A 144,179-nucleotide genomic window follows, 5' to 3' on the forward strand; every position below is an offset into this window, starting at 1 on the left:
AGTGCCTGGGAGTAAGCAGTGGACAAAGGACATACGAGGAAAACGGAAAGCAAGTAACAGTGAGTTTATAATCACTTTAATGAAAATAGTTAAATATTCAAATTAAAATGAGATTATCAAACAGTGCATATAAAAGGAAGACTCGGCTGTATGCTATCAGCAAGAAATCCAACATAAATATAAACATATCACAAGTAGGTTAAAACTGGTTAAAGTAAAAAGATAAAAAGATATACTATACTAACATTAATCAAAACAAAGCTAGTTGTACCAAAACAAGACAGGAATGAATAAAGGGTCATTCTCATCTCTTTTGCAGTGCTAGAGTTTGATGTGGAAGAGTCTTCTGTTTGTGTTGATTTCACTGGTTAATAAAGAAACTGCCTTGGCCCATTTGATAGGCCAGCCCTTAGGTGGGTGGAGTAGAGAGAACAGAATGCTGGAAAGAAGGGAAGTTAGGCAATTGCCGTGCCTCTTCTCTCAGAGACAGTTGCCATGAAGCCAGCCACCAGGTCAGACATGCTGAATCTTTTCAGGTAAGCCATCACCTTGTGGTACTACACACATTACTAAATATGGGTTAAAGCAAGATGTGAGAATTAGCCAGTAAGAGGCTAGAGCTAATGGGCCAGGCAGTGTTTAAAAGAATACAATTGTGTGTTGTTATTTCGGGGGCTAAGCTAGCCATGGGGGAGCTGGGCAGAACGAAAAGCAGGCCTGCCCGCAGCTCATCACTACAAGAGTTCAAACCCAGGGCTTTAGGCCAGGTAAGCGTTCTACCTTTGTAAGATAAATCCAGACCTCAGCGTTACTTCCTAATGATACCATCCCACATATTCATTTAACTTCCAAATATGAGAAAAAGGCAGAACTGAGAAACAATTGTACAGACTTAACAACCTTTTTGTGACTGGTTTCTTAATGTTCTATGACTAGTTTAGAATGGTGGACACACAGACGAAATGTGGCCAGAGGGGTTTTGTTGTTATTTTAAAATTCGGTGGCAAACCTGCAATGGATCACCATCACTCAGGAGGCTGAAGTAGGATATTCTGGACTACATAGCAAGACTGACTCAAGTAAAGATGCAAAAAAAAAAAGCCTCAGATAAGACGCTGTTCCCTTTGACTAGTGGCACCATCAGTATTGTTAAAACAATTTCAGTTCTCGGCTAGGGCCTGCAACTCCAGCATTCCGAAAGCTGAGGCAGGAGGATCTGAGTTCTAGGGCAGTTGGAGTTATATAGCAAGAGCCTGTTTGAAGAAAATAATCAGTTCTCACTGGCCAGCTACATTGCACAGCTGAGAAGGAAAACAAATCGCGGGGTTGTAGGTAGCCATTTGGAAGCTTATTAAAATTCAGATTGCTGGCCCCACCCCCACCCGGTCCGGATATAGCAGCAGCCGCAGCAGCGCGCGGTTGGATTTGATTCTAATACTATCTTTGGTGACGCGGCTCGTCCCAGGACCGCGCTTCCCGAGCCAACTCTGTCGTCCCCCTCCGATCGTCGACTTCCGCAAACTCGGCGGTACGACACGGCGTCCCAAAGTCGTGCAAACAACTCCAGGACGACATCCAGCCGCTAACCGAGTTCCGGCCACCGGAAGTGCGCGTACTCACGTCGGCGTTAGCGTCACGTCCGCGTCGGCCACGTCCAGCGGAGACGGGAACAAGATGGCGATCCCGGGCAGGCAGTGAGTGATGCGGGAGATAGGGTCCGGCTGGGGAGTAAGCAGCCAGGGAGACCGAGTCTTTAGGCTGAGACGTCAGAGGTCGCCGGAAGTGCAGGGCCGCTGCCGCCAGGGCTAGAGGCGGGAGAAGGCGAGGAATCCTGAGCAACATAGAGTCCCCACCCCCGACCCGTACATTTTTCCAGGATGCAAGCCCGAAGTTTGAGAAACTTGTGAGGAAATAAAGGAAGTTAGGCTGAGGGGCAGAGAGCGAGACTTTTCTATTTCCCAAAAGCTCGGTCTGAGGCCCCTCAGTCTTGCTTCCTACCCCGCGCTTGAGTTTCTCCCGGTTGGATGCGCTCAGGGGCACAGAGAAGAGAAACTCCTGGGTTCTTAGAGGCCCCGTTCTCCTGGGCAGAAGCTCAAGGCCTGCTTCCCACCCTCCCTCCTGTGTTAGGAGTGTGGTGCTGAGAAGCCCCAGAAAAGGGTAGGCATCTAGGAGACCTGGGTGTCCGCTGCCGTGAAAGACACAAAGACTGTAAAAGTGCCTAGAGGTTTTGCCTTGAGCGTGTAAACCTTCCGCTGCCACGTCCCGTGGCCTCTGCATTTTAAAAGCCAAAACCTCGAGAAACGAGCTGAGTTGAATCTGCTGACGATTCCCAAAGGCGCTTAGACAAAGCGAGCTCAGTCGATGGTGGGGGAACTTTCCCTGTGGTGACGCGCCCGCAGACAAAAGCTTTTGAGGCCAACCAGCGAATGGGAACTAGCCATTCTACTTGGCGTTCTCAGTAGTTCTTTTAAAAGTTTAAGTGGATTCATTATCAAGAACTTAAGAACTGTGTAAGTCCACAGTAGTGGGAACAGCCAGAGGCCAGGTTTTGGTTTTCAGCAAATTTGAAAAGAACATGACTCTAACGTGTGCCTGTTAAAGATTACTGCCACTTCACTGGGTAAAACATTCCTGTATTCTTCATTTACTTCTCTTCCATAGTAAAAACAATGTTCGAGTTTGGTCCAGTTAGAGAAATAATAATTATAAAATCATGATACATTAGAATCTTGAGGTCACTGCAAAACAGCAAGTCCGTTATGTGTTCATAGGTTGAATGATTATGTTTTAATTTGGGAAATTCATCCGGAAGAAGTAGTGGATTTGTTGTGTTTTAACATTTAAAGATAATGGTGTGATTTCTATTTCAAAAAAAAATATGCAGGTATGGGCTTCTTTTGCCAAAGAAAACACAGCCGTTGCACCGAGTTTTGCAAAAACCGTCTGTATTTGGGAATGATTCTGATGATGATGAGGTAAGGAAACCCCTATTTTTACTCCTACATCAGTAGAACATTTTAAAAACTGCTTGTAGACTTGTTCTTCCCCTTGGTTTTGGAGTATTTACAGACCCTTCAAAAGGACCGTTTAAAGAGAGCTCTGCTGTTATTTTCCAAATGACTGAAGATCCCTCCCCCCAACCCCACCCCGCGCTAACTTAGTTACTTGTAGTTTTGTACATTCTTTCCAGACTCGAATAGCGATGCTACAAATTTGTTGACATGTTTCTAGGAATGAGCTAGGATGCTACCTGCTTCCTAGAAGTTTTTCTTAGTTTCTGATATGTACTGATCTAGAATGACAATTTCTTTGTGAAATGGTTTTTGTAGTTATTTCTTCAATTTCTTTGTGCATAAATGGTTTTTGTAGTTATTCCTTCAGTGCCTGTTAAATACAATTGCTTTGTTATAATTGAGCTATTGGATACATACAGTTTTGATAAAACTGTAGTATCTTTATGAACATTTTCCATTTTAACAGCCAAAGTAGTAGTTTCCTCTGAAACCCAGGTGTTTTTTATTTTTTTCAAAAACAGCCCCCAAGTGTGTGCTTATCTTTTCTTTTCTTTTTAGTTTTGGGTGCATTGGTATTTTGCCTGAATAAACGTCTATGTGACAGGGTTGGATCCTGGAGTTACAGACAATTGTGAGCTGCCATGTGGGTGCTGGGAACTGAACCTGGGTCCTCTGGAAGAGCCATCTCTTAACCTCTGAGCCATCTCTCCAGCTCCTGTGTGTGCTTAACTTAACATTAAAGTTGTTTATGTTTCTTGAAGACTCTTGGATCAGACTAATCTATCACCTCTTTTGCTTTTGGCAGAAAATAACGTCTCTTTCAGATTTTTTAATTATTTATAAGTACAGGTAGATATTTTGTATACTGTGCCCCCTTTTTTGAAAAAGATTATATTTACTTTGTGGATTTTAAAAATTAAACTTACATATAAAACTTGAAATTTTTATTAGCTCAGTTTGTTTTGCGTGTTTGCTTTGAAGCAAGAGCTCCGTGTATAACGGGCTGGCCTGGAACTCAGGATGTATGTAGCCCAGACTGACTGCCCTGATCTCCCTCCAGGTCATAGGAACCAGGCATGTGCTACATGCCTGTCAAGAGTTGATTAGTTCCATAGCTGTAGGTAACAGTTGTGGGGGTGGGCATCATACATAGATGCTCATAACCTTACATGGACTCAGCTTATGAGTTTTTGCTCTATGATAATGCAAAAACAGTGCACAGTCAGTAAAGGCGTACTTGGAATTTTGGGCTTCCTGGACTGGCTGTACAGCATTCTTCCTGCACACAGGTAGAGAACAGCCATGGGATCTTGAGGGTGAATAACCCATCTACAGTACAATGCATTCCCAAGCGATTATGTTTGGGAGGTTAAGGTGCAGTCAATATATTTTGGTGGTGGTGTTTGTTTTTGTTTTGAGACAGGGTTTCACTTTAGCCTGGCTGGCCTGGAACTTAATGCGTAGACCATGCTGGCCTTGGACTCAAAAAGCTCTGCCTGTCTCTGTCTCTGCTTTCTGAGTGCTGGGATTAAAGGCACATATACAACACCTAGCAATAATAGATGTTTTTTACTTAGGATGACTAGACTTTTCAGGAATTAACTCCCTCGTAAATTGAAAGCCATCTGCATAGTGATGCTTTCAACCAGTTTAGAGTTCAGTAGTAGAGACACCAGTAAACACTGAGGCAGGCGGAAATTTGGAAAAAAAATTAAATTACTGACGATTCCTATGTACCTAGTTTACTTGGATAGTCACGATTATCCTGTGATATATACATTATTTTCATCTCACAGATGAGGTTGAAGTTGGAACAAGTTAAGAAATTTTTCCATTACTACTCCATGGAGCTAATAAGTCAATGGTAAGATTAAGATTTGAACACAGGAGACAGCTAGATGGTTCAGTCCGGTACCAAGCCTGAGCTCAGTGTCCAGGACTCGTGTGGTAGAGAGAGGACTGACTCTGATTTGTTTTCTGACTTCCTCCACCTGTGTGCCTACACGCACACATAAGTAAATGTAATGATAAAATTTGGACATGGGTCCATCAGATCCTCATATCTACATTTTTCCCATTTTTCTTTCTTGTTTTATTTTAATAATTGAGCATTTAAATGTGTTACTGAAATATCGAAGACAAAATTACTTTGCTGAAGGAACACCATGCAGGAATAGCTATTTAAACAGCTTTCAAAGCTGGTTTAGATTTGAATGAAAAAAGGTGGAGATCATTTAAGTTGAGAGAGAACAAAGCATAAATTGCAAGGCATTTTTGTGGAATAGTATGTTTAGGTAAGAGAATGCTTGGAGAAACAATGTTGCAGTGAGGTTTTAAGAAGCTGAGCCCAGATTGTGGAATATCTTGCCCTGCTTATGTGAAGTGTCAACTTGACAATTTTAAGTAGTTTTTGAGTACTGTGTTTAGTTGGTATAGTGATGGCATCTATTTTACCTTGTGTTCATCTTGAGAAGCACAGAAGGGGAGAAAGTCTTAAGGTTGGAGAGTCAAGAGTTTGAGGGCAGCCTGGACTTTGGTGTAAGAAAACCTTGTCTTAGCCGGGCAGTGGTGGCGCACGCCTTTAATCCTAGCACTTGGGAGGCAGAGGCAGGTGGATCTTTGTGAGTTCGAGGCCAGCCTGGTCTACAAGAGCTAGTTCCAGGATAGGCTCCAAAGTTACAGAGAAACCCTGTCTCAAGAAAACAAACAGACAAACAAACAAACAAACAAAGAAAAGAAAAGAAAACCTTGTCTCAAAGAAATGGGAGTGGGGAGGAGAAGAGATTAGAATCCAGGCTTGTTATAAGTCTTCTATGGTAGTTCAGATAGGAGATGGAGATCTAAGCTTTGTTCCCAGGTTAGAGGAAAGCAGGGGGAACAAACAGACTTCACCAGGAACATGATGGTTGAATACTGCATTAAGAATTTATTTTATATTTTTTATTTTGTGTATGTGTGGGCACGTTTGCCATGACACACGCATGGAAGTCAGAGGACAGCTCAGGGAGTCAGTTCGTTCCCCCCCATCACTCAGGTTCCTAGAATTGACTGCAGGTTTATCAGGCTTGGCATAGCACCTTCTCCTGCTGAGCTCTTTGACCAGCCGCACTCTAAGAAGGCTGTTCTAGTTGCTAGGGTTAGCACAGGGTGCAGGGGAAGAGAGTTGACGTACAATATGTGGATTTTTCAGCACATTGGAAAAGTAGATGCAGTTTTAGAATTACTCATTGGAATGTTTAAAGTTTCTTTCATAATTATTTATTTTGTACGAGTATGTGAGTGGACATACTCTTGCCATGGCACATGGATGTGTGTTATTGCCTTGAGACAGGTCTCACAGTGAACTGGAAGCTTGCCATTTGGGCGAGGCTAGCCAGTTAATGATCTTCCCAGATCCACTTGTCTGCACTCCCAGTGCTGGGATTACATGCTCTCTTAGTTTTGTGTGGATGCTGGGGATTCAAAGTCAGGTCTTCATTCTTGTACAGCAAGGGATCTTACCAACTGAGCCATTCCTTCAACCCCCACTCTTTATTACTGAATAATAATTCATTATACATTTTATTTACTTATCAGTTGGCGTGCTTGAGCTCCCGGCTATCGTCAATACTGATATGAACACCTGTATGGATATAATTAATACTGATATGAACACCTGTATGGATATAGGCTTTTGTATGGCATCGTTTTTCACTTGAGTTAGATATGTTCCTAGAACTGCAATCACCAGCCGGGCGGTGCTGGCGCACTCGGGAGGCAGAGGCAGGCGGGTCTCTGTGAGTTTGAGCCAGCCTGGTCTACAGGATGTTCGAGGACAGACAGAGGTGTTACATAGAGAAACTCTGCCTCAAAACACTAAAAACCAAAACAAACATAACCAAGCCAAAAAGCAACAAAAAGGGAAAAAGAGATTTACAAATCATATATCTAAGTAAGCAGTTGTAGTAGAATACACAAAGAATTATTATAACACCTAAAAGTGCCAACCTAGTATTAAGAATAGGTAAATGATATGAACAGACATTTCTTGATCAAAGACCCCATGTCTTTGATCAACTTTGCATTAACTTTTGTTTGCTGTCTGAAGTAGTGATTGAATTTCATTCTTTTGCACATAGCCATGCAGTTCTTCCAACAGTATTTGTTGAAAAAAGACTATTTCCCATTGAATTGCCTGTGGCTTGTTTTAATACACAAACCATTCTTTCAAATAATTTACTGCAGAGCCTACAGAAAGCTTGGGTGGTTTATCATTCCTTTAAATCATCCTGACATGCATTGTAAACAAAGCAACATGATGCTCTGCTGGTTCTTTTCTGATGTGAAATGAGGGTGGTGGTATCTGAATCAGGGTACCCTAGGGTCAAAGAGAGATTCATGGACCATTTTGCTCTAGCTTCCTTCCTCCATTCCATTCCATAAGGGAACTTTAGTCATTTAAGTTATAGAAGACTTGAGAAGCCAAATAGGAAATGGTGAGGTGACCTGAGAGTGGCAGTAGGAAGAAGCAATAGTTGATACATGGAGGGATATGATGGGCTTTGGAACCTAGGGACCAAAAAAAACACCTGGTGGGAACTGGGCTTATCTAGATAGCAGAAGAATCTGAAACCACTGTAGAGATGGCGTTTTAGGGAGGGAGGAAGACAGGGAGAAATAACCCTGGCATCATCTTAACCTTGGTCTTCCATTGGTGGAACCTCCCCAGCAGCAGTTGACAAGGGAGTTATAGTTTAATTCTTAATGAACAGGGTGTAAAACTGTTCCTCATAATAGTTTACATGCCTATAAAACATCTGCTTCATTCCAGTTTTTCTTTGTACAGAGAAGTAAAGTAGATTAAATATTTGTGAAGTCTAAGTCATGTTAAAACCTCTTTTTTTCATAAGCAACTGTTTAAACAGCCATAAAATTTCTAGAGTACTCCTAATATGTAGAAATAGACTTTATGGATTCCCTCCTCAGAAGAGCATTAGGTCCAGCTGGAGAAAAGCTACTGCAAAGCAAAGCGCTTGCTTTTTAGTTTGTTTGTTTTCTCACAGCTCATCCCCAAAGATCCTGCCTTAGATCATACTGTATCCCAGTGGTCCAGCAGAGGGGGCACTAGCACATAAATTCTGTGCTGTTGAAGTACTTATCTTTAGGATTGGTTTTGTTTCTTTATCTTTGAGGGCTTGTATGCGTGTGTGCATGCATCTTATGCCAAAGCAGCTATGTGGAGGTGAGAGAACAAGCTGAGATGTGGGTTCTTGTCTGCCCCTTATTTGGGGCACACCCTTTGTTGTTTACTGTCACATATTCCAGGCTAGCTGACTCTCCAGCTCCCAGGAATTCTCTTCCTGCCTCCCACCTTGTCATCAAAGCAGTGGAGTTACAGGTGAGGCTGCTGCATCCACCTTTGAAAGCCACTTTACCTAGTCATCCCTAACCCCATGGTTAACTTTGCATAGAAAAGTGGTAGTTTTGTACTTTTATTTATGTGTCTTTTTAAAAATATCTGAACTAGGTTGGGAGGTGGTTCGAGGCTAGCCTGGTCTACACGAGCTAGTTCCAAAGAAACCCTGTCTCAAAAATCATATATATTATATATGTATGTATGTATGTATGTATGTATATCTGAACTAGGTAGGAATATTTACTGGTTTTTATTAGAGGCGAGAAGATAGCAAAGGAAGTGAGAAGTTCTTGCCCCTGAGTGAGAAAGCATGTTCTGATGTTCTGTCCGGCCTTCTGAGTAGGTTTTGATCATACCAATATGTGAGTCACAATTTTCCCAGTTTATTCTTTCTTCCAGTCCTTTGGTTACCAGGTTTTTTATGCCTATATTTTGAATTATTTCAAAAGCTTTAAAAAATATTTTCCTTATTGCTTTCCTTTTTATATCCATTTTAAATACTGTTGTCAGTCTGATCTTTGTAAAACACAGTTCTAATCATTTTATTACTCCTCAGCTCTTGACCTCAGCTCTTGCTCTAACGCTTTGACCTTCAATGCCTGTTAGCATTTTCACCTAATTCTGTTTCCATGCAAAGTACACCGCCGTGGTATTAGTTCTTACGTTGTTTTTCTTCACAGTGAAAGTTTTCTGCATACAACTCTACGTGTCCACACTGTAGTCACCCTTCAGAATTGAGAGCAAAAGCTACTTCCATGATGCTTTTTGGTTTTTGATGTGATACTCTGTTTTTTCCCAGTGCACACACTGTGGGTGGAGGCCAGGAGGTCACTCTCCATTTGTTTCTTGTGAGACAGGGTCTCTGCCTGAACCTCAGGCTAGAAGCCAGCAAGACCCAGCAGTTCTTACCCACACCCCTCAGCGCTGGGGTTTGTGGAGGTACCCAGTTTATTATGTGAGATCTGAACTCTGGTCCTCATGATTGCAGAGCTAGCTTTATTTACCACGGAGACGTCTCTTCAGCCCAGTAATGCAATTCTATTTACACCACAGGTAGCTGAATCTGTCCCACAGCCTGTCACTTGTGACTCCTTCCTGGTCCGCATAATTTCTGTCTCCCTTCTCATCTTTCTTGTTTTTGACTTAGCAGACTTTGAACTTGTGATCCTCCTGCCTTGGCTTCCTGAGTAGCACAAGTGGTATTACCATGCCTGGCCTGTGGTTCTTTTCAGAAGTACCCATGATAACAAATATATCACGTGTCACAACATAATTTGTGGCTAATAGAATAAAACCATATGTTAGAAGGCAGATTAAACATGAAACTTCATTTTAGATGTTTATCCATGGTAAGTACTTGCTTATTTTACTGAGCTCAGTAAATTTTCCTTTCAATCTTACCAATTAAAATGCTTATTTCTAAGCAAAAATGTACACATGAGATTTAGTTTTACAGCATACTTTAGCTATATACAGCTGAAAATTGTTGTTTTAGGGTCAAAACAAAACTGAACTAATGCTAAAACAGAAAGCTAAAATTCATTCTTAGATACACACACATGTGTGTTTGTGTGTATATTTCATGTATAAACTCAAGCCATAGTATGGTCCTTTACTTGTTCAGCATTTTCATCAAGATGGGAAGCACTGAATAAATACTGTAGGAGAAACACTATACCCAGTGTACACCAGAAGAGGATAAATAAATAAGGATAGATTTTACAAACCTAATTAAGACTACAGATACTTGGGCAGGAGAGAGGGCTCAGTGGTTTAGAGCACCTCCTGCTCTTCCAAAGGTCCTGAGTTCAATTCCCAGCAACCACATGGTGGCTCACAACCATCTGTAATGAGATCTGGTGCCTTCTTCTGGCCTGCAGGCAAAGTACTAAGAATACTGTATACATAATAAATAAATAAATCTTTTATAAAAAAAAAAAAAAAAGACTACAGATAGAAGAACTGTAGCCAGTGCTGGGTGGTGGTGGCTCTTGCCTTTAATCCCAGCACTCAGGAGACAGAAATAGGTGAATCTCTGAGTGGGGGCCACCTGGTCTACAGAGGAAGTTCCAGGACCCTGTCTTAAAAAAAAAAAAAAAACAAAAACTATAGCCAAGCATGGTGGCACAAACCTGTAATTCCAGCATTAGGGAAAGTGAAGAAAGAACGATCAGAAGTTTAGAGCTACTCCTGGCTACACAGCAAAATTAAAAGACCAGCCTGGGCTATCTGAGATGTTGTACAATAGGAAGCTGATGGAAGACTGGGGGTGTAACTTGATGGTAGAATACTTGCTTAGGTCAAGAGACAAAAACTACATTTCTAAAATACATAAATTACCAAAAACCTGCATTTATCATTTATGGTTTATAACAAAAAACTAATTTCATTTTGGTTGGAAGCCTGTTTGGCTAATCGATGATGAGACAAAGTAAAATTTTAATCTAGCTGAGCATTATAATAGAGTTGAATTGATGTTGTACTGTGGCTTTTCATCATTTATAAGGTAATTTCCTATTGCTCTGCATGTAGTCTTGTATCATTCAAATAAATGACAGTTTTATATAGATAGAAAGTATATCATATTCATGAAAATGTCAGGAAATATAGATGTTATCTATGTTATATTAGCTAATGTTATATTTTCTCATATACTGCTAAATTCCTACTAAATTCATAATACTGGATGTGTTTAAATAGCAACAGTGACGTGTTTAATTCTGAAATTTTGCTAAGAATCTTGTCCAGCATTGAGAAGAAAGCATAACAAAATAGAGACAAGGATGCACTAAACTGCTGAGATGTTCAAAAATGGGCGGGATGAAAAGAGTCCTGTTGTGCGCAGTGCTGAGAGGGCAAAGACGGCGAGCTGCGGTGCCCTCTCAGGAGAGTGATACTGATCTTAAGCTTTATAGATAAATAAAATTACTTTGTCAATCTTGTTTGTGTCTATGTGCTTTTGACCAAATATACCCAAGTTGGGCAAATTAAAAAAAAAAAAAAAAAATTCCTAGCTGGGCAGTGGTGGCGCACGCCCTTAATCCCAGCACTCAGGAAGCAGAGGCAGGTGGATCTCTGTGAGTTCAAGGCCAGCCTGGTTTACAAGAACTAGTTCCAGGACAGGCTCCAAAGCTCCTACAGAGAAATCCTGTCTCGAAAAACAAAAACAATTTTAAAAAAATTTCCCTTCCGAAATTAGTGCACAATATAGTGTTTGTATTTTTCAACTCCAGAATTTTCTATCTTCCCTCCTCTTTCTTTTTTCCTTCCTTTCCTCTCTCCTACTCTCCCTCCTTCCTTCCTTACAGTAGTTTTATCTCTAATTTGTTGAGATAATTTGGTCTCTGTTTGATGAGACACTTTGCTCATACTTTTCTTTAGTTCTTTAGAAATGGTTTTAGTTCTTCAGACATACCTTGTCCATTATGGGTAACATGTTTTTGCCTGAAAACTGGAGATTAAAGTCATATCATATATTAACAACAATGACAAAATCTCAGTTTGTTTGCTTTTTTAAATTTATTTTTATTTCATGTGTATTACTGTTTTGCCTGTATGTTTATCTTTATAAGGTTATCTATCCCCTGGAACTGGAGTCACAAACAGTTGTGAGCCGCCATGTGTGTTCTGGGAATTGAACCCAGGTCCTCTGGAAGAACAGCCCAGTGTTCTTACCTACTGAGTCATCTCTCCCCAGTCCCATGCTTTTTAAAAATGTTTAATTATTATTACATATTTTTGTGACCCAGAGCCTTGTATGTGCAAAGCACATACCATTCCTGAGCTGCATCCTAGCCAGTTTTGGTAGTAACTTTTCTGAATTAATTCTATAAGGTTATGTCCTTTCGTTGCCATTGAAGTCTGTTATCTTAGTTGACAGCTAATGATTTGATGGAGAGATTTACGTAAACATTTGGAGCTAGGGAAGTGTCCCAGACTTGATGACAAAGTGGGTTGTGTTCATGTTGTCTCATGCCTGCCTGCGATACCTCAGACCTGCGGTTGCAGCTCTGCCAGTTTATTGTGGATTACATTGATAAATTTTCCTAAAGTGAGACCACTCTTTTAAATACTAACATAAACCCCACTTGGTCTTGGCATATATGTACAACTAACTTTTTTTTTCTTTTTTCTTTTTTTTTTTTTTTTGGTTTTTCGAGACAGGGTTTCTCTGCAGCTTTTTTAGAGCCTGTCCTGGAACTAGCTCTTGAGACCAGGCTGGCCTCGAACTCACAGAGATCCGCCTGTCTCTGCCTCCCGAGTGCTGGGATTAAAGGCGTGCGCCACCACCGCCCGGCTTACAACTAACTTTTTAAATTGCAATATGTAACATAAAATGAATCTTTTGCTATTTTTAAAATTTATTTTATGTGCATGTATGTCTATATACTGCTTGTAGGCAACTGATCCCCTGGAATTAAAGTTATAAATGATTTTGAGCCACCATGTGGGTGCTAGAAATTAAACCTGGATTCCCTGGAAGAGTACTCAGTGCTCCTAACTATTAAGTCATCTTTCTTAGCCCCTACTGTTTTTGTTTTTTGTAGCAGGATCTCAATGTAAAGTCTAGGTTGGCCTTGCATATACTATGTAGTCAAGAGTGATTGCTCTGCCTCTACTTCCTGGGTGCATTTCCATTACTCCTGGCTTCTTTCTTTTAAATAATAGCCATTTGGGGCTGGAGAGCTGACTCAGCAGCTAAAAGCACTGGCAGCTCTTTCAGAGGTCCTCAGTTCAATTCCCAGCAACCACACATGGAGGCTCACAACCATCTATAGTAAGGTCTGGCGCCCTCTTCTAGTGTGCAGGAATATATGCAGACAGAATGCAGTATAGATGGGGGGAGTTCTTAAAAAAATAATAGCCTTTTGGAACATGCAATCCTCCTGTCTCTTCCTTCTGAGTATTGGGATTATTGTTATACAACCATACCCATCCCTTGTTAATTTTAATTTCTTTGAAGTATATTTTAGTGCTGTAGTGTTTATGAGGTCAGAGGACAACTTTCAGGAGTTTGATTCTGCCTACCTGGATTCTAGGAATTGAATTCAGTTTCCAGACTTGGCAGTAAGCACCTTTATCCATTGAGTCATCTTACCACTTTTGATAGTCTTAATTTCTGATATGGTGAACCTGTCTATATAGACACAAGGTCTTTTATGTCCTCAATAATTTAAGGAGTGTAAAAAGATCTTGAAAGATATTACATTCTGTTGGAGCAGTGGTTCTCAGCCTTCCTAAGTGTGCTGTGGTGATTCTTCAATCATAAAATTATTTCCATTGCTACTTCATAACTGTAATTTTGCTACTGTTAGGAACCATAATGTAAATATCTTTGTTCTTCAGTGGTCTTAGATGGCCTCTGTGAAGGGGTTGTTGGTCCGCATGTAGGAAACCGCTGTCCTAAGGTGTGTCTAGGCTCAGCGCTTGGTGAGCTTTTTACTCTAGCAGTTGAACTTGCTCTTGAAGACTTTTTTCTTTTTTCTTACCTCCATTCTATTCAGCCCTTCTCAAATTCAAATTACATACATTCTAGGCAAGCGTTCTACTGTTGAATTAGCCTGTTGTCCTGGGGCAGTGGAATACTGCAGACTAGACAAGATTCCAGTTCCTACTGTGTCCCTTAAGCCAAGCATCTTGTCAGTCTGTGCTCCTGCATTATTTCCAACTAAGGGCAGAGATGAAATCTGTTACTTGCCTTTCTCAAAGAAGGCAATATATAAAAGTCCACATCTACTGCTGCTTTTAATGTGAACCCCCGATTAATTTGTCTTCTGCTATTCAGAGTACCAGCCCTTGGAGCCACTCCCACCTTTCTTCGCACACGGTCTCTGTGGGTAGTTTGATTCCTTACTTGCCTTCTGTCTCAAGTTTCAGGCATGGAGGGTAACTCTTACTTTCCATCTTGATTGTGGATTTCCTGTGTCATTTCTAGGGACCAGGGAAGACGAGGCTGCGGCATGTATTAATTTGTAGTTTGTAGCAGAGCTTGAATTTTGCTTTCCTAGTTTTGGTATTGAAGGTGATTGTTTCATTTCTCTTGGTCTCAGTTTCCACCGTGCCATACAGCTACAATCCAGCACTACAGCGGCCAGGGCACGGGGAGCCTGGGATACACTGCGAGATAAAAAGTTTATCTTAAGTGCCTAGTTTGGTGTGTAACGCGTGGTAGATGTGCAGTAAGTTGTATGTGTGTTACTGCAGTCCCTTCTCTGTATACAGTCACTACCATCATGAATCACTAGTTGTTGAGTGTTTCCTGGACTGTCTCTATCCCACTTGGTGTTTGGTGGTAATATTTAGTAGCCTGGCCTCTTTGTGGCCTTTTAATGTAATTTTAATTTTCAGTTTGGACTGTAGCTATTAGCCAGGAAGCATTATAAATTTTTTACAAATAAGTCACTGATATTCATAGTTGGTTTTGGGGATTATTACTGTTTTATTAGATTTATATACAAGCTAATTGCCTCTTTCTTGCTTATCCTATTTAAATGACAATTTTTAATTAGAAGCCAGTAAAATTTTTACCTCTAAATTTGCAGAGTTAAATAGTAAAATTAGGGTTTTTTTTTTATTTGTCCAAAATTGTATACATCTTCATATACCATACTGACAGGCTTTGGTATTGCTTATTTCAGCTTTACCATAAAAATCATTTTAAAAGATTTTCCTTTATTTTTATGACATGTCTCAGTGTTTATAGTCAGACAAAAAGTAATAATCCCACATCTCACTCTTGGACTTATCAAAGGCTCAAAATAAAATAGATCAGATCACTTTCTGAAACAAAATTACTTTATTAGTTTAGTAATAATTTGAGGTTACTTTAAAGATAAGAAGCAGCATTTGGGAGGAGATTCATTTCCTGCCTCCCGGCTTTATCTGCAAGAACTACATCTTTAGTGTCAAGAGACTGTGTATTTATAACAAAACTCTAATAAAGTCTGTCCTGGGCACACTGCACACCTGACTTGGTCATTGCTATCATCTATGGGGTCCCAAACTATTTCTTGTCTTTAAAAAGAGAAATACATTGTCAAGTCTATTTCATTAAAATTGTGCTCTCAGAGGAAGGATAATAAGACCTTTGACTCTTCTTCTGAGTATGCTGTTGCCAGCATGGTTTATATTGATGCTTTTGAAAATAAGTTTGTGTTTCTAACTGAAAAAACATACAGAATTTTTATTTTATTGGTAAGGTAAAGAAAGGAGGAAGAGATATTCTATATTATGTATGTTTTCATTAAATTTATAAGATACTAGTTGGGAGGGAATGGGTTTCGAGGCAGGGTTTTTCTGTGTAACAGCCCTAGCTGGCCTCAAACTCACAGAGATTGCCTGCCTCAGCCTCCCAAGTACTGGGATTAAAGACATTCACCACTACCGCCAGCCCCTAAAATACTTGTTTTTCTATCACTAAATTTGGTTGTTATAACATGAGATATAGAAAATATGTTGAGTTTTTTTTCCTTTAATCAGGATCTTACACTATGTGTGTTAGGGAACTGTACTGTTTCCATTATGAGCAATCCAAAACTGACCTTAGACATTCCCTTTATGCTACTCATACTTTTTGCTTTAACTTTTTATCTCAGAGAAATTACCATACAAAGCAGGTCAGGTAGTAATTTCAGAACTGCATCCTTCATGACATTAGCACATGCAATATGTAGAGACAGCTGTCTGGTTTCTGGAACTATGTTATTGCTTCAACAAAGGCCAGAGCCATTGGACCCACACCAGACTTCTGAGTAGTTACTAGCAACTGTCATTTCAAGGCACACTAAATCATTAGCCTGCATGTGACTCTGTCCTGAAGTATCTGCTAGTTCCCTGTCTACCACATCCCTCATCCTCTCTTACTATCTTACTATGCTTACTCTCTAAGCATACCATGCTGTGATGAGGTAATATATTATTTTTGTCTAGGTAATTTTTGTTTTGTTTTTTGTTTCTTTTTTTCAAGACAGAGCCTCTCTATGTAGCCCTGAACTCAGAGATTCACCTGCTTCTGCCACCCTAGTACTGGGTTAAAGGCATGTGCCACCATGTCAAGCTGGTAGTCTTTAAACTTTATTTCATTTGTTTTATTGGGGATTAAACCCAGGACCTCATGCATGTTTGGCAAGTCTTCTCCCACTGAGCTGTATCCCAGACACCATGTGACATTTGATTGTTTGAGTTATAGATCTCATTTTTTTTCAGTTAAGACCGTATCTAACTACACCATACATATTGACATTTAAGAGTAAAAACTTAAATCACCTTTAGCTTCCTGCTATTATAATGATGCTTTAGGGCGGGGGGGGGGGATCATGTACATTTCCCAGTATAATGTCTACAAAAGTTTCTTTAGGGGTATGTATCCAGGTGTAGGAGCTTCTAATGTTTTCTCATATTGTTCGATGTTTTTGTTGGGTTTTTTTTTTTTTTTTGGTCTCTTAGTACATAAACTTTATCAAATTAGAGATGTTTTCTTCTATCTAGAATTTATTGACTTTTTTTTAAATCTTTTGTATGTGTATGAGTGTTCTGCCTGCATGCATGTCTGTATACCATGTGCATACAGTGCCTGCAGAGGCCAGAAAATGGCATTGGATCCCCTTGGACTGGAGTCTTAGACAGTTGTGAGCCACTACTCACAACTGAGATGCTGAGAATTAAATCCAGGTCCTCTAGAGTAACAGCCAGTGATCTTAACTGCTGAGCCATCTCTCCAGCCATGTCAAAACTTTTAAAAAGATTTTATTTTTTATTTTGTATATATGGATATTTGCCTACGTGTGTGTTGTGTGTGTGTGTGTGTGTGTGTGTGTGTGTGTGTGTGTGTGCCTGGTGCCTGAGGAGGCCAGAAGAGTATCAGATACCCAAAACTGGAGTCAAAGATGGTTGCAAGCCACCATGTGAACACTAGAAACTAAACCCAGGTCTTATGGAAAAGCAGCAAGTGTGCTTAATTGCTGAGCCATTTCTCCAGCCCTTTTTAGTAATTGATTGCTGACATATTTATTTTGTGTTATGTGTGTGGGTACATGCAATGCCATGGATGTGAAGGTCAGAGAAAGAACTTTTAGGAGTCAGTTTTCTCCTACGTTGTGGGCCCCAGGGATCAAACTCAGGTTGCCAAGCTTGGTGGCAAGTGCCTTAACCTTTAACCTATTGAAGTATCTCACTATCCCCACACGTTTGTATAAATCAAATAGATATCAAATGCATTTCTGAAACCTATTGAAATAAGAGTCATGATATTTTTCTTCTGTTCATGTGATTTTTTTTATTACATATCTAAACATCAAACCTTTCATTTCTTATCTAAATCCTCTTTGAGGAATACTTAATTTTTTAAATTAATTTTTATTTTTCATTATGTGTCTGGATGTGGATACATGGGGGTATGTGCACATGCATGCAGGTGCTTTAGTTCAGAAGAGGGTGTAAAACCCCCCGGGAGCTGGAGTTGCAGGTAGTTTTGAATTACCCAGTGTGGGTTCTAGGGACTGAACTTGAATCCTCTGTAACACCAGTATGCACTCCTAATAATCCTGAGCTATCTCTCTTGCTCCAAATGGATTATTTTTAATATATGAATAGAATTCATTCCAATACATATGTGCGCATGCACACATAAGGGATTATAATCTCCAAATGTACCTGTGAGTTTTAATTTATAGAGGTCACTGGTGACATGAAGTTGATACTATTGACAGATTATTATTAGTTATAAACTAAGGGGTAAGGGCACACCACTCCATGTAGAGCCACATGTGAAAACACCAAGGTTGAGTTTATTTTTGAGACAAAGTCTCTTTAGGTCAGTGATTCTCAGCTTTTCCTAATGCAACCCTTTAATATAGTTCCTCTTGTGGTGACCCCCCAACCATACAAATTATTTTCATTACTACTTCAAAACTGTAATTTTTCAGCTGTTATAAATTATAATGTAAATATCTGATATGCAGCTATTGAGAACCACTGCTTTAGGTAGTCCGGGTTGACCTTGAAACCAGTGAGTCCCTTCTACATCTGACTGAACCACCAGTTTTGAAAGAGCTAGGAGAAAGTGTGGTCCAGAGTCTTTTGTTTGTTTGATTTGAGACAGGGTTTCTCTGTGTAACCTTTACTGTTCTGGATTTGTAGCTCTGTAGACCAGGCTGACCTTGAACTCACAGAGATCCCCCTGCCTCTGCCTCCTGAGTGCTGGGATTAAAGACATGTACCACCACTGCACAATAATGGTTCAGCGTCTTTAATTGTGCTTTACTTGAAAAATGCAGGACTGGGTGGTGGAAATAGTCTACAGCTAGCAAATTTGAACATAGGGGCTCTGGGCAGTTGGTGTGCCCTATCTGGTCATAGCAGTTATTGCTTCTGGAATGCAAGAGCCTGCTGAAGAAGGTGGTTCAGAGTTTGGGTTGAGGTTTGGTAGCTGATACCACAGATATGCTCATGGGCAATCCTTTACTTTGAGAATTCACTAGCTCTGAGAGGAACAATCCTCCTAGAACATCAGATGTACAGAAAGTAAGAAAATAGAGTAAATGCTCTTGGTCCGGGGATGAAATGGCATATAGATGTCGACTATAAGGAAATGCATTTATCTGTTCTTAGCCCTGGTTTTTTTTTTTTTTTTTTTTTTTTTTTTTTTTTTTTTTTTTTTTTTTTTTTTTGGTTTTTCTTTTTTCTTTTCTTTCCTTTTTTTTGTGATCTTACAAAAAGCTAGGTATTATCCTGCCCCTTGCTTTCTGATTTATTTGTGTATGTCTGGGCTGGAAAGAGGCTTGGTGGTTTAGATCGCTGGCTGTTCTTCACAGATTTCCACACCTACACAGCAGCTCACAGCTGTCTATAATTTCAGTTCCAAGGACATCGGGGCACCAAGCACACTCTAGGTACACAGACATTCCATTCAGACAAACACCCGTAAACATAAACTAAAAAACAAATCTAAGAAAAATAGAGAGGGCTGAAGACAAGGCTCAGTCAGTAAAGTACCTGCTTCAGGTAATATTCAGAAACCAGAGCTAAAACATGTAAAGTCAAGTTGATAGGGTGCAAAATCAAAAGTGTAACCTACAAATAAAAGGCAAATTATAGTACAGCACCTGAGTCTAAACTTTATAAGTTATGTCTAGAATAAAGACATACTGCAGTGTAAGATTGATTTTTAAGAACAGAAAGCAGGTAACCAAAAATAGGTGATTCCAGAGTGTGTAGCCAGAAATAGGTCATAGTCAAGTTGATGTACTCGAGTGAACAAAAGAAGCAGAACTGCACAGGATAGTAGCTCATACAAAACTCTCTGAGAAAGCTGGGTGGCTTTTGTTGTTTCTATTCTTGGCATCTCAGTGAGAAATGGCCTTAGTCCTATCAAAGCACTCCTGATATATTGTGGGGAAAACCACATATTTTTGCGACAGGGTTTCCCTGTATAGTTCTGTCTGGCCTGAGACTTAATGCTGAAGACCAGGCTAGCCCTGAACACACAGAGATCTACCTGCCAATACCTTTCCAGTGCTAGGCTGGCAGTAAAGGAAGGCAGTTTCTGAAATTTTAATTGTATAATTTCTGAAATTTTAATGTATTGGGAGTGACTCATATATTTATTTGTTTATGATATAAATATCTGAGCAGAGTTTTATTGTGTCTCTACTGACAGTAGTACATAGGGTGGTGTCTTCTACACAGCAAGATCCTCAGTTGATGCTTTAAAATAATAAAACCGTTTTAAAAATTAAGTTGAAATCTTAATACTCTACTTCTGAAATATTATAGTATTAAATAAAAATATGACCTCCTCGTGCACTTAAAAGCATAAACATGGACAATTTTAAGCCCCAGTAAGATATTAAGCCAAACTTTTTCCTCTTTTGGTGTTCTATAAATAAGTACAATTGGTTTTATCTTTAGTCTGAGCTCATAATAAAAATATCACACACTCCTCAACTCTTAAGCAGGTTTTGCTTTTTTTTTTTTTAGATTTTATTATGTATACGATGTTCTGCCTGCATATCCGCCTGCAGGCCAGCAGAGGGGACCATATTTCAGTACAGATGGTGTGAGCCACCATGTGGTTTTCTGAGAATTGAACTCAGGACCTCTGGAAGAGCAGCCAATGCTCTTAACCGTTGAACCATCTCTCCAGCCCAGGTTTTGCATTTTTAATCAGTATAAATATGAGTAAATTAAGCCCATAACAGATTGCTGCTGAGTTACAGAACCACGATTAAATGGTCTAAAAGTTAAAAGAACAGGGGAAACCAGACTTGGTGGTGCACACCTTTAATCCCACCCAGCACTAGGGAGGCAGAGGTAGGTAGATCTCTGAGTTCAAAGCCAGTCTTGTCTACAGAGCAAGTTCCAGGACAGCCAGAGCTACACAGTGAAACAAAACACAAACACACACACACACACTAACAGGGAGTTTTGATCTCATAATTTTCCAACACAACAGATCATAGCTATGAGCTGTTTGAAAAGAAGTATTGGTTCTTGAACTGTTTTTCTTTAACTAAGAGCTAACTATCTTGGGCAGTGGGTAGGTAAACTCTTGTTTCAGAAAAAAAGGCAATAGATGCCTCTCCCCCCCCCCCCCATACTTAAAATACAGAATGACAGGTTAATTTCTATAAAAATGAAAAACTTTGGTTCAGTTAAAGATTATGACTAGAAAAAGTTAATCTAGTGACCTAGTGTCTGTAGGTGTTTCAGATAGTTACAGAGCCTCTTAGTGAAGCACGCCAGCAACATTTGCAGGGCTGCTTCTCACCAGTCATCACAGCCAGGACGCAGTTCAGCCAAGTGGTGCCCAAAAAGTCTCCCCTTTAGGCCAGATCTCACTAAATTCAATGTAGCAAACACTGGGTCGGTTGGAGCATTTTTATTCTCATAGAATAAATGAGGCGTGCAAAGACCCACTTGTGCAGTTTACAATGCCCTGCTTGACTACGTCTTTATCTTTAGCCCTTAGAATTGTGTGAGGGCTACCTGTAGAATAAGTGCTGTTTTTTTTTTTTTTTTTTTTTTTATTTGAAACTAGAATAGACCGAGACTTACTTAGGTGCTAAGTGTTGGTGAGTTAAAATATTTACAAGGTTTTAGGTTTCATAGACTTCTTTTCCTGAGATTTTTTTGGCAGAAAATGTATTTTTAAGTATCTTATGGGTTTTGTTTTTCACTTTTAGGATGATTCAAATGTTTATATTTTATCTTACTTTAATTAATCAACTAGTGAGTATATTTTGTAGTTTAAGCATATTTATCCGGTCTTTTTCGCCCTTTGAACCAGTCAGGTGTATATTATGAGGTGGGAATTGTTAAATGGTAGGGATATTGAAACGGGGGAATTTGACATATGCGTGAAAACTGGAACTCACATCCTTGAGCTGCTTTGTGAACATTATTTTCAACTTCTTCCTTATTATCTAAGGCTAATAATTAAGTGTTGGCAGTAGCTATATGTCAAGGTTTTGTTTTCTGTATGTATGTTTCTTTCTCTGATTTGTGAAAGGAAGATAAAAATCCATTTAATTTGCACTAATTAGAAGGATAGACATAAAATACATTGGAAGTATATATTATTCCTATAAATGTTTTAAATTGATAATCTGATAGGATATACTGTTGCACACCTTAAATCCCAGCACTTAGGAGGCAGAGGCAGGATGATCTGTGTGATTCAAGGCCAGCCTGGTCTATGTGGCAAGATCCAGGACAGCCGGGGCAGCAGTAGTGAGACTCTGTATCATAAGACAAACAAAATTTTTTTTTTTTTTTTTTTTTTTTTGACAAACAAAAATTTTATTGGAAGTGCTGCTTACTGGGGAAATTTGGGTTCAGTGACTAATACATTTGACCACACTTTGATAGTGTTGTAACATGTTGGTTTCATTCTCTGTGACTGAATACCCAATAGTAGGATTACTGGGTTACATTGTAGTTCTGTTTCTGATTCATTCTGAAACCTCCACCTTGTTTCCCCAAGTGGCTACCTTGCAGGACTCTCTGTTCCCCACTTCCTTGTAGCACTGGTCTTTTTGATAGTAGCTATTTCAACAGGATGGAGGCAGTGTCTTGTAGCTCCAGTTCACACTTTCTTGCTATTTGTGATGCTGAGTGTGCTTTTTCATATGCTTGTTAACCATTTATTTGCATGTCCTTTGGGGGGTGATGTTTGTTTGTTTGGTTGGTTGGTTGGTTGGTTGGTTGGTTGGTTGGTTGGTTGGTTTTGTGGCAGGGTTTCTCTGTGTAACAGCTCTAGCTGTCCTGAACTCTGTAGACCAGGCTGGCCTCAAACTTCCATATATGTCTATAGCTCATTATTTTGTATTACCCACTTCAGATGTATAGTGTACAAAATTCACAACCAGCTTTTTTGTTGTTTTGTTTTGTTTGGTTTGGTTTGGTGTTTTGTTTTGTTTAGTGCCTTAGAACCTGTTCTGATGCATTACAATGGAAGTTAATTTGTCTCTTAACATTTAGGGGGAAAGACCTTAACGTTAATTTAATTAATATTACCTTTCTATTTTTAACTCTTAAATAAGGAACCCTTTGCCAACCAGAATACTGGAAAGGAAATTTGAATTAGATAAACAGTGACACTTTCTGCCTTGCAGACCTCCGTGAGCGAGAGCCTTCAGAGGGAAGCTGCTAAGAAGCAGGCCATGAAACAGGTAGGGGCCAAAGAGTTTGGGTACCTAGTACTGGAAGTTAAACAGAACAGATGTGTGTAATGAAGTCATTTTATCTCTTAAAATGTGTAAAGTGTTTCCCGGTTTATACGATTGCAGACTTTATAAATTCTAAAGGAAGATAGAATCAGCTCTTTATCACAGGCTGTAGATTAAGCCACCTTTGCTTCCTACTGACTCAGCAGCGGTCTGGTAATGGGTTGTTGGGATTTGTTTCTTTATTAAATTTTGCTTGGAACTCACTTGTCAGAAGAAAAAAGTCTAGCCATAGCCAAAGTGATTTCACAATTACTTTGAATTCATCTGCCAAGAAGTGGGGAGTAGCCAGGTCCTATGTAAGAGTGATTCTGTTCGGAGCACCCTAGTGACGGAAGCACTTCTTCCCATGCATGCATTCAGTATCATTTAAAGGTTTGAAAGCTCACCCGTGCTTCTGACTGAGGAAGTATCAGTTGCTCCTTTTGTGGCACTAGATCTAAAATGTACTGATTTCTGTTTCTATAATAGCTTATCTCAGATTTGATGGTCCAAAGTATAATGCAGTGAGTGACGTTGAGAGTGTGGCCCAGGTGCACCCGCTCAGCTGCCGCTGCTGTGCCTTCCCATTGGGATCCCCTGCTCCCTTTGTTCCCACTTTTACCTCTTCTGCTTTAAATCCAAACCAACTTACCATGAAGTTTGTTGCATTTATCAAGTTGTCAAGAAAATAGGAACTAGGAAATGGATGATCCTTTAATTCCTTGTCCTTATTTATTTGGACATGAATTATACAAAACTGATGGTGGTGTTTTTGTATTTTACCCGTTTCGCTGGTTTGTCATGAGTGAATAGCATTTTAGTGTAATTACCCAGATTGGAAAAAGTCTAATGCCAAGATTGCTAGCATTTACAGAATGAGCTAGTAATATGTACACTTTGTAAGTTTATTTCTACTTTAAGGCTTGTGTGGGAGTGAGTGTGTGTGTGTGTGTGTGTGTGTGACAGAGAGAGAGAGAGAGAGAGAGAGAGAGAGAGAGAGAGAAAGAGAGAGAGAGAGAGAGAAAATACCATGCATGTGTGAAGTCAGGAGTCAGGAGCTTGCCCTCCCTCCGCCTTGTTGGGTGGTCTTTCTAGTCATTACTGCTTCTGGCCTGTTTTCCTGTGTCTGCCTCCCACTCTGTTGCAGCAGTGCTGGGATTATAGATGTGTGCCACCACCTCCCGCTCCTGTACACGGTTCCAGGGATTGAACACGAGGGTCAGTTTTGCTTATCAAGTGCTTTCAGCTGCTGAGCCATTTGTCCTGCCCTACCGTTGTGTTTGTTTATTTGTTTTTGTTTCAGTGTATTTATTTAGAAATATGGTTTTGCTTATCACCTAGACTGGCCTAGAATTTGTAATGCTTCTGCCTCCACCTCCCAGGTGCGGGGATAATAGGCTTATATCATTATGCATTGCTTCGTACTACTTTTTTCAGGTTTATTTTGTTTTAGTTAGTTTTTTAGTTTAGAAATACTACATTTAGGGCTGGAGAGATGGCTCAGAGGTTAAGAGCATTGCCTGTTCTTCCAAAGGTCCTGAGTTCAATTCCCAGCAACCATATGGTGGCTCACAACCATCTGTAATGAGGTCTGGTGCCCTCTTCTGGCCTGCAGGCATACATGGAAGGAATGCTGTATACATAATAAATAAATAAATATTTAAAAAAAAAGAAATACTACATTTAGATTTTAAATTGTAGGTGGCTGTGAGCCTGTGTGTGAAGGTTCGCAGCTAGCTTCAGGACTGCTCGCTCCTCTCATCGTAGTTACTGAGCCCTCTCACCAGCTCCTGTTCAGAGACTTTTTGTTGGTGTTATTTTTAGCAGTAATTTATCAGCTTTTTAAGTTCTTAGAATTAGTTACAGTGAAATTTTAATTAAAAGCCCTACAAAAATATTTCCCAATGTTATAATATTGTAGCCATTTTAGGGACCTTAATGACTGGCATTGTCTGGGACTTATAATATGGCATTTTTACTATTGCCAGCTTTTTCTAAATTTCTACAGAAACATTGTAAGAGACAAATTAATTGGCTGGCTCTAGTTTTTATTATTTTTAATTATGTGTGACTATGGGTGTCTGTATGTGAATATATGCGTATCCTTGGGTAGAGTAAATACCAAAGGAAGCCAGGGCCATTGGATCCTCTGGAGCTGGAGTTACAGGTGGTTGTGAGCTGCCAAATGTAGGAGCTGGGAACTAAGCTGGGGTCCTCTGCTAGAACAGTGTATACCCTTAACCACACTGAGCTATCATCCAGCCCTTCCTTCCCCTAAGATTTTTAGATGAGTATATGAATCTGTTGTCGATTGCCTTGTCTGATATTTGGAGCTATATATTTACCTCAGAGCAGTCCTCTATTTTGGTTTTTTCTTTGAGACAGGATCTCATTCTGGAGCCCTGGCTGGCTTGGAGCTCACTATGAGCCAACCCTGTTCTTAAACTCCTAATCCTCCTGCCTCCACCTCCCAAGTGCTGTGATTACATGTGCCACCACTTCCAGATGCTTTGTTGTTGGTTTTGGAGATGGCTGTATATTATTTCTTAGATGCATTTTTCTCTCTTTGGATTCTCCCAGCTAGTTTGTGGAGGGAGCAGCAGTTTACTGTAATTCATTTTCTGAATATTGAGAAATCCGGGATGTGGGATTCTTAGTATTTTTAACAATATTCCAGATCAAATTTATTCATTTATATGTGCATTATTCTGTGAAGGTTTGGTGTAGAAACCTAGGACAGACTGAGGCTGTAGCTCAGTGGTAGTGGATTTGTTTACCGTGTACATGGCCTTGGGTTCAACTCTTAGCACTGCAAAGAAACCTGAAGATAACCAGGTAGATTGTTTTGAATAATCATATCACTTTTCCTTAAAAAGGACCACTCTTAGTATCTGTAGTAAACAAGTCAGTACAGCAGTTCAAGAAAAATAATAATGTATATCTCTGCATTTCAGAAATTAATTAGTTGGAACAAAAGATTACAATTTGTGGAGCAGTAAAAAGGTGATAACATTGAACATAAACGGGGCAGATCGAAGTATTGGCTGTTCTTGGAGAAGACCAAGGTTCAGGTCTGGCACCCACATGGAGGCTCACAACCACGTGTTAATTCTTGTTCCAGGGTATTAGACTCGGTCTTCTGGCCTCCTAGGAACCATATAGTGCACAGATATACATGCAGGCAAAACACACATAAAATAAATCTCAAAAGAAAACGTTGAACACTGTAGTTTACATGTTTATCAGACTCAAAAGAAGTACAGTATTGGTAGTTAAATTTCCCAGAGATGGCTCATTTAAGATGTAGGGGTCGTGGTAGCGCTGAAACTCATAGGTAAGTTTTTTTTTTTAAGATATATTTTATATGTATACGTTTTTTGCCTACTTGTATGTATATGCGCATGTATGTGCACCACTTGCATACCTGATGTTCTCAAGTCAGAAGAGAGCATCAGATCTCCTGATCTGGAGTTAATGTATGCTTATGAGCCAACATGTGGCATATGCTAAGAATCGAACCCAGGTCCTCTGCAAGAGCAGCCAGTGCTCTTAACCCCTGAACCATCTTTCCAGCCTCTAGATAAGATTTTGATATGCTATAAGAGAAAAGAACAAAGATAGGAACATGATAAAAGTAGAGGACATTATATGATTGATAATGTAAAAATTAATAGTAATATGGCTCCCATTTAATGCTGTTTGGGATTTTTTTAGGAACTTTAATGTGTTTCCTATGATCATACTTTTGAAAACTAAACAATTTATTAGGAAACCTAATTTATTAAACGTAACATAAAAATTAAGCCAGGGCTGCATGTTGCTCATTCATGCCTTTGACTTTTAAATTGTTGATGTGGATAATTATGTATAATTCAGAATGTCATAGTTTATTGTAAACACTTACTAGAAGGTAGATATAATAGTCATTTATTTAGGTGAGGTGAAATTAAAGCCCACAAATTGCTCAAAGTACGTGGAGCTAGGATTCACCCAGGTGGTCTGCTGTAGAGTTTGTATTTGTATTTCCTGTCGTGAAATGTGATTGGTACAGTTTTTAAGATATATTTCTAACTTATGAGCCTTTGTGAAAAAGTATGATTTTTAGTGGTATCTTTTGACTGGTACATAGTTTTTAAACATTTGCTTCTTTTAAAGACCAAACTGGAGATTCAGAAAGCTCTTGCAGAAGATTCCACTGTGTATGAGTATGACAGCATTTATGATGAAATGCAGAAAAAAAAGGAAGAAAGTAATCCCAAATTGCTTTTGGGAAAAGATCGAAAGGTTAGTAGCTGAAATACAACTTTTGTTGATCTTGACCTGTTTGTTTGTTTGGTATTATTTTAAAATGACTTCCGGAAAAATTTAGGTATTAAAATGAATTTTTGATTCTAAATTATAGATTTAATGTTTAGAATCTATATCCTAGCAGGTGTCAAGTGAATTATCCAGTATTTTTGAAATTTTTTTTACCTTGAAACCTTATAATTTTTTGAAAATTTTTCTATACTCATTCTGTATACTAGATTTATACTGCTCCTGGCTTGTTTTCTGATTTATTCATTTGTTGAATTAAGAGTATCACGTGGCCAGGCATAGTGGCACGCCCTTTAGATCCCAGTACTTTAGAGCCAGGCATGGTGATAAGCCATTGGGAGACTGAGGCAGGAAGGTCAGAAGACGAAAGCCATCCTCGGATACGTAGCAAGTTCAAGATCAGCTCGGACTGTGTCATACCTTATCTCAGTAAAACAAACTAAAAAGAAAATCAGAAGTGAGGAAGCCGAGGCTGGGCAGGTCTCTCCAGCCATCACTGAGCTGGCCTTGAACTTGGTGTGACTCCCCTGCCTTTGACTCCCACAGGCGAGGATTACAAGTGTGTGCTACCTCTCCTTCTGCTACACCCAGATTTTTAGTGGAAACCATTTCAGTAGCAGTTTGGCTAGCAAATTTATTCTGAGTTTTGAAAAGACAGATTACTTAGACTAAACATTTCTATATTAACGGGTGTGATTTTTTTCCTCTTTCCGAAATAATTTTATTTTTCCCTTAGCCCAAATACATTCACAATTTGCTAAAAGCAGTGGAGATCAGAAAAAAAGGAACAGGAAAAAAGAATGGAAAAGAAAATACAGAGAGAGCGAGAGATGGAAAAGGGAGAATTTGATGATAAAGAGGCATTCGTGACATCTGCTTATAAAAAAAAACTTGAAGAGAGAGCTGAGGAGGAGGAAAGAGAGAAGAAGGCTGCTGCCCTGGAAGGTGAGGGAGGGAGGGGACAGGTTGCTACTGTGACTGCAGGGCTGTGTCCGTGTTGGTGGGAGAGGCAGGGCTGAGCCTTTAAGTCATTGTTACTCCTGTTGGGCTTTTCATTTAGTCCTTATTTTATTACTTTAAACTATGAACGTTACAAACCATTGTCTTAGATATTCGCAATGTAAAAACATTTACAAGGCATAACAACATTACATTTGCCAGAACATAAATAAACTTTAAACTTTAATAACATTCTGAGATGAGAAAATGTTTAACACCACTCAAGGAACATTAACTGAACAGTTAGAAAAAGAATACCATTAATAATCAGCAGCTAAGGAATATCTTAGCCATTGAATTGAGTACTTACCAGTTATTTAGTGGCAAATGCTCTCCAACTTCAAGTGAACGAAAACTAATGTATAAAGTTGTATCTGGAGGCTCAGCAGGTAAAGGAGATTACCACCAAGCCTGAGTTTGATCCCTCGAACTTACACAGTGGCAAGAGAGAACCAACTACCACAGGTGTGTGGGTAGACAGAAAAATCAGTTAAGCACTAAGAGCGTATTCCTGACTCCTGGACTAGAGGTCTTTGCACATCTTTGTATGATGTATGCTCTGCGTGTATAAAGTGCACTGTGCTGAGCCGGGCAGTGGTGGTGCACGCCTTTAATCCCAGCACTCGGGAGGCAGAGGCAGGAGGATCTCTGTGAGTTCGAGGCCAGCCTGGTCTACAAGAGCTAGTTCCAGGACAGGCTCTAAAAAAGCTGCAGAGAAACCCTGTCTCGAAAAACCAAAAAAAGAAAAAAGAAAAAAAAAGTACACTGTGCTTTCTGAATCCATATTCTCGGTTTATCTTTGCTTTCCTTCCCAGCACGACTGGATGTGACCAAGCAGAAAGATCTCAGTGGATTTTATAGGCACCTGCTAAATCAAGCAGTTGGTGAAGAGGCAGTTCCTAAGTCCAGCTTCCGTGAAGCCAGGTAAGAGGTGGCAAGTGGAACGTTCTCTCCTTGACAGTCTTTGGTTATGTGGTTTAGGAGTTGTTGTAAACTCTTGAGTGGCCAGGTCAACCAACACAACCTAATTGAGTGAGTGAGTGACGTTTACAGTTTCTTAACTTCAAAACCTAAAGATTTTGTTCAGCCTGGTTTTTATTCTACAACTCACAAAACAATTATTAGTTTACATTAAAACATTTTAGTGTACAAAGTTTCTGTTTAAGTGCTTTTTGGGTCTTATGTATGGCCTTAAAGGAGAAACAAAACCAAAGTGTACTCTTTCTTAAAGGAAAAATATTTAAGACCCTGGTGCCTAAGAACAATTACTGCAAGAAGAAGAGATTGGCATAGGGCTGGGTTGTACAGCATGTAATTGTATGTGATCATTAGATAGCATATGATACAAAAATGGTTTATTGAGCAGAACCCTGCCTCCATAGAGGTCATATTCACAACTCAGAGGGTAAAACGACCCTGTCTGATATCAGCAGGAGTGATGTGTTGGGTATTCGAGTAACTTAAATATAAAATTTTAATCTTTGTTACATTTCAAGTACTATGCTGCTATTTTTGGCTGATGACTGCCCTATCAGACAAATATGTATTTGTAGATATTACCATTTCTGTAGACAGTTCTGTTACGTGTCTCTGATCTGGAAAAGTAAAGGATTAGGAGACTTTAGATAAAATTTTAAGCTATTATAGAATTAGAAAGTAATTATATCATGTGTACAGACTAGTTGAATGTAAAAGGGAGAATCTGAGAGGACACATGGATGTTTTTGAACACATGACTGACATGCTTCATTACATCCAGTCCTCCAGCACGAGGAACAGTCACATGTGGGTGTGATCACTGAGTTGATCGTGCAGGTCGTGTGATAATTTCAGGATTGCTGATGGCAGCAGCCAGGAAGACTGAGCAGTTTCTTTCCTGTTGTGATGGGCACTGAGACACTGTATCAGGTCAATGATGTCTTTCTAGTCTTAGGAAAGTTTAATTAGTAATGTTTAGAATTAGATTTGGTACTGTTTTCTGTGTGATGTTTCTAGTACTTCTCAGAACAAAATGAAAAAATCTAATAGTCACAGCTTGAACTTTATGTTGTGAAAATAGAACTTAGATTCATGGCAAACCTTACTTTTCCCAATTATTCTTTGTCTAGAACTAGAAAGAAAAATGAGACCTACACAGACCCTTTCCTAAAGGTTCTGGGGACCAAGAGAGGAGGACTGTGTTCTTTTGTTTTATGTCTATCAGTCCTAAAATACCCCCAGCTGTTTGAAAGTTCTAATTTAAAAAGACAAATAGACATCAGTCTTGTGCATCAGACAGTACATATGATTTAGTTTTGAGTTTTGCGAAAATTTACATGAGTGTTCCTTTGCTTTCTACAACTAAGAAAGTAGCATTTTGTATTTATATTATTTTTTTAAATTTTATTTTAGGACTGGAATAAAAGAAGAGAAGCCCAGGGGTTACTCTGATGAAACAAATTCAGAGGACAGACCGCAGCAGAACTGTGCTCTCCAAACTGGTGAAGAGGAGGAGGCAAACCCAGACGCTGACAGCGATTTTGACACTAAGAGCAGCGATGACGATGAAAAGGGAGGAAATAAAGTAAACTACAGACGGGAAGAAGACACAGAAGCCTCCAGGAAACACCCCAAGCATCACAAGAATCAGGCCCACTCACGATCGTCTAGTGAAGAGAGAGGGCATGGTACCAAGTACCACTCCAGAAGCCCCAAGTCAAGAGGTCATCACCAGGACAGGCAGGCCAGAGAGCAGGAGAGCCGGCACACGGACCACGGCCACCGCAAAGAAAAGAGTTCTCACAGGCACAGAGAAGCCGATCACAAAGATGACTACTGCAGGAGGCACGAGCACGAAGATAAGCTGAGGAGACGAGAACAGCGGGAGAGAGAGGACAGAGAGTGGAAAAGGGAAACACACTCCTCTAGAGAACTAGATAGAGACAGACACCGTCACAACCAGGACCGGCACCGTGAGAAAGGAAGAAAGGAGAGATATGAGAGCAACGGTAGGCACAGAGAGATGGAGAAACAGGAACGAAATCGAGACAGAAGGGAAAGCAGCCCAAGGTCTAGACCAAAGGACGAATTTCTTGACCAGGAAAAATCCAGCAAAATAAGAAACATGGAAAAGGACAAAGGGGATCAAGAGAAGCCCTCTCATTCTGAAACCTCACCAGCAGCAAAGCATAGACTGGCAGAGGAGAGGCAGGAGAAGGGCAGTGAGCAGGAGAGGCCCCCTGAGGCCCTGAGCAAGTTTGCAAAGCGGAGTAGCGAGGAGACTGTGCTGTCAGCTAGAGACAGGTACTTGGCCAGGCAGATGGCGCGGATTAATGCAAAGACTTACATTGAGAAAGAAGATGACTAATGGCTGCCAGGGTCTGGAGTTCCTTAAAAGCAGAACAAAATAAAATTTAAAAACTTGAAGCTGGAGAGACAGCTCAGTGTTTCAGAGTGCTCGCTGCTCTTACAAGGATCCAGGTTTGATTCCCAGAACTCACATGGTCAGCCATCCCTAACTTCAGTTCCAGGGGATCTGATGCTTTCTTCTGGCCTTTTCTGTGGGTACTAGACACTCACTTGGTGCACTGACTTACAAGAAGGCAAAACACCCATTCATGTAAAATGAATAGTTAACACAAAACCAAAAGAAAAATCTCAAAAGCACATTATTAAAGACTTATTTTAATGGTTTTAAGGAAGCCAATTTTCCTCACAACGGATCTACTGAATTTTTCAGGGGGTGGAAACAAAGTCCTGCTATTGAACTCCAGTGCTCAGGTGATTCTCCTGTCTCAGCCTCCCGAGTGCTAGAACTGCAGGCACATGACTGACCCATTCCCAGTGTGTCATGTTTCTCTTGTTGCAGAAAATATTTTGTGAATACTGTCTTTCAAGTTAAAATACATAAATTTTAGAAGTAGAAAAAATGGCATATGTTCTGAAATTTGTGTTAAAGCATAGATAATGCATGTTGTCTAAATAGCGTTTTTGATCCACAGCATACTTGACTTAGGGAAAGTGATGTGCTCCTGCGTTGGAGCCACCTTTTACTTGTCAACGTAATTTCCAGGTTAAGGACAAGGCTTAGTAGTAGAGCTCTTGCCTGACATGCACAAGGCCTTGGGACTGACGGCCAGGATTGAAAAAAGGCAGGAATTTCATTCATGTTTAAACCTTGTTGTTTAGAAGATATCATTTTATTTTATAATTTTGTATTTTGCAAATTACTAAGTTGGTCTGTAAGTCAGTCTGTCGGCTGAGAGTGAGAAGATGTTTCATATACTCCGACAGGGAGACAGAAGCCTATTAAAGCCCCATTTCTCCATTCAAATAAAACTACACTTTCTTACCTAAGACCCTGAAACCTGACCATGGCCTTTGCGTGCTGTGAGTTTATCCGTGGGGACAGAAGGGATGACCACTAGGGAAGGTGTTCTCTGGCAAGTTTTCCCATGCCAGGAAGTCCATTTATTTCGTGGTACTTCATCGTGAAGAGTTTACCGTTTGAGGACAAACTTGGTCTAGTGGTAGGTTTACTTAGATGAAAAACTATTGTATATTGAGAGACATGCTTAATATTTATTATTTTACTATATTCCTAGGTCCTAAAAGGGAACGTAACAAAGTGAATGTCTAGATCCCTGACTGACCTAGTAAATGAGATCTTGTAGATTCTTGGCAAGCCCTAAAAAGCCCTGATTTACACAAGGGGAGCAGCCTAAGTGGAAAGATGAGATCTTAGGAGAGCAGGAGTGATCACAAACTTTGAGTCTCAAGAGAGAACACCATTCCTTCCTTAGGATTAGTCCCTGTGCTTGGAAAAGTTAATTTGGTTATGGTGTACAAGATAGTCTAAGGAGGGAGAGATCATATCAGATCAGATAGTTTCCTACATATCATATAATTTCCCTCTCCCAGAAGTTCCAATACTTCCATAAAGCACATTGGCTGCTCTGAAAAGACACCAATTAATTATGATACACAGGTTTTCCCCGAATAAGCAGTTCTCATCTCTCTGTCCTTCATTCCCTTTTCTGGGAACAGTATCCTGATTTTCCCTTGGGACACACCCAGCATCCTTTAATTTTGTTTTCTCTCTGTGTTTGTTTGTGTTCTCGTATACTGTGTGTGTGAGAGTACCCACGGAGGCCAGGAGAGGGTGCTGGACCCCTGAAGCGGGAGTGGCAGTAGCTGGACCACAGGCTGTGGGTGCTGGAGACCAGCCTCTGCAAGAGCTGCAAGCTCACTCAACCACTGGGCCATCCCTCCAGCTACCTTCTCCTTCTTGATCCTGAGCTTCAGAGGGGACAGAGTGGTCCCAAAGAAGTATGTGACTCAAGCAGGCAGATCTGAAATTAGATGTTCTCTGCTAGCATTGCTGCCTTGAAAATGGGGCAAGCCTGAAATTCCATGGCCGAGTGCCCAGCTTCCTGCAGCCCCCTGGGGCCAAAGCAATGGTGGGAGGTGGGAAGGTCCTCACCTGGTGGCTTTTCAGTCTCTTGGTCTTGGGTAGGAGCTAGTCATTTGTTTTGTAAAATATTTAGGCCAGTACTTTTTTTTTAGTTTGAATTAGACATCTTCCTATACAATCAGAAAAGACCTGTTTGACACATTATTTCGTTTACAATAATCCCTTGCTAAAACTTAGATGGAACACTTTTTTTTTTCTTTTAAGGAAGGCTCTCAAACCCTAAGTGGCCTAGAGCTTCTATGTAGACCAGGGTGGCCTTAAACTCTCAAAGATCCATCTAGCTCTGCTGGAATTAAAGGCATGTGCCGCCACACCCTACTATTGGAACACAGACTTTTATTATAACATGTATGGTATGCATGTACCACTGAGCAGATTTACAGAAAATAGATATTCGAGAAAGAACATGGCCCATTCCGAAGAAGACCTCCCTAGTGCACTCCCTCTGGCTTCTGACACCAGGTCAGGTTTGCTGATTCGCTGGTATCCATGCATCCTTGGTGGGTCCTGGCTGACTTCTCATTTGCACCTACAAGGTACATGTATCTGTGTGCATTTCAGTGGGGTGACTCCCAGGAGTGGAAGTGCTGGTTGACATAAGGTGTCCAACACTCAGTAGGTAATACCAGATTGGTTGTATTAAAATCCATTCCTGGGCTGGAGAAATCACTTAGTGATGGAGCTGTTGTCTAGCATGCTTTGGACTCTAGTACCATAAAATGAGCAAACAAAGCATTCCTTTTGTCAGTGGAGATTTCCAACACTTATTAACAGATGGGTAGCTTATTTTTGTAGGGGGATAATCTTGTATTTCTGCAAAGCATGAGTGAAGGTCAGAAGACAGTTTTCAGAAGTCCATTGTCCACTTCCACTAGGGATCCTAAGAACAGAACTCGTGTTCAAGATCAGTGGCAGGTGCCTTTATCTGCAGTCAGTTCCTGCCAGCCCAGTGTTTGCCTTGTGATCTTGGCTAGCCTTGCTCTCCTAGTAGTCCTCATGGCTCAGCCTGCAATGCTGAGATTACACACATGCACTGCTACCCCTCGGCAAAGGCTCCTTGTGGACAGTTAATTCTGCCTCCCTGCCCTTTTCTTAATGCCCATTTAGATTCTTCATATTATTGTAAAAGTCTTTTGACTATGGCTTGTCTTCTACTCTCTTAGTGGGATCTATTGATGAGCAGACATCTCTTAATTTTTATAAAGCTAATTAAAATTAACATTTACAGTTACACAAGATAATATTTCAAGTACTCAGTAGGTTGCCATGTAAGATGGAGTTAATTGGTCATTTCTGTTGCAGTTCAATACCAGACGTTGCTCTTCCAAAAACTTTGCTCACCTTAGGATCTACAATACACCTGGAATTAATTTTCATGTGTTGTGTAAGGGTCAATGAGATTTTTTTTCAGTAGTGCTGGGAACTGAACCTAGGCCCTTCCATGTGCTAAGCGAGGGTACTACTACTAAGCTACTTCCTAGGTCCAAGATTTCTTTTTCCATGTATGGATAGCAGACTCAGCAGTGAATGAATGTGTTGAAAGTTCATCATCCTGGGAAGTTAGGGGAAGGAACCTGGAGGCAGGTGCTGATGGCGGGGAGCTTTGAGGAGTGCTGCTTACTGGCTTGATCTTCATACACTTCCAGGAGGTGGTACCACTCACAATGGATGGGGCCCTCCACATTATCCACCACGAAAAGGTACCACAGGCTTCCAAGAGGCCAATCTGATGGGTCTTTCTTTCAATTGAAAAAAAGTTCTAAAATGACTCTAGCTTGTGCCGTTAACATAAAACTAGCCAGCACAGATATGTAGGAAAACTAAAAACAAGGAAATGATGGTTGTAAATGTCAAGGTGCCATTTATATCTGGAGAAGTACCCATAGGGCTTCTAGATGTAGGCAATGTTCTTTCTTAACTTGGGTAGAGATTTCACTGTCAACTTCTTCAACTGGAAACATGTTTATATATTATACTGTATGCATAATGTGTCCCACAAATATTTTTAAAGTTTATTTCTCATAGTTAAAAGATTTTAGTGTGTGTGCATGTCTTTCTGTGTGTTCATGTATCTGTGGCATGTGTGTGTAGCATGCCCATAGATAGAGGGCAGTTAACAATTTTCCAGAGTTGGTCCTTTTACCATGGGATCAAAAGATCAAAGTCAGCACACCAGGTTTGCAGGGTAGCATTTTGGCCCACTAAGCCATCTGACCATTCCTACGAATGTTTCAACCTTAAAATTTTTAATGTGTGAATTGGAAGAACTGTTGGCCATCTGAGCATCAAAATGCTGGATTATATTTCATAGAATAAGATAGAAAGCTATTTTTTAAAATGAACTGTGGGACTGGAGAGATGGCCCAGCTCCTCCAGAGTCTGAGTTCAGTTCCCTTTGCCCACATGGCGGCTCACAGCCACCTGTGATTCCACCTCCAGATGGTCTGACATCCTCTTCTGATTTCCAAGGGCACCACATGCACATGGGGCACAGACATGCATGCAGGTAGAACAACCATACACACAAAAATAAATTTTAAAAAATAAAGCTGCAATTTTGATGAGTGTTTGTAATCTCCAAAGTCCCCTTATAGATGTTAATAAGACAGAAAGAGAAGAGCCTTTCGAAATCTTGGTACACTAGAAAGCCTTAGTGAAGATTGACGCTGACGTTGACGCTGAGGGGACAAATGGAAAGACCCGTGCTCCATCTGACAGGGTGTGAGGAACATAGCGCAGGTCCTGAGATGCCAGCAGAAACAGCAAGGCTTGGATGTGGGATCAATCAAGTCAGCTCACCAAGTATTAAGTTGATTATCCAAAATACCTGCTCATAATCTCCCAAAGCACCAAGGTCAAGAAAGAAGGAAACTTCTAGAGTAGAGACAAGAGAGATCTGACAGGAAGTGAAAAGTGTTGCTCTGGGTGAATCTATAGAGTTCATCAACAAAGTCGGGATGAGGCGGCGAACTTGTCTGATCTGAAGGTTGTGCTGTGGTCAAGGGAACGTCCTTGTCTGCAGGAAGCCTGCCCCTCGCCATCCTTACTTTTTCTAGTTAGGATCTATATTTTAAGAACTATTCTTTTTAATCCAAATCCTTTCACATCTCAGCATTATCCTCTCCATTTTCCCAGTTGAAATGTTAGAAACACTGAATACAGGTAATCATTTTAAGAGCCTTAGAGATCCTTATTGCCTAGTGATGTGTCCCAAAACTAGAGCTGAGGCCCCTAAAGGAAACCCTGCAACTGAAACCTCCCACTCAGTGCTGGCCAGGCTTGTGACACATCAGCGGTCATGTGGAACCATGCATGGCCACCACCGCCCGGCTGGCATGTGACCGCATTTCTGGAGCACTTCGTCTTCTCACGCCTGCCACCAGACGTCAACTGTTTGATTACGTTTCTCTTTTACTTTGAGAACTGTCCTGTCTAGTTCTATGTCAACTTGGCACAAACTAGAGTTGTCTGAAAGGAGAGAACCTCAATTGAAAAAATGCCTTCCCAACATCAGGCTGATGGCAAGCCTGTCGGGCTTCCCATTGTGGGTGGGTCACCCTGGACTGGGGGTCCTGGGTTGTATAAAGAGGCAGGATGAGCAAGCCGTGTGGATCAAGTCAGTAAGCAGCAATTCTCCATGGCCTATCTCCAGGTTTCCGCCCTGTGTGAGCTCCTGCCCTGATTTTCTTCAGTGATGAACACAGTGTTACGGAAGTGTGAGGCAAGTGAGCCCTCTCCTCCCCTGGTTACTTCGGACCCGGTGTTCATCACTGCAATAGTGACCTTGACTACGACAAGTTGGTACCAGGGTAATGGGCATTGCTGTGACAGACCCGACCATGTTTTGGGGAGGACTGTGGAAGGACTTTGGAGCTCACTAGAAAAGCCATTGAGTGTTGAGGGCTCAATGAACTGTTCTGTGGGAGCTTGGAAGATAAGAATGTTGAGAGCCAATGACGGAGGCCTGGCTTGAGATGCCTCAGAGGGAAAGACAGACTCCACCGGGATATTTGCATTAAGAATCTGCAGTTCTAGAGCTGGGCAGGCTGGTGCACTCCTTTAATCCTAGTATGCGGGAGGCAGAGGCAGGTGGATCTCTCAGTTCAAGACCAGGTTGGTCTGCAGAGAGTTCCAGGACAGCCGGAGCCGCACAGAGAAACACTTTCTTGAAACGTCCCTCTCTGCCCCCCAAAATCTGTGGTTCTGGTTAGCTAGGACTGAAGAACTGGCTATGATTAAGTCCCCTGGGAAGTGTTCCCTCAGGATCAGCACACAGAAGCTGTGTTCCAGAAGTGGCCAAGGTTGTATCTCCTGTTGGCAGCTGATCTCGGTAGTGTAAGAGTCACCCAGGTGCTGCTGGTTTTGAAGGCACAAAGGGTCATGGAGAGCAGCTGAGGCCTGGCACTGTGTGGCAGGACTGGAGTCTCTGAAAAGAGCCCAGGAGACGCCATTGGTGAAAGTGAGGCCCCGTTGCAGTAGAAGAGTCCAGCATTTTGGAGAAGCCAGTACCATGGGACGACCGCCAAGAGCAACAGGAGTGTGGAGTGGAGCTGGCCTGAGCCTGGAAAACAGCTGTGTGTGCGCAGAGAGCAGAGCCGGAGAAGCAGCCCAAGCCCTTTGGAAGAGGCCAGAATAGTGGGTGTCAGATAATCTGACATTGAGTTATTTAGTTAGAATTTGGTTTTGCTTTGTTCAAATTGTGACTGTTATTCTTTCCTGAAGTAAGAAATTGCTTTATTTATTTATTTATTTATTTATTTATTTATTTATTTATTTTTGGTTTTTTTGAGACAGGGTTTCTCTGTAGCTTTGGAGCCTGTCCTGGAACTAGCTCTTGTCGACCAGGCTGGCCTCAAACTCACAGAGATCCGCCTGCCTCTGCCTCCCGAGTGCTGGGATTAAAGGCGTGCGCCACCACCACCCGGCTTTTAAACTTAAAAAAAAAGGTATTTTGGAATTTTACAGAGAATTTGAATTGTATTTTTAAAGTATTAGAATTGTTAAGACTGGGTAACTTTTTAATTTTGTAAAAGGCATTATATGCAATGTTTTTATTAATGTGTAACCTTGGCAATGAACAAGAAAGTCAAGCTTGTGGCTATAAGTGATGTTTGTGTGTCAAGGAAAACAAGCCAGTTCTGGGATTCCCAGCTGTATGAACTCAGGAAATCAGCTTCCCCAGCCCCAGGCTCCTCCTGTGCAGACCTGGAAGAGCATCTGCTAGACCAACGGTTAGCAAATGAAATGGCCCGTGACAGACAGAAGTTCGTCACAGACTACGAGGGATTGCAATGACCCGCTTAGCTTTTCTGAAATGTATTGTTCATAGTTCAAGGTCTGTTTGTTTGTCTGTTTTTCAAGACAGGGTTTCTCTGTGTAGCCCTGGCTGTCCTGGAACACCAGGCTGGTCTCGAACTCACCAAGATCCACCTGCCTCTGACTCCTAAGGGATTAAAGGAATACCTCACCACTGCCTGAATCAAGGTGGTTTTCATATTAAATATTTGTAAATGATATGCTTGAGGGACTATTTAAATGTTTGACAATATACAGTTAAGATTTTTATCTTAACCTTAAGCGTTTGACTTTTTAAATGAAAGTTTTAATATAAAAAGTCACATCATGATGAATTATTGATAAAGTAATAAGATTTCCTTTTCAGGAATCAATCAGCCTTTGCAGTCTTTCCTATTCTGATTTATCTTGTTATTCTCCTCCTCACCCAGGGTTTCTATTACTTTCTTGTCCAAGATTGCATTGACAAGATTCTTTCCTGCACTCGGAAGGCTACATGGTTCAAGTTTGTAAATATATCCTTTTTATGACTTTTCTTGTTGCTCTTACCAAATAGCTTACAAAGCACCTTAAAGGAGGGAAGGTTTATCTCATAGCGTGAGAGTGCAGTCCGATGTAATGAGGGAGGCCTGGCGGGGAGGGGGAGGGGAACAGGAAAGGACGGGACGGGGTGGGGGTGCCCACCCCCCCCCCCCCGCAGGCCATCAGAGCGGGGGAGGCGTGACCAGAGGGGGCGGGGAATGGCGGTGCCAGCAGCTGCGGATGTGAAGGAACAATGAGATAGATAGGCTCTCTCCTTTTATTTTCTAGCTCCCAAGCAAAAGGAACGGTGCTACCCATGCAGAGGGCGGGTCTTCCTCGCTGCCTCTGCCAGGTGTTTGTCTCCTTGACTGTTCTCTCTTACCCAGTTGAGCCGCGAGGCCTTTACCGTGACTAGTGTTCGGGTACTGTTCCCTTCTACACATCCTCTCAATGTGAGATATGAAGTTCGTTTTCCGATTCTACTTCCCCCCCCCCATATCAAAACTTACCTTTTTTTATTCACAAAATTAAATGTCAGTTTGGCTGGATACAGGATTCTAGGCTGAAAGCCTTTTTTTGCTGAGTGTCGTGTTTCTCTGTGTTCTGATGGTGTATGAGAATACTTGAATTTGTACATGAGTGCTTTTTAGGATCTCCGTTCTGTGTTGCTAGTGATTTCAAGAGAAAAGCCAAGAGCCAGGTTAGGGTGGGCATGCCACTGCTTGTTTTTTCTTTCTCCTGTGTTCCGTGTTCCTTCTGTCGCTTTGTTAACTTTTTCTTCTCAGAGTCACAAACCAAATAACGAGAGGGAATTTCTTTAAATTCACGTAAGGTCACCTTATTCTTAGTCTGAGAAATAGCCTCTGCTGTTCTACCTCTTCTCCCATCTCCCTCCTCCCCCTTCTTCCTTCCTCTTTTTCTTCCTTCCTCCCCTCTTCCTCTTGTCTCTCCTTCCACTGACTCAGAATTCACTACCAAATCAGTCAGTCTTCAAGCCATGCCTGGTTATTTCTGTTTCCTGCTTTGTGTCTTCCACAGTAAGAGGCTGAGAAGCTGAGTCCTGTTTCATGTAACACTGAGACTCCCTTCCCCTTCTCTCCCTCCCTCCCGTAGATCTCTCTGTCCTCCTGCCTATTTTCCTCACTTCCATCTTGAACTATCTGAGATTTCTTATCCTTGTCCTTGAATTTTCTTTTCCTCCTTCCTCTAGCTCCGAGACCCCTTGATCCTCTAGCTTGGTGGCTTCTTTTTCTTCCATCTCAAAGATGACTTAATTCCTTCCTTAATCTCCGAGTTCTTCACTTCTGCCCAGCACTCACCTTTCAGGAATTTCAGCTCAAGTCACCATTTTGGTTCCTCCAGGTTGATGTTTGAGTCTGAGTTTTCCTTTTTCTTGAATCCCATTTTTTCTTCTTGCTTGATTTGCCGTTTCATTCTATGGGGAGCGTCTCTGTAATTATTTACAATGGGTGAGTGGGGATGATGGTAAGGGCATGTGTGCAGTGCCTGTGTGAGGTCAGAGGACAAGTTGGTGGCGTTGGTTCTCTCCCCCCACCTTTATGTGGGTCCCAGGGATTGAGCTCAAGTCACGGGGCTTATGTACACGTGACTTTACCTGCTGAGCCGTCCCACCGTCCTCTTCATTATTGTTTAATGAAGAGTTTTGGATGTGGTTTCCTGAGACTTTTAAAGCTAACTCAGATTCTCCGTTTGCTTCTGGACAGAGAAGACCTGCCCTTAGCTCACAGAATTAGACTATGTACCCCAGAGCTAAGTGGAAGTTGGATCTGCCCAGTCTCCCCAAGACAAATAACCTGAAGAGTCAAACCCCTCAGTCATTTGAAGTAGAGCTTACACCAGCGATCCAGCTGAACATGATCTGGCCACAGCCATCTTGAAAGTAGCTGCCACTAATAGGACTGACTGGTAGACTAAGAGAATAGGCCAGGTTTGCCCACAGAACATTAGCCTCAATGTTTAACCGTGTGTGTGTGTGTGTGTGTGTGTGTGTGTGTGTGTGTGTGTGTGTGTAGGAGATGATGAAAAGACCAGGTGGCCAAACACTGGATTGTCACTGGAAAAGATGGTAGCAGAACACGCTTCTAAAAACACATACACAATGATACACATAAAGTAGGTAGAATTTGTTTAATGTAAGAAAAATTAGAGGAGGCGGATATAGTTTGTAATGAGCCCGGGGTGTCAGGTGTAAGCACACAAACACAACAATGTACAGGCACAACAGTTCACACATACACATCCTTTGTTCAGTCAGCATCATTCCATCTCCCTTCCTTGGTTTCCCAGCAGCACGTGGGTTAGAAGGTTCTAGTAGAGTCCAGCTATAGCATTCTATGCTACTGAGAAAATATGGCTAACACGATACCCTGTATTCTCTTAAAAGGTTTCTGCATTCATGGACAGTGAAGGCTTTAGAAGCACACAGATGTGAGATAATATGATCTTACAGAAAGAAATGATACAGGAGACTTCACAGACTCAATTCTAAACCTAACGCTAACTGATGACTTCATCACCTCCTATGCTCCCTCACATGTCCCAGAGAGGCCAGTTCAGCTATGTCACTTCCATGAGGCAGTATGTCCAAGAGAGTTCATGGAAAGAAGTGGCTGGAATCCACAAGAGTCTGGGCACCATAGTCTTTAAGACTCTCTCCAGGAAGAGAGACCTTGCATCATCAGGCTTGCTGAGAGGGGAGAAGTCGAGGTGGGGTTTGTCAGCACTGAGAGAGGTGGCTGGGAAGCCATTTCCTCTCTGGTGTGTTACACGGCATTCAAGCGGATGTCCCCACAGGGAATTTCCGTTGGTGTCTCAGGAGTGATACTTTTAATGATGCGCTGTTGGGAAGGAAATGCAAGTGTTATAAAATCTCGTTTGAAAAGATATTCCAGCATTAATTAATTAATGAATGAATAGTATTTTAATGACATTTCGTAGTAAGTTGGAATAACGTCACTGGCCTTTAAAAGAGAAATTCCCAACTTCTCTAACGTGGATAAAAATGGCAGAGTGGAGAACTAGACGCATCTGTAGCGCCAGTAGAAACATCACCATGACACTGGAGGAGGAAATAATCCTTCAGTAGCACCTGGCTGGCCATAGCACCACAGACTTTAAAGAGACGAAGCTTGTCAGAGCCACACTGAGCTTGGGGACAGACAGACTGGAGTTCAGTTCACCCTCCTTTTGGCCATAGTGTCCAGTGCCATGGGCCACTGAAACCCACCCCTTACCTTGTAGTAAGCTATTGTTGACTAGATAAAAATATAATAGGATTAGTCTTAAGTGGAGTTATGATACACAGAAAAGAGCTAATTAAAGGATGTGGGAGAGGCAAGCCCAGCAATAACATTATAAAGAAAACTGGCTTGTTTGCCCCACCCCTTTGCTATGTGGACGGCTACCCTTTTGGCTGACTCCCCCAAGTTACCAGGCTTAGATACTATTTAGTTGTGTGTAACTATGTGTAGGCAAATGTATGCCAGTGCATATGTGGAAGTCGGAAGATGACTTTCAGGCGTCAGTTCCCGGCTGTGTAGGCTCCTCCAGTTGAACTCGTCTAGCTTGGTGGTAAGAGCCAGACCACCAGACTATTATTGATCTCAAACTTTGCCAGACCCCGGCCTTCTGCAAAATGGTAACCAGCTAACCTAAGAATGGAGCATTGCTGACATCTTCATAACATGTGCTCGTTAGAGACCACCTCCCGCTACCATGGTGTGGCCAAAGGCTTTCTCCAACGATGACTTTAGTCAGTGAATGACCCCAGCCTTGAGCCTTCCAGGTTACTAGTGCCTGTGATGTCTTCCCAAATCAGCCCAGTACATAGAACTGCTTCCGTTCTATTTTACTATTCCACAGGCGGTCCCCAGCTGACGGTGGGTCACCACAGGTGGTCCCCAGCTGACGGTGGGTCACTACAAACCATTTTTCCTTTATGATGATGCAAAAGGGATATCCATTCAGGAGAAACTCTGGTCCGAATTCTGATCTTTTCCAAAGCTAGTGACATTGCTCTCTCCTGATTCCAGGTAGCCGCAGCCAGCCACAGCTCCCTGCCAGCCAAGTGGTCATGAGAAAAACAGTACTGTACTGTGTTGCTAGGTTATGATGTTCAGGAGGTTAGGTATATTCATTGTATTTTTTACTTAATGATATTTTCAATTTATAATGGGTTTATCAGGATGTAATCTCATAAGGTCAGGAGCATCTGGATGTGACCAGCAGAGTTCAGACATTTACTTTTCTCATGAATTTACCTGTTGGTCTTTTTTTCTTTTAACCAAACCAGAATTTTATATGGAACCTCCCTTCCTCCCAGAATGTTTCTGACTGTCAAATCTGGCAATTAATAAATAATTACTTAAAAACTCCTACATAGGTAGGTATGGTGGCTAGTCTGAGCTACATAGTAAGATTTTGTTTTAGAATAAAAATCCTCTCTCAAGAAAAAAAAAACAGATTTCTATTTTCCTAGGGGTACTTGGGAAAACAATCATGGCATGCTTGACCAGTTGCATTAAGTACACACGAGGACAGAAAGAGTGTCTGAGATGTCCCACGTAAAGGAGAGCGATGAGTTCTCTAGTTTTTCTGCCCAATGGGGGTCCCGTTGCTGCTCCGTGGACTCCCACCCCTCAGGACACACGTTCTGTTGATGGGAAACCAAGCCCCAAGGTGAATGCTTTCATGGCTGACTAAATCCTCTCCTTAGCATTCCTTGGCCTTTCTCAGCTGCTTCCTGGAAACCTACTGTCTCCCATCTGGTGGCCCGTGGTGAAGATGGCCCTGTCATCTCACCTACTGCCAAGGGGTTTGAGCTCCATCACACTTTTTTGGGTGACATTTCCTGTAACTGAAAATTTGCAAGAAAGACAGCCAGGATTCGAGGTGCAGCTTGTGACAAAATACTGACATTTGTTAGCCTGGAGTTCCTGCTGCTAACCTGGCCTCCGTTTGAAGCAACAGAGGTCTTGGATCTTCTCAACCATCATTAAAGAGTCGCCTGGAGGAACGAACTTAGTGACTCTGGGGATGGGAATGGAGTACAGGAAGCAACTGTCTGGTCCTCTCTGGGAGGAAAGGTCATAGAGTGGCTTTGGTTTCCATTGTAGAAATCTGCAAGAACTGAGTTTTCTTCACCTTGAGTTTAGTTTTCCTACTTAGAAGAAGAAAGGAATCGGTTGTTCTCAGAAAAAGATGTCTGTCTTGTGTGCTCTCGTGAAATGTCTGAGCGTGCTGCTGATGGCCGATTCGATAGAGAAGCTTTGCTCATCAGAACAAAGTTCTGGGTTCACCTGGGTTCTCAAGATCCTCCCACTTTCCCCTGTGGGTCCCCTTCACCTCTGCAAACACAACAGTGGACCTAAGCCTCTCCTGGTGTGACGCTCGTCCCTGTGTACAATAAATACACAGTATTCTGTGGCAGACACACGGCTGAAGAGATAACATTTCAGACATTTGGGTTTTGTGGAAGCGAAGAGGCACTGCCATAAATCTTAGTAGTTGACCCCTAACCCCGGCAGCATGGCATGAGCATGGCCACTTTTCTGTCTCTAACCTTTAACACCAATTTCTACACTAGCAAACGGTCTGCTCAGAAAAAAGAAACTGCACCTAAAAAATGCAAAAAACACTGGCCAAAGAGTCAGAAGATCTGGAGAGTCCCTGAGCTGTGTTGTCCTCAGACAAGTCACCGAAATAATGAGTCAGACAAGGTTGTTCCCACCGTCGGGGTTCTCGTCCGTCTATAGCACCTGTGCCCATCTGCTTCCCAAGGTCTCTGGAGAGCAAAATGAGGCGACTATAGGCAGACACTTTGGCAACTTTGCATCTCATAGAAATTGCTAGGTACTTGATATTCCGACAGAAATAATCATTTCTAATATGGCGGAAAATGGCTCCAATGGCCTGAGCCACAACTTTGATATCCAACTTGGTTGTGTGTATGTGTATGTGGGGGGGGCGGGTTGACAGTTTTTTTTAGGCTAAAATTGTTACTGTAACATTCTTATTTTGTGATGTTCTTCAAAGCAGCACTTGACACACTGATGTGAGAAAAATGGCTATGGCACCAGGCATGGTGGCCACACCTTTAATACCAACACTCAGGAGGCAGAGGCAGGCGGATCTGTGAGGTTGAGGCCAGCTAGGTCCAGGGCAGTTCCAAAGCTACAGAGAGACAGTGACTCACTATGTAGGCCTGGGGAAACTTTATAAATATATAAGACAAAGAGCCTTTGGTAGATTTTATCTATGAATAAGACAGAACAAGAAAATTACTTCCCAATTATCCTGCTAAACTCTCTCTCTCTCTCTCTCTCCTCTCTCTCTCTCTCTCTCCTCTCTCTCTCTCTCTCTCTCTCTCTCTTTAGTGGGGACATACCTCCTTCAGCGTCCCTGGAGTGCTGATCAGCCGATAAATGATATACGTGGGGATGCAGATAATAGAAGACGTCCCTAAGCAGTAGCCCAAGATGATGCTCCAGTGAGGATAATTATATTGGAAAAGCCGCAGTTGGGGTGGACTCATCAAAAAGCTGCAAAGGATGAACTAAGACAAATTCCAAGAAACATTGAAAACCTTGAGACCACAAACACCAAAGACCAAATCTGACCTTCTACTGGGGGTATATCCTAGATTGAATTTCTCACCACTAAACAGAAAAACAGGTATGCTCCTTGCTTGGGTTTCTTCACCTCAGGGCCTACTGTGGAAATTACAGCATGCCTACAGTTATCCCCAAAGTCAGGGAGATGTAGCGTCTCCTTCTGCCATGGAGAAGAGACTGGCACCCACTGGGACTGGACAGCAAGAGACAGACAAGCTGGGCAGCCTCTCTGCTTGCCTCTGCTTTGTTGCCGACTGTTTTAGGTCAGAGGGCAGTGCCTTCTGTCTGGGAGAGGGAACTGAGGCGTGCTCTGCTCAGGGCAATGTTCCTTCCCACCTTTGCTCTCTGTGCGGCTCTGCATCCTGGGGTTTCAGTAAGAATGAATCAGCAAGGATTCGTCTGGACACTAGCAGCCGTCCGCTACTGGCCCTCCTTGAAAGGAACAGTGGAAGTGGGAGAGCAGCTTCACACATTTTCCACTTGAGAATCCTCAGGACTTTTTGATGAGAACTTCAAATCTCCTTTAACACCCAACTTACGATTTTTGTATTTTCAGTTTGGTTTCCAGAGTGAGCATCAATGTTGGCTTTTGCCTAGAAACCGCTGTGCCAAAATCACTATTGCTCTTGATTTAATTTTATTTTAGTGCTTCAAGCTCATAAAGAAGACACTAATGTAAATTACTCTTGTGGTTAAACATCTATTTATATCTGTTTTTCCTTTGTCTGCAGGTAATAAAATGGGAAATTGTAAAGCACACATGCTTCTGCGGAGCCTGTGTCCAGGATGAGGGCTTCAAAGCAGAGCCCCCTCAATCACAAACCTAACACAGGCTCCTCAGCCCCAGACCTGGCTACTGAGAAAACTGACTGGGATTGGGGAGGAGACAATCCATTCAGGAGCAATCTTTGACAGGACTGGGCTATGTTGCTGTCAGCTTTGTGAATCGAGCTCACCAGGGCCCAAGCTCGTTATTCAACAGCTCCCTCACTAAGCCCAACTTCTTTTCTCAAGCAATCTATCTTTCTTTCTTTCTTTCTTTCTTTCTTTCTTTCTTTCTTTCTTTCTTTCTTTCTCTCTCTCTATCTCTTTCCTTTCTTTCTTTTCTTTCTTTTTTTGTAACTTGGTTTCAGTGAAAAAAGAATGTTTTTAGTAATTTGCTTGTTTACCTAAAGCATCCCTATAAAGCTCTGAGCAGGAGACCTGTTTATTCCACATAGACTTGGAAGGCAGATTTGCCACCTCTCCCTGGGGCACGAGAGCACCTACCTTTGGAGGAGAGACATGAACATCCCTGGGTTGGTGTATAGCTGCCCTGGTCTCTACATGAGTGCTGACCATGAGCCTCCAGAAACAAACAAACCCAAGGTCTCTAGACCCAGACAAGAATGAAGCAGATGAAGAGACCTCATGTCTAAGGGGGAGCCCAAATTTTTTTTTTTTTTTTTTTTTGGTTTTTCAAGACAGGGTTTCTCTGCAGCTTTTTTAGAGCCTGTCCTGGACCTAGCTCTTGTAGACCAGGCTGGCCTCGAACTCACAGAGATCCGCCTGCCTCTGCCTCCTGAGTGCTGGGATTAAAGGTGTGCACCACCACCGCCCGGCGAGCCCAAATATTTTAACGTAATCTGTCAGATACAGGACCCGATGGGGACAGACTGGGGTTAGGTGAGTGGGGTGAGTCACACAGGCTCTGGGACCAGGGCCAGAGTCTGATAAAATATTTTTATACAGATTTGTGCATTAATGTGGCATTGCATTGAAATAGTATTTATCTTGCATACTGATGTGTTTTGTGTTCCCTGGTGTGTCTCACTCACCTCACCCCAGGCTGGGCCTGGACACTGCTTCCTTGTTGGGTGGGGAATAAGAAAGCACATAAGAAAAAATGTCTCTGCCCCATGGCATTCATCTAACGTGACTTCCTCTGAGAAACAAATGAAGGGGTTTAAGTAGATTATCAAGAAGCAAAGGTATTAATTCAGGCTAATAACCTATTTATATCAGGGCTTCTGCTCACAGTGAACCCAGAGACTCAGTCCAAACCTCTTCCTAGAAAAGCAACTGAAACTGCCAGGTATATGAGCACTTGCCTTCAACCCCAGCGCTGCAGAGGCAGGGCGATTGATGTGAGTTTGAGGCTAACCTGGGTCTGCATGACGAGTTCCAGGCCAGCCAGGACTAGAGCGTGAGACCCTGTGCATACAAAGACAGATGAATTTAAAGGCACGGACAGACAGCCTGGTGGTGCACAGCTGCAGCCCCTGCTACTTGAAAAGCTGAGGTGAGAGAATTTCCTGGACTAAGTTCAAGACCAGCAAACTTTGTTTTTAAAAAAAAAAAAAAAAGTTTTGATTTGGGCTAAAAGCATCAAAAGAGCAAAGAGCTGACAAAGGAATATGGGACTAAAACCTAAGAAAGTGCACAAGCCAGGGTCTGCAGAAGGGTCTCCGTGTGTCTGCTCTTGAGTGTGGGCCGGCCCTGGAGCCGCTGGGCTGGGAAGTTTGCTGCTTGGGACGAATGTTTACGGAAACTCGTGGAATCTAGACCAGTCAGGAAGGCTTCTGGGAACAGGGACACATGCAGTGGCACAGAAGCAAAGCGAAGATAGCAACAACTGGACCATCATACAAAACTTAATCCTGCCGGGCACAGCGGCGCACACCTTGAATCCCAGCACTTGGGAGACAGGCAGGCCTGGTCTACAAAGCAAGTTCCAGGATAGTCAGGACTGTTACACAGAGAAACTCTGTCTAGAAAAAAAACTAACAAAAAACAAACAAACAAACAAAACAAAAACCAAAAATCCTCTTAGTCCTGAGATGTGTTAGCAGTTGGGGGCAGCAAAGACTCTTTCTCAAGAATGTCAGCACAGAGAGATGCAGAGAGGCTGTGTGCTGAAGGCCTGAGACATCTGGGATGACCCGGATGCCCTCAATAAGCTGAGTTGGTTAATGGAATCATATAACCTGCTTTTATTTTTCTCTAAAGGATTAAAAAATGACCCCTCCCAATAAAGTTATATATACATGAAAAAACTGAGAAGCAGTCCCCAGTGATTTAGCCCAAGCTGCCTCAGTCAGCATGCACCTGAGAGGTTAATAGGGTATAATCTATCTCTGGGCAGTAGAGACACTTGGAGAGGAAGTGGCTGGGCACATAAGAAGGTGCAGTGATGACTAAACACGTCGTGAGCCACCCTTAGAACTCAACTTTCTATTCCAGGTCCTTCGGCAATAAATGAATTCTACTTTTGACTCGTCCTGAACTTGGGGACCTTTATGTGTGCCCCCTTCAAGGTGCATATAAAATTGGTATGAAATTGCTAGGAACCCCTCTCAGGGTTTTTCTGAGCAATAAATACAGTATGTCTTTCCATGGTCTTGAATAATGCTTGCACCTGATTTTAATGACATTAAGCCTCAATTTCCTTAAATGTATATGTATGGTGTCCACAGAAGAGGGTGTCTGGTCCCCTGGAACAGGAGTTAACAGTTGTGAGCCACCATGTGGGTACTGGGAATCAAACTCAGGTTCCCTGTGAGAGCAACCAGGGCTCTTAACCAATAAGCCATCTCTCCAGCTCTTCAGGGGAATGTTTTAATTAAGTATTGCTCATTCGTAGCCAGGTCAAGATCCAGGTTCTTCTGTAAGAGATTACTGGCACTTGTTGTCAGAAGCAACAAGCCAGTGGCTCATGCCTGTGGCAGCAGCTCTTGAGAGGCAGGAGGATCTCACATATGAGGCCAGCCTAGGCTATGTATAGAGTTCCAGGCCAAATCAATCTACATTTGATTTGGAGGCTGTCTTTAAAAACAAATGAAAAACCCCAACACCTTTCAGAGTGATCATAAAGATTCAAAGGGCAGCAGCTGTGAATCTGGTGCAGTCGGCCTACCGCTCAGTAAATGCTGTCATTCTTGTTAGAGGGGCTTCTTGGAGTACAAGTTTATTTTTGTCTCTCGGTAGGATTTTGTCCACACAGAAGTGCTGGGTTTATAAAACTCTTTGAGGTGCACGACCTCAGTCAGGATGCCCTCCCGGCTCTGTGCTACACATCAGCCCCGCTTTTTATTTGTTTTTTCAAGACGGGGTTTCTCTGTAGTCCTTGCTGTCCTAGAGACCAGGCTGGCCTCGAACTCAGAGATACTCCTGCCTCCCGAGTGCTGGGATTAAATGCGTGCACCATCTTTGCCTGGCCTTATTTCTTATAAATAAATATCTGGAACAACAAGGCAGAAGTGACAACTCACCAGGAGAAACAGAGGGCTGATGGCTACCCAGCAGATCCTCCAGAACCATCCCGGGCTGAAGCCAAGCATTTCCTTCACATCACTGCAGAACTGACTGATACCTAGAATCACCCAAAGGAGAATGTGACTGAGGCCAGATCAGCACTGGCGATGGCAAGAATGGGAGTGGGGGTTCCCCCTGAGCTGGCGGAGTAGCTATGTACTTCTCCACACAAGGGGCTCCAGGGAAATGGAGCAGTGGGGGAGGGGTGCGTTACAAAACTGAATAATTTTTTTTATTTTTTTAAAGATTTATTTATTTATTATGTATACAACATTCCTTCCCTGTATGCTTGCATGCCAGAAGAGGGCACCAGATCTCATTATAGATGGTTGTGAGCCACCATGTGGTTGCTGGGAATTGAACTCAGGACCTTTGGAAGAACAGTGAGTGCTCTTAACCTCTGAGCCATCTCTCCAGCCCCAAAACTGAATAATTTTTATAGCAAGCAAAATTCACAGAGCCAGGAAGTTGATGGACACCTAGGGAGAGATGCAAGGTCCCCACTGGTGCCCATACTGTCCTTCTAAGATCTCAGCCTGGATTTGATTGTAGTGTTAATTGTAGGGAGGAAGTCATTTTATTTCGGATGATAAGCCTGCCTTGCAGAGACCAACTTGGACTATCCATTGGCAACTTTCAAGGGGATTTTTTTTTAAGGTTTATTTTATGTGTATACATGTTTGGCCTCCACATATGTCTGTGCACCGTGTATATGTATGGTGTCCACAGAAGAGGGTGTCTGGCCCCCTGGAACTGGAGTTAACAGTTGTGAGCCACCATGTGGGTACTGGGAATCAAACTCAGGTTCCCTGTGAGAGCAACCAGGGATCTTAACCAATAAGCCATCTCTCCAGCTCTTCAAGGGAATGTTTTAATTAAGTATTGCTCATTCGTAGCCAGGTCAAGATCCAGGTTCTTCTGTAAGAGATTACTGGCACTAGCATGACAACGCCCACTGATGGGTGAAGCATGAGGCGTGTGAGTGCTTCCAGCTGCTTTCTCCAGAAGTCTGTGGCTCCTAGGGCAGGTCTACACTGTGACTTTGAACTCTGTCCTCTGAATGAGCCCTGAATTCAGTGCCCAGAGCCCACATCAGGTGACTCACAATCTCCTACAAGTTCAGCTTCAGGGAATCCAATACTCCTGCTGCCTCTGCAGGCTGCTACGTACACACATGCACACACACACATGCACACACATAAACACACACACACACACACTTAAACCCTTTAGTTTGTGTGCTCGCCCCTCTTCTTCTCAATGTGCATGGTGACTATCGCAATAAAGCCACTGATCATAGAAATTGGAAAGCAAATGCACTTCCAGAAAGATGTTTGCTTCTTGATCATACAGTCACACATTTGTACAGACACACATGTGTCTGAACTTGTGTTCTTCATGTCAGTTGCCTGTACCCTCCCCTACCCCATGTCAGCGCTGATGGAATCTCTGCCAATAGACCTCAGCTCACTTCCCTCACTTCCTGTACCTCCTCTCTCCCTTATCAATGTTTCTTCCAGGACCAGAGGGAGTGAGCTGGGGATTTACCAACACAGAGACAGAAAATTCTTGCCTAGCTAGGGGACAAGGGTTGAAGCTCTGGGGGGGGGGGGGAATGATGGGCTGCTCTAGAAAGCCCTCCCTGACATTAGCTCACACTCAGGAGCTCACACCTGCCAGCTGCCCCTGCCTGCCCTCCTCCGATGAAATCAGTGCCCTCTCCCTGCAGACTGAGGGTCATGGCAAAAGAATTCTCCCTGGAAGGGACCTCTTACCGTAGAACCAAGACACGGCAATGGCTTCTATGAGTGCCACAGTGAGCACCGCGGGCCCGGTGGCGTACTCTTCCAACAGGGTCACCACATATGCCCCTCCCTGGGGATGAGATTGCAGATGTGGCTAACAGTTTTCTGAGATACAATCGCCCATTACAAAGACCCGCAGCAACTTCTGAATAGAGGGTGATGAGTGGGTGACTCTCCCCCTGCGCTCTGTCTAAGAACCCCAGGGCTGTCAGGTGGAGTGGCCTTGGAATGTGTGCCTATCTGACACCATGGAGCACCCCTTAATCCTAACACTTGGGAGGCAGAGAAAGCCTGGTCGAGAGACAGAGAGAGAGAGAGAGAGAGAGAGAGAGAGAGAGAGAGAGAGAGAGAGAGAGAGAGAGAGAGGAAGAGAGAGGGAGGGAGAGAGGGAGGGAGAAAGAGAAAGTCTGGCTGTGGCAGCACACACCTTTAATCCTAGCACCTGGGAAGCAGAAGCAGGTGGATCTCTGAGTTCAAGACCAGCCTGGTCTAACTTCTGACCCCTCTGAGATCTCTACAGCCCCTTAACCTGACTTGGCAAATGCTGGAATCATTGAAGTCCTGGCTTGAGCCAGGAGGACACAAGTCCACGACGTCACACTATCTGATGTGCACTTTACTGTATTAGTCTGGTGTGCACTTTACTGTATTAGTCTGGTGTGCACTTTACTGTATTAGTCTGGTGTGCACTTTACTGTATTGGTCTTGGCTGCCAAGTCCTAACTTCTCCCCGGGTATTTTTGCTGAGCCTGAAACATAGCTGGATCTGTTGTGAAATGTTAAGTTGGGCTCCACACCACCCCCAAAACTATACACATATCTCCCAACAGGTAACACAGAAATAGCTTGTTGGTGACAAATTTTTCGATGCTGAAAATTGAACCCAGGGCTTCACATTATGCTAGGCAAGCAACCTAATATCCTCATCCTCAGCCCATGATAAGCCTTTTAATAACTAGTGCTAGCAACACCCGTGGAGGCCCCCATGTGAGGACATTATGGGAAGTGGAAGGAAAGCTTAGCTTATGGAGCACTGGTGCCCTAGCAGAGGCCACCTGGAGCCAGAGGCCCTGGTACTCACAGAAGTCAGCGTGAGCAGGGATCCCAAGACACAAGTAATGACCACAATGAGCACAAACCACTCCCGGCGCTTGGCCCAGATGTGTGGAAACTCATCCAGCACTGCTGTTATCACGCCTTCCAGGCCTGCAAACTAAAAGAGGCATGCAGATGGTCACAGTGGCATCTTGGGACAAGCCTGTGCCTTGAGGACAGAGGACAGGAAGAGAGATGGAACTACCAAGTGAACATTCAAGCCGATCAAGACTAGTTCACCCACTCACTGGCCCGTGAAATCCATTTCCATCCAATACTGGCACCAGAACCCATCATTTAGGATGCACAGGCAAGGAAACGCAGCATCTGGAACTTCAGCATTTGGTGTGTCTGGGAGAGACTCGTTGTCCTACGGTCAGCTCAATGCCCATTCCCTCTCGACACTAATAGTTAAGTGACAAGTCTCTGAGCTGAGCCGTTAGGTGCCATCAGTAGAGAGGGAAAACAAATAAGGAATTTACACACGCTGAGCTCTTTGTGCCAGGCGTTTGCCCTACTTTACGCCGATTATAACTCTGCTGTACGTACGCACTGCAAAAGGTGCCTTTGCTGAGAGCAGTGACGGGCGGGGGCAAAATGGGGAGGAGTGGAGGAGGAAGAAGGGAAGAGGAACAGGAGAGGGGAATTACCAGGAGGTAGCAAACAGTAGCATGGAGGGTTTGGGTGGGAGGAAGTGAGTCTAGCCACTTCCTGCTCCCTGTCCTCTCATCCTCCCAGAGCACTTTCTGTTTCTACTCACCGTGCTGTCCAAGCCCAGTGTGATTAGCATGAGGAAGAAGATGATGGCGAAGAAGGTGGCTGCTGGCATGTTGGCTATGGCCTCCGCGTATGTGATGAAGAGGAGGCTGGGGCCTGAAACAGGGAGACAGGAGGAGGTGGCGCTGAGACCCAGCCTACCAAGCTATTGCCAAGTAGAACTGGGCTAATGCCACGGTTACTGGTTACCGTTCTCACCCTCCCAAGTGAATGCAGTGAATCGGGCTTTTCAGCACCAAAGGCTTCTTCACTCACCACACCTGACAGTTTGCAAAGCCGGGGGAAGGTTATCCACCTTGAAAACTAGGTGTCTTCAATTCGGGAGATAGAAGGGGCTTAAGACTGGGACTACGCAAGCTCCAGCCTGTGACAATTCTGTTTTGTTGTCAGGGCCAGGACTGTTACATCCAAGGTACCTTGTGATGTCCTCAGCTCCAGAGTAGCAGGAGAGGGAATAAGGACCTCATGATATTTTTAAGTCACCCTTTCTTTTTACATTTGAGGGTGCTGTGGTGGGAACTCCAGCATCTGAACACCGTAGGCAAGTGCTCTACCACTAACCTACATATTCCCGGCCCTTAAAGTCCTTTTGTCAGCGTGACAAACATGTTCTTAAACCCTCATGGTCAGCCAGAGATGCTGTCATTTGGTCAAAGCACTGCAATGGGCCAAAATATAAATATTTCTCAAGGCCCTGGTGCTCTACTTGGTCTCATTGCCTTAAATGTCTGCTAAGTTATTTCCAATGAAAACAAGCAGCATGCCCACATCAGTGAAATCTTATCTCTCCGCAAGGGAAGTTCTAAGGACCAGTCGATTTTTTTTTTTTTTTTTTTTTTTTTTTTTTTTGGTTTTTCGAGACAGGGTTTCTCTGTAGCTTTGGAGCCTGTCCTGGAACTAGCTCTTGTAGACCAGGCTGGTCTCGAACTCACAGAGATCCGCCTGCCTCTGCCTCCCGAGTGCTGGGATTAAAGGCGTGCGCCACCACCGCCCAGCGGACCAGTCGATTTTTGCCTACAAGACTGGACCATACCATGAGATCATCCCAGGCCTAAACCCACTGATTTTAAAGTTCTCATACAAGTCATAGTTTTAAGCCCACCATGCACTGGGCATCGAGAGAAGTGAGTGAATGTGTGGGCTGAGATCACCGAGGCAATTAAGTTTCTTTCAAGTCTCTGAAAAGTTTGCTTATGTCTAGAGCTTCCAAGTGTATTGAGCCATAAACAGAACCCTGGGTCCTACCTGCATCTTTGGCCACCTCGGACACCTCTTCATTCCTCATCTCGGCCATGTAGCCAAGCACCGTGAAGATGACAAAGCCAGAAATGAAGCTCGTCATGCAATTTACCACACTGGTCACCAGGGCGTCTCTGGAATGAAAACCCAGGCTGCCTGAGATACTTCTCAGGTAGGGAGTCTAAGAAACGCCTGTCTGTGTGTCTTCTGCTGCGACAGGCCTCCATGCCCAACCTACCCCCACATCTGCAGACACCATGGCAACCACACATGGAAGGCTGGTCAAAGATGTCTTAAGACACGGCCATAAACTGGGTACTGTGTAGCACAAGCCTTAATTCCATCCCATGGAGGGCTGAGTAAGGCAGGAACATAAGCTACAGAGCAAGGTGGGGAGGGGGAGAGCCTAACCTGCTGTGAGACATCACAGCATAGACTTCTCCACTTCAACCAGGAGAGGCAAAACAGAAGTATCCTGGAGACTCTCTCAGCCTCTGACTAGCCTGGGTGAAGATACAGCAGGAATGGGCACTATGGCTATGGATGAATGGCCGAGGGCTTGTGATGCCCTTGGGGGGCAATGCCCTCATGTTGTGGGTCCAGACGGGTTTGAGATCACTGCCTTCCTTGGACTGTCTATCTGCCACTCCATTTCTAAGCTCCATTTAGCATCCCACGTACTCACTGGTAGCAGTTGTTATTGAACTTGTTGTAGCTAGCAAAAGCCAGGAGAACCCCAAAGCCCGGGCCGAGAGAGAAGAAGATCTGAGCAGCAGCATCCACCCACACCTGAAACACAGCAGGTGAGGGCCCAGGGTGAGGGTGAGACCTGGGTTGCTGCCAAGCAAACAGCACCCACTCAGGCCTCCATGTGGCTATGCGCTGGGCAGAAGCCAGTGTTTCTGGGTCCGTCCCGGGGATGGCCACTTCTCTGGTGACATACATGTGATTTCTCTCCCTATCATTTAAATTTAGCGGCTTGAGGCCACCAAATGGGAATGTGTTATTAGTGCTTGTGTTTCTGATCTAAAGCATCATTGCAGACTTGTGCATTCAGTTTGAGTCGTCCCTACTATCCTATTTGAGAGAACTGGCTTTCTCAGGTGAAGACCTGGCAAGTGCACGCTTTCCCTCCATTTCTCACCCCAGGCTCCAAGAGTTTCTGCCAGTTGGGTTTCAGGTAGAAGACGACCCCTCTCCAGGCTCCAGGAAGGGTGGCCCCCCTCACCAGCAGGACAGACAGGATGATGTAAGGGAAGGTGGCTGTCACCCACACCACCTGGAATGAAGAACAGAAACAGAGTTTACTACCACACTGTCCCAGAGACAGCAAGGAAGGGAGACAAGTCGTGGTGTCTTTTACTAATGAAGACCTCTGGGGAAGGGGGGCCATTTTTTTTTCTGTCACTTTAAGAGGTAGCATGGCCTGGCAGGAGGATCAATATCTTCAAGCCCAAAGCTGGGTGTAACATACTACTGTAATTCTGCCATTTGAGACGCTGAGGTAGGAGGATTCCTATGAGTTCCTGGCCAGCATGAGCTGCATAGTGAGATGCTGTTCTGAGAAGCAAACAGACAGCAGCAGCAATAGAAAACCCCGCTGACTTCAGAGTTGGCTGACAACAATCTGACTGCTTGCCAGGGCTCCCTACCCCTAAACCTGCTCCACATCTGTCCACTAGGGACAGAAGAATTAGCCACATATGTGTGTGGAGGCCCGAGGTTGACACTGGATGCCTTTCTCAGTTGGTCTCCATCTGACTTTTTGAGCTCTCACTGAATCTGAAGCTCACCCATTGGGTTGAACTGACTGGCCAGCAAGTCCAGGGGTCCTCCTAACTCTGCCTCCTGACTCCCCCCACCCCGCCCCGTGCCGCCATGCTGGGATTGCAGCCACACACTCGTGTACTGCTATGCGCAGCTCTTTACACGAGTGTTGGTGACACACACTCGAGTCTTCATGCTTCTGTGGGAAGAACATCACCTACTGACCCCCCTCTCCAGCCCCTATGTAAAGGGCTGAATTGTGCCTCCATTTAATTAGATGAGCTTACATGTAAATGATACTGGTTAATTTCTAGAACCTTCTAATAGATGTGATGAAGAAAGTGTCATAGAATGTTTTTGGACTTTCTCCTGCTCAGTAGCTGTCCGGGGCAATGCTCTTGAGTCTTGGTGACACTGGAGGGTCCTGGACAGTCCAGGATAAGCAGCAGCAGGTCCTCCTCACCTTGCCAGATGATTTGACTCCTTTCCAGATGCTAAAGTAGATGACGGTGAAGATGAGTAGGATGCAGAGAGCAAGCTGCCAGCTGATGGTCCCCAGGTCCTGGAGGCCCTTAGACTGGTGGATCTGCAGGACGTGGCGCCTGGAGTGACAGAAGGAGCCTGTGAGAGTCCCCTGAGCACATGATTGTGACTCGTCCAAGAGAATAGTGGACACCAGCAGGAGCCTGGGGGGGGGGGCTGGAATGGGCCTTGATCATCCTGAAAGAACCCTGGATGGCAGGGGCATTCAGCCCACAGCTGGGCCTCCTGTCTCTCTACTTCACTGTCTATAGCCAGACCCTCTCAACTGGCATGAGCAGGCGGTCAGCGTTTGCTGGGATAAGACATTTTCTTCAGTGGTATAGCACTCACAAGTTGCTCATGCTTCTCATAGCAAAGAAAGAATAAAGAAAAAATATGACCATAGAAAGGGAGCAAGTCAGGAAGGGGATAAGTGGGAGATAATAACGATACGGACAAATATAATCAAAATGCATTGTGTGCAAATGTCACAATGGCACCGGTTCTGTATAACTAATACATGCCAATGAAGTGCTTTAAAAGGAGTCTGCCAAGAGAGGGGTGAAGAGTTTCTGGCCCCTTAGATGCCAAGCTCCAGGGGGGATATGGCTGTCCTTAGCAGACCATGCCCTGCCTCCCAGGTACCTACAGGTAAAACTCCTCAGCAGGTGACTTGGAATGGAGTGTCCAGGTGACGTTGTCCTGGGAGAAGTAGTCGGTGCAGTTGCCGGTGTTCCAGGAGTTCTTGCAGCTGGTCCAGGGCAGCTGGTCCGTGAAGGAGGAGATGAGGTAGTAGAGCGCCCAGGCAATGATGGTGTTGTAGTAGGAGGCAATATAGAAGGCAATGATGCAGATGGCATAGCCAATCCCTGCACAGCGGGCGAGAAGGGCCAGGCTCGCAGGGCAGCTCAAAGTCCCAGGCCCCAGCCGTTTGGGTGCCTTCTCCAGCACCTCCCCCCATCCCCGCCCCTCAGTTACCTTTGAAAATCGGGCAGATTTTCCTCCATATAGAAATGCACCCATTTCGGTGGTACTGGCCCAGCGCAAGCTCCATGTAAAAGAGTGGGATCCCCCCAAAGATGGCCATGATGGTGTAGGGAAGGAGGAAGGCCCCTGTGGCAGAAGGGAGACAGTTTTACTTCCCGCCCACAGCTGTCCCCAGATCAGCCCACTGATGTGGAGCAGTGCTCCTAGTGCTTTGTGAAAGGACTCAGCAGACAAAGTCGCGGGGTACTGTCCAGTGTGAGCCTGTCCGGGTTGGTGAGCATGATTGTTGACATTGTAGAGTCTCCTGGGAAGGGAGTCTTTCATTTGCTTTGTTTGTTTTGAGTTTTTTTTTTTGGGGGGGGGGGGACAGGGTTTCTCTATGTAACATCCCTGGCTGTCCTGGATGGAACTCACTTTGTAGCCCAGGCTGGCCTCAAACTCACAGAAATCTTCCTGCCTCTCCTTCAGGAGTGCTGGGATCAAAGGCATGGGCCACCACACCTGAAAGTCTTGATTGGGTTGACCTTGAGACACTTTCTTAATCGAGGTCACTGAGATGAGAAGCCCCACCCTGAAGGTAGGCAGCACTGCTTCATGGGTTGGGCCCTGAACTGGGGAGACACTTACCTGAGCCAGCCTGCACATATGCTCCTGACTAGCTGCTTCAAGTTCCTGCTATCTAGAAGTCTCAGCGGTAATGGACTGTAACCTGGCACCTTGAGCCAAACAGACCCTTTCTCTTTAAAGTGTCTTTTTCTTGGTGTTTCACTGAAGCAACAAGAAATGAAACTCAGATACTGTCTCAGGGCAAATCGAAGCAAAAACCAAGCGAACAATACAGAAGAGGAGCCCGGGAGAGAAGGTGGAAAGAGGCTGGGTTGGAGTCAACGGAGCAGGTGCCAGGACTGTTTTGGGTCTGGGCCGTTTAGAGAGTCACCAATCTGACTCAAGTGTGGGTTTTAGTAAATTAGAGGCTTTCTATTAAAAAGAATCTAACCAGGACCAAACCAGAGAGAGTTCTCCAGGTAAGACCACAGCTACTGTTAGCCAAAGAATTATAAAGGCAAAGCCTACACAGTTATAATTTTGGGGAGCCAAATTAGCTCATATCCTGTCTGGGTGCTGGCAAGGCTGGTTTTATAACAAACATCCAAGCAGTTGCCTTAGCTATCCAAGCAAGCAAGCATTTCATACAGGGCAGAACTTAGCAGTTAGCCTGTTCAATTTTGTGACCCATTACGTTATAAGAAGAGCAGAGGCAGTGAAATATTTTGCAACAATCAGCACTTTTTAAAGAATAGCCTAGCTGCACCAGGAATCGGTCCATCTCGGGCCAGCTGACAGGGTACTTTCAGGGTACGAACAACATCCTTGTGGCATATACAAGTTAAAAACAACCTAGATTTTTACAAGCCTAGCACAGTAACTGTATCCATTAGACGTAACGTTCACCATGGCAAGGGCCACCTCCACTTTTGTCTGAGCTCTGGTTTCCTCTCCTATCAGATGATGATGCCAGCAGAGTCACAAGTCAGAGTCACAGGGGCCTCTGGAAACTGACCTCCAGACTCGAGGGTCCACCCCAGGCCTCAAGAAGGTGATGTCCAGATGTGGGAACAGTGCTGAACTGCCCAGTGATCCACATGGATGCAACCGTCTATGACTCTAGGAACCGGATCCTTTACCAGGATCACCTATGACTCCAGACTCTTGACCGCTGATATTTTGACTGCATGTCCCTAATTCCATGGAGCCAGAATAATTCCTCGTAAACCATCACTGTCTGAGAGCCTGGCTGAAAACAGTTGTTTCTCACGGGACAATAAGGTCGCTCACCTGCAGCTCAAGATTTCGCCTGATAACCTTCCTATCTAAAGAGTGCTTCACCCCTAAAAAGCTAAAGCCAGTGTGACTCAGAAAGGCCCATGTAATTACAGTCACTTTGACAAACCCAACTTGAGAATCAAAACCATGCTGTGTTTTTATGGTGGCCCTCGACTCATCCAAAGGATTTACCCCGTTGCCTTTACAGTAGGAAATGCCACCAAGGATCCAGCTCTCATATAAGGTTCAGGCTAAAGATCCTGCCAAACGGGGGAGAAGGAGAATATGATTTCCAGTCCTCCCAGGCAAGAGCTGTGTAACCCCCCACAGTCCGGGAACTGCCTTCGTAGCCACAGATGAAGAAGCTTCGTGTTAGGTCCCAGAAGTCTGGGTGACATAAATGACCCACCTCCAGATATCACTGTAGTCGCCTCTCAAACAGCTTGTCAATACATGTCCACTGATTTGACACCTATTTCTTTTAGTCCAGTACCTGCTCACCCATCTCCCCCAGTCTGCTCTGCGCTCTCTTAGGCTCCCCAGCTCACACATACAGTCACCAATGAAACTACTCTTAGCGTCTTAGGGCCACTAAGACAGGCAGGACAAGACATCTACAGCACACAGGAGATGTAACTGTAGCTGCTCACACTCTAGGTTGGCAGTAATGCCATACTGAGGCTGGGCTCAGCCTCGGATCACATCAAGTCTGATAACTTAAGACTTTGAACCTAAACTAGTGCCATTCTCTGATTTCATGCAAATCCAAAGTCCCAGCAGGTCTGGAGCCTTACAGCCACCTCCCCATGTTTCCTCCCGTAGGCCTTACACCTTCGGAGTGTTCTCTAGCTTCTGACTCCCTAATAAGCTTGGCTAACGCAGGATGAGAAGGAAAGCCCTTCAACAAGTGAAGCACGGTGATGCTATAAATTCAAGGCTGTGTGGGAGAGCTCAGGTCCGGCTTCACCACCTGAAGGCCCCACACAAGCTACCTTAGGCTTTCAGTTGACTGGAGACTTGACCAGCATGGAAGCCTAGGTCTTACATCCCCAGACTCCTGGCAGTCACACAGGACAGTAAAGACACGACTTGTCTTACAGCCTCCCCTAAGGACCAACAACCCACTCCTGGGTCCGAGCCTCTGCTGGTGGCCCATGGTACTAACCTCCGCCATTCTGGTAGCATATGTAGGGAAAACGCCAGATGTTGCCCAGGTCTACAGCATAGCCGATGACAGACAGGAGAAAATCCATCTTCTTGCCCCAGGTCTCCCGTTCCCCTTGGCGAATCTCCGCCACCAGGGTGGTGGTGGCTGTTGGGATAGAGTGTGTAGCTTCATCTGCACTGGTGCTGGGATCTGCAGAGTACCCATTGGATATTTGGCCAGGCTCAGGCCTGTCCCCTGGGGTGGGGACACCCTTTTGGAGAACACCGTTTCCTTGGCAGTCCTCTTTGTCTTTGCATGCTGACAGGACCTTCTGAGAATTCAAAGGTGTGGTCTCCATCCTGTTGGTTAGTGAATACCGATGCCCATCTGCCAAGGACCCAAACTAGTTCTCGCGCTTGGCTTCGGATCTCCTTCTGGTGTTATGGTGACAAAATTGAGAGCTCTGTTGGAAAAACATATGGAGAAAGGAGAGAGAAATTAGGATTTATTTGTTTGGGGTATTAACCATTCATGGCTTTAGTTTTTGTTTGGTTAAGAAAGGTTTCACTCTGTAGCCCAGGTTGGGCTTGAACTTGCAGCAGGCCTCCTCTCTCAGCTTCCTGAGTGCTGGGATTACAGGCTTGGGCCATCACAACAGTTCTATGTATAGCTTAAATGATCTTAGTTACAGGGTTACACATGCTCTTATCTGTAAGCCAGCCCATTTACTCAGAGCAATAAAATCTACTAAACTTTTCCACAAATGGAGGGTGTCAGAACACCATCAAACAATTTGAAAAGGAAACAAAACAAAAATAGCAAATCACCAAGATTACGCACAGGCTTTACTTAAGATGCAGTGCTTGCGTCATTTAGAGGGACTGCAGACGCCCCCTGTAGTTTATCAGTAACCGGGAGGAATGTCAGGAGCGGGTTCCTGCAGAGCCAGAGAGCCCTGTCCTAGGTGCCATGCCTAGAAACAGCAACACAGCCGTAGCTTCTGTTTGTCTACCTGCCAGAGGGGACAGTCCTCGCCATTTAAACTGAGCACCTGATGTTAGATTTTACATATGCTACCAACGCGGCTCAAAAAGGAAGAGAGTCAAAACACCAGTGCCCAGAACTCTATGTATCTGGGTCCTTTCTCGCCCTTCCCGACTGGCTCCGGGAAGATTCCAGCTGCCTGCAGCTGTGTCCGCCCGTGCTCCACTTTTCAACCTTCCCATTGAGCGTCTGCAGGTCCCAGTGGGCCACGTCTGTCCCTGCTCCTCACCATTCATGCTTCTTGCCACTTGCCAGCAACTTCTGGGGCTAAAGCCACTTGTCACTGCAGTCATGAGCACGCCTGCCGGTGTGCTCCTCCAGAGGGTCAAAGAGAAAAGTGTGCAGGCCACTGACCCCAGACTTGCCTGCAGAAGGCTGGACCCCGGTAACTGCACCTTTATCTCACTGCTATGCTGGGGTGCAGGGAAGGAGCTGGGTGCTCTTCTCTTCTGGACTGAGGATGAGATTTCTACACGTGGAGTAGAAATCTGAGCCCTTTTGGACTTTAAACCTCCTGCCTGCTATAAACTTAGTAGCAGCCAAGACCTTCCAGGTCCCTCTCCATTCCTTCCAAGCCCCTGACAGTTTGGGAGTTAGACTGTGCCTCTGCTTCATTAAGATCATGTCACACCTTTCTAGAAATGGACTCTTACCACTGCTCACAACGGCAGAGCTCCCATGTCAGCTTCAAAGTCCAAGGACGGGAGACAAGCAAGTGCTCAGCTCCTTCCAACCAGGGTTTCCTGATATTTTTCCCTTTCTTTCTCTTGGTTTCCTCGACGGGGGACCAAAAAGCCCAGGCTGGAACTGGAATTTACCACGTAGGTAAGGATGGCCTTGAATTTTGTCTGACTTTCCTGTTTCCACTTCCGAGTGCTAGGATCACCTGTGTGCACCACTGGGGACGGAACACAGCACTCTGCACACTGGGCGAGCACTCTAGCGACTGAGCTACGTTATAACTCCATACAGCCCGTAACCCTCCATACAGACAGATGTGAAGACAAAAACTCCGTGAGGGGCCGGGCGTATATTTAAGTAGTAGCGCATTCGCTGAGCACACCCAGCGTTCCCACACACGCACAGAATGAAAAACCTGAACACACTGCAGATATAAACACTGGCAAAGATCAGAGCAAACACCAGGACGTGAGAGGACTTGGAGTTCGTGCTCCGCGGGTTCTTTTTTGTTTTATTAACTGTAAAGTAGAAAGTTTGGATTTTAAAAGGATTGTTGTCAAAAATACTTAAGAGAACCAAGGGGTAATTTGGTTCCATGTAGAGAGGGTATACATGCATATATGTAGGAACGTGTCTTTGTATCTACCCTGCCCAGCTGTTTGGCCCCCATCCTATCTCAAATCCAAGGATGCAAACTCCACTGAAAAGAAGAAGGGGTTTCTGACCCATCGATGTAGACAGAGCCTCGTTCTGCTCCCTTGCGCCCGTGTCCAGACTGCAGCTCGTCTCCATGTGACCTAAGTACAGGCTTGAGGAGGACCTTTTCCTTTGTGGTGCGAGAAGTCAAACTCCGGCTTCACATGTGTTACACACGTGCTGTTCCACTGAGCGGGAGCCCCAGCCCTGATAAACTTTAAACATAACCACGTATTCCCTCATCTGCCATAAGTAATTACTCATTGGTCACACATATATTTATATTTCTTTATATGTTAATATATTTGTATTTAAATATACTTCACATATATATTTGTATGCATGGGGGGATGCTGCTGTATCAATGCAGTTAAAGAGAAAACTATGTTGAACTTACGCTTGGTTTTCCACACTAAACACAGAAAAACCTGAAGGCCAAACAGTGGGTGCTGAAGGTGTCGCCAGGGGTGAGGATGGCATAGAGCTGGCAGCGGCTGCTCAAGTGTGGCCCTTACTCTCTTCTCTGTCTTGCCTGAAGGACCCAGCACTGACACCAGAACTTTCCTGGCACTTAAATTGTAGAATGGAGGGTGGATCAATTCAGAGGACAGACCCTGGGGAGGGAAGAGGCAGCCATGGCCTCAAGAACCAAGCAGTGTATTCTAGGTGCCATGTTTTTGTTTTCTCCCTTGAGCATCTTACAGCAAGGATGGAAACGAGTGGGTGTGTGCTTTCGGGAGGCCATGTGTGCTTCCCAGGGTGCCAGGGGCTCAGCCCCTAGGCCACGGTCTTTGTTTATTGGCAGCTATGACAAGCAGCTCCTGGAAGGACGATATCCTACTCTCTATTTTTATCTCAGCCATCATAAAGCTCCAGTTTCCTGAAATATCTGCCCAGTGCTTTCTAACTTGATAAATATAAAATAAACCTGGTCTGAGCATTCATCCGGCGACAAGAGACGCCCGGTTGCTTCTCCACAGGGGTCGGTCTCTAACCATCAGCTTTACTTTCTAGGGTTTATTATACCGCACGTTTGATCGCAGCACCTGGGATACACAAAACAACTCCCGTCAACTCATTTCACAGTTAGAGAAAAACTCTTTCCAGCTCTACCAGTCTGGCTCCAGAGGGCAGCTGGTCTGGGCTCCCCCGTGGCGGTCAGGGCTCCCTTCTGACCTCACTGGTTGTCCAGAGCACCCCCACTCCGACTTTCCTGACACCTGCCTCCCATAACAATGGTTGAGAGCAGGCAGGCCCAGGGCGGAGACTCCAGGTCGTTAAGAAGTTTAGTTTCTAAGAATTCTCTCCTGAAAGCTTTTCTAAAAGATATTTTTATCTTGCAGAGTAGGAAGCCAGGAAAGGAGGTCAGTATTACAGTGCAGCCCTCCCCCTGGCAGGCTCTGAATCTATCCGTGGACAGAAAGTGCCCTGGAAGCTGCCCTCAGCACATTGGCACTGTTATTGCAGGCTGAGCAGAGAGCAGGTTGTAGGGGGCACCCGAGCACCCAACTGCGCTGTGAAGCTACAGTCTTCTCCCACCTCCCATCTCCCACTCCCCACCCCAGGGGCAGCTTGGCCGCTGTCTGATGGCTCACTTTCTGTTCGCATTTCTGTTCGCATTCCTGTTTCCAACTAATTCTCTCAATTTGTCCCTAGTTAGTTTAAAAAAAAAAGTGTCTCTGGGCTGGGGGTCATTCTAAGTGGCAATGTGTTTGTCTGGTCTAAGCCTCGAGGCTCTGGTTCCATCCCCAGAACTGAAAGAAGCTGGGGAGTCTGGAGGGGGAGACAGAACCTGTCTCTGTGTAAACTTCTGGTCAAATATCCATTTTTCTGCTCACAAACTGTCTCTGTAGCCAGGGGAACTAGTGTCTGAACAAGCAAGTAATTATAACAATTAGTCATAAAATACCCAACCCTCTGGAAGCGGATGTGACTTTTACGTTTAAGGCCGATCAGCACGTTCTAAGTAAATATTCTGGGAGTTTTGCACTCTGAGTTCACCTGTCAAGATCAAAGCAAGCTCACTTCTCAGGATACTCCATTTCCATCTTCAAAACCAAAACAAACCTGCAGCATGAATTATGGGTTGAACACTGAGATAAGATTAATTACAGGTCGTCAAGCCAAGCAGCAATTTGCATTCTCGGTGCTGGAGGGAGGAGGCGCTCACGGAGGCTGGCGAAACTGTGGGGCTCTGGCAGCAATAAACACTGAACTTTCTCCAGAGAGGCATGGGCTCTGCCCAGCAGTCCAGTCCTACCGTCCCCCAAAATGTAGGGCCGTGTTCAGAAGGAAGCTGGCACTTCCTGGAGAGGCCACGGAGCCCGGGGATCCTGCCCACTGGCCACATGAATGGCATGAGGATGTCCCTTGTGCAAACTCGGAATCACTCAGGAGTTTGAGCCACAGGATCTTGACTTCTTTGACTCCCCTTCTCGGGCTTTGCAGTAGAAAGTGCTGGCCTGCATTGGTATCTATTGAGGGGCTGTGGAGCATGCTAAGGTGGGTAGCATCACCTGTGGGCCATAAGAACCCCAGCTTCCTCCTCAAGTGAAAAAAAAAAAGAGATGGGGGTATAAACAAAATCTAGTTTCGATATGACCTCCATGCCACTGACATCCATTATGCAAAGGAGTCCTTGTCTGAGAGATGCCTTTGCTCTCTGGGATGGAATGAATAGGGGACATTCCTTAGAGTGGTTTAGAACAGTTACTGGAAAAAAATAAAAAAAGTTCTTTACTGGCAACAGAAAAGGGGCATCCCAATTTCTCCACACAGTGTATGGATTAGAGGAGGAGATACCAGGAAGGATCCAGATATGCCTAAGGGCAGCCAAAAATATATTGGGTTATGATACATTAAAAAAAAAAAAGGAATGGGTTTGGCATGAACAGGCAAGCATAGTCTCGGTGAGTATGAGCGGCAGTGCCCAGACAGCCAGCCTCTCCAGTCATTTAGCAGTTCTGTGGCCCAGGGTGTTTCTTTCTGTCTCACACATCAATGTTGACAACCCAGAGCCACCCTTATTGGCTGTGTGACTTTGACCAGGCCCTTGACATCTCTGAGCCTCCAGTTTAGAGGCAGAAGAGCAAAATTAAAAGCCTCTTGTGGGAATGGCATATGACAAATGCTGGATTTAGCGTTAGCAGCACAGGCAACCAGGAATGACGATGGGCGATTCCGGGTCACCGCACACGGGACACCCATTCTGCTTTCTACTTCACGTTCTAGGTAGGGAGACTAAGGCTCACGGGGCTTGTGACTTGGGGAACTGGAGGCTCACTGGCTATGTTCCTCTCCATTGAGACAGGTGGTTATCTGGGAAACTCGGGAACACTTGGGCCATGCTCCAGAGATGTGTGTTGGAAGGCACATTAACAAGCACCCCAAATTATTCCAGGGTGAGTCCTGGAACATGCCCATACATCTCCTCACTGTATCCTGGGAGGCCCGCAGCGAGAGACACTCCACCTCCTCCATGAGGGTTCCTCTTTGCACCCTAGCCCAAGATAAGCCCTGAGTAATTGCTCCCTTGTCCTTGACAATGTGTGTTTGCTTCAGGTCTCTCTGGAAGCAGGGGCTATGTCTTCAGGTCTCTGCTTCAGCAACTGCTTACTGGAGCGAACCTCACCACCTGGAGGGCCTGCCTCAGGGTCCTGTGACTGCTGTGCTGTCTTATAGCCCTAATGGAGCCCGAAGACAAGCACTTCTTCCTTCAAGATAACTCACAGGGGCCCAGGGCCCCCCCACACCCATAGGGTAGATCCACTGTGCATCCCTAGGTGGAGGAGGGGACATCACAGCAACAGTTCCAAGATTGCAACAGATGCAGGGCTGAAGAGTCAGGATTAAAATGAGCCTAGAGGCTCTGGCTTTCTGAGACAAGCACAGGCAGGTAAAGAAAGCCTTCCCTGCCTGCGCTCAGAATGCCCGCTTGCCAGTTGGCTGTTTGAAACGGGGAGTGTATTTCCTACTTATAGAAGTAAATGAACAACCCCGTAAAACGCAGTGTGCGGCTGCTAGACCCCACCAGAAATCAACTGCTTATTTAACGCTCTTTCTGTTTCTCAAAGGAAACTAAAAGCAGATAAGGCCGCTGCCTCCCATGCAGGCTTGGGGAGGTGTCTTCTAGGCCCTTGAAGGCCTTTTGAAGTAGCCAGGTGGAATTCTTTATTCCATCTAACCTACTTTCAAACCAGCCCTGGTGGCTCACACAGGTAATCCTAGCACCTTGGAGACTGAGGCAGGAAGAGCGGCAGGAACAAAGGGCTAACCTGGGCTAGGGGGAGACCTAGCTTCAAAGAACAAGAGGAAGAAGGTAAGACTCCCTTCACAACACACAACTTTTGGCAGAAGACAAAACTGTCAGTGCTTGCTTGCTGTTGTGTATTTAAATGTGCACAAGGACAAAGAAAGGCAGGAGGGCAGGAACGTCTCTTTAAATCGGGCTCTTTTCCAGTGCTGGAGACGAACCTTGTACAGGCCAGCCAAGCGCTTTATCACCGAGCCTCACCCTGCCCAGAAAGCAGGATCAAAGAGGGATATCCCCACCGCAGCTTTGCTTTTCCTCTGTACGAGCATATTAAAGACACTCTCATGTGGCACAGACACCAATAAATGCAGAACAAGCGGTGGGGGGGGGGGAGACAAAAGACGACCGACTGATCAAGGGGCTAGGGAAATGGCTCAGAGGGTGAAGTGCTTTCTGTGCCAACATGGGGTCCCCAGCACATGCAGAAAAGTGGGACAGGGTGGCAGTCTCTAACTCCAGCACTGAGCTGGTGGGAGTGGGGAGGCATGGATACAGGAAAATCTCAGGGACCCTCCGGCCAGTCAGTCTAGTCGAAAGAGCAAGTTTCAGGTTCAGTGAGAGACTATCTGAAAGCATAAAGTTAAGGGATTGAGGAAGACACCGTCATCAGCCTCTGATCACGTGTGCCCATACAAGCAAGCACGCTCCCACACACTCATGCACACACTTGCATGCACAGGGCGGAGAAAGAAGAAAGAGAAAACAAGACATGTGACGCTCCTCCCCCAGACAAGTAGTTTACAATCAAAGAGTGACCCCACCCACAGAAGAGGACAGAGAGACAGATACTACCATCCTGCGGAGATGCCTCCTACAGCTGACAGAGAAGGGCGCTCATGGAGGTCGGCTTCGTTCTTCAGAAAAGCACACTGAAATATTTAGGGGTGAAGCATTTGGGCTTCTACAGACTCAAAGGTTCAACCAAAAGCATTATATTTGATACATAACTTGTAGAACCACATTAAAGATCTTATTATAGCCGATGTCACATTCTATCTGTTGGACACGTGACTAAAGGGAGCATGCTTGGCCAAAAGAATGACTTTTGATTGCTTTGTCTGAGATAGGGTCTCACTATGGCACCCAAGTTAGCTTCAAACTCCTAATCCTCCTGCCTCTGCTTTCCCAGGCCTGGGGTTGCAGATGTGTGCCTTGGTTGAAATTTGCGAGAAAAAACTTAATTCCAGCCTTACCAGGGCTGGGGACAGCGACTGCCCAGAATGGCTAAGCCACCTCGGCTGTTCTCTCCTTTTCCTCTGCCCAGCTCTGTTCCTTAGAAACAAGGCAACAGCAAATACAGTCAATGACACACTTGGACAGGGGACAAGTTCTAGGACTGGAGGGGTCCTGTCTGCCATGACGTAGGTGACTTCTCTCTAGAGTCACTGTGGCTGCTCCACTCCCTCTTTTTAGGGCCCTTCCTTGGTGGGGGAGGGAGGGGAGGGAGGGATGGTATTTAGTTGAAGAATTTGGTTTACTCCTGTTTTATTCCACAAATCAGAAACGAAGGAAATAAACTGCTTTGACTTTCCCCAATTGAGCATGCAAAAACATGAAATGTTACTAGCTCCTGATTCCATCCTCCTACGACCTCTCGCCTGACCTGGGCTCCAGATTCTCTCAGAGCCCCCAGACGTTTTCCTGAGCAAGCCTCGAAGCTGACCTATGCGGCCCTTCTCCCTACTGCAAACCCTGTCAGGTGGAACTGAGCCTTGGGACCCCAGGCCTCCTCATTTGTCAGTGCCTGGGAACCTGGGACACCTCCTCCACCAATCCACGTGGCTTCGTGGGCTTTGCACATTTGTGGAATTTGTTGAGTTGTGGAGCTTAACAACTTATGACTTCAGAGCTAATAAGTCTCCCGAGCCCAGCAGGGTTGGGTGGGAGCTTGGGAGCTGCTGCCAGCGTCTAGGGGAAGCCAAGCAGAGAGTGAAATGACATCAGATGACATTACGAAGCCTCACAGCAACCGTCTCTGCTGATATTGTCACCCTGTTAGACACAGACTGGGGAAAAGCATTTACTGCCTTGTGCTGTTGACGTTCAGTAAACACACACACACACACACACACACACACACGCACACACACACACCACTCCAGGCTGGAAGTGCTGACCCCAACGAGGTGTTATTCACAGATTAGCACTTTCTGAACATGGACCAATGTCACTGCCAAGAGTTCCGCTTGGAAATTTAAGTGGCTGTGTGTGCCCGTGGTGGGTCCCATGCCCACCCTAGCAATGTGCTGCCCCTCTGTGCTCTGGGACAATCAGGCATGCCAGGTTTCTTTTTAGAGACTAACTTGATCTATTTTTTCACCTGGGTCTCTCCTAGGAAGATATATTTTCTTTAGGATGCAGTTTTCTCTGAGAAGGAAGCTGCTTTCTTGAAGCGAGCCCAGAGACAAGATGTAGCTGTACCACTTCCTCAAGTAGGAATAAGCAGGTATTCTGTCAAATGTGGGTCTCCTACCCATCCATGCCTGTTTGGCTGGACACAGAAAACTTCAGAGGGTGGGGCCCAACCTAGAGACTAGCAGAGAAGTCACCCTGTCTGTGCACCTGGGGGTCAGCTAGCAGGGATTACTAAGAAAGTCAAGGAACACCATCCGCTAGCTGGGTGTGGTTTAGGCACAGAACTTAACTCTGAGCAGTCAGAGCCTCTGCCCTTGCTGAAAACACAAGATCCCCGGAGGACTCCAGCTCACAGCGCTGTCCTGGCAGGGTCTCAGTCCTGGGACACTTTGCACCATGATTACAGTTTGTGCTTTCTTCAAGAAGGATGGTTAGGACCTCAGCCACAGGAGCTTGAACATCGTGTTTCCCAGGTCCCTTACTCCCTCTTACTCAAAGCCTTGGTTCATGAGCCCCAAAGGACTGTCAATGTTGCTGAAAACAGCTAGAGCCCTGTTCGTCTTCCCAACATGAAATGACTGCGTAATTTCCCATCTGGCCATTGGCATCTTAAGTTAAGAGTTAAGTCATAACCACATCCTGCTAATGCAGTAATCCAAAGTAAAATTCAGGCAGCCTGTGCACCCAAATGATATCAGTCCAAGCGTGATGAAGGGCCTGCTGTGCTCAGGCTTCACTTCTGGAATTACGAGTTCCTCTCGGGTGGGGGCACCAGGCTATTTTGCAAGCCTGCCACGGGCAGCCCAGCACAGCTACCTAACCCCTGCGGCTCACTCAGCACCCTCATCCTACAGTCACCCCCATCTGGGAAACTCTTCTGTGTGCCCTGTCCCCCCCCCATTTCATCAAAATGCTTACATGATTCTAAAAATCTCCCTAAGAGGACTCTCTGAGATCTTGGGTTCTTGAATTCCACCAAAGTGCCAACATGGTCCATCTGCCCTCCTCACCATGTGAAACCCCCTTCTTTCCGTGCAGCTTAGTGGTAGGATGCCTGCTCAGGGCGCAAAAGTCCCTGGGTTCAAGCCTCACAGCTGGAAAACTGAAACTGACTTGAATGCACAGGCTGCGGGTCACCACTCTGAAATGTCCAGGGAGGGTCGCCAGACAGTAGCAGATCCCAGACTTGTGAAGTTCCACTCTGCTCTTGTTCAGGCTTAGGAAGGAAAGTTCTATACCAACTGAGCAAGCCACTTGGGGCGTAGGACTTTGTTTTGTTTTTGAGGTAAGTCTCCTGTAACCAAGGTTAGCCTTGAATTAGCCAAGTAGGGGGAGATGACCTTGAACTCCTGATTGCTATAAATGTGCTCCATCACACCAGACAGCCAGTCTTCCTTCTGACTACTTTACCATGCAAAGTCCCCACAATGCTCCACCTAGGACATTTCAGAGATTAACTGCCAGGCTACACATGTGAAACCCCCTTCTTTCCACGGAGCTTAGAGGTAGGATGCCTGCTCAGGGGGCGAAAGACCCTGGGTTCAAGCCTCACTCCTACCCCAAATAATTGAGTAATATTGCCTGCACTGCAGAAGAACCCACCCATCAGCTGTGGCTGGAACAGTTAGTCACTCTTACCAGGGGGACCAGACTGGAGAGAAGCCAGATGCACCTTCAGGTGTCAGCAAGCCACACAAAAGTGAAGGGACACAGGTCTGAGCCCTTTCTCCCTCCACTCCTGCCCACCAGCCACTAATGCTACCCCGGCTCTCTACTACACTTAAACAGACCCCAGTGTTATATTCTTAGACATTTTTCCTATGTAACTGAAAATGCATTAAATATTTGATCTCCTTTTACTACGATGAGAGTTAGCAGGTCCATAAATAATCCATTGACCTGGTTCATTTTTCTGGACAAAACTGATCATAAGAATACATACACACAGAGGTTTTGTGTTGCCTGACTCTTAGAAATTATACCCTTCACATTTCTGAGCACTTCGAACTGAAAAAGAACAATTCAATATGCAATCCCTCTCCACCCGCCCGTGTGGAAAAAAAGAAAATCTTCGTGGGCACCAGGTTTTTAGAAACAGTTTGAATGTACACGCCAGCCCCCACCAACTGCTGGTTACACACTTCGATAGTGTGATACAGCCCACTGGCGTTTCCATAAATTCTGAATGGCCTGTGAGCTGTCTGAGATGGCACGCGCTCTTCAGCAAGGCCATCCGAGCACATAGAGGCTTGGCCCTCTTAGGTATCACTCAAAGATTTCTCTGGTTATTTGAGCATTCGTCTTTGCATAAAGCCACCAGTCTGTGCCCCAAAAGTAAAGCCCAAGCACGCACCACCGCTGGAAACTACAGCAACTTTTGCAGAAGAGCGAGGCTGCGTTAGGACAGCGCCGGGTCCCCCAGGTTTCCATCGAGTCCCTAGCAGGGACCTTGCACAGTGAAGACAAAGGCGCCCTAAGCCTGGAGAGTCAAGCGCAGGATCGAGAGCTTCTGGAAAGAAGCGTGGGTTAGAGACAAAAAACAAAAAAGAAAAAAATACATATATGTATTTTTAAAGGGAAAGCGACCCACCTGCGGGCGGCGCGGCGGCGGGTCCCGGGATGCGGAGGCGGCGCGACCCTCGCGCCCTCGAGGCACCGGCGCTGCCGCTGGAGTGGCGCCGCCCGCCGCGCTATTTGTACTCGCGGCCCCTCACATGGTCTGATCTCTAGATAGCCGCCGCCAAAGAGCTCCGCAAGAATTTTTGCGTCACTTTGAGATCGAAGAACTTTGTTTCTCCGCGGCCGCAGCTCAGTTCTAGCTGGAGACAGGGGAGGGGCGGGGGTCCACGGGCCCTGGCCGGTGAGAGGGGGACAGCACCCCCTAATCATTCACTCATTTACGCTCACACACTCATCCACATTTGCCAATCAGGTCCGGGACAGGGCTAAGCAGGGCGAAGGATCTGGTTCTTCTGCTCTTGGACTTGTGTGGCAGGAGGATGCCCCACTAACCGAAATTACTTTCTTTCCTTACCAAATCTGCCTTAAATTGTGTTTAGGTGCTGTTCCGTGTCACTTTCTAAGAGCACTCGTTCTTGACCACAGCCAGACACCACCCAACAGAGCCGGATGGTCTTTCCAAGGACTAACTTGGAAAGGGGACTTTGTTCTGGGTACTCTAGGTGGGATCTCTAACCAAGATCCTCCCCATACTGGGAGCGTCCCGCAAACCGCTTACAACAAGTACCCCTGGGAGGATCCGAGGAGGAACCGAGGGTGCTGCGGTCTTGCTACCTAGCCACAGATGAAAACATTTTGCAGAAAGCATCGGTTCTGGTCTGCCGACCCTCTCGTGCCCGTGGGCCTCGGCACTCGACAAACTACCAGCCTCAGCGTTTCAACGGGACTACATTGTTTTCAAGTGTGTATGGATTGTTTTGTTCACACACAGAGGCTTAAACATTAATCTAATGTTATTACATTCTTTTTTCACCAAAATTACGATAACTTTTTTTCTTTTTTCTTTCTTTTTTTTTCTTCTTCTTCTTCTTCTTCTTTTTTTTTTTTTTTTTTTTTTTTTTTTTTTTTTTTTTTTTTTTTTTTTCAGATGTAGGGCTTGTTTGAGGCAGAGAACCAGGACCTGCCCTTTCTCTCCTCATCTGACCAGGAAGCAGGGGGAGCAACATCAAAGCTTAGGAGGGAGATAGTAATGGAGAGTCTGTGGCTGCGAGAAAGCTTAGGTCCCGTTGATCCAGAGGGTCTTGAATCTAGACATCGGAACCCCCAGCTGGGCTGAGCTGACACCGGGAAAGGTTGGACCGCTCAGTCCCCAGGTGTGGGCGGCTCCCGGCCGCAGGGATCAGCAGTACGAGGCTTTGGTGCCACCTAGGCGCCAGGGCGGGGGACTGCAAGGAGAAGCGGGAGCCTTAGCTCTGGGGAGAGCGGACTGGAGAAGCCACCCGGGGGTATGCTTGGCCACTCCATAATCTAGACAGATCTTAGAGTCTCATGAACTTCACCAGGCTCATCCTTTCGAATGAACACAGTGTCTGTCTGCTGACCGCCCTCCCCCCGCCCCCCAGTGTTTTCTTTGCAGACACAAGGCTGCCCAAGAATAAAATCGTTTTGAGGAGGGTTCTAGGCAGACAGTGGAGCATGGCTGACTTCAGCAGGAGCTAAGGCTCTTGTCTTCACTCTGGCCGTTCCCATGTGGATTCATTCTGAGACCTCCCTCCTGACCTCCTAGACTTTGCTTGCCTCCTTCTGCCAGGCTGCTCCTCCTTCTTGGTCCTGCCACCTTGTGTGTGCTGGGTGTTGGCGACATTCCTCCGGACAGAATGAGACAGGGGACTGCAAACCCTCTACCGTTTGTGGGTTGGGTCAGCCACTCAGCCACAGAGTGCCTTGTCTTGGAAAATGATAGCAATGCTGGTCCAGTCAGGCTGTGGGGAATGGAGGGGCTCTCCACTTGGGGATGCCTAGTTCTCCTCCCTTGTGCTGAGACTAAGCCCGGGTGGTCTCACCTCTGACTCCCTGGCTGAGCGCTGTAGGAAAGGTAAGGCTGCCGGGAAGGTGTCCAGGCCTCACTCCCACACCGGCCTGCACACATACCCTCTCTCCAAGTGCTTTCTTTCCTCTTACCTGGAAGTCACCCCACAGGGGCCACTGTCCAGCAGTTCTTCAGCAGACCTGGCCCCCTCCCTGCAGAGCTCTGTTGGGCTATGCTGCCCTGCCTGCCTCCCCCACCAAGGGCCCTGCTTCTGACATTTGCTGGGGATGCAGAGAGGAAATGCAAGCCCCAAACCCACAAAGGCGGTACACCGGGTTGGTACATAGGGAGAGAGCTAGCTGTAGAAAGGATGAAAGGGCTGGGGAGACTTTTATGGAGGGGAGCAGTGGCTGGCTCTCTAGTTCTATCCCAGAGATGAGACTCGGGGCTCAGCTGCTAGGGGCAGCCATCTTCCAGAGCGACAGACACACATTAGATGCATGTGCAACACACACGGCCATAACCAAGAGGACGAGGGAGCATCCCGCAGCCCAGCAATGATGCACTGAGGGGACGCCGGGACAAAGCCCTCTGAATGCCACCCGCTCCCTCTGGAAGCGCTCGGTGCCCTGTCTGCCTGTCTGCCTGTGATCTGTTTACACAGTGACAGAAGATATAAGCCCTCTGGTCCTCCTGGGCTTCTCCTCCCTTCCTCATGGGCTTCTCCCTTCCTCGTGGGCTTCTCCTCCCTTCCTCATGGGCTTCTCCCTTCCTTGTGGGCTTCTTCTCTGGTCCAGGAAATGGCTACCGCACCCCTCCCTTTCGGGAATCTCTTGCTTCAGATGTCCTCCATGGCAGGCCTGTGATCTCTACAGCAGTCACCCGAGGCTGACCCAGCTGATAAAGATGGAGGCAGACGAAGGGGTGCCAGGGAAAACTCCGTTAGTGTTAGTGGGCTGACCGTGTTAGGGTGTAGGGGAGAGATGGGGGAGGGCCCGACACAGCTCTGACAGTGGCAGGGAACACTTAGTGAATGGACTTTATCTTGGTCACTTTTTTCCTGTCTCTTTTCGGTCATTCCTTATGAGTCTTCAGCTTCTGGGAAACACAGCTTCCTCCAAATACCACACCACCCTAACTCCCGCCCCTTGCCTGTTTCTCCCGGCTGCCTTCTCCCTTGAGTGCCCACTATTTTAATTCCTCTTCTAGCTTCCCTATAAGGGGTCCTGCCTCACAGGAGCCCACATGGGGCCAATGGTGATAAAGCTGGATCGCTGCTGCCGGCCCCCCCCCATCTATGTGCTTGCTCCACCATGAACTAACCAGCCTCAGGAGCAACTTGGAAATCACAAAATAAAATTCTTGTCACATTGGTGTCGCTGTGAGTGACACGTGTTGTTCATGGGTGGGAGCATCTGATACGGAAGGTGTGGGGGCATTTATACATAGGATTTGTGTGTGTGTGTGTGTGTGTCTGTCTGTCTGTCTGTCTGTGCATGCATTCAGGGCTTTCAAACAGCTCCCTCTGGAATCCAGGCTGACTTTGAGTTTGAAAATTTCTTGCCAGGCTGAGGCAGCCTCCCTAGGGCTGGTCTTAGACATGGACCACCCGGCTTTGAACCAGGTGTTTTTGTGTATGTGGGGGTGGGATGGGGGCCAGAGCTTGATGTCGGTGTCTTTCTCAACTGCTCTACACAGGTTTTCGAGACTCTCTGCCCTATTTGGCTAACTGAGGTTCCAGGGATCCCATCTTCCCAGCACTGGAGTCAAAAGCATGTTTTTTTCAACCCGACTTTTTTATTTACTTGTTTGTTTGTTTATAATATAGATTCTGGGGATTGAACTCTGGGTTCTCTCTTGCTTGTATAGCAAGCACTTTACTGACTGAGCCATCTCTCCATCTCCTGAGTTAAGGTTTTTTATTTTTATACCCATCCTGTAGCACCAATAATAAAAACCCAGAGACAGATATTGGCGTTCAACCTGAACATCAGAAAAGCAAGGTAGCCATTGGCTCTTACCTCTACCTCAGACCAAAAATGGATGATCCTGCCTCCATGAATCCTTAGATTCAGAGTGAGAGAGATTTCCTGTCTCATCCCACCTTATACTCCTCTCTAATGCTGGGATTAAAGGCGCATACCACCGCCGCCTGGCCTCTATGGCTAACTAGTGTGGTTGCTTTGCGTTCTTGTCTTCAGGTAAGCTTTATTTATTAAAATCCTACCAGATTCCCTCCTCTACCTGTAAGCACCCCTAGTTGGGGTCACATTCTGGTGGCAATTGGTTTCCTACTTCACCTTGGTAGAGAAGCCAGAAGCACAGAGTTCCAGGAGGGCCCTACGCCTATGTGTACAGATGTGGACAGCACTTCTCTCCCTAGAGGCCCCAGTCACCCACAAGCTCTGAGCTCTTTCTCTTACTTCGTCTCAGCACCTGCCATTGTCTGCAGGCTGCGGGTGCCTAGGGTACAGATTGTCAAGAGTGATGGGCAGCTGCATGGGAGGCTGATGTGGTCATCAAAACCAGCCGCTAGGGCTGGAAGGAAAACCAGCCTGGGTCCAGCGCTGGCATGGTGCATGCCTTTAAACCCAGCCTAGGAGCCTGAGGTACGGGGCTGCACAGAGAGACTCTGTGTCCTAAAACAAGAAAGAGGAGAGAAAGGGGAGAGGAGAAAGTCCCATACAGTAGCAAAAAAAGCAGTTTGACATGGGAGTACCCCAAGATTTACTGATGTTTGTGTGTGTGTGTGTGTGTGTGTGTGTGTGTGTAAAACACACTCACTCAGAACTAAACTAAGCAGAAAAATTAGGATGCAGTTGAGGCTTTGGTAAGAATGAACACTGGAGGTGAGAACTCACTGATCATGCTGTATCTTTTTGTAAAAAGAATATATATATATATATATATATAATGTGTATATATAAAAATGTGTGTGTGTGTGTGTGTGTGTGTGTGAGTATACATCACACGTGGCAGGTGCCCACCATAGAGGCCAGAAGAGAGTGTCAGACTCCCTGGAGGTGGAGTTGCAGGTGGTTTGAGCTGCCGGGCGTGGATGCCAGGAACCCACACAACCAGGAGAGCCTGAATTGCTTCTAACCACAGAGCCATCTCTCCAGCCCACTGTGCACTTTTCATACTATTAAGAATTTACAGTAGGGGCTAGAGAAATGGCTCAGTGGTCAAAAACACTAGCTGTTTCAGAGGACCCAGGGGTCCCCAGCATCCATAGGGCAGCTCACAACCATCTGTAACTCCAGCTCTAGGGGATCTGATGTCCTTCTGGCCTCTGCAGGCACCAGGAACACATATGTAGTGCATACACACATGGAGGCAAACACTCTTACACATAAAATGCAAATAAGCTAGGGCTGTTACAGAGAATTCCTGTCCCAAAAAACCAAAAATAAAATGAAATGAAAATCTTTTTTAAAAATTGCAGTAATGCTTTCATAATTTTTCCCCAGAAAAGCAAGTTTTTCATCTGCTAAGCAAGCAAGCCTTCTTTCTGCCAGTGTACCATGGCCCTGCCCTCAAAGCAGCTTTATTTTAAATAATACATAAATTAAAAAAAAATGGGGAGGAGAGAAAGGCATCCTAAGGGCTCAGGCTTCTTGAAAAGCGAACAAGCCCTGGAAAACTGTCAGCTCCCCTTGCCACCTCCTAGACAACAGCTCCCCTTGCCACCTCCTAGACAACAGTCCTCCACATGGGCCTCCACACCTGCCGGGTGTGTGTGTGTGTGTGTGTGTGTGTGTGTGTGTATGAAAGGGAGGGAGAGAGGGGAGGCCAGGGCTCAGCTCAACAGTGAGCAGGGGCCATTTCCTTGTGTCTCTGTCTCCCTCCCCTTTCCTCTCCTGTCTGAGCTCTCTTGGGCTCTTCTCCCCCAGGCCACCCCCACTTCATGATAACGAGGGCTTGTGCACGTGGGGAGTTCCCCACAGCCCCTACTTGGTAAGCTGGTTGCCCTCCTCCCTGAGGTCTGTGTCTCTGTGGTCAGAAGTGGCCATGCTTTCCCCTCTGCAGCTTCAGGCTGTCACAGTCCCCATGGTGCTGCATGGGAACCTCACGAAGAGTCACCTTCCTTTCCAACAGCCTCTTTCCCACCTCAGTGACAGACTTAGCTGGGGACCGGGGAGTTGTCTTAAGCCCCTAGGGAGCCTGAGTGCCACACCAGGTTGGAGGAGCGTGGGAGTAAAGGTTTTAGTAAAGTCTGACATTTGTTGAACATCTTCTAAATATATGTATGCATAATGTTCTGCCCTCTTCCTGTCATATAGGTTAAATGACAGATTATTAAAAATAAATTAGCATTATTCATATTTAAGCAAAGCTTTCATACTTAATGAATTTTAAGATAACTTTTTATTTTTTAATATTTATCTATTTAGTATACAATATATGCCTTCAGGCCAGAAGAGAGTACCCGACCTCATTACAGATGGTTGTGAGCCACCATGTGGTTGCTGGGAATTGAACTCAGGACCTTTGGAAGAGCAGGCAATGCTCTTAACCGCTGAGCCATCTCTCCAGCCCTAAGATAACTTTTTTATATCGGTAACATGGAAACGGAGGCTCAGGGAGCAGCAGTGGCTTCTCTAGGCTTCCACTGTCTTCATGCTGAATCACCAGGCCATCCCCTCTGCTCTTCCTTTGGGTTTGGGCTAACTAGAAATAGGAAGGGCTCAAGACAGAAGAAAACTGAGCAGGCTTTTGCTCATTTCTTTGTCTCCCTGAGCACCAGCCACTTGGATTGTGCAGTCCCAGGCGCTTTAAGAATGAATAAGGAGTCACAGGGGCTTCTCTCCTGTTCAACTCGTCCCCATCCAGCTGCTTGCAGGGAAGCAGACCTCAGATCTCTGTGCAAACTTGTAACTGATTACAGCCGTCAGAATGTAGGGTACATTCAATCACTCAGCTTCTGGTAGTTACCTGGAGCCAGGCATTGAGAATACACTGTGGGGTGGGGAGAGAGTTCCTGCCCTTGGGAAGCTGGCAGGAAGTACTGACTTTGGGGAAAGCAGACAATAAATATATAATAAATTCAGAAGGCCTTAAGTGTTGTGATGAAAATAGACTCTACAGAGTGACAGGTGTCCAGGGGTAGTGTGTGTGTGTGTGTGTGTGTGTGTGTGTGTGTGTAGGAGGGGATTGGCTTCTTAGATGATGTAACCTGATGACCTTTGACATTACCTATGATCCGAATACCGGGAACCGGGAAGCCAGCCATACAAAGACCCGAAGAAAGAGCAGTGGGGAGGCTGAACTGAAAATAGAGTGTACGAGGGCTGGAGAGATGGCTCAGAGGTTAAGAGCATTGCCTGCTCTTCCAAAGGTCCTGAGTTCAATTCCCAGCAACCACATGGTGGCTCACAACCATCTGTAATGGGGTCTGGTGCCCTCTTCTGGCCTGCAGGCATACACACAGACAGAATATTGTATACATAATAAATAAATAAATATTTTTTTAAAAAAGAAAATAGAGTGTACGAGAGATAAACTGGAGCCAGGTGAGTAAGAACATCGGGTTTGGAGAGGTGATCTGGGTGCGGCTTTGTATCCCTGTGATTGAAGGATGTCCAAGCAGAAGTTAAGGACTTCGCAGATTTTGGAAGTGTTTAGGTCAGGAGAGCCATAAGGGCCCCTGTAGGTGAGATCCAGGGATGGACAGTTGCTGCAGTTGGAACCCAGAGCCTCACACATGCTCGGGAAACACTATCGAGTCCAAGGAAGTCACTACGGTCCTGCCTCGGCTGTCCTAGCCTTCAGCAGCTGGTATGGGGCAGCTGGAAAGAAAGGACCGGAGTCTACCGGGCCCACTTCATGCTGCACCTCTGCATAAGGGGTCCTTCAGGGATAAGCAGGAGGGTAAGCTGAGGGCAACTGTACCCTCCCGCAGGCTGGCATGAGCCAAATGTCCTAGTTTCAATTCATGTGTCCCACAAACCCCAGGAAGCAGGAGGCAGCTCCATGAAGAGCATGAGAGTCATGAACATGTTGTCCAAAATATGAGAGGGCTCATCTGGAATCGCTTTAAAAACAAAATCAACAAATGACTAACTGCAGCCGTGGAGCAACGGGGCACTCCCTTCCCACAGGAGGCACTTGAGGAGAATGTCTAGCCGGTACCCACAACCACATGGGAGGATGAGTCCCATTATCTGGTCTTGGTTTCTGACAGTCAGCATGACTCTCAGGCCGTCCAGAGTCACCAACTTTGCCTTCCGTTGCTGATGCATTAGGGAGGGCAAGCCCTCACCGTCCATTCCTGGTACCCAGAAGGCACAGCTGACATTCTTTGCTTCCACTTACCGGATCTTGTTTGGGTTTGTTTTGTTTGTTCATTTGAGACAGAGTCTCACTATGCAGCCCTGGCTGGCCTGGAAATATGTAAACCAGGCTAGCCTTGAACTTAGAGATCTGCTGGGCTCTGCCTCCTGAGTGCTGGGATAACAGGGTCTCACTCTAGCCAAGGCTAGCCTTGAACTCTCAGCAATCCTCTTGCTTCAAGCCTCCCGAGTGCTTGGGATATAGGTGTGGACCTGCACACGGGCTCATCTGGATCCTGTCTTTGTTTGGAAAAAAAAAGTAGCTTTTATTGTTTGTTTTTGGAGGTTATTGTTTGATAGATGGCTGGATTTGGTTGAGGACTTTTTCATCCATGTTTGTAGGTGAAATTTACACAACTTTTGTTTTCATTGTTATACCAGACTTAAACAATTCTTCAGGCCATAAGATAGTTTATTGTGTCAAGCACACCGTGTTGTCTGTACACATAGAGGCCAGAGGTTGGTGGCAGATGTCTGCCTCTGTTTTGGAGAGTCTGAGATGTTTCTGCTGGACCGGCTGGCCAATGGCCCTCAGAATCCACTCGTCTCCTGGAGCACAGACTGGTCTCAAACTTGCTGTATAGTCATGGATGACCACAAATTCCTGATCCTGTTGCCTCTACTTCCTGCCCCAAATCTGCAGCTACGGGCATCAGCTGCCACAGTCAAGTGTCCTTTTACTTATTAAAAACTTGCCGAGTCTTACAAAAGATTTGTTACTCTTTAAAAAGAATTTGGGGCTTTGTGAATCCATTTAGCCTATGTTGGTGTATCTTCCTTTGGGCTTAATCCTTTCTGATCCCTTTTGATATACACTTATATAACTAATCTAATTATAATTCATGTTAAACTTACTGTGCAGTCTCTTCTTGGGACCATGAGTTAATTTTTAAAGATAGGGACACACTTCAACTGGTCTTCTAATTTTGGTTCTTCACCTAAGTGTCCTATGCTTGGAGTGTATGCTATAAGGGTTCAATTATAGCAAAAAGAAAGTTTCACATGTGGTCTGTGAACATAGCTCCATAACAGCATTTGCTAGGGCAGGACCCAGGTTCAATCCTTGGTGCCAGAAAAAAAATAAGTCCCACTCATGCTCAAAACGTACGTTCAGCTGTGAGATGAATCCCCACACCATCCTTGTAGCAAACATACTGAATGCTGTTTCTTTTACGTACTCACCAACTTCCAGTTGTTCGATCTCTTGGTAATCATGAAGTTTCTTAAACTCCCATTATGATGTGGATTACTTGTGTTTTCATATAGATTTCAGTTTTTCATGTATTCTGAGGTGTTATTAGGAGCACAGTAATTTAAGGGCTTCATATTTTTCTGGGAATGGGTAAAGTCATGCAACGAGTCCTTGTCTACGGACGTTTCTGCTTCCATACCTTTCCAGGGCTGCTGTGTTCCCTGACTCCACGGAGGCATTCACACTGCAGCTGGGCCGATGGGCTACTCTGAATGGCCCTCCTACTGTGGCTTGTTTTGGTTTGTACACTACCTGAGAGAGCTTTTGGGAAAGGGCCTCCTATATCCCAGGTTGGATTGGACCTGGCTCTGTGGCTGAGGATGGCCTTGAATCCGGGTCCTCCTCCTCCACAGGCTTCCAGTTCACAAGGCACCGCTATGCCGGGCAATGCATTTTTATGTCTCTTATACTCAGCACATAGCTCAATTTCCTTTAAAAATGCAATTAAATATTGCTTAGAGGAACAGTGAATCCATTTATATAAACTATACCTGAGTCAGGCACACTTCTCTTTTATCTCACTGGATGGTCCTGGCTGGCCCGGAATTTACAGACCATGGCTGTCCTTGAACTCAGAGACCCTCCGGTCTCCACCTCCTGGGTGCTGAGAGTCAAGTTAAGAGCCACCACCAAACCTGGTCATGTACCCTACCTTATTTTGACATTCTACTTTTCTTGCTATTTTCCCCTCATCCTGCCTTCTTTTTAAATGTTTAGTACATGTTTATTATTGTGTGTCATGTGTAGGGTTATGTGATGTGTGTGGTTAAACACAGACATGCACATGACATTCAGAGGCCAGAGAACAACTTTCAGTTGGTCCTCTCCTTCCACCATGGGGCCTGAGGCCCGAACTCACTCATGTCAGGCTTGGCCAGCAAGCACTTCTCAGCGGGGCCATCTCAGCGGCCTGCTCTGTCTCTGTGGACTGTGTTTTCTTATTCTGTTCGCCCTTGGCTGGGAACTATCTTACGTCTATCCTAGGAATCCACAAAGTTTAGCGTCTATGTTAACACACCAATACCTAAAGTTAACACTTTTATCTTCGACCCAAATGATAAGACTTTCAAAGAGTCAACCCAGTTATCTGCCTCTCCAGCTACTTTTATGACTTTGGGGTTTTCTTTTTTTTTTTTGTGGGGGGGGTGTTTTGAGACCAGGCCTTACTGTGTAGCTGGTCTGGGCTTCTTTGCTTTGGTTTTATTTTGCGCTCTGTCAGACCCGGCCGGTCCTGGTTGTCTGCATGGCCGCTATGCTTAGCAGCCTGTGCTCTCTGTTCACTGATGCATTTTAAGGATGCACTTAAGGATCACCTCCTTCTTTTGGGAAAAACTCTATTTTTATTTTTCTTTTTTTGGGAAAAATGCCCTTTATTTCATCTCAATCTTGAAAGGCGGTTTTACTGAGCACAGAGTTCTAGCTTTTGTTTTTCTCATATCATTTTTATTTGTTTTGTTCGAAACAGGCTCTTAGTCTCAGTCCATCCTGGTCTGGAACTCATTATGTATTCTAGGCTGACCTTGAGCTCTTGGCAATCCTCCTGACTCAGCCCTTCAGTGCCAGCGCCACTACCCTCCACCTCTCCTAGCACTCTTAAATGCACTCCAGGGTTTCTGGTAAATGCAGTTAAAAGTGAGAAGGTAGTTGTCAGTTTCCTTGGCCTCAGTTTGGAGGTGACCCGAATTTTCAGATCTGTGTAGGGGAGACTATTACCCTAGACCAGGATGACTCGAATGCTGTGGACATACTGGCTACGGTCTGAGTCTTTATCGGATTTGACAAACAACATCCCCTCTAGGGCTAGGAACAATCAGGGACGAAGACACTGATGTAAATGCTACATGGAAGCGCTGCTCAGTGTTCACTGAAACAGATACAGTCTGTTTGCCTATGCTCGTTACACCTAAGGCCAGACCCATCAGAGGCCCCACCTTGAGACACTGGATCTGGGTGGGACGATGGCAGGGACACAGGCTCTCAGATCTGCAGAGGCCATGAGGATAAGGGTGGGCAGGCCCAGGATGGGTTGGATCCTGCAGGAAACCCTGAGCTCTGACCCTGGTTCTTCTCTTTGATGAACCTCCACCATTGGCTGCTCCTATTTGTAGCTAAATACACACTTCTTAGAGTTTACAGACCAAACACACTGGCTTATTCTCATTTAGCAAAGTATTTTATTCAAAAGCTTCTCAGCACCATCAAGTTATCAGAAGAAGGAGCATTGCTTCCTCTCCCCACCCAACCCCCAAGGCAGAGACACAAGTTAAACCTGTCAATGGGGCGCCCCAGTGACCACAGCTGACCCCACAAGGTTTTCTCTAAACCTATTTAACCTGACCCAAGCGAAGCTGTGTCCCACAGGAAGGAATCATGTCAGACTGATCAACCTTCCCTTCTCGGGCTATCAGAATCACATGAAGCAACCCTGCAAAAGTTGAATTAGTGACCACCATGTAGGAAGGACAGTGACCTGTGAGGCAGCATGCAGCACTGAGAGTTCGAATCCTAGCTAACCCTCCCCCAATCTACTCTAGAAACGAGGAGCGCGGGTCTGTTTGTTCTCTGCACATCTCAGCGGCTCATCTTATTCTCTTACTACAAACACAAAGACCATGACAGTTAGGACAATTACATCTGATTAAAATGCTAAGAGATCCTGAGCCATCAGAGATGAGGAGAGCAAACAGTGCTCTCCCTTTTTCTTTTCTTTTTTTTTTCTTATGAATATTTGTTTCAGCATAAAGCATCTTTCCCAAAGAGGTTCCTGGAGGAGACTGGGAACCCAAGAGTCTGCCTGTGTCCTGTGGGAACAGCCACCCATGTAACTTTGGTTTCAGTCCCTGGATCTGTCCTCGGCAGCTATATCCGATCCCATGGGAGGAGGAAAGAGCTGGAAGCAGTGCCACTCACTCAGCCAAAGCCCCCATGGGGTCCCATGCCGGCAGGACAATGGGCTCCTGCTCTAAGACAGCCAGCACCTCTTCTGGGACATGCTTCCTGTCCACCACCACCTCGTAGACGTACTCGGAAAACCACTCATCAGTCATGCACAGGTAACCTGGAAGGAGAGAAGGGTACCTATGAGCTCAGAAGGCAGGCAGAGAGCAGGGAACCTCCTGCAGAAAGGTCTTTTACCAAAGTATTTTCTAGCTTTAACCTGCAATCGCATGTAAATCCCAGTCTTACTAGCAATTCCATGAAGCAGACAGGATAGACATGGCTGTACTTTTACCAACAACGAAACGGGGACTCAGAGGAACTGACGTCCAGTACTAGGGAAGTTTGGTCCAGAGAGGACCAATGGCTATGCAGGTCCATTCTCACCTCATGCACACTCCCAGCATCCCAGCCAGGCTGCTCCAGGCATGTAGATGGGCCACGTCACCATGCCCAGCAGCCACCCACTCATTTGCAGTTGACAGTGAGTGATCATACAGCCCTTGCTTTTCTGAAAGGGAACATGTAGTGCCAAAACACCGAGACATGTGTATCGCACATTCCTCAGCATGGCCCTTCCATGGGGAGCTGCACAGAGGTACCCATACTAGCAGCCTGCCTCTTCCCACCGGAGAGATTAGTCTGAATCTCAGCCTCTACAAGGTCACCCGAGTTCCTCTTCAGGACCACACCTCCAGCAAGCTCCTGTGGGCAATAATGTGCCTAAGCCACCAGCAGTGTGAAAAACAGTGGAAATGAGAGACGACGAAATGTGTGTTAAAACATGTTAAAAGCATGATTATGAGCTAGGAGGGGATGCACAGGCATACACAAAACATGTACCTAACAGGAGCACGGCAGGCGCATCAAAGGATTAGCAAGAAAGAGCATCCACTACTTAGAAGATGCAGCTGGCACCTGCTATAGACACTTAGCCACCTCTCTCTCTATTTCTGTAAACCTGGGTTTGTGGTATTAATTCCCACGCAGGATCAAGAGTAAGGGAGAAGACATAGATGTTTCTTCCAAGAGGGTTCTATAAAGTCGGGTATGACAGCACACTCTTATAACAGCAGCCTTTCGGAAGGGAAGGCAAGAAGATCAAGATTTCAAAGCCATCTTCTGCTACATAGGGAGCTCAAAGTCAGCATGGGCTACATGAGATCCTGTCTCAAAAACAAAGCAAAGCAAATAATACACAGAAAGAGATATAGAAACAAATGTGCACGCGCACGCACATACACACACACACAAACACACTCCCAAACCCCAAGAGGGTTCTCTAGTTAGGCGGTTTCCAAACTTCTTTGGCCTCAAGATGTTTTTACTTTTAAAATAATTTAAAGATGGCTAGAGGGAAGGCCCTGTGGTCTAGAGCACTTACTGCTCTTGCTGAAGACCTAGGTTTGATTCCCAGCAACAAGGCGGTGACCAGCACAGGTGCTCCAGTAGCAGGACATCCAGTGCATTCTTCTGGTCCCCAAGGGCCCCAGATACATATGCAGAACACACCCATGCCTGCAGGAGAAACTCTCTCACACACAAAATGAAATAAATAAACCTAAAAAAATTAGCTTATGTGTGTTATATTACTATTTATTATACTAAAAATTAAGTTTAAACAGTTCTATGGGCTGGGGAGATGGCTCAGTGGGTAAAGTGCTTCCTGTACATAAGGATTTAAGTTCAGATTACCAGCACCCACATAGAAAGCTATGCGTGATGGTAAGCTCGTAAAACCATGACCCGGGGGTATGGAGAGAGGTGGATCCCAGGGTCGTGCTGGCAGTCACAGTAAGTTCCCGGTTCAGTGAGAAACACTGCCTCAAAAAATAAGGGTGGAGATAATAGAGGAAAACGCAGCTTGCTCACATATGTATACCAGCAAGCTCACCTCGTCACCTCCCAAGAAAATGTTCTAACGAGCACTTGCCAGTTACTGTGAACTGGTCTCTAGGTTCCTTTCCCCAGCACCACGTAGGCAAGTGCACACACGAGTGATCTCAGGGGTGCTGAACCAAGCCCTGTCAAGGGTTGCTCACCTGGTGAGTTCCCTCTTGATGCTGGGCTGCTTCTCCCAACAGTGGGTAAGGAGCGAGCAGAGCGTGGCCTATGCTGCTTTTGATCTGCCCTGACACTGATTACTGTCATCTGTATCACTGCACCCAAATCCGAGCACTCCTGAGAAACTCACATTTGCCTTGTCAAAGACATGCACTGGCCAATGCCTACAATCCTAGCACCTAAGAGGCTGAAGTAGGATTACTGCAAGTTTGAGGTCAGGCTAGGCTACAGAGTGAGACATCTCAAAAGCTCCCCAGCACCATCTGAAACATTAGCCATTGTCCCCTACCACAGTGCAGCTGTGCATGTCCTAGAGCAGCTGTGGCAGTGAAGCAGGTAAAGGACAGAGCAGACTGTAAGAAAGCTCTGTGCCCTAACAATACTATCGCACACAATCAAATGAGTCTCCCAAGACTGCCCCGAGAAAATGGACAGAAAGTACATCTGCACGATCTTGTTCCAAAAGCAGATCAGATTAAGTCCTCACAAATTAAATCTCCTATCAATTGTAGCCCACCCTTTCCATGTCCCTGCAAGAGGGCCGCCTTGATTAGCTTCTCTCTGCAGGATATGAGTTCTCCGAGGCCCACGACACCCTCACAGTGTGAAAGCTGCCAAGTAATTGCACCCTAGGAAGATAACAGACGTGGCAGCTCCAATTGTTGACACCGCATGTCTCAGAGTTTTACCAAGATTAGGATCAGTGAGGCTGAAACCAGGAGGGCTGACACAGTCTGGAGCCCCAGGGTGCTGTGGTGCACTAGGCAGCAGATTGTGGGTATGGGGCTCTGAACTTCAGTTCCCAGCCCAAATAAGAACAGCAAATTAGGATCCCAAAATTAACATTTAGGAAGACAGACAATGCAATGTATAATAAAGTCAACTTCAGAGATTCAATTTCACTTAAGCATTATTATCTTATTTATATTCTTTGAGAAAATAAAATAAAATAAGCAATTCCTAAAATAGCTGGCAAAGCTTCTGAGTTTTGTATGGGGAAAGGGCAGGCAGGGTCTGGGATAAAGGTGCAGAGCCAGGTGCTGAGACTCACCCGTGAAGAGCCCACCCGAGTTTCCGATTGCCTGCCAGGGGTCTGAGAATTAAACCTTGCAGACTATATTAAAACAACAAAACATTATCGTTTATTTTTTAACTGACTAATACATACTTTCATTATTATTTTACTTCTAGTTATATGTATGTAGTAGGTGTGTAGATGCAGTGTAGACCTGGAGCCAGAAGAGGAACTTGGATGTCCTGGAGCTGGGGTTACAGGTGACTGTGGGCTGTCTGTCTGATCTCAAGTGGGTGCTGAAAACTAAACCTGGGTCCTCGGGAAAGGTGCATGTGCTCTTAACTGCTGAGCCAGCTCCAGCCCCAATATTGCCACTTACGAATTAGAAATATTTCCTAGTTTTTCTCATCTTTTTCTAAGACATACTGCACCTCACTGACAATTTGTAGTTAATTATTATTTTGCTATTAAAAAGGTATGTGTGGCGGGGGGCTGGAGAGATGGCTCAGTGGTTAAGAGCATTGGCAGCTCTTCCAGAGGTCCTGAGTTCAATTCCCTGCACCCACATAGTAGCTCACAGCCATCTGTAATGAAATCTGGTGCTCTCCTTCTGGTCTACAGGTGTACATGTAGACAAAGCATCATATACATAAGATAAATAAAACTTAAAAATTCTTAAAAACAAACAAGTGTAGGAAAAACAAAGTCATTAAGCTAGGTGAGGTAGTGCATACTTGTAATCCCAGCATAAGCAGCCAGACAGGAAGACTACACAGTTGAGGCTGGCCTGAGCAATGTAATGAGATTCGGTACATATAAATAAACAGTGAGGCATTGCCTGCTCAGTTCTGGCGAGTGTGGTCAGCTGCACTGACCTAAGGAAGGCAACTTGTGACTTGACACCCTAACTCAAGGGTGCAGCTAGGCTTCCAGAAAGGAAACTGAAGCCTGCCTGTCTCGTGTTCCAAACTGCCTAAGACAGAGTGAGAGACCTTACAGACGCTAGCCAGCCACTGCGAAGATACTGCAAAGAGCACACAGCAATCGAGAAAGTACTTAAGAAAGCCACATAAGCGGTCTGTCATCTGAGGGCTTCACACAGTCCAACACATAACAGTAACTAAACAGCATGTTATGCCATGAGGTAATCCATGTTTTCTCCCAGATATTTGAAATTTTCTATTATTTTTTGGCTCCTTTAAAAAGTTACCCAAATAATTCAAGTTTATTATAAGAAAATATTTTTAGAAACAGAAAGAAGAGAAGAGAAGGAAGAGGTAATTTTAAAACTATCTGCACCTACTAGAGGAACCTGTTAACTTTACACCGCAACTTCAGTAAGTCTCTACCTGCAGACTGATCCTAAGGGATAAACTGAAACAACTGTCATCACAGAGCGCCACGTGCTGCTCTTCCGGTTCCTCTCTTTTCATGATGTCCGAGCTCACTCGCGCTACTAAGTGTCAAGTCTCGATGAATCATCCACCCCTACCATGAAGTCTGGGCTGTTTGTTCATTTCAGGACCAATACTGTAATACTAGCAATAGTTCTGGGACCGAATCTGTACCTGCAATCTCAATCTCCACGTGTCTCTATTATTAAGACTTGTATAGACAACTGCCAACTTTCTTTTACGGTTTGTCTGAGCCATTTTTAAGTTTTCTTTTATCTGAGGCCTCTCAAGATGGCTTTTTGTGGGTAAAGGCACTGGCTGCTCAGCTCAATAACCCAAGTGTGATGCCTGGAACGCACATGGTAGGAGAGAACCAAACCCTTCACGGAGCCCTCTTCCCTCCATATTCTGCCTGTGGCATGTAGGCACACACACAGATAAATGTATGGAGAAACTGAAAGAGAAGCAGTAGAGGCGGGAGAGATGGCTTAACAGTTAAGAGCCCTTGCTGCTCTTCCGGGAGACCTGAGTTCAGTTCTCAGAACCCATGTTGGGGGGCTTACAACCATCTGTAACTAGCTCAGGGGACCTACTACCCACCTTCTAGCCTCCAAAGGCACTTGGACTATGTGCACATACACAGGGACACACACATATTTAAAAACCTCTAACAAAAAGAAAGGCAATAAATTATCTGAGCTCTGTCTTACCCCTCATAAAGGGTTAATGTTTCATAAAGAAAAAGGTAGAGGGAGGTGACCAAATAAGCACTTGTACCTATGACTGTCACTTGGACAGTGACTTAAGAAGCTGCTTCTCCTCCAGACTAGACACAGATGTCTGGCTGGGCTGAGGACACATTCACGGTCACGAACCTTCGCTGATAACAGCTGAGATATCCACAGAGCCGGATATTATGGGTGGCCTCTCTCAGACACAAAGGCTAGAGAAGGTAAGGTGGCCTGCTAAAGGCACAGGAAAAACGAGGCACGGTAAAACAGCAAACACAGTAAAGGAGGGCTGCTCGGGTATCTTTAGGTGTTTTAACTATATTCATTTGATGTGCAAACATGCCACGGTATAGGAGTCAGAGGGCAACTCGTGGGAGACGGCTTTCTCCTTCTACCACATGGACCTCAGGAGCCACTCTCACGGTGTAAGGTTTAGAAGCAAGGTCCTTTACCCAATTTCACTGGCCCCATTCATACTCCCCCGAACCCCCTTTTTCTTGTTTTGTTTTTTTTTTTATTTTTGAGATAAAGTTTCTCTGTTTAGCCTTAGCTGTCCTAGCTATCCTGGAACTCACTCTGTAGACCAGGCTGGCCGCAAACTCACAGAGATCCACCTGTCTCTGCCTCCTGAACGCTGGGATTAAAGGTGTGCGCCACCACTCCCAGTTTTCATTTGTACTTTTAAAAGCCATAACAAAATTCAAGAACCGAAAGTGCAGTCACCCCAAGGAGGTGCCCTTCCCTAAGTCCAGAGATGGCAGCTTACTGCAGGGCTTGAGTCTCTTATCCCCAGAACCCAGGCAAGCCTGAGACTATACGTGACTGGGTCAGGCCAAGGTTTTTCCTGCCCACGGGCCTGATTTCACAGGGAACTTTTCTGTTCCCCCCAAACCATCACTCCTTGTTCTAGGGTAGGACCCCTGGATGGTAGACCACACACCTCTTGTCCAAAGCATTCTCCAAATGCCAAGGACTGCTATCTGAGCTACCAACTCCCTAGCTAGCCTCTCCTCAGCCTTGGCAAGAAGCCCTACCCTTTATCAAGCTGTCTTCCTGGAGAACTCCTAAGGAGGGGCCACAGTTCACTCTTGGTTTGGCAAAGGGACACAGTGCTGGCATCCTGGTCTCCTAAAGTTCCCGAAACCATTCGTGTATCTAAGCCCAAAGCTCTTTCCTGTGCTCTGACTACTCCTTCATTACATTACTATGGCTCTCCCCCAATCTCCCAAACCCTGACACCTGGCTGCTGAGGTAGGCTTTCCACCTTCACCTTCTCAGGAACCTCAGCCCTGCTTTCCCACATCTCTGCACTGAGGGGCCATGCCCAGCCCTTCCCCTCTCCAGTCACCAGCCTCTTGGAGCAATCACCTTTACTTTTCTCGGTCTATTTGTCCTGTATCTTACAGTCTGAGGAGCACACCATGAATGCCACTTCTGTCACATCACAGCCCTCTTCAGATCCTGTTCCCACGTCCCAGGAGATTAAGTATAAACTCCTCTGAGGGTCAGGGACATTCATTCCATCATGGTCTGTGCACGGGTCTCTGCATCCTGTTGATAAATGGGAGCTGATGCCACTGCTAATGGCTTTTCCTCAGCACCGGGTTTACCCATCTTCACTGCCTTTTCTCACGAAACCAAGCTTACACTGTAACTGTGACGTGGTAGCAGTCATGCTGAGAGCTGTATTCTCAACGCTCTGAAGCCATGGCAAGTGAGACAGCCCTTTCCAAACGCGAGCGACGCTCCTGCTCCCAGTCAGTCTAGAGCACTAATGACAGCAGCCAAGGCTGTGGTGTGCTTCCTTTGCACTTCACACAACAGTTACACACCAGCCTTATAGATGAGAAAGTCACACTCAGACAGGCTCAGTACCACACAACACCATGCACAGCCAATGGACGGTGGGATACTTGGGAGGCGTCCATACAGCCTAGCTCCAGATTCTGTGCTTAACCATCCTTAAAATGGCATAAACACGTCTTAGGGCAAAGTAGAGTCTTTTATTAAAAAAAAAAAAAAAAAAGCAGAAATATACATATAACATTTTGTTAACTAGGAGAGGAATTCTCTCAGGAGCTGAGCCTGTTGACAGGTTTGAAGCCTTGAATCTGGAGTGTGTCCATGCCCACATGGCAGCTGTCTCAATTTCTGCATGTCAATAAGGACGCACCACTGACCCCGAAGCCTGTGCTCCCTCCGCTCCACTCACACGTACTAGTTTTCAGTTAACTAAGATAAGCAGTGAAAAGTCCTTCTCAAAGAACTGCATTCCCAGATGCCCCTGGCAAGAGCTGAATCGACCAATCGTGGGGAAACATGAAACCCTCTGCCTTTGAAGTAACGAACTCTCCAGATCAAGGACCTCTGCCGTAAGCTGTAAAATCACTCTCGTTACAGCCAGTTCAGCCCACATCATTTACACTATTTGAGTTTCTAGCTCTCCCCAAGTGAATCCTAAACACACCAGCAAATACCGCTTGTTCTCTGTAAGTTGTATATGACTGAGGAATCCATGAGATCCGAATCCCAGCTCTGCCCAATCCCGTGCAACATGTACACATCAATCTCTCAATCAGCGTCAACTGCTTCACACATAGCATTGGTGCAGCCACAAGCACACCCTGCCGTGACAGGAGCACACATGCACATTAGCAAACCCATCTTGGGTACCTATGACAGCTGACTCTGGAGTCTGGGCGACTGTCATATACAGTCTGAGCAAAGCTTTATGGGAAGAGCAGCAGCTGTGCTACCGGGAGGGCAGCGCGAAGGCCAGTGAGGCCCTCGGGGATCTTGCCCACAGCACACCAGCTTCCATGATAGAAAATCACAGGAATGGGTTTTGTGCAAAACTCTGAATATACTGCTTTCAAAATTATGTGCTATCTGGCTAGTGAGGGACACTTATTGGTCATGATGTTGGATATAATAAAGGATGTAACGTAAATTGGCAAGGAAGTTTCTTTTTGATTAATATCCACATCCTGACGTTTCTCTAACCGGAAACACAGAGTTCTTTTTTTTTGGAGGAAGTTTAGACATTTTACTAAAATTAAATCAGAAACAGGCAGATTATTTGTAAGATAAAAAATGTGGGTTAAAATCATTTTAAAAGCTCATGTACCTGAAAGATGCAAAACAATTTGAATGTGCGAAACTCATCTTGGCTCAAAATGAAAAATAAGAGATTTTTTTGTTTTGTTTTTCAAGACAGGGTTTGTTGTGTAGTCTTGGCTGTTCTAGAACTAGCTCTATAGACCAGGCTGGCCTTGAACTTGTAGACATCCACCTACCTCTGTCTCCTGAGTGCTGGGATTAAAGGTGTGGAACACCACTGCCTGGCTGGCTAAGACGCAATTTTTAAAAGATAAAGATTTTCATCCAATGAAGAAAACTTGCAGTATTGGAAATATCCCCTCTCAAAAGTTACATTATTCTCTTACTTTCTCATGTAATCTTAGCACTTAGAGCGCTAAGACAGGAGGACCGCTGAGAGTTCAAAGCCAGCCTGGGTTACATTGTAGGATGTTGACTCAAATCAGACAGATGGATGGACGGACGGTCGGATAGGCGCGCGCGCACACACACACACACACACACACACACACGTGTTAGAAAGCAGACTGAAGAGAAGCACTAAGAACTATTATATGAGGCCCTGTCTCAAAACAACAAAGAACAGAGTCTTATGTCCCTTCAGCCACTGTTTCTGGTCAGCAAAGATCAATGAGAGCTCACGACCACTATGTGGTAGGAGCACGGCAGCAGGCAGGCAAGGTGCTAGGACTGTAGCTGAGACAACCACAAGGCTGAGAGCTAACTGGGAATGCTGTGGACTTCTGAAAACTCAAAACCCGTCTCCAGGGACACATCTTCCCCAGTGAGGCCATGCCTAATTCTTCCCAAACAGTTCCACCAACTGGAGACCAAGCATTCAAATATAACTGAACCACACACTGTCTTGTGACTGGGCCAGATGCTTCTACAACATGAGTTCAGAGAAAGCATTGCTTGCACTCAGGAAGCCGCTCTGCAGTCAGGGTGAGTCTGATCTGGCTCTGTCACACATCACTGTGGCTGCAGTCATTCTGGCCTAAAGACTACACTCTCTCAGAAAAGTTTCTGACTAAGGATGAGTGGAGGCAAGGGCTATTTCCTTTATCATTTTTTTTGGGGGAGGGGGGCTGATACTAGGTCTCATACAACACAGGATGACCTTGAACTCCTAATCTTCCCACCTCCACCTCCCAAGTACTGGGTTACAGTGTAGGCCACTATCCTCAGCATTATTTCCTTGAACTTATACTTCTAAACAGCTTCTAAAATATTTTATCAGATCACCTTTTTAAAATAAGAAATAAGGTAGCAAATCCCACAGCCTCTTTCTTCATATCACTATGAGACCCATTTCTGATACTATCCATAAACGAGGATCAAGCGAGGCAGGATTTCACTCAGGGCAGGAAACAGTTGTGGGATGCCTGCTCTACACACACTCCATTTCTAGTGCAGCAGACTGCCAGTACTCACACCCACCCGCATGAAGCAGCCCAGCCAGATATCCAACTTACCCTGGGCAGAAAATGCCAGGACCATGATCAAGGGAGAAGACTGAGGCCGAGCCAGGGTAGAGAGCGGGGACAGCCTGCCTAAGTATCTTTGCCTGTTTACCTCCAGCTTACAGGATCAAAGCCACTTTTCAGAAATATGGATCTTAACAGACAGAAATCTCAAAGAGAACAATAACAAACTGTTAACAATGTCTACAGAAACAAGACCCCAGGGGCCCACTTCACACAAATTCCAAGGTCTGCCTCCATGGGCCAGCCATGGATGACAGACGAAGGACCTTGCTGAGGTAAACATACATTGTCACCAGAGTAACACATTAGGTGCTCTCCAAAGGCCAGGCCAAGTGTGCCAATAAAATTAGATCATAGTTTCCTTTCTTCCTGTTAAGTTAGAAAGGACATTACCAAGAAACACATAAAAGTTATTTATTTTGGCTTTGAATGAACTATTCCTTGCCCATCCCCAATTCATTCTCTTATCTTTGTGGCTCTACAATCTCAGGCATTTTAGCTATTTGAGAATAACCACCAAAACAGTATTCAGCTTTCTTGAGACAGATTCCAGAGAGTGTGAGCATCAAGACCCTGCACTGCACAGGGAAAGGGTCCAACCAAAGAGGAAGCCAGCACAGCGGCTAGAATCCTCTTTGGAGCAAGTATTTAGTTTTCAAGCAGTACCACACAAAACACAGAGCATTCTCCTAGCTTTATGATTGTCTGGCCTTCTTATATCTGAAACCCAGTGACGTCACAGAATGAAACTGCCAAAGAAGCAAGCTGTATGTAACCTTAGTCCTTTTCTTGGACAAAGATGAGACAGGAACCAGAGAGGTTCACCTGAAGCAAGAGAAAAGTAACTTGAACCCAGTATTTTAGATTTGCTACAAGTTACCCAATCCTTTAAAATGTAAGCATCCCTTTCTTTTTTAAAAAAATTAAAACGGGAAAAGCATGAACACAGTAAGTTTTCTGCATCTGGGGAAACTGCAGCGGGTCAACACTGGAGGACAATGGATGAATCTCACTCTGGGAAACCAGCTTTGTGCATTTCCCTGCATGTAACGTAAGTGCTCATTTGTTGCCGGACATCTGTACACTGTATGAACATGAACTGCTGTGATTGGTGTAATAAAAAGCTGAAAGACCAATAGCTAGGCAGGAGGCAGAGGCGTGATTTCTGGGGAGAAAAATTAAGAGGAGGAGGAATCTAGGCATGTGGGAGGCATGTGGGAAAAACAGGAGGTGCAAGATGGAAGAGAGGTAATGCCACTTGATAGAACACAGATAAATATAAATGGGTTGATTTAAGTTATAAGAGCTAGTGGGATAAGCCAAGTTTTTGTAATTAATACGATGTCTCCATGTAGTTATTTGGGAGCTGGCTGGCAGTGTAGAGAAAGACATGCTGCATTCATTTCTTAGCCATCACTGACTCACGGATTTAACAGAGATGTTGTAACTCTTTTTGTTAGCTTTGTTAAGGCTTAAAGTCTCTACTCCCAGATACCAATTGCATTTGTACTAAAATGAAATTTATTTAGTAAGAAAGCACACTTTTTAAAGTACAGAATGCAATTCTTAAGAGTGGAATTGGCAAAAGGAACGTTTCTGTAGGGAACTTCTAGGATTCTCTTAAGTATGAAGCTTAAAGTTACCACTTAAAACACTTTTTATACTGCAATTCCAGACCCTGGTAGAAATCAGAATAAGTTACAGTGGCAAGGCTAAACAAAATAATGTAGGTATATACAAGTTGTAGGAAAATTTTAAATAAGGATAACTAAAAGAAAATTAAGATAGCTAACTGACACTGATTAGTAGTTGGGATTGTTCTTGGAAACCTTGAGATTTTTTTTTGTTGTTTGTTTTGATATATAAAAGCTCTTTAGGGGCTGGAGAGATGGCTCAGTGGTTAAGAGCACTGCCTGCTCTTCCAGAGCACCCAAGATCAATTCCTCGTATCCACATGGCAGCTCGTAACTGTCTATAATTCCAGTTCTGAGGACCTGACACCCATGGCCAAACACCAATGCACATAAAATAAAAATAAATAAATTTAAAAACCCGCTTTTTAAAGGCTGTTTATGCTTGAAATTTTAGACCTTCAAGCTGCATTGTGGTCTGGGGATACAGCTCAGTGGTCAAATGCCTGCTTAACAGGCTTAGGGCCCTAGCTAGTCAATCCTCAGTATGGACAGAGTGGGGGACGATGAAGAGGGAGAAAGAGAGGGGGAAGTCAGGTATAGTAGCACAGCCCTGTTACCTCAGATGAAGGATTGAAAGTTCAGTCAGCTTGGGCAATTTAGTGAAGCCCTCTTTCAAAACAGAATTCCCAAAGTGGGCTGGGGAATACAGTTCAGTAGTAGAGTGCTCACCTATGCATAAGGCCCTACCTAGGACAGTCCCCAGTATCATTTTAAAAAAAAAAAGGAAAAAGCAGTAGCTACAGTCACATGTGATAGGACCATATACATGTGTGGGCTGGTGTTTTGTGGTCACCTCTTTCTCAGCATCTGTCTTCCTTATTTTTGGAGAAAACATGAACCACACAGCCTACTAGACTAGTTCCAAGAATGAAAAGAGTGCTTGTGGAAGCCAGAGATGCAAGATAGACACTTAGGACCAAATGAAGCACACATCTCGCCCAACAGGGATCAAACAGCTGGAAGGAGGGACGTTTGATCTCAGCCTTTCTTGCTGGGGCCCCATCTCTAACATGATGGTGCAGGGACAAGCAGTATGAAATGTCACACACCAAGGACACTGCAAAGCACTCACCACTTTCATTCAATCAAGATGCTCTGTTACAGTCTCAGTGAACTTGGGAGTTTAGGTACACACAAGAAACCGGTTTTTCCTGTAGAAGAGCTGAGCCAGAGGGATCAGTACTGACAAATCCCCTACACTGGAACACTTCTCTACCCAGAGGCAGAGCACAGCAGGCCCAGGGTCACTGACTCAGTGGTTGAACCTTACCTTTGTGGCCGTGGTCTTCACCCCATGAATTCTCTACTCTCCATTTCACAAATACACCATCCTGATCATCCTGCCAGAAAGTGAACAACAGTGTAGTCTGAAATGACAGTCTGTTAGCTGGTGTCACATCATTTAACTCATTACAAGCTGCTTAGGGAACTGTATGAGCAGGGCCATACTACCAAGACACTCCAAGATTAGGGGAATTTTAATCTCTCAGGAGTAAAAAATACAGTAAAAAAGGAAATACTACCACCTTTTTTATTTCAGAGCTCTATGTTTTATTTATGTGTGTGTGCACACGTGAGCATACACATATGTTGGTGCAGTTGAAGGCTAGAGGGTGTGAGACCCTCCGGAGCTGGAGTTACAGGCAGTTAGTTTCTGAGACCCCTGCCCTTGGGTCCTGGGACACAAAATCTTGTCCTCTAAAGAGCAATAAGTTCTCTTAACCACTGAGCCATCCCCTTCCCCCATATTTCCTCCTTTATGTTCTAGTCTATACAGAAAGAAAAGCACCTAGGGCTGGCTGGAGGGCTCAGTGGGTGAAGTACTTGATATGCAAGTCTGACTACCTTAGTTGGGTCTCTGGAACCCAGCAAAGGTGGATGGAGAGAGCCAACTCCTCAAAGCACAAAGCTGTCCCCAGGGACTCCTGATTTCACTCAAATTCTTTGAAAAGGCATCCCACTGCTTTAATTTTAGGAAATTCTAAGACATGGTCAAAGCTTTTATAAAGCAAAACAAAAATATCAAGATTCCCAGTTTTCTATTTAGGGAAACTAAGTAATGATATCCTCCAAGTATGTTCTTTTACTGATTCAGTTACATAAATACTGAATTTAATATAAGAGATTGAATGGCAAAGCAAAAATAAAGAGAGCAATTTCATAAACAAAGCCCAGCCAGTTCAACTGTTCTCCCTCTTTTGTCTTCATTAATAAAGTTCGTTTTTCATCTTCTTAAAGAGGCAGTGATACTCACCATGATAACCCCCATTCACAGTCTTTACTGTGAGACAGAGAGGTACGAGAGGGATGAGAGGCAAGCTCCATTTGGGAAAAAGGTTTTCCTCTGTGTCTACCCAGGACATTGCTGCTGTCAGAAGAGCTCCCATCTCTGACCCTTGTGTCATGTTCCAGTGACTTCACGTGCCAGCTCCCACCTGCATATCACTGCCTGATGAGTGTCATCCACGTGGGATTCAGTTTCTTCTGGCTTTTGCCCACCCAAACATTTGCTATCTGCTCTTAGCAAACGTTTCTTAGATCTCAGATTTAGCCAACAAATAAACCCACGGACATCCAACACCTGTACTAACAACACCAAACTATCCGTGCTGGGTCCGGCTCATTAGGTGTTGGCTTTTGTTCTCTACCCTGCCCACTGCAATGCCTCTTCTCTTCCTCTGAAACATCACTGTTACCATCACATCTGTTCACCTGTCAGTCTAAGTCTGATGATGTTTGCTGTGGATTCCTGTGCAACCTAGATCAAGCTGTCCTCAAGATCATATACAAATTGAGAATGACACATGGCCCTGCTTCATAGAGAGTCCAAGAAATCACCAACACAGCAGGACCTTTTAGGAATTATCACTAGTGTGCATTTACCTCAGTATGACTATTAAAATACACTTCAAACTAGTTTTAGTGGCCAAAAACTTGTAGTGGTAGGAAAAAAAAATTTTCTTTCTTTTCTTTGAGATAAAGTCTCACACTATAGCCAGGCTGGCCTCAAACTCATGGCAATCCTCCTGTCTCTATCTCTTGAATGTTAGAATTATAGGAATGAACTACAATGCTTGGCAAATGTTTTCCTTCTTAAAAACAAAACAAAAACCATGCGTAAGAATGTGTTGCTGCATGCTGCATGAATGGCTTTCCCAGTCTACAAAGGCAACAGCGACTGTACTCCACACATCTGTGCATATCTTGGTGTGGGAACCTCTCTACCTACAGCTGAGAAGATGCAGTGATGGAGGAAACAGCTGCCTGGCTGTAAGACCTCCCCTTCTAGCGATTTAGGAAAAGTACCCGAGGACCAGAAATGAGCGCTGGCTGCCTACTTAGTTAGTTCAGGGTGCTTTATACACCACAATGGGCTTGAACTCATATAAAACATCTAAGAGTCTTATTACTTAAAGGCCAAACCCTAGGTTTTGGTTTTGGATTCTTCTGTTTTGAGCAGAGTCTTGAGATACAGACCAAACAGGTATCTAGCACTCAGCCTTCCCGCCTTAGGCTCCCCAGGGCTGGGACGGCGGGAGTGCACCTCTACAGCCAGCCAAGACCTGGGTCTTAATGAGAGAGCACAGGATTCTGCAGCACTGTGAGCTCAAAGAATATCCTCTAATGAAGCAGCTGGAAGGGACGGGAGGAAAGCACACAGTGGAAACTCCATCCCACTCTCAGTTCTTCCCAGAGAGCACACAAAACGATTCAGACAAATGCCTCAGAAAATATCAGGACTTCTAGGAGGATAGTTAAGAAAATCTGGCATAACAATATGCCAGATATTTCTAAATGCTTTAGTGATCATAAATTTGGCAGGCAGCATAGCAAAACCAACTACAGAACACTTCCTAAGACAATGTAGGTAAGGGAGTGAGCCCAAGTGCCTTTCTGGCTACGGTGCGGGACAGAACACGCTTTCTTGTGAGGGCAAAGAGCCAACGCAGCTCAAGCCTTCTCTCTTCCATGCTTCCTGACCACTCGACAGCCTGGAATGGAGCTTATTTGTGAAAGGGTCCAAGAAACAGCAGCACTGCCATTGACAGAGAGCCCAAAGCACTCACATCCCAATTCCTACAGCTATGTATAAATCCAGTGATGGGCACAGAGGCCACAGTTACCGTGGACCACAGCAGCTTGTGAATCGGAATGACCATGGCAAAGAAGATGAGCAAGGCCATCAAGATTTCAGTTTCTGACATCTTTTCCTCGGTTCCTTTCCTAACCTTCCAAACCACGGAAAAGAAGTTACTGCTTTGCTTCTTGCTGATCCAGACTTTCATTCTCCCAGTATATTTCTGTTTTAATTACCACTGAGCAAGTAGCCAAACACCGAGTGACACAGGAACATCTTAGTTGGAAGCTAACACTCAACAGAAATCAAATCCAGAATGCCCATGGCTCTGCTGGACTGACAGTCTGAGAAGCTGGATCCACCTGTGCATCAGTGGGCCCATCAGTGGCATGCCGGGGCCTACCTTCTCTGAGACAGCAGTGAAGGTCATAGCGTGGGTCATGAGTGACTCCCCGAAAGCCAACCTCTCGGCTTTATTCATGTTCTTCAAGGAGACACCGAAGACTAACTCATGGTCGTAGCTGTAAAGAGAATGACAGAGTAAAGTAAGGAGAGTGTAGCCAGCCTGACCACGGGAGGACAGAGCCGGGCAGCTCCAAAGGAGCGGCTGTGAGAGCACCGGCACACACAGAGCCAGGACCAGTGGGCGCCCACTCCTTTCATGCCACTGCAGCATACAGGGCAAGCTCAATCTGTCCTGTCATTTTGGAAAGAAAACTTTTTTCTTTGTTTGTTTGATTGATTTTGTTTGAGATAGGGTCTCTCTACATAGCTCTGACTGTCCTGGTACTCACTCTGTAGACGAAGCTGCCCTCTAATTCAGAGATCCACCTGCCCACCTGCCTCTGCCTCCCAAGTGCTGGGATTAAAGCTGTGCACCACCATATAAGGCCAAAAAAAAAAAAAAACAAAAAAAAAACAAAAAACAAAACAAAAAAAAACCCACCTCTATTTTAAGAAATTAAAAAGCTTTTGAAATAACTTCTTTATTATGAAAATGATCTCTTTCAAGTTGGGTAGATCCTCCCAGCTACTGAATCAAACCACTGACTGTGGAATTAATTAATTTAGAGGCAGGGTCTTATATAGCTCAGGCTGGCTTTGGACTCATCTTGATCCTTCCTGCCTCCACTCTCCAAGTGCTGGGGTTACAGCCCCGTGCAACTACACTGCTCTGAATGTGAAATTTAAATATATAAATGCTAAAACAATGGAGACTAATTTCAAATATAAAACCAAAAGGTTTAACCATTAGAAGTTCCTTTCCTTTTGTTAAACATCAGGATATTACTCCTACTAGTAACAATTACTTATGGATAAATCTAAAAAGATGTATTTTATTTTATTATTTTTGTAGAGATTGCATGTATGTGTCTGCAGACGTCGATGGAGGTCAGAAGAGAACATCAGATCCCCTGGAGCTGGAGTCACAGGTGGTTATGAGCTATCTGACATTACCTGGGAACTGAACTCAGGTCCTCTGCAAGAGCGGCAAGTGCTCTTAAAACCATGCTCAGCCATCTCTCCAGTTCCTAAAATGATGTATTTTAAAACCTAGGAATCTTGTCTGGTTCAGCTTGGAAATGAACCTTCAATGTCAGCAAAGATGAAGGAGAATGATTTAAGATAAATATATAAATTAGCCCAATTGTCCTAAAGGAAAATACATAAGGCATCAAAGTAAGGGAAGCACTGAAAGAAAGATCAACAGAAGAGCTCCAGAAAGCCTCTTATTACACCGCAATGTGCCGAGCAGCTTTCCTGCTGGCCCACTGCATGTTCAGTGTCTCTCCCACATAAGCCAGCATCTTAGGAACTCCAGTGAGTTCTGCTAGTGTGATCTTGGTTTCCTGGGTTATAGCAGTTACATTTGTGTGGCCTCCGCTAGGAGCCACAACTTCACAGATGCAGAGAAAGACCCACCCTCAGGCCAACCTCAATGTCTTGATGAACCTCAGCAGAGGATTTTGAACACGAGCGTATTCCAACAGCAACAACCCACAGAGAACTTTCTATTTTGAATTCCGTGCACTCACACATTCATGTCACTGAGGCCCAGCTTGCCATTGAAGTGTTTTCCAACATCACAGCCAAACCACACAGCCTAGAAATAGAAGAAAGTCAACATAAACCAAAGCAATGAAAAGGAAAGCAGCAGCTATGTTAACACCCACGTGGGAGACACAGAAACGTAAGGCAGTACTAACCTCTCCATCTTTGATGGAGGCAGCAACCATCTTTTTCAAGAAGTCAATGGGCTGGTTGTTATACAGCGTTTTTCTCCCTCCAACCATATTGCTCAAGTAGTCTACTGTGTACAGTTTATTGTACTTGTGCTGGGGCCGTGGGTCATTCACAAAACAAATCTTTTGAGATCAAGAACATGTGTATTAGAACACAAGACCAAAGATGTCAAGCAAGACACAATCCTCACTGCTAGGTTGCTATGGTTACAACAAGCTCATCACCTCTAACTACAAGAAGAAACACTATGGTCACAAGGTAAAAGTAACAAATAAGCAAAACCGGGTCAAACACATATAAAGAAGGGTACTACGTATTCTAATTAGCACAAAGAGCACACTTGAAAGCTGTCTCTACCTGTCTTCCCTACTGGTAAAAACTGCCCCCAAATTAATTCTGTCATACTGCATATAACGCATGAGGCACCACTCGTGGAACATTGCCACACACCCTTCCTCAAAGTACAAGAGAGGCTCCATGTGCAGCAATGCAATTTCTTGAAGAGGGTCAAAAAGCCCATTGAGGGAAGGGGCCCTGGTCATCTTGCTAGGCAGATGCAGAAGAAGGAAGAACAACACTGGATGCCTCCTTTAACAAGAAAGCTCCCAGCAAGACCAGGAGATTGGGGTTCTCTGAGCCTATTCATACTATCCAATATACCACCACCTATGTACCTGAGATTGATCTGGACCTAACTTATAGGGAAGAAGGGTGGGATGTGGGAATAAGCTGACTCTTGGCCTAGAGTCAGGAGTCCTCTGAAGAGACACACTGGGGGAAAGTGACCCTGCTGTGCCTACTTCTGTCAGGTGCAGATAAACTTCAGAGAATGAAAACAAAAAGTTTCTAGCATCCAGTTTGATGGATGTGCACATTAACCTGGGACTCTTATGTTCTCCATGTAAACAACAGACCTTGACCATTTACACAGTCAGCGGCTGCCGACACCAGTCTCTAACCTTATCTTCCATATTGAAGAGTGGCTTCACGTGTTCCTGGTAAAACTGCAAGGGGGTTATGGGGCCAATCTTGTGGTAGTTTTTGTCTTTGTCTCGATACTCCCAGGTGAAGGTCTCTGGTGGGTTACCCAAGCAGATGCACACCACTCGGAAGATCTGGAAGAGATGGGTGATTAAGGGCTTCATTTCCACAAGATTGAAAAGTGCTCAGGAATTAACAGCTATGTTTCAAACCCAGAAACTGCAAAAGAAATCTACTGCTGCTCCAAGATTCAAAAATTATCACAAGTCAACATCTAAGTTCTCAAGCACTCTGAACAGCAAAACTCTGAAATGTGAATATATTAATATTCTTAGCCAAGTGCTGCTAATTTCCTTAGCTAAGAAACTTGTCCACACCAGGCATGGTGGTACTTCAACAATTAGTAGAGCAATTAGCTTTAATGCCAGCACTTGGAAGGCAGAAGCAGGTGGATCTCTGTGGGTGGAAGGCCAGCCTGGTCTACATAGTGAGTTCTAGGACAGCCAGAGCAAATAGTGAGACCCTGTCTCAAAAGGAAAGAAAGGTAAATGCTCTAACACTAAACAATACTACCAATCCCCAAATAATGTATTTTTAAAATACTTGTTTATACTTTTAATCATGTGTATTTGTGTGACTGTGTAGGGAGGCACGGGTACTGGAGAAGACCAGGGATATTGGATCCCTGTGAAATTGGTGATATAGGAACTTATAAACTGCCCCATATGGATACTGGGAATCAAACTCAGGTCCTCTGCAAGAGCTCTTAACCAGTCCCAAATGATGTATTTTCTTTTTTTTTTTTAACTTTTTAAAAAAATCTATTTATTTATTATGTATACAGTATTCTCGGTATTCTGTCTGCAAGTATGCCTGCAGGGCAAAAGAGGATACCAGATCTCATTACAGATGGTTGTGAGCTACCATCTGGTTGCTGGGAATTGAACTCAGGACCTTTGGAAGGGCAGGCAGTGCTCTAAACCACTGAGCCATCTCTCCAGCCCATGATCTATTTTCTTAAAGTTATAAAAAGACCTTTGTGTTAGCGTTAATAAAATTGTAAAATATGCTTGTATTATTTTTACTTTATACAAAAAAAGGAATAAATGCTTTGTACAAGGCCAGAATATACAAAATACTTCCTTTTCTTTTTTTTTTTTTTTAACTTTGAGAATACTATTGCGGTTGTTTGGGTAAGAATGGCCCCCATAGGCTCATACATTTGAACACTTACTCCCAGGGAGTGGCACTATTTGAAAGCATTAGAAGGATTTAGATGTGTGGCCTTGTCGGAGGAAGTGTGTCACTAGGAATGGACTTTCCAAGGTTTCAAAAGCCCATTCCAAGCCCCAAATCTCTTCCTCTCCCACTCTCCCCGTCTATGGATGAAAATGTATTTCTCAGCTACTGTTCCATGTCTACCTGCATGCTGCCTTGCTTGCCATGATGATAATGAACTAAACCCCTGAAATCATAAGCAAGCTCCCAACTTCCTTGGGCGTGGCAACTTCACAGAAATGGAACAGTGATGAAGACAGCTATTCTGGGTTCAGTGGCACACATCGTTAATCCCAGCACTTGGAAGGCAAGTAGTGGATCTCTGTGAGTTCAAGGCAAGTTCCAGACCAGCCAAAACCACAAAGTGAAACCCTCTCTGTCTCTCTCTGTCTCTGTCTCTCTCTCTCTCTCTCACACACACACACACACACACACACTCACAACATAACAATCTGCCCCTTATCTCTCTACCCTACTGTCACTACCCTCTGTTCCAGGCTCATCTCGAACTCAGCTTCACTCCTTGAGCCACAAATGTGTCTGCTCCGTTACACCCAAGAGAAGTGAGTCTTCTGCCTACTAAGTGTGTGTTGTGCTAGTGTCTATACACACTTACTAGGTTAACTGTTAACACTCTCAAGGTAATCTCCTTCCCTCCTTTTTAAAAAATATTTATTTATTTATTTATTTATTTATTAATTATGTATACAATATTCTGTGTGTATGCCTGCAGGCCAGAAGAGGGCACCAGACCCCATTACAGATGGTTGTGAGCCACCATGTGATGGAGGAGAGTCATCTGTCTATGTGTTACTTTCTTTGGTTAATAAAGAAACTGTCTTGGCCCTTTAATAGGACAGAAAATTAGGTAGGCGGAGTAGACAGAACAGAATTCTGGGAGAAAGAAGGAGACGCTTCAGGCAGTCGGCATGCTTCTCCTCTCCAAGACAGACGCAGGTTAAGATCTCTCCTGGTAAGCGACCACCTCGTGGTGCTACACAGATTACTAAATATGGGTTAAAACGAGATGTGAGAATTAGCCAATAAGAGGCTGAAACTAATGGGCCAGGCAGTGTTTAAAAGAATAGTTTCCCTGTAATTATTTTGGGTAAAGCTAGCTGGGTGGCGGGACACAGCCCGCCATTCCATATATAACCATGTGGTTGCTGGGAATTGAACTCAGGACCTTTGGAAGAGCAGACAATGCTCTTAACCTCTGAGTCATCTCTCCAGCCCCTCCTTCCCTCCTTTTTTTCAGATGAGACTGTGACTCAAATAAATGAAGTAACCTACTTAAAATTCTAGAGCCGGTGACTGTAGATCAGGATCTGAGCTGAAGTCATGTGCTATTAAAGGAAAGCATTCTCCTTAACTTTAAAAGGGGACCATCTACTGAAGGCCTACTGTGTTGTGCTATAATCTACACACTGTAGCGCTCAATCCTCTCAACTAAGATGGCAGCTGTTACTGTCACTTGAGAGATAAAGTCCATAGCCTCAGGAAGTAAGCAGTGTGCTGAAGTCCCAGAGCAAGTAAATGGCAGATCAGAACTGAGTTTAGACTAAACTTTCCAAAATACTGTAAATTCACCTCATGGCTTTCTGGGTTTCATATAACTTTTCTCCTGTAACACAGTACAAGGTTTTTAAGAATAAGGGCCAGCAAACTGTCCTCTGACCTGCACACCTGTGTCATGGGATATTTGTGCCTACATGTTCATATATGTGGCAAATGCACACACCTGCTCGCTCTCTCTCTCTGCTAAAGAAGAGAGGAATGACCTGGCTAATACCAGCACACCTGGCTCATTTTCCACATCACCTCAGGGTAAATAATTTTAGAAGTACTTTCTTTGAGTCACTTCCCTGTTGAAAATTCAATAAAAGTTGCCTATTACTTCCCACAACAAATCCAAATTCCATGACCTAATTTCTTTTTCTTATGTTTTGTTCATATGTTCAGGAAGTATACATGCACTACTCTTAAATGTACAGCTCAATTCACTGTTTTTCACATACATGGAGGTAACCACTGTCTAGAACAGAACACATTAAAAAGGGTCCCTGGTTCTTTTTTAGTAAATAGCTCACGTACTTCGCCGAGGTGACTATCATTTGACTCCTGCACTCTTGTCGACATGCCTGTGGGCTTCGCTCACGCTCCCGTGCACATAAGCAGTGTGCTCCTAACTGCTGTGACTCCACCGTCTACAGAAGAGGCTCCGCTTGCCTTTCACCCTGCTCTGCTATGTTTTTCAGGAGAATTGTCCTTTGGGAGGACTTTCTGTGTGCTTTATGAGCTTACACGGCTAGAACATCAACCACTGTCTTCTAATACTACATTTTCAAGCTGGTTTCTGCATAGCAGAGGCAGAGCAGTTACAAGCAACTGGAATTGAGTTGTCCCAGCCATGGACTATGATTTTTGCTTGGGATTCACATAGACCATACAGAGTCTTGGATTTGCTATAGAAGGCAACTTTAGGACTCTGTCGCCATGAGAACACTACCACTGATAACTAAGGTAGAGACCATGATTTGTATGTTCAACTGTTAACCGCTAACATATATGTATATATACCTATCGTGAAATTGTTCTGGTCCACTCCAAATTATCCAAAGGTAGTGAATCTACCAAGCTCTGGCCATATAAAACAGAATGAAAGTTTAACACAACTTTCTAGTTTCGCTTTCCTCTCTAAGGTGCACTGTACCTTATCGTATATTCTGTTTCCCTACCTGAATATCCGAAGCAAAAAGCATTAAATTACTACCTCTTCCCCAAAGCTGCACCTGAGGTAATACTCACAAATACACAATACACAAACACACACACACACACACACACACACACACACGCACATGCACACATGAAAGCATCAGAAGAAATTGGTACTGACCAAATGGCTCAGCAGGTAAAGACACTGGCTGAATAAGCCTGAGGAGTTGAGCTCTGTTTTCAGAACCCATGTAAAGGTGGAAGGGATCAACCGCACAGAGCTGTCCCCTCTGGTCTCCTTATGTACACCACGGCACATGCACACCCACAAACACGCCATACACAGAAGTAGTAATAAAATAATATAGTTTTTTAAACTTTTTAAAAATAAATCTGCATTTACATTATCAAACTGAATTTTCTAGTAAACCTCTTTGCAAGACGATAGTTGCTCACCCCTTATTAATCTAAAGATTTTAATCAAATATACTTGATAATGGCTGAGAGCTCTTCCTTTTAGATTCTAGAAAACTTCTTCAACTTAAGACACATAGTTTTGCAAGCCAGGAAAAGCACACACTTTAATCCCAGCACTGAGAGGCAGAAGCAGGATATTTCTGAGAATTTGAGGCAGGCCTGGTTTACACCGTGAATCCTAGGACAGTCAGAGCTACACAGTGAGAACCTGTTTCAAAAAACAAACAAACAAAAACACATGAAGTTTTACTACTTAGTCATTACTTTGGGTAATTTATAGCCAATCTATACCAATGTGCAGGGGACATCTGGCCCCAGTCAAGTACCGATAAATAATTTTAAGGATTCCCAAGGTTCATAAGACTGCATTTTCTTAAAATGTAAGAGTCTCTATTTTGAAATAACACTATTTTCAAAGGTACAAAAATGACAGTTAATGTTGAACATCCAAGTCTGCTCTCTGGTGGACAAAGCAGGAGTGTCACCTGATTCTCACAAAATTTAACTGACATTCATGACACAGAATATGCACAACCGCACAAGCATATTCCTCAGAATATAACTACATATGAGAATCCACCATTAAGTCCCTGGGAAAATGCACTGGTGACCTTGGGATTCTCTCTCTCAGCCCAGCACCTCTGCTCCTCCCTTTATTTTCTCCACGGGATATTACACTTGTTACATATTTTATTTGTCTGCCTACTAGAAAGTAAATACACAGAGACAGGAATCCCTACTTGATTTGTTCACTGCTAAATCTCCAATACCTAGACCAAACTAGGTACAGGTAATTTACTATTTGTGCCTTCTAATTGTGATTTCAGAGTAAACTTAGTATAGTCCAACCTGACTTAAAACAAAACAAAACAAAACAAAAAACTAACACAGTCAAGGGAATGAGCCTAAGTAATGCTGGCTTTCCAAAACACTGGAAAGCTACAAGCTTTCAACACAGATACCCTGGATTTGATTCTCCTTTCCCAAATCCCCAAGCCAATAATTACGTGGTCTTGTTGGTTTTTATTTTTATTTTTAAAAAGAAGCCAATGCTTTTTAGCTATTCTCTCCTGTCTGTGGCCCACTGAGACCCTTTTCCTCACAACTTTGGAAGAAGGCAGTCTGGAGAAACCATGCTGAACATAGCTACATGTGCCTCCTAGGCCATCTGGCTTTTAATTCTTGATTAACTTAACTGTAACTAAGTTGGAAATTTAAAGTACTCTTACTTTGGGAATGTGTAATCTTTGTCTACCAAGATATAACCCTTCAGAAAAGCTGCAGTCTGTATAAGAAAGATCTAGTTCCTATCTCTAGTTAAACACATCTTCTAAGGGGGCTCAAGAGTTGGCTCAGGCCGGGCGGTGGTGGCGCACGCCTTTAATCCCAGCACTCGGGAGGCAGAGGCAGGCGGATCTCTGAGTTCGAGGCCAGCCTGGTCTACAAGAGCTAGCTCCAGGACAGGCTCTAGAAACTACAGGGAAACCCTGTCTCGAAAAACCAAAAAAAAAAAAAAAAAAAAAAAAAAAAAAAAAAGAGTTGGCTCAGCGGTTAAGAACACTGGCTGCTCTTGTTGAGTACCTAGGTTCAATTTTTAGCACCTACATGGCAGCTCATAACCATCTGTAACTCCAGTTCCAAGGGAATCTGACACCCTTACACAAACATACATGTAGGCAAAACATCAACACACATATATAAAAATAAACTAATTAAAAAAATACATTTTTCTGGGGCTGGAGAGATGGCTCAGCAGTTAAAGAGCACTGACTATTCTTCCAGGAGGACTCAGGTTCAAATCTCAGCACCCACATGGTAGCTCACAACTGTCTATAACTCCAAGATCTGACATATTCACAAACATACATGCAGGTAAAACATCAATGCAGGGCTGCAGAGATGGCTCAGAGGTTAAAAGCACTGGCTGCTCTTCCGGAGGTCCTGAGTTCAATTCCCAGCAACCACATGGTGGCTCACAACCATCTGTACTGAGATCTGGCGCCCTCCTCTGGCGTGCGGGAATACATTGAGGCAGAATGTTGTATACATAATAAATAAATAAATCTTTAAAAAAAAAAATCAATGCACATAAAATAATAAAATAAAAATATTTTTAATGATACATCTTCTAAGAAGGCAGAGTCTAAGTTTCAAGTTTACTTTTGTTTAAAAAAAGAACTATTTTAATTGGCTTCTAAAACTATTTCCCCTAGCAGAGATTTATCTTCATTGACTTGTCAAAGTCTAACATGGCAAATGGCATAAACAGCATAAGGAAAGGCAAAAGGAAACAAGGCACAAAAAGCATGGGATTCAGAACAAAAGCAAAGCCTACCTGGCCTAATTTAAAACAAACAAATGGAGCAAGTCAATTCTCACGCACATGGCTATTCTGACTTCATCAGGTCAGGAAGAGAGAATTTAAAGCCAGCCAGGGGTAGACAAGAAGGTTAGAAGGAGACAGCAGTTCAGAGAAAATGGGTAAATGTGAAGATTCCAGGTTAGAACTACGTAGAGGTGACACAATCTTAGAAGCAATGGTTGTTGAAAAAAATCGAAAAAATCTAAAGCATGGTAAAACTTAGTTACTTCCATTGTTATAAAGTACAAAGCTACAATGCTGTTTTATTTTGAGATACTGTCTCACTATTTAGGCTAAAGTAGCTCAAATTTGTAATCCTCCTGCCTCAGCTTCTGAAGTGAAGAGATTACAGGTATGGATCAGTGTCCAGCTAGCTACAATGTTCTTATGAAATCAATTACCTGAACTTCCTACCTTTACTGATGGAGAAACTAGGTTTAAAGGTAAAATGAACCACTGACCAGTCTGGCCACAAGCATCTTCATAAAAGCAGTTCAGGAGTTGAGTGAACCAACTTCTGGAGAGGTGTGTTATAGATCTTTGTGACCGAGCTACACAGAGAAAGGGGACAGGAGGAAGGCACTCTCTATGGCTCCCTGGTAGTAAGATGGAATAAGATGCTTAAAAACAAAACATCTCCCTAAGTAAAGAGGGCATATACATTAAATCTATCTTCAGACAGGAAAGGCACGCAAGGTGCACGCCGGCAAACACAAGGTATAGGCTGCTCTGAGATGGCAGGAGAGTGCGCTCGGTAACCGACGGTGTTCTTGAGATTGTTTCTAGAGCAGTGTGTGAATTAAGGGACCAGAAATGCAGACTTTCCTTCCCGTCTCACTGCAGACCCTCTTGACCTGTATTTTCTATACTGCTTTACATAGACTTGAAAAGTCTGTAAGTACTTCATTAGACCATATCTTTCCCTCCTCTCAAACCTTCTCAGTTATTATTTCTTTCCCACACAGCTTCCCTACTCCTGATTGAACTGATAAAAAGCCTTTCCTCATATCTACAATCTTCCCTCAAGACACCATGACATCACCAAGATATCTCCCCTTCCCTGCCTTCCACAGAGCTCACTGGCAAGTCCTAACAGCAACCCTTCCAGACAAACCCAGAGATGTCACTGCTCATGAGTCTCTCTAACCTGTGAGCTCACAACTAACTTTCTGTCTAGTTTCTCTGCTTCTGCAATCTGTTCTTAAAATACCCAGAGCGAAGGTCTGTCCTTGCCTCTCTCTCTCTCTCACACACACATACACACACACCCCTACCTTCCTTGAAACAGGGTTTCATATAACCATACTGGCCTCAATCTTGTGATTCTCCTGTCTTAGCCTCCCATGCACTACAATTACAAGTGTATTTCACTATGCACAGCTTCAGAGTTAAAAAAAAAAAAAAAAAACCTAAGCAAAATATTAGTTAAACTCCCTAAAAGCTACCTTACTTAGAATAAGATGTAAGCTCTTCACCACAGCTCTGGGCCCTGCGTTAAGCTGGTTCCCATTTCATCTGCTTTCTGACCCACTCGCCCCCATCCTCCCTTCCCAGGCTCAAACTGCAGTGCCTTCTTTCTGTTACTCAGGAAGGTCAGCTTCTTCCACCATGGGGCATTTGTCCTCGCTGTCCCCTGCGTGGCTCACTCTTATTATTCTTAGCTCAGCTCAGATTTTACCTCTGAAGACCTATTCAAACAGGTAAAGTATGAATCCTGAGACTGTAAGGATGGTTCCGTGGTTAAGAGTGCTTGCTACACTTACAGAGGACCTGATCCAATCAATGGCTCACGCCCACCGTATCTCCTCCAACACCCTCTTCCGGTGTCCTCAGACACTGCACTCTTATGCACACATCCACACACACAGACACACACATGAACACATAATACGGTTTTTTAAATAGTAAATTTTAGGACCTGGGCAGGTGAGTCAATGGTTAAAAGCACTTGCTGCTTTTATGGAGAACCCAATCACTTCTAGCTCCTGTTTTAGGGGATTCAACAGCCCTTTCTGACCCCTGCAGGCTCCTGTATATACATGGTACACAAACATACACTCAAACACAGATACATACACACAAAATTAAAAAATATATATCTAAACATGATTTTAGGATATTAACATAGTTCATAAAAATGCTGTCTCACCCAAAATCATATATCATGAGATAATATTATTTACCTATCAGACTGACCCAAATCTAATTGTCACTGACGGTAAGAATGGACATTAGTATAACCTCCAGATAATTTGGAATGTGTTATCAGCTCCTTACACTTCCTCTCCTCTGGACATTAAAGACCTTAAGCATGTTAGGCAAATACTATACCACTGAGCTATACCCTTAGCTCAATGTTTTATTTAAGGTTTATTTATTTATTTATTTACTTACTTACTTACTTATCAATTTTAAGGCATCTTTGTGTAGCTCTGGCTGTCCTGGAACTTGCTCTATAGATCAGGCTGGCCTCCTCCTCAGAGACCTGCCTCTGGGATCAAAGGTGTGTGCCACCACTACTTGACAGGTTTATTTATTTTTATTGTATGTGCATGAGTGTTTGCCTGCATGTGTGCCCAGTGTTCAGAGGCCAGAAGAGGGTGTAGGAGCTCCTGAAACTGAAATTACAGATGTTATGATCCACCATGTAGGTGTTAGGAACAGAACTGGGTCCTCTGGAAAAGCAGCCAGTGCTCTTAACCATTGGGCCATCTCTCCAGTATCATTAATGTTTTTAAGAACCCTGCTATAGAATTTCCTAAGCCATCAAAATTACTTCCTGTCCCTTTTCACAACCCTGACAAGTATTAGCTTTGGTCTTTTTTCAGGATTTATTTTTAATAGAGCATGTTTTGGAAGAGAATACATTAGTAATCCTAAGGGATCTGGAGGCTCCAAGAGCAAGCACATGGAGAACACCTGTAACTGAAGTGGCTGAATAATTCCAGAAAGATCTGCTGAGTCTCCCACATCCACAAACCACCTACACTCCTCTCTGAAAGAATGCCTTTGGCATAAACAAGTTCCCTTCGCGCTACCTCGGCTTCATGGTTACTCACTGAGGTCATCACTGAGACTTGCCCATAAGGTTAGGTAAATCATAGGTATTAATTTGTGGCTTTAAGTGAAGCTAGACTCTTCATTACAAAAGAGGCAGGTTCAATAATGAGGAGTTATTTGGAAAACTGTAAAAATGTGAAAACCTACCACACAGATTCTATAGTGAACAGATGAAATAAGTCCCTAAGTAAACAACCCTACAAAATACCTGGACTCAGGACATGGCAAAGTATTATCTTTGGATTTCAGGGCAGGGATAGAAGAAAACAAAACAAAACGTAAAAATGTATGGCTATAATTCTTAGTCATTTATTGTCCCCTGCTAATCCTATGGTTAGGACATAAATCTGAAGACTATTATTAATTTGAGGATCACTAAAACAAACACCAGAGGCCATGAAACTTATGGTCTATAAGCAGTATATCTGGGGGCTGGAGAGCTGGCTCACGCAGTTAAGAGCATTTGTTCCTGCAGAGGACCGAGCCACCCACATGGCAGCTCACCAATATCTGTAACTCCAGTTTCACAGGAACTAATGTCTTCTGGCCTCTGTGGGCACTGCACTGCACTTCCTGCAATTACATACATGCAGGCAAAGCACTCAGAAGTAAAAATAAACCCTAAGAAAAAAGGCAGGGCAGTGGTGATGCACACCTTTGATCTCAGCACTCAGGAGGTAGAAGCAGGCGGATCTCTGAGTTCGAGGCCAGCTTGGTTTACAGAGCGAGTTCCTGGACAGCCAAGGCTACACAGAGAAACCCTGTCTAGGGGAAAAAAATACTCCTACTCCTACTCTTCCTACTACTATCTGGACCTTTTTATTAACCATTAGCACACAATCTCTTGAAGTTATTACATTCACTTATTTCTTTGTAAATGCATGTGTAGAGGTCAGAGGATAACTAGCAGGAATCCATCTTTCCCTTCCACCGTATGGGGCCCAAAGACCCCATACATCAAACTCTAAAGTCTCTTTCCCTCTGTACTAAGAGACTGTTCTTTGATAGAACATTTAAGAAAGTTGAATATAATTTAAATGCAGTTAGCAAATAAATGCTATGCTTTCATCTATACTAATATATAAGAAACAGTTACCACGTCAAATACTAGATATGGAACCCATGGACAAACCGAGACCTGAAGCAGTAAGGAACTTGTCCAGGCATGCAGTCAAGCAGGAAAGGTCATAGTTCTGACTGTAAACACGCTCCACTATGCTGCACTGCCTCCCTTAAACAGGAATTTTCCACGGAAGTGACAAAATGTGAAGCCACTCGGCTCCGTCTTAACCATTGTCTCACCAATGTGCCCACGGGCTGAAGAAGGTAACATATGTTCTTTTCTCAGAGAATTTCTGCTTCATGTCTACTAGTACTGAATATGGAGATTACTAATACAGATGTTTATCTGCCTTGATACTAAACACTTATCTGGTGACTTTTCAATTTTCTAAGTGTTTCACACACGTTACTATTAACAGATACAACCATCGCCAGCTCCTCATTAGAGAAGAACCCAGATGCTCTGCTGTCCATCCACCTGCATACAGTTTCCTACACCTGGGGAGGTAGTCCCTGCTAGTCACACGGTAAATTCCTACCACCGGTTCAACTCTTCCCTGAGTTAGTCATTTCCCTCCATGACCACAGAACCCTGTTACACATCTAGAACACAACTTCTTATCATTGTTCATGGTTTTCCTTTTGTCCAAAAGACCACACTTGTAAACGGGGATCCACCTCGGCGGTAGAGCAAGAGGCGCTGAGTTTCATCTCCAGTACCAGGATAGGGAGGATAGGAGGGAATGCCACACAAAAACTGAGCTCTTTGAAAGCAGAAACTGCCTTCTCATCTTTATTCCCTCAGTGCCAAACTCACTTATGAATGTGTAAAAAGTGGTTTTTATATAGAATCTAAACTAGGAATTAAGAAAGCTCAGTACAAGTCCTTAAAATGCAAGAAAGTGTATATTTCATTCTTTTTTCAGCTTTAAAGTAAGTAGTTTTTGTTGTTTTCTTGAAACAGGGTTCCCTGTAGCCAAGGCTGACCGTGAACTCTCGACCTTCTGTCTCTACCTCTAAAGTGAAGAATAAGTAGCTTTCATTCAATTAAATATTCATGCAGTGACTGCACTCCATAATCAGTTTAGTAGGATGTTCTGAGTGCTTTTTAGACGACTCACAAAAAGTCCAAAGATTCTTATTACCTCCTCCATCATGGCATCTTGCGTAGATGAGATTTCCCCTCTGGTTGCTCCACTGTGTACCAGGTTCCGCAGCCGTATACAGAATTCTCTCATCTATGACAGAAACGTATTCCGCATTCCAGTAGCTGCACAAGCTGTTAAGCCTAACAGATCATCACTAGCTATGTTGGAAGAACAACACAGCCAACACCCTGGGCAAAGTTTATAAAAACAAATTGATCTTCCCCAATCAGTCCACTTAAACAGATAGTGAAAAATACTTTCAATAAGGGCACAGGGATTATTCCTAAAGAACACTGGACAGAACTGATCTTCTGCAACTGACAGCCCCCTCTGCGTGTGCATGGGACAATGTCAGGTTCTGGTGCCCACCACCCTTAGAAAGCAGGAGACAGATCATAGAAGCACTAAGCACTCATATATATTCTCATTTAGAATCCTATTTGCTATCCACTTTGCCTTCTCTGCCAGTCACTATGACTGTGACTATACTAACCTCCAACATGTTTTTCTGTTTCTTTCAATTTTGGGAGAAGTCCCACATTAAAAAGATTCTGAAACTGAACTGCAGTGCTAAAATGACTTCTCAATCAGAATGAAATCCAAAGCTAAGACTTACGATCTTCTAGCCTTTGGATAAGAGACCCCAGAGTTCCCTAGGTAGGAAACAGCCTACATCCAATATTGGCGAAACAGCTATGCTTATTTTTAAATGCACTCTTTTCCTTGGGGATAACATCTAATTTCAGTTGTGTAGATATGGGCGGCAGATTTTGGCAACGTCCAGTTCTCAAAAAAGAGATCTGGCAAGCAGAACACCACCGCACAGGGCTTATAATCATCCCTGGGAAAATGTGGAGGAGAAATGATTCATTAGGGTAACTTAAGCCATAAAAAACAGCTCAGTGACTACATCAAATCCTCAGTGGGTGGCTAAACCACACTGATGTGGTCTGGGTAAGCCTAAGAACAAAGCACACTTTTAAGGAAGTCTTACAAATTGCTCTGCTGGTTTCTGCAGTGCATGAAGTGGCCTCAGCACACCTCCACTAGAAGCCAGTGGGCAGCACGGAAGCCTGTGTGTTCAAGACCCAAGTTAATTGAACCTAGTACTTTTTCCTTGAATATGTGTAAGAAAACACTAAAATCAACAGAAACAGAACACAGTTATCTTAACAATTTCTTGAGGTTAATGTGTAGCCACACTGCTTTTGATAGACCTTGACATCAATAGTTATCCTGTCTCTGTAAAGTCAGTTAGTTTAAGGTCGAGTACACTAACCCAGTCCCTCCTACTCATATTCAGTACCTTGTGATTGAGAATGTCATTCATTCTTCTGCTTGCCTCTGTCGTATGAGATTCAGGGAAACATTTCTTAGGGACAACACCATATTTTTCTAAAAGACAACAATTTTAGTGTTCAATAAAGTGAAAATAATTTCTAATATTAGAAATTCTGTCCAAACTATTGGCTACTTTAAACTAGGCTGTATTAATGAGCAAGGGTAGGGTTTGGTTTACTTGTTTGAAAAAGGGTGGCCTCAAAGTCTCTATGTAGCTAAGAATAACCTTGAACTTCTAGTCTTTCTGCCTCGACCTCCTAAGTACTGGAGTTAGAGGCACATACTGGGCACAGAACACTAGACCTGGTTTATTCAGTGCTGGGGACTGAACTCATAGCTTTGTGCACGCCAGGCAGCCCTCTACCGCTGGACTTCATCCCCAGCCCTTACCAGTGTTGTTGGATTGTTTGACTGAACATAGGGCCTCGGGCATGCTGAGAAAGTGCCTTACTTCTGAGTTATCCCTCCAACCCCTTCAACAGACTTTTACCATGAGGCTATCTGCCTCAAAATTCAGTCTAATATTCCCACCTATCGTATTCTATAAAACACTCAGCACAAGGTCTCCCACAAGAAAATGTTTGGATAAAGACATTTTCACACAGACGCAGGGTTTTGTTTGCTTGTGTGCTTGCCCTACTGGCTGGCTGTTGCTGTTTGCAGTGCTAGGGATCAGACCCAAGGTCACGTGCATGCCAGACAGGCACTCTACCACAGATCTACACCACCAAACCACTTTTCTTTCCTTTTCAGATTTATTTTTATTTTATGAGTATTTTCCCTGCATTTATGTATGTGCACCATGTGTGTCCCTGAGGAGGTCAGAAAAGTGTCTATAGTTACAGATGGCTGTAAACCACCCCACAGGTACTAGGAACCTAGCCTGGGTCTTCTGGAACAGAAGCAAGTGCTCTTAACTGCTTGCCTGTCTCTTTAGCCCCAGTAATATGTTCTTAATTCCCGGGTGCTTTAAGATTACTTTATATATGTAGGGGTGTTTTGCCTGCACATATGTCTGTGCACCATGTAAAGCCTAGAAGAAGATTTTAATACACTAGAATTGGAGTTATAGATGGCTATGGGCCACATATAGCTGCTGGAAATTGAACCTGGGTCCTCTGAAAGAGCAAACAGTGCTTTTTCAGTCACTGAGCCATCTCTCTAGCCCCTCAGTGCTTTTTATGAGACGTTACTTCTAATTAATTCTCCTCCCAGTCAAGCCTTCATGGTATCTACTTCTTTATCAGTTATTTAAAGAAAGGAACTTCACATTGAGAATGAGAAGTAAAAATTTGTAGAGCTAACTATGCAGCCTTCTTGGAAGTCAGTTCCACTGTGTACATAACCACCAGAGAAATGGCCTATTCCTAACTGCAGAGCTTGCAATTCCATTAGGGACAAGCTCTTACCAACGATATTGACAAGCATGTCCCATTGTCCACCATCATTTGTAGGGTTCATAAGCAAATACTGCACCAGTCTCCCATCTTCAGGCTCTTTTTTCTGGGCTGTATCCACGAAAGCATTCAAGAAGAAATAACAGCGTTCAACCTAAAGTAAAAGAAAATAAATAAAATTAAAGGCAAAGGGAGTCAATCACATCACTGGCATGCATGATCGGAAGAATGGGAGCCCTGGGACAACTAAGAACAAAATATATAAGTTTTTTAAAACTGAAGTTGGTAATTAAATATCAGTACTTGGCTTCAAAAGAATATCTGATCTTGTCTTATATTTGCATATATTTAAACACACTGCATCCATGTACTGCATATACAGTCTAATGTTTAAATAAATCCTATTTTAGAGTCTTTACTCAGTAAGCATCTAATGAACAGTTATATTTTAAGGGTTTTTAAATGAAATAAAAATATTTACTGCTTTTTTTTTATCCCCCAGCAAGGTGCTACCAAAAGAAACTGGGTGCCTAAAAATTCAAATGGCCTAAGTGAAGATGCTAGATAAGCAAACTGCTGAAACAAAATTTTAATTTTTAAATAAAGAAAACACAAGCAGTGAGTCAATAAATTTGTTGCTTCCTCAGAGAGCGCAGCCACCTACCAAATAGAAAGCAGCTGCGGGGCTTGAGTTCAGGTTAGAGCTTTGTCAACAGCACACCAGAAGCCCTATTCTGACCCTAGCACCACAAAAGGAAAAGAAGGAAATACACGTCTGCCTTTGATAAGATAGACTATGATTCTTGGGAAATCAGACTAGAACCACATCTGTAATAAAAAGGTACACTGTATGAGAAAGGCAAAATAACATAAAGGCTGCCCCTAACTAGGTTCTATTGAAACAAAAGGAATCATGCAAGGTCAGTCCCCTACCTTGTCCCAAAAAAACAGGTAAGATTGACTAAACTCAAATTCTTCAATATTAAATTTTTTCATGAATGGAAGTCTCATAACATTCAAACAAGAAAAGATCCAGCATCGTCCTAAAATGAGAAAGCAAACCGAGAAGTTTATGACTATTTATGGATCACACTGCCCCAACTGTATTTCCAAACACCAGATCCATAAAATCTGGACATTAAGACTAAATAAGAAATAAAAGAAATATCAAATGTATTTGTTTTTGTGACAGTCTTATATTATATAGCACACTATATACAGCCAGGGTGGTCTTGAACACCTGATTCTCCTGCTTCATGTCTCAAGTATAATATGACATGTGTCACAATATTTGGTGTTATGTGATACTAGGAATTGCACCCAGGAATTTGTACATGCTAGACACTCTTCCAGCTTAACTACAAGGAATTTGTACATGCTAGACACTCTTCCAGCTTAACTACATCTTCAGCCCAGAACAGAAATATTAAAACCAAACCAAACCAAAAGACATGTAGTGATTGCTACTATATAACACACACAAACACACAAAGACACACACACACTCAAAACCAAAATCAAAACGTAACAAAAAACCAACCAGAACCTTTTAGGTTGGACATGGTGGCTTATACCTATAACCCCTGCACTTAGAGACTAAAGCAAGAAGACTGCTGTGTTCAAGGTCAGCCTCGATAACTAGTAAGTTCTAGCACAGCCTAGAAACACTAAAAGAAAATGAACAGAAATCATGAATAAATTGCATGATGTCCAAAAAGGACACAGAGGATAAAGAAACTTTTGCTTTTTAAGTTCTTCATAAGACAGTAGTGAAGTGGGAGAACGTCCTTTTTCTTCTCGATAATGCCCAGACTGGCAAGGACGTGGAAAAACAAGCATCCCCTACTCAGCAGGGAGCTGAGGAAATACAAGTCACCTGACAACAATCCAGGAATCAAAATCTTAATTTGAAATTAACAAAAACCTTAATTTAGAATGGACAGGGCATCCTTCAGTGAATGTGAAGCCTAACATAAAGCTCTTGCCCACACTCCCAAAAGGAGTGTTTTTTTTTTTTTTTTCTTTTTTTGGTTTTTCGAGACAGGGTTTCTCTGCAGCTTTTTTAGAGCCTGTCCTGGAACTAGCTCTTGTAGACCAGGCTGGCCTCGAACTCACAGAGATCCGCCTGCCTCTGCCTCCTGAGTGCTGGGATTAAAGGCGTGCGCCACCACCGCCCGGCCAAAAGGAGTGCTTTTAAAGGAGGTATTTGACTAACCAGGGCACATAAAAATTCAAACACAAATGGAAAGTTTGGGAGAGCTGGAGCAGGAAGATCACTTCAGCTCAAGAGTTAAAATACATATAATTTAAAAACAGACATAAAATGAAACAACAAAGTGTTTTCCTCTTAAAATCATGTTAACACAGCAAATTAACTTAGCAACACTACTGTTCCAGGACAGAAATGTGGCTCAGGGGCTGGAGAAATGGCTCAGCGGTTAAGAGCACTGACTCTTAACCAGAGGACCAGGGCTCAATTCCCAGCACCCACATGGCAGCCCACAACTGTCTGAAAATCCAGTTCCAGGGGATCTGACACCTTCACACCAATGCACATAAAGATAAATAAATCATAAAAAAAAAATTTAAAAAAAAGAAAAAGAAATGCTCAGTTGGTAGAATGCTTAACTAGCATGCAAGGACCCTGGATTCGGAGTGCATGCCTGCAATCATAGTCCAGCACACGGGAGGTGGAGGCAGAAGGACGAGAAGTTCAAGGCCACTGTTGGCTACAAAGGAGGATCAATTTCCTGCTCTATTTTCACAGCTTCACTCTCTCCACACACCTGGCCATCAGGAGCCACGTTTTCAAGCACAGCCCACCATCATTCTTCCATTTAGTATGTTTCTGACAGCGATGTTCTAAACCCAAGCATGATGCTGTCCCCGAAGACTTTATGACAAACATTAAAGACATAAGTATGTCTTCATTTAAATGCATGACCAGAGCTTCTGTAGTTCACTGCTTTCCATACCAATGTGGGTTTTTAGAGGTCTCTTTCCAATGACACCAACATTTCTATGTAAGGTCACGTCCAGAACTTTCAAATATTTTGCCTCACAGAAACTGATGGAATCTAGTATCTGTAAGCATCCAAACTAGCATGGACTAGAGCCTTTACCAAAACACAACTCTACTGCAAGATAAACTCAGTGTGTCTATCCAGAAAGCCTTTGGGAGCCGAGACTAAAGAGTAATGCTCTTCGGAAGGAAAACGCAGGGAAATTTCCAACATATTTGAATATAATGTTTTTACAGATATGAAACCATTTCTACAACATACAACAAACGAAAGGTTTATAAAAAGGCACATGTAAAAATTCTTAAAGTATGATCTCATATTAAAAGCAATCATACAGGAAATAAAGACTTGATGGGTAAACAAATCTACTCTACTGTACTTCACAGGTTTTCTACACTGGACAAGAATGGGTCTGTAACAAAGGAAAAAACTTAAATTATTTTTCTGAATAGTGACATCTTTGTTTTAGGCTGGCTTATTTGTACACTAGTTGTCTCCTGCACATTATTTCTATTTCTGGGTGAACTGTCCGGATGAAAACATCACAAGAACAAACGACATCACCCATGCACCATTAGTATTTAAAGGAAAGAGATACATCACATAAGACCTCACCATTCCAAAAGCTTCTGAACTAAGGGCCTGGGCGTGCTAGGTAAGACCTTTCTATGACATAGAAAGATTTTTTGCAAGGTCATGATTTTTTTTCCTTTAAAATTTAAAAATCAATCTTACTAAGGTATAATTTACATACAGCAAGACATTACTCATGTTAAATGTATGCTTGTGAGTTTTGAACTGCTCTAAGTAGCAATAATGTGTTTTCTGTAAGTACACATGGGCTTGGAGTCGTATCAAAACGACGGAAAATAATGGAAGTTCTCTTTAGTTTAATTTTGTTGTGAGACTATTTCTCCTTCTTGAATTCCTGGATAACCAGTCTCTCAGTGTAGATGTATTTCCAACAGTGGTAACTGGACAACGTACAGCAAAACAAGAATTCTCAGCCAGAAAGGAATGAGAACTCAAGAGTACTACGAAGTGACCTATGAGCACAGTAACTCCAGCTGTAGCCACGGAGCACATTTTTAAATAATAGCCAACGACATTCTATTGTAACCACATTAAGGTTTTTCTATTTTATATATTTGGATTTTAGCACAATTCTGGGAAGTCTTCTAGAGTAAGGATATCTTTCTATGGACTACTTGTGACCAAGGGCATAGCTCGTCTTTGCTTTAGGTTTATCTGTATGCAATCTCTCCCCACATCTGTTTCTAGCTTCTGCTACTTCCTGATGAACTGTTAACATAAAAATTGCATGGGAACAAGCCACATATACCCAACATCACATAACATCAAGACAATATGGCGATATGCATCCAATGGCCGTCACCTTGGTGTTCAAACTAATCGCTAACAGGCCACCACACAAGCAGAGCTCTTGGGCCTGCGTTTCCTTGTTTACTGCGACTTCTTTCAATGTGTTACAAAGCTGTTCTTCTAAGGCCATTTTTAGGACAACAAAACAGACTGCTGTCAGTAAAGCAGGGAAGAAGTCGAAGACCTCACCAGAGCTCTTCTGGTTGGTAACTGGTTTGCCTTCCTGAGGCACAACGTGCTGGAACACATGCTGAGCACCCTGGACCGTGGCTCTCTTCAGACAGATGTCCAGCAGATCATGGGTGGTCCCGACATTCTGGGCAAGTACAAACTGAGGGTCTGAATTTAGTTTATGGATCAGAGCAGCTACCTTCTCCGAATTCAGTCCTGTGGGGAGACCAAATGCCATTATAATCATAACATACCCCTTCCAAATAAATGAATGAATAAATAATAAATAAATAAATAAATAAATAAATAAATAAATAAATAGGCTGGCGAGGGCAGCTTTCAGATAGGATCACTGTAGATCCTAGATTTAACTTCGCAAGAGCATCCTGGAGCGTGCAGAAGCCAGAAAGTCCTCCCACAGTGTCCTGCAAGATGCCGTCTTTCTCCGATCCCGTCTCCCGGAGGGCTACATCCCCCGCCCTCGCCTAGGTCTCCCCACCACCACCCTCGGCCTTTCACCGCAGGGCCTCACGGTCCGCGGAGCCTGGGAGAGGACCCTGGAAAGCACTCGCGGGAAGAGCGGCGCCTCACCCGCGTTGTTCATGGCGCCCACGCTGCCTCGTGGGGAAACGTTAGTTTTCGGGGTCCTCGGATGAGCTCTGGGGTTACACTACAGCCCGCTGCCTAGCTGGCCGGACCTAGTTCTCGCACCCGGAGAGCCGGAAAAAGGAAACCCGCTCAATGGTGGCCGAGAGAAACGGGGTCCGCGGAGGGACAAAACTCCCCCCCTCGCGTTGCTGAGTCAGCGCCGTCGGGGGTTGGCCCCGCCCGGGGGAGGGCCGACGGGGGGCGGCCTCGCTGACGCTAGGGCCCGCAACTCAGCTCGGGCGCGGCCCGGCGAAGCCACCCACGTTGGCAGCCCGGGTCGCCAGCATTGCTCACTCTTCATCCCAGCGGCGCCCTCCGCCATCTGTGATCCGTCCCTCTTCCTAGCCACATGGGCGTCCTCCCAGGGTCCCAGGCTCACAGAGGAAGTAGGCTGAGGGTTCCGTGCTGAGCCCAGATCCCTCACATTCTAACTTTGGGAAAACTAACGCCCAGAGGTTTTTTGAGAGGCCAAAAGAAGGCTCCAAGAGATGAGAAGGAATCAAGGGTCCCGAAATTTGGCATGGGACCAGGGTTGACAGGTCTCAAGAAACCACCCGAAAGCTTTACCTGCGGACACTTATCTGACCAATCTGTTCATTTTTCAAGTGCAACTTGTTGCTTGGATTCTAGTGAGAACAAAATTCTTGTATTTGAAAGGATTTTTGGAACCGATCTCTTTCCCACCCACCCATAAGCTACAACCACGGCTCTACAAATGCACATCTGCTCGTTTCATCTACACATTCTGGGCATCACAGGGCTCAGGAGCGGCTCCTACTCAGCCTGGCTTGTGCTAAGGAGAACGACTAGGTTAGTTTTGTGCCCCATCCCCTCTCCTGTATCGTCTCTACAAAACCTGTGAAAGAAACACACACCCTTCAAGATAACTAATCAGTTTTCCAAGATTAGGTGGGTGGAGCATTGCATATAAAATAAGTTCAGCTGTATTTTTACTAAGCTGTTTTCTGCGAAGCCTAGAATCTAATTTTTTTGCTTTGTTTTTCAAAACGGGGTTTCTCTGTGTAACAGCCCTGGATGTCCTGTAAGTCGCTCTGTAGGCCAGGCTGGCTTTGAATTTACAGAGATTCCCCCCTGCCTCTTTCTCCTGAGTGCTGGGATTAAAGGCGTGGGCCACCACCGCTCAGCCTAGAATCTGAGTCTTAAATTGATAATCGACCGCGGTTCAGGGGAATTCCAATGTTTGGAAAAAACCAAATGCAGACACCCATCTATCACTTGAGAATGCAGTCTCTGTGTCCCTGAGAGACTTCAATGAAGTCTGGCAACGTGACAAAGCCACCATCTTCAAGGGAGCCAGCCCATCAGCTACCCTAGATTGAGATTTTCATTTTCTGAAAATTAGAAACAAGCTAAAACTCAGGCTGAGAGAAAGCATTGCTCGTCTCACACAATCAAGTTCAGTCTTCCTGCCCAACACAAATCATAAGCGTTTACTCAGCATCTGCCACAGAACAGATCCTTGGCAAGCTCCCGATGATATGAAGATTAAAAAGTTTAATCTTGTCCTCAACAAACTCATGATGTAGGCTTGAGAGACGGCTCAACAGATAAGAGCACTTGCTGCTTTTCCAGGGGACCCAAATATGGTTCCCAACACCCCAAATCACTCTGGGGGATCCAACACTCCCTTCTGGCTACCATGGGCACTCATCATGTGTGCACATATATATGCAGAGACACACGCACATAAAAAATAAAATAAAATCTTTTTTTTAAATGTGGTAGGAAAGACTTTGGACTTACTCTCTAATAACCACACAGTAGAGCTATATAAGTAGCAGCTAGTAGTTAGAGCTAGATGCCAGAAAGAAAAAAAAGAGGGGGTGATAGGGCTAGGCTCAATAGTAGAACATTTGCTTAGCATGTATGGGGAGCCTGGGTTTAGTCCCCAGCACCACAAAAAGAAAAAGGGGACAAGTGATCATAATTTTGAAGAGTAGATGGAATTCTACAGGACAGAGAATAAGAGAGATGTCATTCAAGGTAACAGTGAAGACACAAGGTGTGGACCTCACGACGCCATCAAACTGGGGCCTCTGTGCATCATGATGTAATGTGGTTAAAAACAAAGAATGTGTTGAGATCAGAGGCCAGATGCACGCCTGGGGAAAGTAGGTTTGGGCTAAGATGTGAAGGGTTTTATATGCCACACCTGAGCATCTGGACTTTATTCTATGCTTAATTAGGAGTCAAAAATAGTTTTAAACAAAGGAGCAATGTTCTCAGATCTGTGTAAAGAGAAATCTGGTTGCTATGGGAAAGGGAGAGACATAGGTTCAATTCTTAGAATGCACACTGTGACTCACAACCATCTGTAACTCCAGTTTCGGGGGATCTGATGCCTTATGGCCTTTGTGGGCTCTCTGTTGTGTGATACAAAGACATACAAACAAGTAAAGCATCCGTACACATAATATTTTAAGAACCAAATCTTTTGTTTAATTAGCAATTGTAAAATCCTTTCAAAATCCAGCACTCAACGAATTTGAGATGTGTCCGGCAACACATACTTGTGTTGACTCATATGACATCACTGCAGCCTGGTATTTGGATACAAGATACGATACAAACATTGTCCTGTGTATGTTGTCCCACTATGTAACATCAATGACACTGTCTGAGAAACCTCAGCAATAGATTATACACTGTTGTATACTATGAATTGCAGTTTGCTGTACATACAAAATGTTCTGCTTTTATTGAAATATAATGGTTTAATTACAAAAACCATTTTAAACATTTCCTATCATTTTCTTCATGTAAGTATCAAATAGTATATCCTTAGAATATTTGATTCTTAAAGACTGCTGTTTGAGTGGCTAACTTATTTTTCATTTCTTTAAAAAAAATGCTGGCTGGGCAGTGGTGGCGCACACCTTTAATCCCAGCACTTGGGAAGCAGAGGCGGGTGGATCTCTGTGAGTTTGAGGCCAGCCTGGTGTTCAAGAGCTAGTTCTATGACAGGCTCCAAAGCAACACAGAAAAACCCGGTCTTGAAAAACCAAAATAAAAAAAAAATGCCAACATTTTCTGACTTTTTTTCTTGGGGTGGGGGGGGTAATAAGGTCTCACTATGTAGCTCTGGCTGCCTGGAACTCACAGAGATCCTCCTGTCTCTGCCTGGGAATAAAGGCATGTGCTCCCACTGCCTGGCTCTCCCAGCAAGTTCTGAGAAGGCCCTAAATGTACTTCTCCCATTGAAAGTTGTTTTACATTTATTTGTTATAGGCTTTTGCATGTGTATGTGTGTGCACTTATCTGCCGGGCCACTTCTGCCATTTTCCACTCTATATGTATGCAATGCATCATTCTCAGCATTGAAGATTATAAAAGCAAGCTATTGACCAACTCTAAGAAATGCTGAGGATGGTTCATGCCCTGCAATATCGAGTTTTCATTCAATATTTAATTCTTTTGTAAAAAATAAACAAACATCTCCATCTTCTCAGTATGAAAATTCACCTTGGTCTTACATGTATACCAAAGAATTATATTAAAATAAGTTTATTATTTATTAATAATAAATTTTTGGCACATATACATATACCCCTGGGGTCGCATAAAGAGTACCTAGGTAACAAGGGACTGTAAGTAAAAAAAGTTTAAGAAACCCTGAATCAAGAGAGGGAATACAGAAAACCAGCAAGTTTGGGGTGTGGTGGTATGGGGGTATGGGGGTGTGGGGGTATGGAGGTATGGGAGTATGGGGGTGTGGGGGTATGGTGGTATGGTGGTGTGGGGTATGGAGGTGTGGGGGTGTGGGGATGTGGGGGTATGGAGGTATGGGGTATGAGGTATGGTGGTGTGGGGTATAGAGGTGTAGGGGGGTAGGGCATCGGAGTCTGAACTCTATTTGAGCCATGGCAACTTTGAGGTTCCTACAGGAAAACCAAGAACTGCAAGAGACATATAAAAGTCTAGAAATTAGGTAAAACACACGAACTAGAGTTCTGACCATGACGTTTGCAGGAGAGGCCAGAACCAAAAGGATGAGGGCCAAGGTTAGCACCGTGGATCTCAGCATATAACTGCACAAGGTGTTCGGGTCCTGAGGGCTCTAGGCTAAGTGTGCTCAGAGGGTTGCAATCCATTCTAAGCTTTGTTTGCTGTACCATGTACCCTGGCCCAGGCTGTGCCAATCAGGTTATGACAAGTCTTTTACTGTTCCTTCCAAGGATGCCAGTGGGCAAGGGGAACATCGGTGAAAGCTGGGGGGTTGGGAGAAAAGGAGAGCCCAGGAAGTTGGAGATGGCCTTGTGAGTTCTATGCTCAAATTCCAGAAAGGCCAGAGGTGATGGCCATGCTTGTTGCCAATTTGACTAACATGCCAAGCCAATGAGACTGCTGGTGCTGGAAACTCTGTGAGATGAGAGAGCAGCTGCAGAGGAGATAGAGGGTGGGGACAAGTCTCACTGTAGCAAGTCGAGATGGAATTATGTCTGCTGGGGTTTGTAAGGAAGCAGCCAGCACAGATGAGAGACAGGACTCTGTGTCAGAAAGTGTAGTTGCTAACACACACACGCAGGACAAGAGAATCACCCAGGAGGTGGCAGGGACACGATTTACAGCTACTGCCACCCCTTTCCTGCCAGGAGTTCTATTTCTCCGCCCTATGCCTAGAGATTCCTATCATCATTTCCTCCCAGATCTCCTGCTCTGCCCTATTGTCAGGGTGACACCCTTTGTACTAGCTTCCCACCCGGCAGCTCACACCCATACACTCAACCCTCGTGTGGGCACAGAGGAGAGGTACACAGTAAACTGGTTTTCCATTCCATCCTCCCCAAGGGAACCACCCAGGAAGACAATTTCCCTCAAATAAAACTCTTGGGACTTTTCCCCTCTTAACACCAGCCAGAAGAAATGCAGTGGGGCCCAGTGACGTGCCATGGTGGGACAGCACAGTGTGCCACTGCATTAGACTTTCTGCCCAGTGCTTCCATGGCAGAGCAAACAGAGCCAGTCCCCAGCAAACTGTCCATCCAGGCATATCAGCGTGCTGAACTCTTGGCCAGCCCTCCTGGCCTAATCAGTGACTGCAAGCAAAGTTCAGTAAGAGACTGAAAATAAGGCGGGGACTGCTGTATGGGCAAAGGTGCTTGCTGCCAAGCCGGATCACCCAATTCAGTCCCCAGGACCTACGAGAGAAAAGGAGAGAACTGACTCTCGCAAGCTGTCCTCTGATCTTTACATGTGTGCTGTGACATGAGAAATACATGAGAAAGAAGACACGATACAAACAAAATTTAAAAAAAGATGAAGAGTGACAGAGGAAGATATGCAACTTTGATCTCTGTCCTCTGGGTGCCAGCACGTACATGTGTAAACATACAGAGGCATCCCTCACGTACAAAATGGTCATTTTCCTCCAGAGTCCACATTTACACACACACACACACACACACACACACACACACACACACACACACCTGTGTGTGTATAACTTGCTTCACATTTATCTTGATGGCCTGTGGATCTAGGAGTTTTTTCAGTGTCTGATGCAGGGTTTCCTAAATAAATTATTGAGGCATTACTTCTCCTTTCCATTCTTTCCCTTACCATCATCCTTGGAATGAGAAAAGCAACCAGGAACTGATCTGTTGAGGCTTGGAGATTCCGCACCTGGAACTTTCTGAGACAACGGAGCCTATATCCCTTCGCTACACTTTCTAGTTTTGTTTCTGTATTTTGAGACAAGGTATCTAGGTAGCCCCTGCTGACCTGGAGTGCTGTCTGTAGACCAGACTGTCCTCAGACTCACAGAGACCTGCCTGTGCCTTCACTACAGTTTCAACACTTGAGCACAAGTGGACTGCTTTCTTATGAGTTCTATGCTCCCAGCTTCTCCTAAGTCCCTTACAAGTTTAACCCAACACTTGACTTTTCTCTCTTGGCCCAAAGACTTGGCCTTTTGGCATATTCAACACTAGTTGTAAATGATGTCTGGGTTTTTGCTTTGCTCTGCTGCCTGAAATATCGCCCAAGGATCTCGAATGAGGCTGTCCCTGCAAGTGTTTTTCTGCCTCTGTCTAGGACACTGCTTGCAGCTGCCATTCTCCCAGGTGCTAGTCATCCACTGAACAGTCTAGACAGAGAAAAGGGTGCATACAGAGACAGAGGCCTGGATGAATCCGGGTGTAATGCGGGAACAATGAACAGTCTGGTCAAATCAGAGTGCAGCCCTTAGGTTCCACAGGGATACATCACATACGGGGAGGTCCTCAAATGCTCAGGATGCGCGTTTCCTTTGTATAGCATCGCATAGTATTCACCCACCACCTATGCAATCCTCCCAGGTAGTTTAAATTAGTTTAGATTGCTGATACTACCTAATGTAGATACTAGGTAAAAACTTGTTACATCATATTGCTTAGGGAATAATAAGCAAAGCTGGTACATGTTCAGTAGAGGTGCATTTTTAAAGAGTGTATGTGTACGCGTGCACATGCACGTGTGTGTGTGTGAGTGCATGCATGCATGCATGTGCTTAAGTGCAGTGTGTAAGGATGTCAGAGGCATCAGATCCCCTCGAGCTGGAAGTACAGGTAGTTATGAGCTGCCTGACATGGGTGTTAAGAACGGAACTCAATGCCTCTGCAAGAGCAATACACTGTAACTGTTACTGTTTTGTCGTCTCTCCAGCTCCCAGGTGCATTTTTTGAACATTTTCAATCAGCAATCAGTTAAATTTTCAGATACAGAATCTGTAAATATGGGTGAAGGACCAACTATATTTGATGCTTCAGTAGCTATGATTGCTTGTTGCTCTTCCGAAGGAACCGAGATCAGATTCCAGTACCCACATCAGAAGGCTTACCATCTATAATTCCATCTTCAGGGGATCTGGATAAGTCATATGACCTCCACTAGCACATACACATGCCTATGCACACGCACACATAAATAAAATAAAAATAAATCTGTGCTATTGCCACACGGCGGAGCATTTTAGCTGGGGAATAGTATCTGCTCTTCAATAAACTTGTGCTTATTGCTAAGAGGAAATAGCCTTGAATTAAGAAAATTTTGTGTGACGTGTGTGTGTGTGTGTGTGTGTGTGTGTGTGTGTGTAGGCTAAAGGTCTTCCTCTATTGCTTTCCACCTTATTTCTTGAGACTGGGTTTCTCACTGAACCTGAAACTTACCACTTTAGCTAGACTGGCCATCCAGCCAGTTCCTAGGAATCCTCATCCCTCCTCCTGTCCTAGTGTTTGGGTTACAGGCATGTACTGCTACATCTTTTATGTGAATTCTAGGATCAAAACTTAGGTCCTCACTTGTACAGCAAACCCTTTATTCGCCGAGCCATCTCCCTGGCTCTTGTGTGAAGGTTTAGGACCATATCCTTTCTATAAAAACCAAAAGCTCTGGAATTTACTGTGGCCGAAGTTAGAGGGAATGGTGGGAAAAAGAAAACATTTAAGAAGTCAGAAATGAGGTTAAAGAGTAGTTTATAATCGTATATCATAAAGACTTTGAGGCATGTACACTTTTTAATTTTTTTATTCTGTGTGCATTGGTGTTTTGCCTGCATGTATGTCTGTGTGAGGGTGTTGGATCCCCTGCAACTGGAGTTACAGACAGTTGTGAGCTGCCATGTAGGTGCTAGGAATTGAACTCAGGTCCTCTGGAAGAGCAGTCAGTGCTCTTAACTGCAAGCCATCTCTCCAGCCTCAGGAGTGCATCCTGACAACTGCGTTGTTGACTTCATTGTTGTGCAAACACTTTGTGAGCTTACACAAGCCTGGGTGGCATAAGTCAATCCTTCGATATGGCCCTTTGATATGATCAGGATGAGGTAAGCAGTAACGAGGGGATGGCTGACGCTAATGCTAGTATACCACGGCATATGGTTGGGCAGTAAAACATTCTACGTAAGTGGAAGGGGCATCCTGTAAATAAAGTATCATATCGTGAACAGGTAAACAGTCATTTGTTGTCAAGCAGCATGTGCTGGCTGTGCTATGCTATCACAAGGCTGGCCTCCCAGCAGGCTTACTCATAGCAACACCTCAGAAACTTGGACTCTGTTGTGCTATAGCACTGGGGCACGCGATCACTCGGCCATCGGAACTTTCCAGTTCCACCACGATCGAGTAGACACACTTTCTTGTACACCACCTGTCATTGGCAGAAGCATCCTTATGTAGCACATGGCTGTGTTTCACAATATCCAAGGAGCACATACTGCCTCACCCAGCAGGCTAGTCTAGAGTCACTCTGGCTACTAGGAGCTTGTGGGCTACTTAAAGTAAAAATTTAAATGTAGATTAGGAATGTATCTCGGTGGTAATCGTGAGTGCCTCCTAAGTGTGGGGCTCTGAGGTCAGCCCCTAGCGGGAAAACTAAAACAAAGATTCAGTTTTTCAATCGAGTAGTCACCTTCTATGTGCTCAATATCTGTATCTGGCTGGAGGCAAGGCCACTGGGTCAAGTGCTCTACAGCAGAAGGCTTTCAGCACCACAGTGAGTTCTACTGGACAGCACTTCCCAGGAGAAACTGCTGCACTTGGAGTCATGGTTTATTTTAGCATCGCTGGTGATTGCATAGAATCCCCCCCCCCCAAAATCCACTAGCTCATTCATAGATACTTGCATAAAATACCACACAGAACTAAAAAATTATTAATGCACATAACAAATTATGAACACTATGCAGCCATTTTTAAGGGTTCAAAAACAAGACAAACTAAAGAATGAATTGGTTAGAGAGACATAAAAAATGGCAAAATAATGAGGGTGTATGTAGTTTGGTGGATCCCTATCAACACATACACAGGGAAGAGGAAGAGGGAGAGACAGAGATAGTGAGATCCCAGCACATCAAAGGAGCCAAACAAATAGATTAAAAAAAAAATAGACAAATAGACAAAGCAATGTTAATATCAAGACCAATATAGTTAACAAAGAGGAGACAATCTAAACTTCAAAGGTATTTGTAATTCTTCATTTCTTTCTTTTTAATTTTTATTAGTTATTTACTTATTTACTGTTTGTTTGTTTTGCAAGACAGGATTTCTCTGTGTAGTCCTGAAACTCACTCTGTAGACCAGGCTGGCCTCGAACTCAGAGATCCACCTTTCTCTGCCTCCCAAGTTCTGGGATTAAAGGCATACGCCACCACCACTGCCCAGCTAGTTCTCTGTTTTCTAAATCAGCTCACAGGTACTCACTGTACTCATTATAACTAATTCTGTGCATTGTCTGAATTCTGTATAAGTGAAGTCTCTCTTCTTAAAAAGATCACTGTGGCTGCAGTGTAAATAATAAATCTAAAGAAAGGGAGGAGTATAAGCTGTGTTTGTGGTGTGCTCCCTACTTAGGTGTGGGAACAAGAGTATTCTGAGTCAAAGCCAGCCTGGGAAACAGGGAGACCTGGAGAGGAGGCGATGGAAGAGAAGAGGGAGGGAGAGGAGTAGAGAGAGGGAAAGAGTGGGGATGGGAGGGGGCAGTGCAGGGGTTGAGAGACATCTTAGGAGACAATAATTTTATCCAGACAAGATCAAGAAGGCAGTCCTACCTGGGCATGGTGGTATAGATATGGACTTCCAGCACTCAGGAGGAAGAAGCCGGAGGATCCCTGAGTTCGAGGCAAGCGTAGTCTACATAGCACGTTCCAGGCCAGCCAGAGCTACATAGGGAGACCCTGTCAGGGGGCGCAGCTCTAGAGGTGAAACTGGATGGATATGGGAAACTCACTGGTAGTGATGCTGCACAAGATGTTTGCCTGATGTGACGTGGAGCACGGAGAAAGAGCTTCAAAGTCAGACTGGGAACTTTGGGGAGAGCTTTTCCGGGGAGACAAATGACCACCATGTCTTGTCCAACTTGGAATTCATCAAGTGGCAATGCCAGTGGGAGAATTCTAGTTGGAGTATCCAAGTTTGCTTTCGGCTCCTGGGATAAAACACCGACCAAAAGCAACTCTGGGAGGAAAGGGGTTGTGCTATTCCCAACCACAGCCCGTCGTTGATGGCAGTCAGTGAGGGAACACGAACAGGAGCAGAGGCAGGAACCGAGGAGGAAACTTAAGGATTCACTTGGCCTCCAGGCTTACTCAGCCTTCCTTCTTGATTTCCTTTTTATGTGTAGGGGTGTTTTGCCTTCGAGTATGTCTGTGTAGGTGTGCATTCAGCGCCCGTGGAGGCCAGAAGAGGGTATCAGATCTCCTGAAACTGGAGTTACAGACTATCGTGAACAGCTGGGAACTGAACCCTAGTCCTCTGATAGAGCAGCTAGCACTCTGAACAGCTGAGCCATCTCTCCAGCCTCTCAGCTTATTTTCTTACACAACCTAGGACCACCTGCCCAACCCTATCATGTGTAAGATGGGCCCTCCCACATCAATTGTTAACCACGGAAATACCCCCTCAGTCATGCCAATGGGCCAACCTATTGGAAGGGGATTTCTCAGTGGAGGTTCCCTGTTCTCAGATGTCTCCAGTCTGTGTCACACTGACAAGAATTGACCAGCACATGGAGGTTCCTTGTGAGAAACAGGATAATAGACTGGGGGTATAGCCCCATCAGTACAGCCCTTGCCAGCAGGAGGACCGAGTTTAACCTCCAGTGCCCAGATAGATAGTGCCACACTAGGTGTGGCAGTCCACACTTGTAATCCCAGTACTGAGGAAGTGGAGATGGGCGGGTCCCTGGGGCTGGCTGGCCAACCAGCCTAGCCTACTCTGCCAGTCCTAAGTCCCAGTGAGAGGTTCTGCTTGAAAAACAAGGTAGATGGTTCCTGAGGTACACCACTGTAAGAGAGGCCATCTTCTGCCTTCCCATACAGGTGCCTGCACCCACACCCTAAAAAGGAAAGGAAAACAGGATCAGGCATGTCCTCGGTATTGTGGGGATCAGGTAGAAGGGAGCCCTGATTAAGCTCTGCAAATGGTTAATGTATGAGTCCCTGAGGTAGGATGAGGTTAGGGGAGCACCCAATTCCTTGAATTAAATAAGTTAACTCCCTGCTCTTACAAATCTCACCTACAGTCACCAAGACAGAAATTTTATTGAAATATAGAAAAGTTGGACTGAAGATAAAAAGAAAAGAAGGGCAAATCACAGGCGCTAAAAGCAGAGAGTTTTGACCTGTGGGAGAACAATAACTAGGTTCCACTGGAGACCACAGTCTTTGTTCCCTTTCAGGAATGCTGTTGGACTGGCTTTGCTTGGCTGGGGAAGCCAGGGTTTTAATTCTTCCTTTGATTCTGAAAAGGATGCTCTCTAAAGCAAATAAATCTCCCAGAGCAATAACCATGTTACTGTTGTCTTCCTTTCTTGGGACAAAAAGTGAAAACGTTACTAACTAAAGCACACAGGAGAGGGTGACTGGGTCCCACTCCTCCCAGCGCGTGCCATTCTGCTACTTCGCCTGCGACGTCTAGCTTGCCTTCTCACTTTAATTTCTCTCTCCTTTGTTCTACAAAAGGATGATTCATCAGATAGAAGTGAAACTGTGTTCGTAGCCCAAACGAAAACCAAGAAAGATTTGGCAGTATCTCACCCTGAAAGGGAAGGAAAAATAAGTTTCTCTTTTTAGGACTAAAAAAGAAGAAGAAGAAAAGTAAGTGGGTTGGAGAGATGGCTCAGGGGTTAAGAGCTCCTCTAGAGGTTCTAATTGAATTCCCAGCACACACATGGTGGCTCACAACCATCTGTAGTGAGATCTGGTGCCCTCTTCTGGCCTGCAGGCATACGTGAGGCAGAAACACTATATATACATAATAAATAAATCTTTTAAAAAAGTATTTCCTAAACCCCTTAATTTAAAAACCTGGAGATGCCTCTCAATGGTGAGTGCTTGCCCAGCAGATCCAAGTCCCTGAGTGGGAGATCACACGGTGAGAGGCCAGATTTCTTAAAGAATACTGGCAGCACCTGGAGAGCTGGCCATGGTGGTACATGCCTGTAATTCCATCCCTCAGGAACTGAAGCAGGAGAATTGCAAGCTTTGAGGGCTGGTCTACAGGGAAAAGGTCTGTCTCACAAAACAGTACCAGAAGGAAAGAAGCATAGGGATTTAAAAAAAAAAAAAAAAAGGCCAATGTTTGAAATCCACTCAATCTGGCTTTACCATTTAGAGGTGTGTACAGTCCGTTTCCTCTTCTAAAAAGGGATGTTCCTATTAAACACAAAATATCATGAGTAAAATGATTCCTACACCAACTATGTCACAGGCTTTGCTCAGTAGTCTTTGGTCATTTCTTCCCCATTAACAACTCTATGCCAGAAGTGGGTTTGTCACTGTTCCCACGTCTTAGTTAAGGTTTCTATCGCCATGAAGAGACAACATGACCATGGCAACTCTTATAAAGGAAAACATTTAACTGAGGTGGAGGCTTAGAGTTTCAGAGGTTTAGTCTGTGATCATGGCAGGGAGCCTGGCGGCTGGGAGCCTGGCAGCGGTGCACAGGCAGACATGGAGGAGCTGAGATTCCTGCATCTCGACTCACCTGTGAGTCAGACCACTTCCTGCTGCCTGCAAGTCAAGATGTAGGGCGCTCTGAGTAGTTTAGGTTTCCGGATGCTGCTTCTCCACGCTTTGACGGTCAGACAGAACACTGCTATCATGAAGCTTAGGCTGTTAAGTTTTCCCATTCACCTGATTTAGGTGGAAAATAAGGATGGCCAGGCAGTGTCCACACAAGGAACGCGCAGCAGAAGCGTCAGTTAAATGAGCGGTAACTGTGAGGTCAAAAAGCATCCTCCCCACCTTTGCAGCCATCAGAAGAAACTGTCAATTTAGCAGAAAGACAAAGCTGGCAATAAGTCGGTAGGGATTTCCTTAAAAACAAACGCAACTCTCATCTCCAATTGGAACAAAGTCCTTCACCCTGGTGATTTCCGTGTGAGCCAAGTTTCGTTATCAAGCCGTTTTATGAAGTCCCATAACTATAAAATCATTTCTGGAACTCAAGGTTATGGTGCCTCAGCAGCAACAAAGTTTATGCCCTCTTTGATGGAATTGTTTAACGATGCCCTTGAGCTGCCCGTCAGACCCACAAGAGAAATGCCCTGCTTGGGACTGACACTTTGCTTTGGAAGGAACATGCAGTTTGCAAAAATGACATCCAAGGTGGCAAAGTCAAGAATCATTATTGCTAAATATATACTTTTTAAATCGTGTAATACGGGGACTCATGGGACTGGATAGAGACTGTTCCTGAATGGTCCGTCCGTTTTGAATCTATCAGAGATGAATGATTCTGTGCGGTGGAGCCAGGATGAGCGTCCAGTTTTTGCAAAGCATCCGCTCATGTACTCTACGTCATGAATGTCTGTCCGGCAGCTACAGCGTTCCCATGAGCCTTGTTGGCTGAGCATAACGGCGGCACAGCATGAAACCACGGGAACCTGGCTGCTCACTTCAGTAACCAACCCGACCAAAGCTCCAGAAGGAGCTGTGCCTTCCCTAAGGACAAGATTCCAAAATCCAGGGGTGTAAGTCACCACTGTGACAGAATAAGTGAGATCTCAATTAGAGAAAAGTTCATATCAGCTCACAGTTCCGAAGTTTAAGTCTGTGGCCGTTGCAGCCTGTTGTTTTAGGTTGGTGGCTGTGTAGAAAGGAAATTGCGATGGAAGCTTGCTTCCTTCCACGATTGCTAAAAAGCGAGAGTTCCACAATTCCCTTTGAGGACACACCCCCACTGACCTAAGACCGCCTACTAGACGGCACATCTTAAAGGTCCCCACAGTAGCCCCACAGGCTGGAGCAAACCCAGGTACTAGGCAAGCACTCCATTGACCTACGCCACCTCCACCTGCGTTCCCTCTACAGCAAATCCTTGAATACAAGACTCAGCCTCAGTTCATGATCTACTCCCACTTTAAGAACTTTGAAGGACCCCAGCACCCGCTAGGGGGCGTATTCCTCTTCTCACTCGCTTCAGGGCTCCCTTTCTCTGGGTGAATGGGCGGAGCCTGGTCCCGGGGCTTTAAATCTTTCCATAGTGCTTCTCCTTTTCTCTCATTCTGCGCTCCCTGTCTGTCCACATCTGTTTTTCTATTTGATGTTAAAATCGTCGATTCTGGGTGTTTTCTTATATATCTGCGATACAGGAAGTACCTTATAGATAGTCATTTTTTTTTTCTGGTTTTTCTAGACAGGGTTTCACTGTAGCTTTGGAGCCTGTAGCTCTTGACATGCCGGCCTCGAACTCACAGAAGTCTGCCTGCTTCTGCCTCCCAAGTGTTAGGATTAAAAACGTGAGCCATCACCGCCCGGCTTAGATGTTCATTCTTGATATAGGAGGCAGATGTGAACTGAGGTTTCTGTTGTGTATATGAAATAAGTATGCAGACTGCCCCTGGCTGACTTGTGGACAGATGGAACGTTGTAGGTTGAGATCCAAAATTCTCTTAATCTTATCGTGGACCCTTAACAACCTGACGACACCAAATGGAGACAACTGGTGCCTATGTGTCATAGTCAAAATTTTACTGCCTGTCTCCATTCCTCCTGTCAACTTGCCAACGAGCTGAGCGTCCTGTAAAACCAAGAATAATTGTGGTATTTAGAGCCAAAAAGGCAGTGATAGAATTGACTGGCCCTCCTTCCTAGCTGTGTGGCCTTGGACAGATCACTTAACCTTTCTGAACTTTAGTATCTCCATTCATAAATAATGCCAGCATTACCTACCAGAGTAGCTATGTGAGTCAAAAGCAAGCAAGCAAGCAAACAAACAAGCAACCCCTCCCCCCCAAAAAAACAGGTGTGAAATGTAAGATGTTTTATAAATTACAAGGTAACACGAAAATACAAGTGAAGGCCCCTTCCTAATTTATTTAAACAGGGGCTAACATTTGCTGAGAGCATCGGAAGAAATAAAGGCCAGCAGTAAGCCATGAGTTCCACAGCAACACTTTAGGAATCCGGTGAGGTGGTTCAGATCTCCACACACCCTACCCCGACCCGACCGGAGCCATACACGTATGTGTAGAAACTGCTCTGAGAACTACATGTTTGACCGCACGGTGGAAGTGCGAACAACCCATGGTGCATGTCGTTGTTTGCTGCACACCTGCCTTGACGCTGTCAAGATAAACTCTCCTGCTGAGACATCTGTGCTTAGCGGGGAGAGCATGTCCTCTGCGGTCCCCTGCATGAAGGACCTTTGTTTTTCATAAAATGAGACAAGCGGCTTGGTTTTAGTTGGGCTCACATTATGGCTGCCCCGTCTCCTCAAAGATGTGTTCCTAATAGACATAAAACTACTCAAGGAGATAAACATGATTTTGTGGCAGGTCAGTCAGCACTTTCTATGACTCAGAGTCCATAGAGGGTAGGAGACATGGGGCTTATTAAGAAAACTGTCCTTGGGTTGGCAAGATGACCCAGAGGCTAAGGACACTTGCCACCAGGCCTGATGACCTGAGTTTGATTCTTGGGACTGCATGGTAAAAAAGGAGAATTGATCCTTGTAAGTTGTCCTCTGATAGAAGCAAGCTATCTCCCAACACAATAAATAAATATAATTTGAAAAATTAAAAGAAAACTTTCCTTGGAATTAAACATTATTTTAATTAAACTATTTTTTTATTTGATACACTGTTTTGATTTGCTTCATTGCTGGAGATTGAACCCAGGTCCTTACACATCCTAGGAAGTGCTCCACTCTCTTAAGTTCTTATTGTGATGGAAATACCTGTATTAGTCAGAGGTTAATTTGTGTACAATAACAACAGCAAATACCTTCCCAGTCTGGTGGCTTAACACAGAGAGCTAGTTCTCTTTTGCACATGAACAGGAAGCTCAGGGTGGCAGGTGTCCTGACTTCTTGCCACAGCTGCCACATCTGGGGACAGAGCCTAAAAAAACCCATTCTGCTTTGCTATGCCCAGAAGTGGTCCTATTCAATTCTCTCTCTAACCCCTTGACTAGAAGTCATGTAGATGTACAGACAGGAAACACGATGAGCACAGAGACGCTCGGGAAGTATCTTTGCCACAATCCTCAGCCCCCCAAAGGGCAGGAGGCTCTGGATGACTCACAGGCCTTCATCCTCATCTTGGCACCACGGAGGAAGCTGCTCTGCTTTAGACGCCCAGCTCATGCCACTTGTGTGACTAAGGAAGTCACAGCCTCCATTTCCACACCTGTGGAGATTCCAACACCCACCTCTGCACAGGTGCCGGAGACACTTGATTGTCACTGGGAGGGCACAGAATACCTAAGGCAGCAATTCTCCCCCAACAGTTCCGATATGGCAGACTATCTCAAAGACGTCATGACCGAGATTACTGTAAATTACCCTTGCTTAGAAGTTCTCGGCAAGTCACCCAGGACACATCCCGATGCCATTCTTGGTAAAATGGGAGGTGTAGTTTTCTGCTGCTGCCTTTTCCCCCTCTGTGACACGGTCCCCACTCCAGTGCCCAAGGTTTAGACCAGCCTGAGTGTGAATCCCAGCGTAGTCACTTTCTTTAGTTAGCAAGCGTTTGAGCCCAAGCGTCCTCATCTTTTTTTATTTTTTTGTACTGAGATTGATTCGGGGCCTCTTAACACTGGGACAGTCACGACTGTTTCACAGGGCTGTCTCTGTAAGACTAAAACCAGAATTCAGATCAAGTCCCCAGCACAGGATAGCGTAATTTTCTATCCTCTGATACATTCTACCGAGCATTCCTGCATTTGGTATGAGAGCTTTGCGACAGAAGCCTCAGTGAGTTGGTGAAAGCTCACGTCAACGCCAGGTTAGGATCTCTGTCAGGAAACGGCTCTGTTAGCAGGAGAGAACACATCTACTCCTAGACATTAAGGATCAAAGCAAACAAACAACAAAACAAATTAGATATGGAGACTCAGACATAAGAATACACATTTCTGACTTCTTTTAAAGAATCAGTTCTCTCTCCAGAGGTCAAAGTTAGCTTCTAACATACAGATGAGCTCTAACATACAGTCCTTGCCACTCCATAATAGGGGCAACTGAAGGGGTAAAACCGGCAGGGAGGGGAAGCCATCTTCAACTATTCAGCCAGGCACTAATGATTATATTGGATATATGTGTGTGTGTGTGTGTGTGTGTGTGTGTGTGTGTGTGTGTGTGTATACACACACACACACACACATATAGTTTTTGAGACAGGGTTTCTCTGTGTAGCTTTAGTGCCTGTCCTTGTAGACCAGGCTGGCCTCAAACCCACCACAGAAATCTACCTGCCTCGGACTGGAGAGATGGCTCAGCGGTTAAGGTCACTGGCTGCTCTTCCAGGGGTTCTGAGTTCAATTCCCAGCAACCACATGGTGCCTCAAAACCATCTATAGTGGGATCTATGCTCTCTTCTGTCATAAAGGTGTACATGCAGATAGATAACACAAATAAATCTTTTTTAAAAAAAGAAAGAAATCCACCTATCTCTGCCTCCCGAGTGCTGGGACTAAAGGCATGCACCACCACTGTCCGGCTATATTGGGTATTTTTGCTGCTCCTTTTATTTTTAATTTTTTAATTCTTTGAAAACTTTATACAGTATATTTTTATCATAATGTTTCCCATCTCCATCCCCCAACACTATTCTTTTTGGGGTTTGGTAGTTGTTATATGACACAGGGTCTCATCTAGCCCAGGCTACCCTCAAACTTACTATGTAGTTGAAGTGGACATTGAACTCCTAATACTCCTGTCTTCGTGTCTCAAGGTCTGGAATGTAGGCATTTTCTACTACCCATGGCTTATACTATTAACCTCTAAAAGACTGTAGAACTTAAATAAAGTACCATTTTCTTTGCTTTTAGGTGGAACTATATCAAATAGGTAATTGAATTAGTTGTTTCAGACTAACAAGTAAATATCATTGACAAATGTTTCTAAAATTCAGAGAAGAGAGAAGAGATTACTATAATAAGTAGAATTTGCTTGATAGATTAATTCTGGCAAAAACATGGTGGGATAAAGGGTATAGGTTACTGGTAGAGCACTTGTCCTGGGTTCAATTCTCAGCATTGGGGATGAAAAGACGGGGGGGGGGGGCTGGAGAGATGTTTCATCAATTAAGGGCACAAATGCTCTTACAGAAGACCTAAGTTCAATTCCCAAGACCCATGTTAGGTGGCTCACAACCATTTGTAATGCCAGCTCCAGGGGATCTGATGCCCTTTGCTGGCCTCTATGTGCATTGCATTCACACACACACACACACACACACACACACACACACACGCATGCATGACACAAAATTAAAAATAAAAATAATAAAATCCTTAAAAAGAAAGAATGAAGCTCAAAAAAGAAGAAAAATAACAATAAAAGGTGTCCGCGTTAATGGAAAGACAGAAAGGAGCAACTGCCTCTGTCTTTTCCACCCGAACTTGATCTCAAGTCAAAACCAGAAGTCCAAGTGTCAAGATTTCGGTTATCTCAGAGTAGTAGAGACAACCCTGGGGAAGAGACAACAGTCGGGGTCTGCTTCTGAAGTCTGTAGTTCCATGGCCTAAGCAGGCTGACCGTGACTTTAACAGGAGACATAGTATTACTGCTGACTCTGTCTTCTCTGAACAGAAAGGCAAATGAAATGCAGTGTCCATTTATGACATTGCTGTGCGTGTGTAGGTCATGGTCTTGGTGCCAATGTGCAAGGTCACTGTACTGTACACAGGTGAAGAAACTCTCTCCCGATGACCTGCAATTCTCAAGGATTGTTATGTGTCCTAGAACGTATTGTGATTCATAATTTTGCTATGTGGGGCAAAGGCATTACCTGTCCAGACCTCCTCAGCTCTTCCCCACATTTACCTAAAGCAGGTGGGGATCAGAATTGCCAAGCTAAAGAAAATGTATTAAAGCTCTCCCAGTCCAGCCTCCTCGTTTTCCAAATGCCCAGGGAAGGGAAAAGGACTGCCCGAGACAACACAGTCAAGACCAGAGCCAGCTCTCCTGCCTTTGCCTGCATTGCTATGGAAGTACATTTGTACTTCCTTTTCCTTCTCAACCAAACTGCCTCAAGCAGCCACTGCCTGAGATCTGTTTTGTCTCTGTACGGTCTGAGCTCCTATCTAATCACCCAAGCATTCCAACTTCTCCACAGTCCCCTACTTCTTCCTTGTGGCATCTTACCAGGGCCCAGAGTCCACTTGGAGAGATCCTGCATGAAGCCAGATCATCTTTCCGCCCACCCACCCCTCTCCCCCTCCCTTTTCTGGTATATTTATTACACTAAACACATTCTGAAGAGGGGAGAGGCTCCGTTTCTTGTCTAGGATGTAAAGAGCACTAGATTTAACTCCAGGGACTTAAAAAACGCAAAGGAACAAAGCAGAAAAAAAAAATTCTTTCAAGTTAGAAGTGGATTGCTATAAAAATACTAAAGATGGTTCTGGACAGAGCTGTCTCTTGCCCAGCTCACTCCAGTTGTATGGGAGAAGAGCAGAAAATTCCTATGAGGGAAAAAAAAAAAGCAGGAAGGAGAAGAAT

General features: G+C 44.4%; 3 protein-coding genes across 4 annotated transcripts; 1 reads left to right on the top strand and 2 right to left on the bottom strand.

The window, feature by feature from the left end:
- The first annotated feature begins 1,533 nt into the window (after positions 1–1,533).
- Positions 1,534–32,765, top strand: Nsrp1 (nuclear speckle splicing regulatory protein 1). The gene is given in 8 exon segments (XM_038326610.2): positions 1,534–1,694; positions 2,885–2,975; positions 23,022–23,078; positions 27,270–27,398; positions 28,168–28,209; positions 28,211–28,376; positions 29,246–29,354; positions 30,822–32,765. Coding segments are annotated over 8 exon segments (1,569 nt in total). The 5' UTR covers positions 1,534–1,674; the 3' UTR covers positions 31,777–32,765.
- Positions 32,766–42,482: 9,717 nt separating this feature from the next.
- Slc6a4 (solute carrier family 6 member 4) lies at positions 42,483–62,145 on the bottom strand. The gene is made up of 13 exons (XM_038327342.1): positions 61,806–62,145; positions 58,808–58,942; positions 58,479–58,698; positions 57,771–57,909; positions 56,685–56,819; positions 56,226–56,329; positions 55,547–55,674; positions 54,285–54,397; positions 53,511–53,642; positions 52,400–52,499; positions 50,582–50,682; positions 46,106–46,273; positions 42,483–42,557 (listed from the first exon to the last, which is right to left on the bottom strand). Exons 1-13 carry the CDS (start codon positions 62,143–62,145, stop codon positions 42,483–42,485), a joined length of 1,890 nt encoding a protein of 629 aa, XP_038183270.1.
- Positions 62,146–85,099: 22,954 nt separating this feature from the next.
- Positions 85,100–124,911, bottom strand: Blmh (bleomycin hydrolase). 2 transcript variants are annotated; one of them, XM_038326320.2, is made up of 12 exons: positions 124,684–124,911; positions 124,111–124,308; positions 120,449–120,558; positions 119,528–119,669; positions 118,084–118,172; positions 116,775–116,867; positions 104,651–104,806; positions 103,655–103,813; positions 103,484–103,551; positions 101,851–101,968; positions 98,640–98,709; positions 85,100–86,006 (listed from the first exon to the last, which is right to left on the bottom strand). In XM_038326320.2, the coding sequence occupies exons 1-12, from the start codon at positions 124,694–124,696 to the stop codon at positions 85,855–85,857; spliced, it is 1,368 nt and encodes a 455-aa protein (XP_038182248.1). In that variant the 5' UTR covers positions 124,697–124,911; the 3' UTR covers positions 85,100–85,854. The 2 variants fall into 2 exon arrangements, with proteins under 2 accessions (XP_038182248.1, XP_038182249.1); XM_038326321.1 differs by lacking the exons at positions 120,449–120,558; positions 124,684–124,911 and having other exon boundaries at positions 124,111–124,302.
- Between the last annotated feature and the right edge of the window lie 19,268 nt (positions 124,912–144,179).

Source organism: Arvicola amphibius, chromosome 4 (assembly GCF_903992535.2).
Source record: "Arvicola amphibius chromosome 4, mArvAmp1.2, whole genome shotgun sequence".
In the NCBI taxonomy this organism is placed as follows: Eukaryota; Metazoa; Chordata; class Mammalia; order Rodentia; family Cricetidae; genus Arvicola; species Arvicola amphibius.

Bases quoted from the DNA above. Each gene is read 5' to 3' on its own strand.
- Slc6a4 (XM_038327342.1), bottom strand. From the start codon at position 62,145: ATGGAGACCACACCTTTGAATTCTCAGAAGGTCCTGTCAGCATGCAAA. The intron at 54,398-55,546 runs GTAGGACCCAGG...TCCCTGTTTCAG, and splicing joins CGAGGTGGCCAAAGATGCAG to GCCCCAGCCTCCTCTTCATC. The intron at 42,558-46,105 runs GTATGTCCCCAC...CCTTCCCAACAG, and splicing joins CTCCAGGGACGCTGAAGGAG to CGCATCATTAAAAGTATCAC.
- Blmh (XM_038326320.2), bottom strand. The intron at 120,559-124,110 runs GTGAGGTCTTCG...TTCTCATTTTAG, and splicing joins TACCAACCAGAAGAGCTCTG to GACGATGCTGGATCTTTTCT. The intron at 103,552-103,654 runs GTTAGTACTGCC...TTCTATTTCTAG, and splicing joins CCTCCATCAAAGATGGAGAG to GCTGTGTGGTTTGGCTGTGA.